This window comes from Gastrolobium bilobum, unplaced genomic scaffold, assembly GCF_033153095.1.
Source record: "Gastrolobium bilobum isolate Gb01-03AN ecotype WA unplaced genomic scaffold, APGP_CSIRO_Gbil_v1 utg12305, whole genome shotgun sequence".
Classification (NCBI taxonomy): Eukaryota; Viridiplantae; Streptophyta; class Magnoliopsida; order Fabales; family Fabaceae; genus Gastrolobium; species Gastrolobium bilobum.
In genome coordinates, this window is record NW_026897743.1 from 234,823 (window position 1) to 364,434 (window position 129,612).

At 33.8% G+C, this 129,612-nt stretch overlaps 9 protein-coding genes and 1 pseudogene across 18 annotated transcripts; 6 read left to right on the forward strand and 4 right to left on the reverse strand.

Moving 5' to 3' along the window:
* Window positions 1-3,035: 3,035 nt before the first annotated feature.
* On the forward strand, window positions 3,036-10,193 carry LOC133309700 (uncharacterized). Of its 3 annotated transcripts, XM_061510495.1 has the most exons (13): window positions 3,036-3,383; window positions 5,294-5,596; window positions 6,305-6,378; window positions 6,541-6,700; window positions 6,931-6,955; window positions 7,047-7,136; window positions 7,531-7,702; window positions 7,788-7,861; window positions 8,177-8,246; window positions 8,709-8,780; window positions 8,857-8,990; window positions 9,534-9,607; window positions 9,784-10,193. In XM_061510495.1, exons 2-13 carry the CDS (start codon window positions 5,395-5,397, stop codon window positions 9,837-9,839), a joined length of 1,203 nt encoding a protein of 400 aa, XP_061366479.1. In that variant the 5' UTR covers window positions 3,036-3,383; window positions 5,294-5,394; the 3' UTR covers window positions 9,840-10,193. The 3 variants fall into 3 exon arrangements, with proteins under 3 accessions (XP_061366479.1, XP_061366480.1, XP_061366478.1); XM_061510496.1 differs by lacking the exon at window positions 9,534-9,607; XM_061510494.1 differs by lacking the exons at window positions 9,534-9,607; window positions 9,784-10,193 and having other exon boundaries at window positions 8,857-9,522.
* An 857-nt stretch (window positions 10,194-11,050) lies between these two features.
* Window positions 11,051-18,480, reverse strand: LOC133309699 (probable ADP-ribosylation factor GTPase-activating protein AGD14). Of its 4 annotated transcripts, none has more exons than XM_061510490.1 (15): window positions 18,293-18,480; window positions 17,856-17,966; window positions 16,341-16,402; window positions 15,771-15,858; window positions 15,606-15,667; window positions 15,433-15,529; window positions 14,882-15,265; window positions 14,082-14,400; window positions 13,758-13,996; window positions 13,469-13,633; window positions 13,266-13,370; window positions 12,926-13,009; window positions 12,216-12,387; window positions 12,080-12,125; window positions 11,051-11,678 (listed from the first exon to the last, which is right to left on the reverse strand). In XM_061510490.1, the coding sequence occupies exons 2-15, from the start codon at window positions 17,952-17,954 to the stop codon at window positions 11,546-11,548; spliced, it is 2,055 nt and encodes a 684-aa protein (XP_061366474.1). In that variant the 5' UTR covers window positions 17,955-17,966; window positions 18,293-18,480; the 3' UTR covers window positions 11,051-11,545. The 4 variants fall into 4 exon arrangements, with proteins under 4 accessions (XP_061366474.1, XP_061366475.1, XP_061366476.1 ...); XM_061510491.1 differs by having other exon boundaries at window positions 17,856-17,964; window positions 18,289-18,480; XM_061510492.1 differs by lacking the exons at window positions 16,341-16,402; window positions 18,293-18,480 and having other exon boundaries at window positions 17,856-17,938.
* A 19,036-nt stretch (window positions 18,481-37,516) lies between these two features.
* LOC133309717 (protein SODIUM POTASSIUM ROOT DEFECTIVE 2) lies at window positions 37,517-38,559 on the forward strand. Its single transcript, XM_061510516.1, has 3 exons — window positions 37,517-37,711; window positions 37,886-37,961; window positions 38,351-38,559. Exons 1-3 carry the CDS (start codon window positions 37,517-37,519, stop codon window positions 38,485-38,487), a joined length of 408 nt encoding a protein of 135 aa, XP_061366500.1. The 3' UTR covers window positions 38,488-38,559.
* Window positions 38,560-39,761: 1,202 nt separating this feature from the next.
* LOC133309703 (uncharacterized) lies at window positions 39,762-42,149 on the forward strand. 2 transcript variants are annotated; one of them, XM_061510500.1, is made up of 2 exons: window positions 39,762-40,286; window positions 41,919-42,149. In XM_061510500.1, exon 1 carries the CDS (start codon window positions 39,794-39,796, stop codon window positions 40,280-40,282), a length of 489 nt encoding a protein of 162 aa, XP_061366484.1. In that variant the 5' UTR covers window positions 39,762-39,793; the 3' UTR covers window positions 40,283-40,286; window positions 41,919-42,149. The 2 variants fall into 2 exon arrangements, with proteins under 2 accessions (XP_061366484.1, XP_061366485.1); XM_061510501.1 differs by lacking the exon at window positions 41,919-42,149 and adding an exon at window positions 41,504-41,886.
* A 19,271-nt stretch (window positions 42,150-61,420) lies between these two features.
* Window positions 61,421-69,192, forward strand: LOC133309707 (VIN3-like protein 1). Its single transcript, XM_061510506.1, has 4 exons — window positions 61,421-61,451; window positions 66,137-66,764; window positions 67,234-67,544; window positions 67,646-69,192. The coding sequence occupies exons 1-4, from the start codon at window positions 61,421-61,423 to the stop codon at window positions 68,839-68,841; spliced, it is 2,166 nt and encodes a 721-aa protein (XP_061366490.1). The 3' UTR covers window positions 68,842-69,192.
* A 3,051-nt stretch (window positions 69,193-72,243) lies between these two features.
* On the forward strand, window positions 72,244-84,716 carry LOC133309704 (fe-S cluster assembly factor HCF101, chloroplastic). 2 transcript variants are annotated; one of them, XM_061510502.1, is made up of 15 exons: window positions 72,244-72,404; window positions 72,487-72,633; window positions 74,278-74,420; window positions 74,503-74,553; window positions 74,787-74,942; window positions 75,379-75,522; window positions 75,605-75,747; window positions 76,038-76,107; window positions 76,519-76,614; window positions 76,824-76,913; window positions 77,063-77,116; window positions 81,445-81,568; window positions 82,208-82,332; window positions 83,438-83,560; window positions 84,360-84,716. In XM_061510502.1, exons 1-15 carry the CDS (start codon window positions 72,332-72,334, stop codon window positions 84,429-84,431), a joined length of 1,611 nt encoding a protein of 536 aa, XP_061366486.1. In that variant the 5' UTR covers window positions 72,244-72,331; the 3' UTR covers window positions 84,432-84,716. The 2 variants fall into 2 exon arrangements, with proteins under 2 accessions (XP_061366486.1, XP_061366487.1); XM_061510503.1 differs by having other exon boundaries at window positions 72,274-72,393; window positions 72,506-72,633.
* Window positions 84,717-102,200: 17,484 nt separating this feature from the next.
* Window positions 102,201-105,090, forward strand: LOC133309714 (strigolactone esterase D14). Its single transcript, XM_061510512.1, has 2 exons — window positions 102,201-102,603; window positions 104,518-105,090. The coding sequence occupies exons 1-2, from the start codon at window positions 102,224-102,226 to the stop codon at window positions 104,960-104,962; spliced, it is 825 nt and encodes a 274-aa protein (XP_061366496.1). The 5' UTR covers window positions 102,201-102,223; the 3' UTR covers window positions 104,963-105,090.
* Window positions 105,091-105,428: 338 nt separating this feature from the next.
* On the reverse strand, window positions 105,429-109,482 carry LOC133309713 (nudix hydrolase 20, chloroplastic-like). The gene is made up of 9 exons (XM_061510511.1): window positions 109,131-109,482; window positions 108,724-108,788; window positions 108,326-108,512; window positions 108,140-108,220; window positions 107,477-107,602; window positions 106,958-107,037; window positions 106,458-106,573; window positions 106,252-106,372; window positions 105,429-105,934 (listed from the first exon to the last, which is right to left on the reverse strand). The coding sequence occupies exons 1-9, from the start codon at window positions 109,416-109,418 to the stop codon at window positions 105,865-105,867; spliced, it is 1,134 nt and encodes a 377-aa protein (XP_061366495.1). The 5' UTR covers window positions 109,419-109,482; the 3' UTR covers window positions 105,429-105,864.
* A 1,600-nt stretch (window positions 109,483-111,082) lies between these two features.
* Window positions 111,083-115,249, reverse strand: LOC133309696 (nudix hydrolase 24, chloroplastic-like; annotated as a pseudogene).
* On the reverse strand, window positions 114,455-116,318 carry LOC133309705 (uncharacterized). 3 transcript variants are annotated; one of them, XR_009751365.1, is made up of 6 exons: window positions 116,190-116,318; window positions 115,895-116,006; window positions 115,128-115,199; window positions 114,844-115,008; window positions 114,674-114,725; window positions 114,455-114,485 (listed from the first exon to the last, which is right to left on the reverse strand). XR_009751365.1 is itself a non-coding variant. In XM_061510504.1 (2 exons), exons 1-2 carry the CDS (start codon window positions 116,295-116,297, stop codon window positions 115,911-115,913), a joined length of 204 nt encoding a protein of 67 aa, XP_061366488.1. In that variant the 5' UTR covers window positions 116,298-116,318; the 3' UTR covers window positions 115,591-115,910. The 3 variants fall into 3 exon arrangements, 1 of the variants encoding a protein (XP_061366488.1); XR_009751366.1 differs by lacking the exons at window positions 114,455-114,485; window positions 114,674-114,725 and having other exon boundaries at window positions 114,898-114,921; XM_061510504.1 differs by lacking the exons at window positions 114,455-114,485; window positions 114,674-114,725; window positions 114,844-115,008; window positions 115,128-115,199 and having other exon boundaries at window positions 115,591-116,006.
* Window positions 116,319-129,612: the final 13,294 nt, after the last annotated feature.

The following is a 129,612-nucleotide window of genomic DNA, read 5'->3' on the forward strand; positions in this document are numbered from 1 at the left end:
CTTTAGCACTAAATGTTGATTCTGATGCTACTGTAGAGATTGATACAAATCTTATGTCACTCCCAAAGGTAATATTGGTGGGGATCAAACCTAGGTCCTTCAATCACTTACTCAGCTCATATCCACCAACTGAACTATCACTATTTGATACTACTGTGAATAATATTATATCATTTAATTTTAAATAAATAATATAATATAGGCTGACCTGTAAAAAAAGTCTAAGAATTGCTTTTTAAATAGGTTTTTTTTTAAAACCGGGCATGTTCTATTTAATTATATGTAATAGGTCGAGTTTGACCTAATATAAGCTAGACCGAATGTTCCTGTAAATTAGCCCGACTCACTTATACCCCTACTTTTACGTGGACTTAATATGTACACGTTATTCGTATCTGCTTCACCCCTTTTTATAATAAACTCCTTGGTTGCTTTATTATTTTTGGCAAATAAATCACGTTTACAAACCCAAGTGTGGTGGACCATGCATTAATCAAATTCAATTTTAATTATTCATTTGAAATTATAATTGACATGCTACGAGCATCGTGATTAGGTCCTTTTTAAGAAATGTCTTCCTTTTAGAATCCTTATCTCTAATTGCATTTTTCAGTTTTTCTATGGTCAGAATCCGAGCGTTGAGAAGAAGCATAAAACTCCTTTTTGCTATTCCTTTCGATGTTTATGTGTGCGTAAGAAACCAAAAGACTCTGTTCACTTGCAAATTGCACCAAATGGACCACCATTTATTTTCCTTTAAGAACATCAAACAATAATGGACGGACAATGTGTTTTCAGTGCAGAAACCCACTAGTTATAAGGAATCTTTTCTTCAGAACATTGGATCATGCCTAATTTACGTACAGCACTAAAACTATTAATGGACGAAACAAAATTGTATTTGATATTATCATGTGAAAGAAAAAAAAAATGAGTAGAAATGTATAAGAATTTATAAGTATATATAAAGCTTAAAATTAAAGGGACCACTTTCTTAAAATTATATTCGCTAAATATTATTTCCTGATCCCCTGTAATTAATAAAAAGGCCAAGATATTTAACATTATTCATTACAAAGAAAAGATTGACATTCATAAAATTGATAAGTCATAATGAAAAAAATAAAATAAAATCTGAACAACCTTATGCCAACGTCAATAGCCATATAGTATAATATGACAATGTAAAAAACCCATATTAATATTATTATTATTACTACTACAACCAACAATATAATCATATCAAGCATGAAACCAGTCATAAACTTAGTGGCGTGTTACACTCATTTAACGCCTGGATGGTGACATGATTATTATGATCATTATCATGAAAACCACCAACCACTCTTTGCTCTTGCAGCATGCGAACTAGCTGTTACTTCTAAATTTGTCTTCCTATAATAACAGGGATTCATTTCTTTACATTTAATCAAATGACTGCTTATCAAATCATTCAAAAAATATTGACAAAAAATTCTTGTCATGGTACTACGTACCATTGAATTAAAAATATAAAAAAGTAAAAAAAAAAAAGTTTATTTATAAGAGAAAAAGATGAGAATCAACCCTTAAAAATTATTTCACATTTGAGGTTATATAACATAATCAAAATATAAATATACAAAAAATAAAGTAATACTCGACTTGCTCTATAATCAGGGTTAGTTGAATAATCGGTTCAAAGAGTAAAAGTTTATGGGAATACTCGAGAAGTCTACTCGCCTCAAAGAAGTAATTAGCATTAGTATAAAAAAAATAAAGTAATATTTATTATAAATAAACAATAAAAACTATATATATATATATATATATATATATATATATATATGGGTCAGGATCATTTTACACCAGTGTAAGTTACACTCTTAATCTTGTCCGTTGATCCCACTTATATCTAAGGGCTCTAATTTTTATTAACGTAAGCCATTGAATACAAGTGGATCAATGATCAAGATTGAGTGTAAGACTTCTAACTCTTACATCGGTGTAAGAATATCCTGTCCTATATATATATATATATATATATATATATATATATATATATATATGAGCTTATCGTTTCTCAAGCTGCTTGGGATAATTTTATCTTCGGCTACTAAATCATAACCGTACAAATATGGATCAATGGTGATAAAGGAAGAGAGAGAAAAAGAGAATCATAACCATTCAAAGGTGAATCAATTAATATAAGGAAATAAATAAACAAAACGACGTAGTTTTGGGGTAGCCGGAGATAAACTTATCTCAAGCTGTTTGAGAAATATTTTTCCCTATCTATATATATATATATATATATATATATATATATATATATATATATATGTGTTATGATAATTTGACACCTCATCTGAGAGTCGTTAGATCAAAAAAGATCAACGACTCTGATTTGTAAACATGTGACACCATTGATCTTTTTTTATGTAACGGCTCTCAGATAAAGTGTCAAATTTCAAATTTGACATGTCAAAGAATCCTGCCTCGTATATATATATATATATATATATATATATATATATATATATATATATATATATATATATATATATATATATATAGGGGCAGGATATTCTTACACCAGTGTAAGAATTAGAAGTCTTACACTCAATCTTGACCATTGATTCACTTGTATCCAATGGCTTATATTACTAAGATTTTTGAGCCCTTAGATATAAGTGGGATCAGTGGACAAGATTAAGAGTGTAAACACTGGTGTAAAATGATCCTGACCCATATATATATATATATATATATATATATATATATATATGGTTTTATAAGAGTTATGTTGTAGGAAAAGTGATTGTCTAATGTTATAGAGATTCGTTTTGCGTGCCATAATTTCTTTTTTTCTCTCTCTTTTTTCAAAAAGTGTGGCCCCACAAAATGTTGTGTGTAGAAAAGTTTATTGTGTCATATTAAATGACGATAAATACAAATCCCATATATATATATATATATATATATATATATATATATATATATATTTGTGTAAATACCGTGTACTCAATGTAAGGGAGTTGTGTTGGGGAAAAACAGTTAGCTTAAAAGGTATAACAGCGTGGAAGGGAAAAAAAGTGCATGAAGCTTAAGCTGAGGGAGGGGAAAAAGAAGCAAAAAGCTAAGGAAAAAACACCGAAAAGCAACGTCTCTATATGTCTCTGTCTCTTAAGTGTTTCTGATCTCAATCATTTTTTAAACAGCTAAAAGCATATAAAAAAGCTACAAACATAGCAACAATTCTGTGTGTTTTTTTGTTGTTGTTGTTTATCTCAAATTTGGAGAGAGATCCAGAGAGAGAGAGAGAGAGAATGTTCTGATCTTACAGTTATTGATCTCCGTCTTCTTCTTCTCTTCTCCAATGCTTTGATCTTCGTCTCACACAGGTACTGCTTACATGTTACATTCGTTGATTTGTTTGATTCTTGGCGTTTCTATCAACTCATGATTCTCATGATTTGTCTATGAAATATGTATTGCTACTACTAGGTTTCATTCTTACCATTATGCTTTGTGAATGCTTTCTTATATAATTTTTATCTGTTTTTGTTTTGTCTTTCATTAATTTTTGGCATGTATTCTGCTGTTGTGTTCAATTGAATCATTTCATCATTCTCTGAATTATTAATTTATTTAAATTATAGTTTGTAACTTTTACACACACACCCATATATATATATATATATATATATATATATATATATATATCATATCACGTATGTTAGTAACAACTGAATCCTTGTATGCCGAGAAAATCAATTTGGACGCTTACTTCTCTATTTTTTTGAAACTAATTTGCACGCTTACTTTGGGGTAAAAGAAAACCAATCACTCTACTTTACACACAACCCAATTATTCTATTTAAAATAAAAAAGATGTTGGACTGATAACTTAATTCTGCTTTTTCCCTTCTTCTTTATTTTCATAGAAATCTTTCAATTTCTGCTTTTTTGGTACAAACAAATTTTAATTTCTTTATTCATCCTGCTTGTGCTATTTTTTATTTAAAAAATTGAAATGAGTATTAAGTAAGTTATTTTTAAATTAAGAGTGTTAAAATGTTGGCAAAATTAGTGAACTTATGAATTTAATTATTACTAAAATGGTTAACAGTTGTTAAGCTCAAAATATATTTTTTTATAAAAAAAAAGTGATTTTGTAATTTTCACTTTCTTCCTTTTTTTTCTTTTTTTGAAATTATATTACCACTGGGAAGGAAAATCACGGAACTACGAAAACAAACGACGTGATAAAGCTATTTCACTTTGGATACCAAAAAAAAAAGCTATTTCACTTTTTTCCAACAAATAGAAAAAAGGAGAAAAGGGGAAAATTTCATGAAAAACTTTAGCGAGTGCTTTTTGTTTGAAAAGCCTTCCTAATGTTCATCTTTTGGGTAATACAAAGTTGAAACCCACTAAAAGAAAGTTTTAATTTGATTGATTTTTGGGATAGTGTTTATCATGTTATACGAGATAATTTTATCTCATACGCACATAAAAAAGTTGATGTCCATGTTTTTTCTTTCTCTCTTATCTCTTCACATAACTCCATATGGGTGAAGACTCCATATTGGCTTTACATTTTTATGTAATTCGGAAATAAAATTATATCTTATAATATGATAAACATTAATCTCTTGATTTTTATAGAAAAAGTTTTATATCATTAACAATAAAAGTACACCATATTGTAATTAATTAAATTCTTTTACTTTTAATAATATCATTAAATATTTTTAAAACGTTACTCTGTAGAAATTTATTTTTTTGTTGATGAGCATTAAATCATATAATATAATGCAACAGACAAAATTCTGCGTTTATATTTTTAAATAATGCTTTCGGGAAACATACCATCCTCCACATGAAGAAGGTAAGACTTTGTCGAACCAAAGGAATGTTCTATTGAATATTTTTTTGGGGGGTATTAACTTATTTTCTTGCTAAGTGGTAATTTGTTCGCTGAGGATTGAAACCGAGACAAGTATCATGGTCACTTTACTACTAGTTGCCAAAGAAAAAGGAAATATTAACAATTTGTTAGGCATACCTATAAAGTTTGGGGTTTAGAATTTTAGTCTATGTTGGTATTTTAAGATAAAGCATGGCCAAAAAAAAATCTACGATGGGTAGGACCAATTGAAATAACTATTATTCTCTCTGTTACGTGAATATGAAGTCACCAAGAAAGCTAATTGTTGTTATTATAAATCTTGTTTCATTTGAGGCTTAGTTGAAGGTAATGAATTTCCCGTGACAATGGCTGAGTCTTTTAATGTGTTGCATAGTACAGGTTAAAAGAATAGAAGATCTTAGTGGCGTGAGGCCCATTTTCTTCTGTCTGTGATCCATTCATGCACTGTGCGTAGCATCATTGCTTTGTTGAAGAAAGAGATGGAGACAGGGGAAAGCAACAGTTGTAGTAACCAGAGTTGTGAACCATGCAAGGATACCTCATGGTACAGTCAATTCCGAAATGCATCCAATCCTTTGATGGCAAGATATGCCTATGGCTTGATATTCTTATTCTCCAATCTCTTGGCATGGGCTGCACGTGATGAACTTTCTAGCCTTGGTGCTTTAACAAAACGGAAGGGTAAGGTTGCTTGAATCCTTGAATTTTTTAACTTTCTTTCAGAAAAATATGATATATAATATAAAATTAGGGAAATTGTTTTATCCAACTGTAGGAGATAACCATCTCATGTCACAGAGACATAAAAAGATGTGCCTGTAATTTCTTTTCTTTTTTATTTTTCTTTTAACTTGTGGGCTCCACATTTCTTGTTAGTGTAGGAAAAAAAACTTCTTTTATGTTAAATGAGAGAAGTATTACCCATAAAATTACTAATTTCACTTTACCTAACTGCTTAAATTTTTGGGTTGAATTAATTTTTTTATATGATATAAGACTCTTTGTAATCAAGGTGTCACAAATTCTATTTTCGCTATCCATATTCTATTAATAAATAATTAAATATTGTGAGAGGTGAGCCTAAGGATTGTACCAATAGTGCCTCGTGTGAGGAAGTGTATATTATATAATATAAAACATTAATCAACTTAAGTTTTTGGGTTAAATTGATTGTTTAAACTTTCTAATCCCATCATTATAACATTTAGTATTTTTCTCCTTGTTTTAGACTTGTATTATAGAAATATTTTTCTTCCTAACACAGTAACACATATTTGACCATATGTATGTACCCTAAATTTTTTTCATCCAATCTAAAGATGTCTCCGTTTGAGCATAACACATTCTTATGATGGCAATAGATCAGAATCTAACATATTGAATCCACAGGGTTAAAAGGATTCAAGTTTGGAAAAGACTATTTGGGTGCAGATGGTGTTTTACGAGTGAGCTTGGGTTGCTTTGTATCCTTGTCAAATTTCAATTATAAGCATGAAATCTAGTTGGTAAAGGCTTTGTATAATAAGGTCTGTAGAAAAGAAAAGAAAGAAGAACAAAGCCTTAATGTTAATCATTAATCAGTATTTATATTCATTTGTGCCGGGTGAACCTTAATTCTTGATCAGATGTTTTATATGATAATGTTTTGGTCAACTGCTGGCACTTCTAAATTGAAACAAGCCAGAGATACATGGCACTCTGGATGGTGGTCAGTGAAGATTATTCTCTGGGTTGCTGTGACAATCTTCCCATTTTTACTTCCTTCTGAGTTGATTGAGCTCTACGGTTGGTAAATTGTGCCTATAAGCCTCCAAGTATTAATGCATTCTAGTGTAGCTTCAATCAACAATTTAAACTTTTGGGTTGAATTGATTCTTTAAATAGTATCAGAGCTCACATGATTAAGTGATCATGAATTTGGCACGAGACTATATTAATGATTTTATATTTCTTTAACAAAAGTTACTAATATTACCTTTGTCATGCCTCTGACAAATTTTGTTGTTTTGGGGCAGGGGAGATTGCACATTTTGGTGCCGGGTATAAATTTTACCTCTTCTAAATTATTTAACCATATCATTGCTTTAAACTAATCTGTGATTGTTTTAACTGTCTCTTTTATCCTTTTCAGGGTCTTCCTCCTAATTCAACTTATAAGCATAATCCGCTTCATTACATGGCTGAATGATTTTTTTGCCTCTGGAAAATATTCACAAAGATGGTATGATTTTTTCCGTTAACAAGCTAATAGAAACATAGGCTTTCCCTGAGCATGAACAATTTGTCTTGAGATAACTGTAGCTACATAAGTTTTAAGAATTGATTTTTATTTTTTTTTCATTTAATTTTCTAGCAAGGCATGTTCAGTAGTTCTTGGATATTGATTAATGTGTTGTTATATCAAAGTACATAATGTAGTTTGTAAGAATTTTAAAAAATTTGCAAATATAACCCTACTCCTATTTCTTTAATTTACTTTTTAGAGTTTACCTGAACTAATTACACACATTTTTCTATTAAATATTTTTCCTATTTTAATTAGTTTTTTAAGTTTTACTTCGAATTTAAAAATACCTATACAATCAACGTTACATCAATCTTCAATTTCTGTGCAGGCATATACATATTGTGTTATTTGCAAGTTCTTCACATCTTATCTGTTTGGTGGGGATCATTTTGATGTTCATTTGGTATGCGCCACAACCATCTTGCCTCCTGAACATTTTCTTCATTGCTTGGACCTTAGTACTTCTCCAACTCATGACAAGTGTATCTCTGCACCCAAAAGTAACTTCTATTTGCGGTTGTTTTGCTTGCTCAATTCACTTTATCTTCCATCATAACTTTATATGGAATTTCATTCTCTCAATAGGTGAATGCTGGCATTCTAAGTCCAGGCTTGATGGGGCTATATATTGTCTTCCTTTGCTGGAGTGCAATTAGAAGGTAGAGTTATCAATTTTATTTTTTATTTTTATTCTTGAGTAATTCGATTCAAGCCGGGTAGGACCACATGGGCTGCAAAACTCTTCCTACCAAGTTTTAACACAACTGCATTCTCAATAACTCGAACTCGAGACCTCTGATTAAGTTGGAACAATCCCTTTGCTTATTCCTTTGGACTTGTATTGATATAGCTGGCCAATGCATGTAGCTGCTAATGTTTTTTTTTTTTTTGTTCATTTATTGATTAATATTCCTCTTAACTTTTTATCTTTATTTCCATTGAATTTGAGATTTAGAACATGTCTGTGCTTGTAGTGAACCAGCAGGAGACAACTGCATCTTAAAGTCACACTCTGCAGGCAAAACAGACTGGCAAAACATCATTGTAATATTTATTATTTCATGTTCAACTGAAACTTGAACTTAGTGTTGTTAATTTCTCTTAAACATGATAGTTGTGAATCTTCGAAATATTTCTGTCTATAATGTTTTTTAGCCTCTTGTTTCTTGATAATATTTTTCCTAGCTGTTTTTGTATAATATGCAAAATCGTGAGTCCTAGTCCAGTTCTATGCTTATTACCATTTTCATGCGCATGTATCCATCCAAAAAGCTTAAGGACAAAATGATGCTGTTCCCAGAAAAATATAATTATTTCATGTCTATTATGAAAACCGCTAAGCACGCTTTAAGACATGATTTTATTTTTATTTTTAGTTTTTGGCTTTTGTGTCATTATACTTTCTTTTTGAAGGCTTGGTAATTTTATTTTCTTAAAACTTTTAAATACATGATCTCACATTATTTTCTTTATTGTTGGTTAACTTGTGATAATGACTGTTGGCAGAGCTTTGTTGTTGCAATACTAGCAATCGTTATTGCAACATTTTCCACGGGCATAGATTCCAAATGCTTTCAGGTAAGCTACAGGATCTAAGTTAAACTTGAAATTTTAATATATGGTTCTCTAATACATATCTGACTGATCCTTGCAGTTCAGGAAGGGTGATACGCCTGCAGAAGATGATGTTCCATATGGTTATGGCTTCTTCCATTTTGTTTTTGCAACAGGAGCAATGTACTTTGCAATGCTATTGATTGGATGGAATAGTCATCATTCTATGAGAAAGTATGGTCCCATCCTGAAATTGGCCCATAACATGTCATGCGCAATTTACTTGGATTTCTTGTTTTGCTTTGTCACCCAAAAAGATAAAGGAAGGGGTAAAGAAAAGAAACACATTGCATTTCTTATTGTTAATAGCCAAATCAACATACAAAAATATATATGCCACCAAACTCAATAAATGTGATTCCCTTGAAGTTTTAGAGAATTAGAAGATGAATTCTTTTTTGATAGATATCATCAGGTGTTCGAAATACTAACAGATCCGACTAATCCAATTTTAGGTTTGAGCCTCTCTCCCGGAAAAAGTTGCATTCTTTGTGTGACATAAAATATCATCATGGATCATAGTACTTTATTATGCTATTATATTTGTCAGCAATACCACTCCCAAAATGTTGTCACACTCATAGCATAACCCCTTTTTTCCCTAGTTTCTTTTTTATACGTGCTAGTAGCAAGTTTATTAGATGTTCACTCTGTCTTTCTTTAAGAGCAGTCATAAATTTTGTGAAAATTTTATGTAATACCTATATTCTTCTATAGATGGACAATTGATGTGGGCTGGACCAGCTCTTGGGTCAGAATAGTGAATGAATGGTTGGCAGTTTGTGTTTACTGTAAGTATTTATTTATTTAATTTTGTGAAATAACTTTTTTGGTAAAATTAGGCCTAGCGTGAAGATCTGAATTTTATCGAAGCATAATGAATCTCAGATAGAGACATTTAACATAACACTTTGTGTAATTTCTTGAGCAAAGATACAATTAAAGGAAGCTTTTTATCTTTTCACAGTATGGATGCTGGTAGCTCCAATCATATGGGAAAGTAAATATACTGATTCTACATGAAAACTTCCCTTTTATGCCTCTTCTGGTTTGATATTGTGAGGATTAAGATCTTCAAATTTCCCCATATATCTGCTGCATATGTAATAGACTCCTCCAGCTGCTGCTGTCTCCGATAGGAAAAAAAGAACTGCAACTGCAACACAGGAAATTCTCATTCAGAAGCAATGGTTCTGGCACAAATGCACACACACTGTTGGAATCATTACATGAAGCTATACAGTCCTCTCACTCCATTCAATGGATAGAACAAAGAAATATACACCTTTTACCTGTTCATGTATCACTGAGAGTATAACGTAACTTACAATCATTTAGTGGATGCTCATCAGAAATTTCATTCACAATTTGTCAATTTATCAGTTTCAATGATTATAGTTTTTTGCTGCTAGCTTCATTGCAATAATAGGGCAATGCATTGGGTTTCTTGCAAGAGGCATATAAAATCTAATTATATTCCATCATTTTATTCTATTTTTAATTTTTACTCGTATTACTAAATGCATATCTTGTTAATTCTCCTGTCATGAGTGAGTGAATCACCGTATGCTCAACATAAGGTAAGAAATGGATTACCAAGTTACAATTGATGAAACACCGAGTTAATGTTCCTTTTTTCATATATATTATTGTTAAAAGTTTAACAGATAATTTTTCTTAGTAGATGATAAATTATTTTCAAACAAACGAATTTAATGCTTATGCTGGTCAAGTTACAAACTTAATAAAAATAATAAACAAAATACCCACTATTAATTTTTGTAATAATGTAGGACCAAATATTTTGCCCGTGTCAAGAGTTTTTTCCATTTTATTTACCAACACAACTTTAAAATGCACAATATAATAGGGACTTTATTATTGTTATTATTATTATTACGTTTGACAAGACATTTTATGTCAACTATCAAGCATTACACATTTTCAAATTAAAAAAATATTTAAAATTGCAAAAATTATATATAGTTGATTCAAAACAAATCAAATTTAAAATTTTAAAAAATTAAGAACAATATGCGGAGACTTAGAAATTAAAACTCCGATACCAAAAATAAATAAATTAAAACCCCGTAAAGAGTAAAGAGAATGTACTTTAATGAGTAGAATTAACCCAGGAAAACCAATTCATTCGATGGATGCCCTTGACAGTGTTCCACACAAGAAAAATAAACAACTACCACACATCCTAATTTCAGTAAACAGGAAGTAACATGGAACTAAAATTTGGCCATAGTAGCAGTAAGATGATTTCATGTACTTTGCACAAAATATTGATCTTGCCAAAATTGTGAGATTACACAAAATCATACAATATAATAAAACCAAAAAAGAACACAGCTAGGGGGCAACAGATTAGCCCAATCTACACTACAAATGAACATATGGGTGGACCCAAAATTATACTAATAATAAAAAAAAGTCTCCTGGAAGCGTTCTCTGCAATCCCCTTCATTCATCCGTCCTCTAACGCCCCACTTACAAGAGGGCAAATTTTGTCTTCCCAATTCCTATAGCAATACATATTTTACACTGCCAATAGCAAATATTTGACTTCGACCCAGGGGTTAATACAAATATCTCACTATGCGTGAGTGTATCACTTCGACTGGCAAGCAATAGAAACCGAAACTTACACATATTTGTACAGGGAGCAACAAGTTGATGCTTGACTAGTACTCTTTTCAAGTACGGTGGAAAATTCATCAAAATTATCCAAATGGGTTGCCTCCTGCAGGGGAGGGGTTAGGGCTGGGAGCAGTTGACATCCTATTAGTCAGCTGCTGATCTGGATTTGACAAGCCGAAAATAGCTCCCCCAGTACCAAAATTCCCGACGTCTTGCCTACGCATTCAGTTAAAATATCTAAGTGGCAAGTTAAGTAATGCAGAATAACAACCAACGATCATAATCATCGAGTTTATCCATATAATATAACTGCAATAAATTGCCCCTGGCCCAATTACTTCAAAAACCAGGACAGATAGAACAGTTCTCAGTAATCGCACCTAATAGCTGCCCACACAAGGAATAACACCGGTGAAGCCTTGGAATGAGACACTAAAATGTGGGTTTTATAAGAATGAAGTGTTGACACTATATGATATAAGTTCATGCTATGCAGCATAACTAGGGAATGTCGACAAAGGATTAGACCCAAAATATGAGTTTCCAGGAGCAAGTAAACAACCTAATCTGAAACAACCTATCCAAGAAATAAATATTATGATTAAAGAGTACTCTACCTTGGCATTGGCATGTTAGTTGGCATTTGTTGCCCCACGTATGCCCCTGAGATTTTTACATGGTTCAGGATACAGCTAAAAAGCAAATGATCTTAGGCATACAACAAAGTTGAAAAAAGTAAAAGTAGAAAAATACTTGGTCCCAATGCTGATGCATGAGTTTGTGCTTGTGCAGGCAGGAATGATACATATGATGATGACGGGGGTGGAGTCCAGGCATGTGATGGATTACCCAGGCTTGAAGGGTGCATTGCCCCAGAAGGAGGTACACTAGGCAGGGCACCCTGCAAGGATGACATGGAAGGAAACTGCGTCCAAGGAAAAATACCAGAAAACAATCAACCAAGATTATCCTTTTTTAGTTCCCAACAGAAACAGGCAGGGTATATACTAAGTTTGAATCTAACATGTTAGAAAGTCAGCGTGTCATGCTTCAATAATGTTCTAGCCTTTCCAATATGAGGGGATCACAAAGAAAACAGATAGCAATTTCCCAGCATTTGCCAGATACATGTTTTTCTTATTAATGGATATGGTTCTGCTAAGTGCAAGATGCAAAATTCAGTATTTAATTTGCACAATATGTTGTTATTAAAATTTAATGTACACTTTAATAACTAATAATTAAAAAATAAAACATGATTTGATGACTCAATAGCAGACAAAATTTAAACAATCATTTATCTTGCACAAATCTGCACTTAAGAAGAGCAAAATCCTTAATCAGCAACATTAAATATTAATGGTTTAACATAATACTCTGCATTATCCACCAGACATTGACAAGAAATATGAACTACTATTGGCAATATTACACACTAACATTTTCAATCAAAAGTCACATACAGTTGGGGCTTGATCCCGGGTTGGTCCACCGCTGACATCAAATGGATTCATTGACTTTGATGGCTGTGAAAAACTTGGCACTGGCTGTAACAGTGGGCAGACATTTATATGAGAGAAATGCTCGCACTATTGTACTAGCCACAGATTTAGCATGTGTTTGGTTTTATTGTTTTTGGAGAAAAAGATAGTTTTCTTCCTTTTTCTTTTAAAAATAATAAATAAAGCTCTCTTGAGTAGTCAGTAAGCTTTTGATTATAAGTTGTTTTGAACACAAAATAAGCTAATCCAAACACATACTAAGACAATCTGGCAAGCTAATCATTCTGGATTGTAACAGTACCACCACATTATTATATTGCATTGAGATAGCCATGCCATGGGGAAGACCCATTTGCCAACCTCGAACTGGAGCAGGGAAGGATGAGTATTTTACAGTGAACAAATCCTGCATTAATCACAACTAACTGTAAGACCAACAATGTACACATGCAAGTGTGCACATTAAGTAGATGATTGTGAAGTATAATAAGGAGTACAGAATACCTCAGGAAGTTCTTTTCTTTCACTTGGTTTTACTTCTACAGTGTAAGGTTGTGAGACAACACCGGCAATAGTCTCATTGGCAGGCTTTGAGGCATGTGGATATGCATGTGGCATTGGTGTGTTTGGATGCCCATGTAACATGGGTACAGAGGGCATATTCCATGGCTGCAAGATATTTCCAGGAAAGGGTGAAAAAATTCTACATCAGAAACTGGCAGACAAACATTTGAGAATGAAATGACTATTTCAAATTACCAAAAAAAAAAAATGACTATTTCATTAGCCAAACCTGATTATTCACAGCTCCACCTACTGGTGCTGTAAATTGTTGAGCAGTAGACTGACTAACAGCAGCAGGGAACAACGGTTGCTGATGCTGTAGACTGAACCACTGTCCTGCATTATTAAGAGGCGATACTGTTGTCAATCCAGGAGATTGTACTGAAGTACCACTGGGTGGGAAAGCTGAGAAACCGCTAACCCTTGCAGCTCCAGAAGCAGAAGTAAGAGTTGATGCTGCAATAGGTCCTGCAGGTAAAACAGAAAAGCCATCAGTTCTTGGTAACGTTATCTTACTGCCCAAAAGGAATAGCTGTTGCAACACGCAGGTCACCTTGAACTCCAGAAACATGAGCAGGTAAAGATGATGGCACAGACAATTGGGACAGCACAGATTCAAGTGGATTTAAATTTGAGGGGCTAGGAGTTGTTTTTGCCTCAGAAGCAACATCAAAAGAGGCCCAATTGTCATCACTGGATTTCGTTGGCTGCACAACAGGTTGAGGCACAGTTGCATGTACGGCTTGAGGAATTGTTGGAGCAACAGGAAGTTCAGGATCAGCATCGAAATCAATAAGGCTCTTAGTAGTCTCAAGCTTAACATCTACAGGGTTCCCATTGCTGGATGCCAAGCTACTGGAAGATGCAGTTCTCTAAATTTTAAACAGTCAGTTATTGTTATATAATTTGTACTCAAAATCAAGTCAAGTTCGTCTACCTTACTAAACTAAAAGGGGTGAAGGGACTTCAAGGGAGAGGTCTGTCAAAACAATTCATGCTAAACAAAACTGTAAACACTGAGCTACATCTCAAAGAAAATTAATGAGGAACTCGGATGAACAGTTAGTGTTCATGCCAATTATAGATTGACTACATTCCCATTGTTCATCCGACGCTTACAGAAAAGCTTGAAACACAGATAAAAATAAATTCACCAGCAAACTAAAAACAGTTTGTTAAACCCAAAAAAAAAATCTTTGAAATAACAGTGAAAATATCAGCTTTGACTGACAAAACATAACGAATTTGTTATAGCTTAGCAACAAAAATAAACATAAAACAGATAAATATGTAGCATTAAGATTCAGGCCCAGATGGTTGAACCATATGGAACATCATTAATAATAATTTCACCTGTGTCAGTGCTGAGCCATCAGCAGCCCTTCCACTGTTCGGTTTGGGGGGTTCACTTATCCGAAGAGGTACTACATTTTCTCCCAAAATATCTCTAACAGGTCGAACCACAGGTGGGCTTGAAGAACCCAGATCTTTGGCTCGTTCAGGAGATTGGCTTTCCACTCTTCGGTCTTCACGACGCCAATCATTGATTATTGGAGGACGACCAGGACTTCTCTTATAATCACCATATTGCCTACTTTCTTGATCATATCCAGGACTTCTTCCACCTGGACTAGACCCACTATAACGGCGTTCATATGTGTCCTCATATGGAGGGCTTTTAGATCCTCCCTGATATGCCTCAGATTTCCTGTTTTCATAGAAATCATCTTTGTCACCCTGTATAACATGCAACATAAGAGAAGAGGCTGGAGAGTTAGATTTAGCTGATAGATTCAAGCAATTCTAAAGGAAAAATAATAGTGTACAAGTTGAAATTGAACTTGTAACAAACTGAAATATATATTTAAAACACTGAATCCGAAAAGAGATAATGGACATCTTACAGCCTTTGTTCTTGGTGGTTTGTCAGAGGTCCTCTCTCCAGTGAATCTTCTATCCACATAAACATGCTTAATAAAGTCTCGGAGCCTGTCAACATTACTGGTACCAAATATGCTAATCAGAATAAATCCATAATGCACCTTGCAATTATACATAAATATTTACAAGTAGTTACCTGCTATCAGGGAAAGACTGACGTTGTGCATCCCATTCTTTAAAATAAATTTCTTTTGCACGCTGCAAGTATTAGATAAAGCATAAATCAACTTAAGATATATACAACATCAGTCAGACTGAAGAGATATCAAGCACAAGTTTTAGCACAAACAGGCATCTATACCTGATTTCCTCCTTCTTGAAGTGCACTAACTTCTTGTGAAGTAAATTTAGACATTGAAACTGATTTTACTCGATGCGTAAATTCCCGGCTGTAAATTACCACAAAAGCAGTTGACTTTCAAAGAAAAGTGTGCAGTAGAAATGAAATGCTATTGTACTATTCCAGTACAGCACAATATATATTAAACAAAATACAGTTTCTACTTTCTACACACAAGGCCTATGAGAGCATGCACATTATTGGACTTATTTGAGATTTATTCTCTGCCAAAGGAAAATCAGATTTTGGTAGTTATATATTTTAGAAACTCCAATCCATTACAAACAACACTAAAACAATACACAGAAAGTACCCAATTTACAGTATAAAGACATTTCAAGCTTCATCTTTGAGTAGAAGTTCATAAGCAAAACATGTAAAAAAAAACAAACAAAATGGAAAATTCAGTCTACTAAAATCAGCAATACTGCTCAGTAAAGCAGGCCATGAACCATAAAAACATGTATTCAACTCGAATCACAGTTTGGATATGTAGATACTACGATAAGCAAAAATCTTGTAAGGACTTACTGTATTCCACTACAGTTAGTGCAAACAAACGTCCAGAAATTTGTGCACACATATTGTGGTCCCTTCCAAAAGAGAAAGAAAATAATCAATGAAACAGACCTTCCACAACTCACAATATCAAATGCAATAATTTCCATGCTAGGTTCAGAAGAACGCAATCAGAAAGCTCTAAAAGCTAGTAAAAATTAACACTTAAATCGAAGTCTACAGAATGATTATAAATATGCCTATGAAAAGAATTCAAGCAAAGATTCATATTTATCTCTTCAGTATGATCCAGTTTTTGCATGGTATTTAGAGAATGATCAATAGGTGATGGGCGATGTTATTGTCCTTGCGATTTTAGTAGTCTGTAGGCTACAGCCCTGACATTATATACAAATGGAAATATTGATATTCCTGACAAGGATGAAATAAGATCTATCTGCCGCAGCCCATGGGTGACACAGAATCTGTATAATTGACGAGGTTTACACCCTCAAACACCCCAATGGAATTAACTAAAAATCTATCAAACCCTTGCTATTTAATCATATCAGTCTTAAATCAAAGGACCGCACAACTTAAAAACATACTTAAATAACTTAATATTCAATTTTAAACTATATATACAGAAAGTGATAAAACTGTTTTGTGATTGAAAGGTCACGTGTTCGAATTCGGGAAACAATCACTTTGCAAATATGCAAGGGTAAGATCGTGTATAAAGATTGTCCGCACTCCTATCCTCGCCAGTCGGAGTTTAATGGGGAGGAGTGGTATACACATCTCCCAATGTGCTCTAGAGATTTTAAACCTTCCCCATAGGCCTTGTAAATTAGTGAAAAATGAAATACAAACCCTAGAAATTTAATGACTGCTCGTGTAAGAAATATTTCTATTCCTGTTCATTGGATGAAGAGATTTATTTAACTCATTTTGATTCTGAAATGCTCAGTCAACATAGTTAATATTAGTTTCAAATGACAGAACAGGAAAGCCCAAGTTGCCCAACACAGATACATGAATTTTGAAGGTGATATGTAACCTGTTGTTTTGCTAGCAGCTAGCCGTAAAGGGACGCATTCCCAAAATCTAATATAAATATCCTATGCGCGCAGAGATTATGTTTATAATCAAGTAAAAACTCACATTATAAAAAAAATACGTATCTAATCCCAAACTCCAATTTTCAACCATTTACTCGTAAATGAAAGACTATGTTAGTTCACATGCCATAAACAGGTCAAAGTCATATCATACTGTTTGTGCTCGCAACTGCCACGCACTCTATAATACATTCAATTCGAGCATAAACAAGGGGAAAAAAGATTGTATGTTATAATTTCAATGTTCTTCCTTCCAAGCTGCCATGAATTACTTGTGTGGCCCAACCATTATGTTTCTACTTTCTTTCTACTAAGTTAGTACGAGTCCTTCTAAAGTTACATTTAAATGCTCAAAGAAGCAAGGCCAATCTAACATGAATGAGCCTAGGGCATCAAATCTTACTCGCAGTAATTTGATCAATCTTACCAGACTGTTGCAGTTTATGCATCTGCGATTCGGTTCAAGCTTGAGAAGACCTCGAATCACGCGTTCGTTCTTCTCATCTTCCTTCAGCCGACTCGCCATCTACACTAGCCTCTGCACTTCAAACTAGAAACGTCAATCAGAATCATAACATAACAATTAACAAATTCGCAATTCGTTTGCGCCGAAAGCTAGAGAAGGAAACAAAAAATCGCATGCGAGCGAGTCAAGTTCAAGTCAAAAAAATCACGCATCTAAAAATATACATAGAAAGAGAAAGAAAAAGGATTAGATCATGGATTTCTTAGGCAACAAATTTGCGCGGTAAAGTGAACGGAAAACTGAAAACAGCAGATCTGAAGAAGAAGAAGAAGATGATGATGATGATGATGTTGTGAAGTGAACCCTAAGAAGTTGAAGAAATGCGATTGGGAACTGACCAGAAGAAACAGTTGGAGTCTTCAACTTCAATTCAAGAGAGAGAGAGAGATCATACACAACTGAAACTGAAACTGAAACTGAAACCACCAAAAAAAAAGCAGATTGAGAGAGAGAGAGAGAGAGAGTCAGAGAACTTTCTGAGTTTGGTAATGTTATGACGATTTGTACAGCTCAGACAGCGAAGAGAGGTTTTAGCTGCCAAACTCGTTGAAGGTAATAAAAAATAATGAGGACGAAATGAGTGTAAAATTTCAGGTTGATGAAGTGTAAATATACATTTTGATTTTCAAAAAAATGTTATATTTGTTATTTTGATTTTCAAAAAAAAAGTTGTTTATACAAATTGATTTTTAAAATTGTCAACTTGCTAATAAATTGAATAATATATATAATAATAGAAAATATATTTCTATTTTTATTTGCAATTTTTTTTTCTTTATCACATCAAGATAAAAGTTGAAAATTAATATTCTCATATGTTATTTAATATAACCATAGAAAGAATCTTAATCATTAATGAATAAATTAAAGGTAATAATTTTATAATTTTTATCATCATATTTTTTTTTCTCTTCTCTTATTAGAAAAAAAAAAAGAATTTATAACAAAAGTACAAATATTAAAATCTATAATAATTTATTTATTTATTTTTATTTGTTTATGATTTTAGTTTAGGGTGTTATGGAGGTGGAGGTGTGGTACGGAAGGTGAAAACGGCGTGACTTGGTATGGTTTGGGTTGTGAATGAAAGGGTCTATTCTATTCTATTGTGGAGAAATAAAAAGAAAGAAGGGTTTGTGTATGCCAAGTGTTTTGGTCATACATGGCGACTATGAGTCTATGACTATGTGTAGGCTTCTCCATCGTTCTCATACTTGACCTTTCCCTTCCATTTTCTACCTTCTAGATAGACACCAAACATCTGGAAATTTATGCATGACTTTTCTCCATTTATGTCTTCTCTCTTCAAATTTGTAAAATCCCAGACTGGTCTAATTATTTGGTTTGAAGAACAGGTGCTATGCATTTTATTCAGCTCATAAATTACTTTTCAATCAAATTATCCACAAGTAAACACATCAACATTGGCAATACTTTCATTCCAAAATAATTGGGGGTGGGAGAGTAATAAAAAAAAAAAAAAAAAAAAAAACTGATTTTAAAATTGGATAAAAAAAAAAAAAAAAAATTATCAATTTGAGGAATCAGCTAGTAATGAAATTACGAATTCTCTTAACATTGTTTTGTCTGAGTTTTTCTCTTTTAAAAAAAAATCTGGCAGTAATATCTTATCCAGTTGGTTCCGGTTCAAAGTTTACAATTTACTTTATTGTTTTTCCATACAATTTAAAATCATATATTTTATTCGTACATTTCATTATTTGTTTAAATTAAATATATATATATATATATATATATATATATATATATATATATATATAACTATGAACTTTTATCTAATAAAAAACATTTAGTGTATGTTTTAATCGGGATGTCATAATTACCACCATTTCTTTGACTTATCACTCTTACAATATGTTTGGTTGTCCTTGATTCAATTTGAAATTAATGATTTTTTTTTCAATTGTTAATTTTAAATTGATCCAATGATAATTAAACATGTTATAAATATAAGAGTGGTAAATATAAAATGGTAATAAGTATAATCTTGCTTGTTTTAATTACTTTGTTTTTTTGAAGAAATATTATATTCAGATTATTTCAAAAATAATGTATGATTCAAAATATTATACATATTTTTTTTTTTGGTAAACAAATATTATACATATTTGTCTTTAAGTATAATAAAGAAACTTATATTTAATATTAAATAATCATATGATTCCAATTTCCAAGTATATAATGATACTTTGATATAATTTTTAATTTGTATACATAATTTAAATTAAATATATCATTATATTTATTTTCACATATCAGTTGAATTCTTTGGAGATATAAAAACTATCTGTAATTGTTACTCTTTGTCTTTTTATTTTACAAAATAAATTACTAATTCTATCTTAATTACATTTTGATAATTTTTCTTAAAGATACTATATTTATACTAATGAAAATATTATTTATTATGTTATCTCATATTTATAAAAACTTGACATGTTTTATGTTAATATAATATCAAAGGATATATATATTAAATGAATTTATATTAGCACATAAACATATAAGATTTGTTTGTTTGTCTGCACCTGTATTAGTGCATCTATATTAGTATAGGACACACCTGAATATATCTCTATAATAATTTGTTAGAATTTGTTGTACGGTTAGTATTGGGCCTGACCCATGGTATGAGTCAACATCTATCTCTATATATAACTCTCTCTTTGTGTATCTTATAACAATAATAACAACATATAGATTCTTCAAAACACTTCAACGGACTCTCTCCTCTCTCCCTCTCCTCATACTCTCTTTCTTACACATTCTTTTCTCTTTCGATCTGAAGGCATGATCCATACTGAGCTAAACCATGACTTCCGCATCTCCAAAATCAAACTTGCATGCATCGGATTCACCTACAATAGATCAGGAATTGTCACAAGGAAATCGAAGAGCAATTATGGAGAATCACACATCAGAAAATCGCGCAATGGAAAGCAGAGCACCACAGTTGTTCAATCAGTAGATAACTATGATATTGACATAGAATAACTACTTGTTATTGAATCAGATCATAGATCCGATTATTACTTCGCACCAGATGCATCATTTTTTGGTAAATCCAAAAATACCACTTCAATTTCAGTCAGAGGAAGATCAAATTAATGGAATTCAAAATCCTGCATAAGTTAAATGGATTACACAGGATTCCATGCTTCTCTTATGGCTTCTCTCTACCATATCAGAATCTGTCGTGAATGAGATTCTAGGAGTAAAGTATTCTCATGAAGCCTGGGATAAAATACACAAATTATTTCAAGGAATGACGAAATCAAAGGCGAGACTACTGAGAACTGAGTTGCACTCAATCAAAAAAGGATCGAAGTCTGTGAAAGAATATCTCTCACGAATCAAAGCTATCTGTGATTCGTTGAAAGCAATATTAAGTCCTGTAAGTATTGAGGAGCGTACTGATATTGTTCTTAAAGGTTTACTAGCTGAATATCTTGCTTTTGTCACAACGGTGCATGGACGTGAGAATGCCTATTCTGTTGAGAATCTGAATATTCAACTGATTACGCATGAACAGATTCTGTCAAAACAAGCAGAATCATTGATCTGTGACTCAGCAATGGTAAATCTGACTCAACAAGGATCAAATACTCGAAAACAGAGCATTGTCAATAACAGTGGCAACAGTAACACTTTGTTTGCCTTGTTTTACACGATTTAGAACAGAACACTGGTTTCCATAATTCCAGTTGTTCTTTTCCATCCAATAGAGGACGAGGTCGTTATGGAGGACGTAATAATCGAGGCAGAGGACGTGGAGGAAGATCCAATGTTTGTTGCCAGCTTTGTTACAAGTTTGGACATGACATTCATACGTGTTGGCATAGATATGATGAAAATTTTGTTCCAACACTCCCTCCACCTAATAAAGCTACTACTACACATTTTCTGCCTCTGTTTTCCCTCAGGGTTCATAGCAACAAACCTGCTCCTTTTAGTATGTTCGACAAACTGGACAAGCTGCACCACAAGCTATAGTTGCTACACAATCGGGACTTCTGCCAACTCCCACTCCTGCCTTAGAGTGGTGTCCGGATTCTGGTGCAACACATCATGTGACTTCCAACCACGGAACCTAATTCAAAGTCAATAGCTTACTGGTGCAGATCAGATATTGATTGGAAATGGTCAAGGTTTGACAATCACAACTATTGGTTCTTCCAATTTCACTGCACCTCTTGATCCTCACACACCATTACACCTTAAAAATCTTCTTCTTGTTCCCTCAATTATGAAAAATCTTGTGAGTGTCAGTCAATTTGCAAAAGACAATTCAATATATTTTGAATTTCATCCCTCTGTTTGTCTTGTCAAATCACAGGGGTCACACAAAGTTTTACTTGAAGGGACTTTTGACTCCAGTGGTCTCTACAAATTTGATGGAATAAATCTTCATCAAGCTTCAACTCGTGCCCCACAAAATGTGTCATGTGTTCTTCTCAACTCCAGTGGTGTTCCTCCTATTTGTCAAGCTATATGTAGTGATAAAGATTCGGTAAATAGTGGTCAATCTTGTGATATAGGAAATTCTGTCTATTCAATGTGGCATTGTCATTTAGGACATCCACACAAAGGTGTTGTCAAGTCTGTTCTTCAAACTTGTAATATTCCCTTCAATAATAAATCAGTTGACATTTTATATTCAACTTGTTGTATTGGCAAAGCTCACCATTTACCTTCATAGCCTTCCACCACTGTTTACAGCAAACCATTTGAGTTGATATATAGTGATTTATGGGGACCTTCACCAATAAAATCCATTATGGGATACCTATACTACATTTCTTTTGTTGACGCCCATACTTGCTTTACATGGATATATCCACTGAAACAGAAATCTGATGCACTTCAAACATTTAAAAAATTTCACACCTTCATTACCACTCAATTTCAATTGCCAATTAAATCCATACAAACTGACAGGGGAGGGGAATCCAGATCTTTCACACAATACCTTCTTTCTCATGGGATTAACCATAGAGTAGCTTGCCCACACCCATCATCAAAATGGGGTTGTCGAACGTAAACATAGACATATTGTAGAGACTGGTCTAACCATGTTGTCTTCTGCCTATTTGCCAATGCAATATTGGGACTATGCTTTCCTCTCTGTTGTGCACCTTATTAATATGTTGCCAATAGCTTCTTTGGAGTTTCAAGTTCCTTACACCAAGCTATTCAACATAGTACCAGACTATAAGTTTCTTAAAAATTTTGGTTGTGCATGTTTTACTTTCCTTCGACCTTACAATAAACATAAGTTGGAATTTAGGTCCCAAAAAATGTCTATTCCTTGGCTATGCTACAAATCATAAGGGTTATGTATGTCAAAGTCTTGATGGCCGCATATACATCTCAAAGGATATTTTATTCAATGAAAACAGGTTCCCATATCCTTTGTGGAATACTTTGTCTACTTCATCAGCACCCTATTCATCTTCCCTCTCTCCACCCGTTGCTGTTTTGCCTAACTTTAACCATCATTCTTCTGCTCCTTTTGATCATGCCATTGCACCAAGCTCACACTTACATCAGAATTTACATGTTGGTCATCCTGTTACAACTCATTCTCCCATTACTCATAATGTTGATTCCCAACTTGTTCAATCTATGAGATCACCCCCTTTAAGTCCAGTCATGTTTGATCAGGTCCTCTCTCCTGCTCCAAGTTCCCACTCATCTTCTATGTTGTCTTGTCAGTCTTCTTTGTCCTCTTCTCCTTCTGAATATCAACTGTCTACTAGTCTTAGTCCTCCTTCACCTACTCATTCTATCACCACACGGTCTAAAACACTTGCCAGATCTCTTGCTCTTCTCACACACATGGAACAAACTTCTGTCAAACAAGCACTGGCTAGTCCTCAATGGCTGAATGCTATGAAAGCTGAGTTTACAGCCTTACAAGCTAATCATACATGGACTTTTGTTCCTCTTCCTTCTAATAGGAAGGCTATAGGATGTAAATGGGCGTTCAAAGTGAAGGAGAATCCAGATGGCACTATAAACAAGTATAAAGATAGACTTGTTGCTAAAGAATTTCATCAACAAGAGGGGTTTGATTATACTGAAACTTTTTCCCCTGTTGTGAGACCAGTGACTGTACGAATAATGCTTACACTTGCTCTTACCTTTGGTTGGTCTTTAAGACAATTAGATGTCAACAATGCTTTTCTAAATGGGGATTTGGTTGAGGATGTTTACATGCAACAACCTCCTGGATTTGAGGCAGAAAATAAAACTCTTGTTTGCAAACTGAACAAGGCAATATATGGTCTTAAACAAGCTCCTAGAGCTTGATTTGACAAGTTAAAACAAGCTTTATTTTTGGTTGGATTCAAGTCCAGCAGTTATAATCCATCCCTCTTCATTTTTCGTCAAGACAACAGATGCATATACATCCTAGTTTATGTTGATGATATTATTGTGACAGGTAATGATCTCTTGTTCATCAACAACCTGATTACAAATCTGAACTCAAAGTTTGCTCTCAAAAATCTTGGTCCTTTGGACTTCTTCTTGGTTATTGAGGTAAAGAAGCTCAACACTGGCTGCATTTTTCTATCTTAATCCAAATATATTCGTGATCTCTTGGCTAGAGCAAACATGTCTGATGCAAAGAGCATAGCCTCACCTATGACCACTGGTTGCAAGTTGACCAAGCATGGGTCCAATTACTTTGATAATCCTTTCCTCTACAGATCCATTGTAGGAGCTTTACAATATGCTATTATTACTCGTCTGAAAATTATCTTTGCTGTCAACAAGGTTTGTCAATTCATGTCTCAGCCCTTACTTGATCACTGGATTGTTGTTAAGTGAATTCTCAGGTATCTCCAAGGGACTGTCTCATATGGGCTTCTGCTGCAGCCTGCATCTGCTCACTGCTCTTTGTCTATCACAGCATTTTGTGATGCTGACTGGGCTAGTGACCTGATGGTTGCAGGTCCACTTCAGGTGCTTGTCTTTTTCTTGGTTCAAACTTAGTGTCTTGGTGGTCCAAAAAGAAAACTCTTGTGGCCAGATCTAGTACAGAGGCAGAGTATATGAGCTTAGCTATTACATGTGCAGAAATCTTGTGGATCCAGTCACTTCTTCGTGAACTTCATGTACCCTTAACCACTCCTCAGGTGTTTTGTGACAATTTAAGCACTGTTGCACTTGCTCACAATCCAATTTTACATTCCAGGACTAAACATATGGAATTGGACATATTCTTTGTCAGAGAACGAGTACTCTCCAAAGCTCTAATTGTATCTCATGTACCTGCATCAGTCCAACTTGCTGATACTCTAACCAAGCCATTGTCTGCTCCCAGATTTGCTGAACTGAGGACCAAACTCAGAGTTATGGATGCTCTTCAACTCCAAAACTGCTGAGTTTGAGGGGGCATATTAGCATATAAACATATAAGATTTGTTTGTTTGTCTGCACCTGTATTAGTACATCTATATTAGTATAGGACACACCTGAATATATCTCTATAATAATCTATTAGAATTTGTTGTACGATTAGTATTAGGCCCTATCCATTAGTATTGGGCCTGATCCATGGTATGAGTCAACATCTATTTCTATATATAACTCTCTCTTTGTATCTGATAACAATAATAACAACATATAGATTCTTCAAAACACTTAATTGGATTCTCTCCTCTCTCTCTCCTCGTACTCTCTTTCTTACACATTCTTCTTTGTTAAGTTATAATATTATTTAATTTTTATTTAAGAGAGCCATTAAAAATTCACGAGAACAGGGTAAAAGGAGAAAAGAAAAGCACAGAGTGTATTAGAGGGCACGCAAAAATTCATTTAAATATTCTAATAATCCGAATTAGCACTATTAAAATTAAAAGAACAAATTTAGGATACTTAATGAAGTATATTTTTACGATATGATTTTATTATTTATTAAAAATAAATATACTTTAATTGTTAATTTACAAAAATTGAAAGCTTAAAAAAGATAAAATAGTAAAAAAAAATAAAGATTGTAAATAATAAAAGCTAAGACTAAAACAACATAATTATATTCTGAAAAAGAAAATTTAAAAATTGAAAAAAAAAATATTATATATAATTTGCATGGCATTATTTAGTCTCGGAAATGGCATAGCTAGTCGCCTAGTCGGATTTGGAACCCGCAGGCAATATTTCCCCTGAAACTTGTATCTACGAGGCATTGCTGTGTAGTATGTACACTTTCTAAAAAGATCTTCATTTAAGAAGGTATTTTTCTTGGGACAAAGCTGTCAAGCTAGAAGCATTTTTTTTACAGTAACTAGCTTTATTACCGGAGAAAGGGGCTTTTGACCATTATAATTTAATTCTTTAAAAAAATATTAAAACAATGCAAAACTGAAAAGAATTACTAAATTAATGTAGTAAAATGTACACCCTTTTGGTGCGTGTTTAGTCATATTCTTTTTACCATGGTTTATCCGTGACTAATTTTATTCAAGGGAATAAATAGTTTGCTATTTGATAAGTTGCTTGTGAGGTGAGTGTGTATTGTTTTAGACACGCTTAAACTGTAATAAAATAATTGTAATTATTTAAAATTACGTCACTCGGCAATAAATGATTTGATCAATCCTAAATGCACACCAACCTCAATGCACAACTTAAATATGCATCATCTCAATGCATGTTTTACTGTATTATTTTGATAATTTTTGTCTATTTTGAATTGTTTAGGCATTTTTTTTGAAAAGTGACATTTAAATGGTTGAAAAACCGGAGAAAAAGTCTTTATTAAGTCCAACTCTTCTTGTTGTTTGTTTATATCCTTGGACCTTGGCCATCTAATGAGTTTTCTATCTCTCGTTAGGAGCGCATTTTTTATGCACAGCGACTTGAATTTATAATTACATATTAAATCGCAACAACCTCTTAATCGGTGATTCACGTGTTTAGGGTAATATTGACAATAAATAATCTAAATGAAGGAGACAATTTATCGTAAGATAGCACAAATGAAATGAGAAGGAAGATCGATTGAAGAGTGGTGTTGATGAGCCAGAAGTTTGCAATGATACTCTTTAATCTATGCAAATGCAAAAAAATTCTAGCAACATTTAAAATATGTATATTTCCTTTCAACAAATGAGTTATGTTGCGGTATCTCCATACAAGCAAGCTGATGCATGACACTTGTTATTAAAAAAATTATTGAATGTTAATTCCTTGACATTGTCTAACCGAGCAACTTTAATCCTATGAGAGAGAAAAGAAAAAGGAAAATGAAGATATATAAAAGGAAAAAGTGAGAAAAAAATACTTTAAAAATCATTTCTACCCAAATCATTTTCACTCAAAAGCTTAAACTTGTAAGTAAATGATCATCAATAATCTTATATTATATATCTCCAACATATTTCCTTTACCTTATGCTAACTTAAATTTCATTATAAAATGGGGTGGTGAGGATTAAACTCCTGATCCCATGATCATTTTGGTTCTTATACTATGATAAGCAACCAATTCAACTCAACAATTTAAGCTTAAAAGTAAAGACTCATTAATAATTTTATATTATATCTCTCTAACAATTATGGTATGTTATTGACTATGTCAAAGAAATTGGCAAAAAAATTTAAATGATACTTTTAAAAAAATACAAAAACATTGTATTTTGGAATCTATTTACAAATCTATAACAAACTGTTGTGCACAAAATGGGGCGACATTGATCGCGCCCAAAAATAGTCGTGTTAGAGGGTTGGGTTGACCCTATTTTGGGCGCGACTGACACGATGATGACACGTGACACAAGATTTTCAACAAGTTTACCCAAAGATTTTACCCAAAGTCTTGAAAAGTTACGTGGAATAAAAACAATCCTGATTCGAACATCCGAGTCAAAAGTTATGGTCTTCCAAAGTTTTATGCTAAACTGTTGAAAATTTTATGCCATGTGTTATCACCGTGTGGGTCGCGTCAAAAATGGGGCACGACTAGAGGTGTAAATAGGTTATGCTCGACTAGGCTTTGTCTTAAAGAAGTCAGACCTGTGTAAAATACCTTAGGTCTGGCTTGGTTTGTTAGCTTTGTAAAATACCTTAGGCCTGACCTGACCTATATTTAGAAAACAAAAATTTAGACGTAGGCCTGTTAGCGTGTTTAAACTTATTAGGCATTCAATAATTTAAAAAAATAACTAAAATAATACTACTTTATTATTCAAAATTATTAAAATAATAATTTATTTATTTTATTTAAAATAAATCCTATGATATAGGTCGGCTTGTAGCCTTATAGGCCCTATATGTAAAAGAAAGCCTATGACCTGCTTTTTAAATAATTTTTTTTTTTTAAGTTTGAGCCTATTCCATTTGAGTATATGTAATACGCTAAGCCGTAGGTCCCTGTTAGACCGGATGATCCTTTTACATCCCTAGGTATGACACAGCCTTCTAACGCACGTACTTTTGGATGCGATTGGTTGCTATATATTCGTACATATGTTCCAAATTGCTATAATTTTGTAATTATTCATTTAAATCATAATTTAATTATTTTTCCCGTTGAAAACTAATTAAATATAAAATAATAAATCATTCATAAAATATGCAAATTAAGATTTGATGTTTTAATTATTCTTCCTTATGAGATAAAAATTCTAATTCCATAGTGCACCTTTAATTCGTAGTTTTTAATCCTTTCAGCACATTTTTTGGTTGGCCAAATGATCAGTGATTGTTGAGGGAATGCTTGAATTCTCTCGTTAAGACATTTCTGTGTTATTTAATTAACGACGCAATGTTCGGAGAGAAATTATGGGCCTGTACAAGTGAACAAAAGGTAGGCACAAGTGTGAAGAGATAACGTTGCAGGAACCATTAACTCTTAACCACAGAACAATCTTCCCATTTCCCAATCCATTCTGCAAAGGAAAATTGGAGAACGTACGTATCCTCTTATATTATGACTTTGTCATATGAAAATTTTGTCTCAATTTCTCTCTTTACAAACATTAAATAGTGGGGTTTGTCAAAAAATTTGAACATCTATGCAAAGAGAAACAAAATTGTCACATAATAAAGTGATGTGAAATTGTAACATGAGTCATGCACTTGTCAGCACATGCTCTTTCTCATGTCTGCTGAATTTCTCCAGCTAACCTTTCAGCCTCATTCAATTCAAGCCAATTAGAAGCACAATTCAAACTAGTTCACCACTTTGCACTCAGTAGTTGTCTCTCCATTCTGGCAATGTATGTCAAACTTTAACATCTTTGCCAGCAAACTCAACCATTGAAAGTTGAAATACTGCCTCAAAATAGTAACTTCGGACGTGACTTGATTGGAAGGGGAAGTGGGGTCCTTCAAGGTGCCAGTAGTGTTTCATTTCAGCATGGTGGCAGTCCATCAGTTTTGTCTATTATTTTATTGTTGCATCTCAAATTGGGGTCAAAATCTTCGGGTAAAATCATGCACCCCCTTTTTTAATTCAATTAACATCTGAAAAATTGACAAGGTAACAATGAAGAAGAGCACTAGTAATATTGTCTTTGCATGTTCAAGCTCATAGGAGGGGATCATCATTAATAGATTAAGTTAGATCAGTCGTATTAAGCGGATCCGATATCATATCATAATTTAAAATCTTAAGGTATTAGGTTCATGAATCCTCATACTTATATGTATTTTACTTAATCTATTACCAACTAATGTGAAATTTATTATATTTGAAAATCTCAACAAACATCACAATAGAGATTTTCACATACTTGTAATTAAAGACATATCCTACAAAAAAATGTACCTAATTCTTCTCATATATAACAATGCATCAATCTTATAATACATGAAAATTTCTAGTGCATATGCTGTATCTGCACACTATAGAGGATTATCCTGATCATACAATTGAAATAGGTATGTTCAAAGATCAAAGCGGTGCATGATTAAAAAAAACTAAGAGTGGGACTAATTTCGGGTATCAACTTGGCCTGGTCACAACAATGATTGGTTTAACTAGTTAATGTATTCAATTAGATGATAGTTCACATGGGATTACACAACCAATTGGAATTAAGCTTCACGGAAAGACCTCATTTCGGGATGCGAGATTTTTCTACTAATCTTATCCTCTGCTCAACCGTAGGGTTATGTAGCTTTCAAGGCTTCCAATAGTAGAGGAGAATTTTTAATACTGAAATGGCAGAACACATTCTATTCTATAATCCTTGAGATTTTCATTTTTGATTCTACAAATTCTTGAGATTTGAGCTTGCACACTGTCGGTTTATGGTTCAGATGAGGTAAATTTTATAGAAACTATTTTATTTGGTCAGCAAAAAGAGGGGAGCGGAGGGGACCAACATCTAAACGAATTATGTTTAAAAGTTAACAAATAATGTTAAAGGTTTCAATTTTCTCACGTAATAAGAGCTAGATATCTTATATTATAGGTATATCTTGTATGAAATTTAATTTATTAAAAAAAAATATTGTAAAAAAATTAAAAGATTATTAGTAAGAGAAAATAATTCTCCATATGAGAGTTGTTTTCCCTAATATTAAAATGGAATAAGTAATAGGATGTTTGGTATAAGAAAAAAAAATTTACTAGAAAAATATAATTACTAGGAATATAGTGGGAAAATAATTTTTTTGAAAAAGTTTTAAATAAATTATTTGGCAGACTGAAATATTATCGAAAAAATTAGTTTAAAGGTAAGCTTCTTTTTACATTTTGATGGTAATCTCAAAATACCACCTTCTAGGTGATATTCCTAGATAGTGTTTTTGCTTCAATTTTACACATAAAATTAAATGCCTATGCAAATAAGAATGCTATGCAAATTATTTAAAAATTCCTACCAAATATGATCAATTAGGAAACCCATGTGAATTTTCCTAAGCAAAAATATAAAACTCCTCTATCAAACACCTCCTAAGTGTACGGATAGTATAACTTACAAAGTGTCATCCGGATATAATTTCATATAAAAACTGAATTTAGTCATATCATTAGCTGTATTAACTATTAAATGTTTCATCGCATATAATTTAATGGTTATACTTCTAATGGTAAAAAAAATTTAACCCAAAGCTTAAGATACTTTAATTAATTTATATTAGAGATTAATATCTCTCCTTTTATATGAGAGATCAAAACATATCTACACACATTTAGACGTAGGTCCCATTGTAAACTTTTTCTGGCACCTCATTCTTTTTTCTTTCTACTCAATTATTCTCTCTCTAGGAAGTAATCCTTATCTTATGTAAAATGAGAAAATTATTACGGTATTACCCTTTATTATTATATTATTGATTTCATATATTTTGCACACAAATGACAAAAAATGCATGTGTCTCTCAATAGAGGAGCTCTCTCATGTAAACTACTGCTTACCAAGTTTCGTCTATGTGACCGGACAAAACAAATTAACAACCACCACATCCTTTGCATCTTGAATTTGTATGATTTTTGCATTTAAAAATTACCCTTTAAATTAATTAATTAATAAACAAATCACCATAAAAACTCTTCCATTAGCAAGATTACTTACGAGACTCAATTAACTATTAACTATTAACTATTGCGACCTGCTACTCCTATTTATATTAGCTAAAGAGTGTTAGAAGAGTTAACTTTTGGCAACGAAGTGGGTAAGTTCAGATTGGGTCTGAAGAAAATTATGATCCAGACCAATTAAACAAGTTCGGGTCTCGGGGGAGATATTGCTCAATCAGGACCAAATTAACTTAATCAAATTCGGGTCGAGTCAACTTAGACAAGTTTTAAATTTATTTGATTTTATCTGATTTAATCCAAGTATCCAACCCAACCTAATTTGCAAGATTATACGGATAGGTTGGCGGTTTCACACTGCTCACCCCTATCAATGAAACCCTAACAAGGAAAATGAGTTATGACTCATTGGACCATTTTGCCACGCTTCCTCAAATTATGTACTAGATTGCTACGCTAACAGTAAAAATTTTCGGAATGCCACGCGGCATAATTCGTTACACTGTGCAGCGAATTATGCTTGCAAATAATTCGCTACACAGTGTAGCGAAATATGCCATGTCAGGCTGCACAGTCAGCAAAAATGACATGTGTCAAGCATGCAGTAATTCGCTATACCGTGTAGCGAATTATGCTCGATTATTGCCTGCTTGACATGTGTCATTTTTGCTGACTGTGCAGCCTGACATAACATATTTCGTTACACTGTGTAGCGAATTATTTGCAAGCATAATTCGCTGCACAGTGTAGCGAATTATACCGCGTGGCATTCCGAGAATTTTTACTGTTAGCGTGACAGTCTGGTAAATAATTTGAGGAAGCGTGGCAAAATGGTCACTATCCCTACAATAAGGGTCTTAAATATTTTTTACAAACTAATTACAAATCAATTCAAAATTCAAAATCTTAAAAATAAATATAACGACAACTACCTTCAATAAATAAATACAATAAAACTATTCAAAATACGTCCTAAATCTTAGATATCAAATCACACTAGATTTGTTATTTTTTTTGCCAAACAAATAACAATCATATCTACTGCTTTTTTTGGACTTGAGTTTAGGGGTGGCAATTTATGACACGACCCGCCAACCCAACCCGGACCCGACACGAAATTTCCGTGTTCGGGTTGGAAAAATATAACACGAAAAAATTCGTGTCGGATCACGGGTTAACCCATGAACCCACCAACCCGCAAACAATTTTTATTTATTTTTATAAAATTATTTTATTAAATTTATTAAATGGTGATAAAAGCAAAATGTTAGATTTAGGGTTCAATTACTCTCACTCTCCGCGGCGCCAGTTCATTCTCCTAACACTCTCGGCTACTCTGTCTCTGCTGCCCATCTCTGTCTGGCTCTGCAAACCTTCTTCCACGGTTTTATCGCGACAATAACTCCCCTACTGTTGCAGTTTCCGAAGATCCCGACCTTTGGATCCACCACAACTTTGGTTTGCTGTTGCAGTTTCCTATATTCACGTCACGATTTTTTTTTTTTTACTTGACCATGTTCTTCTTTTCAATCAGTTCAGTTCTTTAACTACTGTATGATTAAGAGGACCAATAAGCAAGAAGTATTACTACTTTTTATATGGTTGGCAAGGAGAGCTAGAAAATGGTTATTGATTGTTCTGTATACAAAAGCAAAATTGATCAATCTATTCCAGAAGACAAATTGCATAAATTTCTTTTTTTATCCAGTAGACACCGTGTAAAAACAGGTTGTGTTCAAAAACGGGTTGAATCGTGTCAACCCGTTTAACCAACAGGTCGTGTTCGGGTTGCGTTTTATAACACGAATTGTTAATTGCGTCGTGTTCAGGTTGAGTCTTTTCGTGTTCGTGTCAGACCCAGGTTGACCCGAACCCGACCCACTAACACGAATTGCCACCCCTACTTGAGTTTGATCACAATTTATTATATTTCAAATTGTTGCTTCTTTGAACATACAGGCCATACTTGTTGAGCCATAATTCTGGTTGACTCCAAACTTCTTGAATCAATGGTTGAGTCATATATAATGGGCCAACTGTACATGTATCATTCTCCCCTGGGAAAGAGAAACTCAAATCATAATTCTTCTGCATATTAGATCATTATCTGATTTTCCATCAGATTTATCATAAACTGAATAATCATCATAGATTGGATTACAATCGTAGATTAGATATTAATCATAAATTGGATAATCATCATAAGTTGGATTATCATTATAGATCAAATAATCAATATAAACTAGATTATGATTATATATTTCAAAGTCAGGAATGTTGACTTGCTTGAAAAGTTAACTGATTTTGAAGTCTTACTCCCCAATTCTGTCATTGGTTTAGAATCTCAAAAGGATTAACGTCCTCATTTTCGTTATCAGATGCGTTATATGTTTCCATTCCTTTTTTCAGATTGAATGTCCAATTTTGTCCACGCAAGCCGCCGCTTCAAATCTTGGGTTTTCATGTCTTGCTCCTTTTTACAAGTTGTTGTCCCATAACTTGGATTTTCTTACTATACGTCAGCACAAGATATCGCTCCAAATCTTATTTTTTTTGCTTTGTGCCTGCACAAGTCGTCGCTTTAAATCCTGGATCCGCCTTCAGGGATCTTCATTTTCTATGTCTCGCGGGTTTATCTGATATGGTTATTTGTCTTCTTTAGGAACAAATCTACGTCCCTTGCCTTTACGACTTCGCCATCCACAACCACCACGATTATGTTCAACCATTGGTTGAAGACAACATAGTGCTCTGATAACACATAGAAATTGGCTAAACAGAAAGTTAGGATTTAGTAAAAAAGTAACTCCTGGTTCTCAATTATAATTATCAAAATAACAAAATTCTACTACTACAATAAGGGTGTTAAATACCTTTTTATAGCCTAATTACAATTTAATTCAAAATTCAAAATCTTAAAGATAAATATAACAATAATTACCTTTTAAAAATAAATAAATAAATACAATAAACCATTCTAAACACGACCCGGATCTTAAATCTCAATTCACTACAACTTTGTTGCTTTCCTTTTTTCCCAAACAAATCACCATTATATCTGCTGCTTCTTTTGTATTTGAATTTAATCGTGATTTGTTATATTTCAAATTGCTGCTTCTTTAAACATGTGGACCATAGTTCTTGTTTACTCCAAATTTCTTGAATTAATAGTTGAACCATGTGCAATGGGCCAACTATAAGTTTATCACAAAGTTCTCTAAAATTAAAATTTAGACACTTATACAAATCTCAAGTAATGTATAAGATTAGCAAAATGACATTGTTTTAACTTAATTGATTGAATTGTATATGACATATATCTTCCTTTAATATTTCAAAAAAAATTAAAGTTAATAACATTGAGATAAACAGATAATTAAAGGACTAAAAAAATTGAGGATCTGGTAAAATTTAGATTTAGAGAAATAAATTGATAAATGATGTAATTTTTAAAATTAAACTATGGTTCTACTAGATATATTTAAGGGTTTTATAATTTTCATTTAACATGAGAATTATAATTTTCCTACACACCTTTCGATTTCTGTGCTGACATGGGTCCTACATATACTTTTTTCTAACACATGAGTCTCACATGCTTTTTATCTCTCCAACATGAGATTTCAATTCTCCTTCAACATGAGAATTATAAAACCCTATGGTGGTGTTTGGTTGGGAGCTTTTCAGCGGATATCTATCTTTCTCAAGTATGGCTTTTAGAAATACCATGTTTGTTTCAACGTTTTTCACCAAAAACTCATCTATCCAATTTGTCTGGATTAATGAGAAACATAGATATCCGCACTGTTTAGAAACTCAATTTGAAGGTGAGATTTTTCAGAAAACTGGTTATCTGGCTTTTAATGCACTGTTGATTTCATAAAGTTACTTAATTTTCTCAGTAAAGTTTTTTTCCACCAAACAACTTTTTTTTACATTTTTCTACCTATCTCAGTTTATCTATCTTTCCGATCATTTCTCTATCTATCTCATTTCCTTACTGTTCTAAAAAAATTTCGTGAACGAAACGCCCCTATATTTAATATATGCTTTCCGTCGTGACTTGTAGCAATGTAGTAAAGTGTGTATAGACTCTCACAGTGAATTCTTGTGTGAGCCACCAATAACAAGTACTGCATGTCACATCACGCACTATCATTCTGCTTTGGTGTCCATACTTATATTATAAATTCAACAATGGTGTGTTCCATGCGAAATGCTGTTTGAGCATTGCAATATGTTTGGTCTTAGTAAGAAAAAGCAGACACAACAAGTGCTCCTGCTCCTACTCCTTGTGAACTAACCGTGAAACCCTGCATTTTCTTCTCTGTTTGGTGTGTGTTCTGAACTTCATGTATCACCACAAGAAACTCACACTCTATTTTTATCCATGCAGAAGCAAAACTCATGTGACTGACATACAACACGACATGACGTTGCCCTTATCTTTTATTTTTCAAAATTCTCCTTCTGCTTCCATTGAAAAGGTTCCACTGTCACATGGACCAACCTTTAGATAAAATAGCTTTTATTTAACATAATATTTATTCAATGATTCAATAATTCAGAAATGCTTGTTATCTCATGGCGTCCAATAATGCATGGCCCCCCTGTCCCATTTTGCACTATCATATTTGAAGGTGAAGACAAAGATGTCAATAGCTTCCTTAAGGTCTTATTGGGTCTCAATTACTTATTCCATCAATTTGTCCCTTTGCCTTTGCACTATCATCAAATGACATGTTGATATAATATTAAAATATTTACTTTTTAATTAATGGTTGCAATTATTATTATTTTCATAATTTAGTAATATGATTAATTAATTTAGAATGCTAAACATGCAAAAGCCTCTCAATCTAAGTATATTTTCTAATGATTTATGTCTAAAGATAGAGAGTGGTTTGTCATATGTTGTTTGTAAGTTGCTTTTGAAAGTTTTTATAGATTATTCAGTTCATCTTGTGTTGTCAATTAAGCACTAACTTTACTATTATTATATTTGACCACTTTCCTATGCTTATAGTTCATTAATTTGGATGATATAGTTACCCATATGGATCTACATACATATTCCTTTCGTCCAACTTGGGCTAAGCCTCACCATATTTACAGTATAAAGTTTTGTCATTACTATTTTATGTCCTGTGATCCATGTTTCTTCCTTTACTTATCACAATGATCATGTGAGTCAAGTTTCTCCTCTTTTAATACGCATCTGTTTCTTCCATAGCCAAAATAGTCACTGAGAGACAAATCTCAAACTATGTTTCTCCTTTTATGACACTTGTGGATGTATCTGTTATTAGTGAGTTTGTTATAGAGAAATTTATGAGATGACATAAAATTCTTCAAACTTTAGTATGATGTATTTTGAGTCACAAAATCACATTTTCCAAATCAATTATACCCACCATCTGATTCAAAATAATTAAAATTTGTTCTGTAATTTATAGAGTGACAAATAATGTCATCTTGGCTGCATCCTTGTTTTAGTTTGGTCAAGTGTTTGATGGTTCATCACATGACATACTCTAACCACACTGAGCCTATTTTCTATTGTTATTAAATATTAATCCTCGTAAAATTCATTGGGTTCTGTGCTGCTTTTGGCTTCCCCAATAAAATTTGACCTTAAGCTTCTTTGTTTCTCCCACTCCCCTGACTTCTCTCTCTTTAATATAAGATATTCCTATTACCCTCCTTTGGTTAGACTTGTGTGGAAGGTTAAATACAAAATTATGAATATTATTCCTTAAATATTCATATACAGATTCTATAATATATACATTTAATTGTGAATAATTACTTTCCTAATAAAAAGTTGATTATAGGGAAACAAATAAAAACCAAATCAATTTACATTTAATGTGAATAATTTACTTTTCAAATAAAGATATGATTCTAGAGAAATAAATGCAAAATCTGTCTAATAAAGGAAAAGAATCACTAATAATCACAGAATCACAAGAGGTTATATATTTGTTAGAACAAAGCCCTTTTCAGCTCAGATTTTCCTGTGTGACTAAGAATAAGACATTGAAATGGGAAAACTAGGGAGGATGTTAGGCACGTTCTGTTTTTCTTCAGGTTCAAACGCATGCTTCTGCATAAACTCCATGGAATTTGAAGATGAGTTTGAGAAAAAGTCCTTGATTGCAAGTGGCAGTGATCATAAACTAAGATTGAAGGATGTAGTAGATGGAAAACAGACATTGGCTTTTCAGTTGAAACCCCAGGTAAGGCCTTTTTTTTTTTGTTTATAACATGCTCTTATTCTGCAGTGAAGTTTCTATGCAAACACTAGTCCCTCTTCTGTATTTCCAAAAAGAAAAAGGGAAATACATGTTTGGTATTACATTAGGCAGATTATATGGTTTGATCTGATATCTTCCTGTTGACCAAATATGCAGATAGTGATCTTGAGGGTGTCCATGCATTGCCAAGGCTGTGCAAGAAAAGTTGAGAAACATATCTCAAAGTTAGAAGGTGAAAATATTGCCATTTTATTTTTCATATTAAAAAACAGCTTTCTAGCCTAATTCAACTGTGTCAAAATGACAAGAAATTTAACTTTCTACTTTGTTTTTCTTTAACTTTCTTTGTGGTTGTGCCTGGTGTTTTTTTTTTTCTTTCTAGATTTCATCTGAAACTAAACTAAATTCTATTGGATATTGTTGAACAGTAAGATAAACCCAGTGGGGTTGCCCAAATGTTCAACAGAGGAGATGGATTATGTTAACCAATCCTTTTGAAAAATGGAGTGTCATTTGTGGAAAAGTCAACATTTTTATTATTTATTCACAGTTGCAGTATGGTTCTATTTGTTTGCTTTGTATCTATTTATAATAGTTGCATCTATCTACCTCTCTTAACAGGAGTGACCTCATACAAGGTGGATCTGGAAACCAAAATGGTAGTTGTTATGGGCGATATTCTTCCCTTTGAAGTGTTGGAAAGTGTATCTAAGGTGAAAAATGCAGAGTTTTGGAATTCTCATGCTAATAAGGAATAATTTTGGACACAACATAAATCTTCAGCAGGTTCAACAAAGACACAAGTTGAAGTAGAATGGAGGGAACTCTAATTTTCTATCTGTCATTTTTCCCTTTTATACAATGTATAATCTTAATAGTATTAATATTAATGTCTCTGTTAAAATGTAGCAATATCTTTTCTCTTTGGAGCCTTCTTTTTGTTTTTTTAACACAAACCTTCATTTTTGCTAATGCACTCTAACTAAATGAAGCTGATTAACTGAATGGAATGACAAGCAAATCTGCTTAATACAGATACAAGAATGGCTTTGATCACATGCCTAATATAGGCTTCACCATTAAAAAAAAAGTTCTACTTTATGCTTACCCTTTTGTCCTTTTGCCTTCTCTCTCACTTTATTGAGCTCCCATGTTACAAATAATCAAAGAGAAAAACGCACAAGTACAGCTTTACATCACAATTGTCTTTGCCATGAAATATGAAAAACCAAAAAAAAGTGCAAAAATAGGGTGCTAAATTTGTTTGTAGCATAATATTTTAGGACATATATAAGGCGAATGAGTTTCTCAAGTTGCAGGAGAAGTACTTGGATCAAAAATCCCGCCCCCCTTTCACATGTGACAGGAGACTTATATTCCTCATATATAGTACTAGATTAAGACCTCCAGCTTTCTTTGATCTTCTTGCATTTTAGCCTCATGAACAAAATTAGCTTAGGATAAAAGTTTCAATCCTCCTATAAACCAAATAAAAAGTTACTAATTTTACAAAGAGGGGTTATACTCACAACATTTTTCTCTTATAATTTCTTATAACTATTTTGTTATTGTCTGATCAAAATCAAACCAATGACTCTTAATTAATATCATTTTATAACGGTTGATTTGATTTTTATTCATTAATAATAAAATTTTTGTAAGATATTATAATTTTTTTTTTATAAATATAACCTAAATAACAACATGTCACATGGACAACAACTATCAGCTGCATTATGGAGTTTAAGAAATCTATTGATTTCTTATGGTTTCAAAACTTTTGGGCCGGGCTCATTTGACAAGATGGGCTTCAATTTCTGTATCTGAACACAGGCCCAATCTTGTGAACCAAAAGAGTCAAAAGAGAAAGTAGTTTTTACCGTTACGTGTTAAAAGATCCTTCCGTTGATTATCGTATTCCCCATCGTGAGTCACTCTCATGACAGATACACACAAATTGACAAATAAAGAATTAATTTAAAAAAAGAAAATAAAAATATCAGTTTCATTTTCATATATAATATCAAAAAGGAAATGAAAAAAAAAATGAAAAATTGAATTGAAATGAAAAACGCCATGAATCCCAAAATTCTCTTCGTGTTCGCTCTTCTTCTGAATCTCGTATCCAATTCGTTGCAAAACCCTAACCCTAACCCTAAAACCCCCAAATCAACGCCATCCCCGGCTCACGTGGAGCTCACCAACTATGGCTTCCCCGTCGGTCTTCTGCCAGCCACCACCGTCTTGGGCTACACCGTGAACCAGACCTCCGGCGATTTCACGGTCCGGCTCGGCGGCGCGTGCAAGATCACGCTCCCCCCTGACAACTACGTCGCCACGTACTCCAACACCATCACCGGGAAGATCGTGAAGGGTCGGATGGCGGAGCTCGACGGGATTAGGGTTCGCGCCTTATTCAAGTGGTGGTCGATCACCGGAATCCGCTCCACCGGCGACGACATCGTTTTCGAAGTCGGCATGGTCACGGCGAAGTACCCCTCGAAGAATTTCGATGACAGCCCCGCTTGCGAGGGTCAGCACGCTGCTTCGTGAAAAGGTTAGGGTTTTTGTTTTGGCATGCTCATGGCTTAATTGGGTTCACTTGTTAACTTTATCTATCGATGATTCATGTTTTTGAATTCCTTCATAAAAGTTTTTGGTAGGGAAATTAGCAAGCTTTGATTTTATTTTATTTTTTATTTTATTTTTGTAAATGAAAGCTTTTATTTTTAGTTGCAGAGGAATCTAATCTGAAAAGCTTTGATTTTTTTATTTTTTTTTGGGGTGATTTGGTTATTCCTTTTTATTTTGTGATTTTTGTGGTGTAAATGGGAATAAAGCTTTAGATAAGTGATAGAATGACAAAAGAGAGAGGTCTATAGTTGGGCAGTGCTTTCATCTTCATGACTTAAGCTATTCCATTATTACTTGTTTGTTACATTGCAAATTGATGACATGGGACCCTGAAGAATTAGAATTCTACTTTGTTGGTCACTATTATCTTGTTCACTTTGAGAGATTTTATATCATGGGTCAAATTTGGGGCTTTTAGACAATGTCTCATTCGAACTACCCTTTTAGTTTTTTTTGGACGTAGTATTATAAATATCATCATTAAGCTTTAGAGAACAATGGTTGCGCAATTAGATTTGTATCAATATGATTGTAGAGATATCAATCATTATTAATGATTTTACTTGTTATCTAAGCTTTGACTAATATTTGTGTATTAATGTTTCCTGCCAACAAGTTTTTGTTATTTCTTCAACATGAAGATCCTGGGTAGTCTTTTATTAACTCTTGCAAAAACTTTTGTGGTTTGTTAATTATGCTTTCTTTTCTCTTGTTAATTATGCAAAAACATGGATCCACTACCCTGTTTTGTTACCATTACCTGTCTGTCATGTCATCAATTCTCCTAATTACCTGCTCTCCTAGGTTTTAACATTTACAAACTGGTGGTTTGTTTCTATATCTGATTTTTATTGGGCAATAGATTATTTTGTTATTACTTCTTGTCTTTTTGAAAGTTGAGGTGCTTAGGCTTTAGATGCTGACTAGTTTAATTAGTTACGTTCACTTTGGTACTTGGTGTCTATTACTACGGACTGTGTTCCACCCTTCCTAGTTTCGGAGCTTTGTTTGTGAAGCTTTTAAATGTTCTGTTTATGCGCTTAATACATAGATTCATAGTTGTTTTTCGATGTCTTGCTTTTGGGTCTCTGTAGTTTTTGTTCCTTTGTTAACCATGCCTCAGTTCCATTTATATATCAGACAAGGGGAAATCAGCTGAACTTCGAAAAAATAGCTTTGCCGCAACTTTTATAACTCTTCTTTCAATCTAGGAACAGAGCTAATTCAGATGCCTGACATTGCCATATGCGCATTACAAGAAGACTTTATGCTGAAGTCATGCACGGTGGTTTGGTTTATATTTCTTTTTCCTTTTTCGTTTTGAGAATAGAAGACTCAGATGTCAAGCTTTCTTTTCTTATTGTAAAATATCTTTATTATATTTTATTTCTAGGTGCATGCATGAAACAGGTTGTTTTCAAGGCCCTAGAATCTGTGCTAGTTGACTTGACTCGTAATATTATATGCCAGACTAGTGGCGTTTTAACTACCTTTATCTTTGTGGAGTTAACGTAGATTTAATCTTATTCTTGACATTTTGTCCTTCTTTATGCAGGGTGTTAGGTACTTATTCGCAGCGTTCACGTGTTAAGTAATGCGATAGTGTCGAGTTTCCACTAAGTGCAGATAACTTAAAAGCCGTTCGTATTGTGTGTAATATTAGAAAGCTAGTGCTTTTATGTAATCGTATTTATGCTATGGTGAATCCGCTTTGATGTCACTTGATGGTCACGTTAATTACTCATTGGACTCGTTAATAAGGCCACTTTGAACGTTTTTTATTTGATATTCTCTGTTGCCATCTATGCACCACTATGGCTTTGCCTTTTCAGAGTCAGTGCCATGCAAGTATCTTCCACTTTTCCATGATCCAATGATAGCCTACAGATGTGCTTGGAGAAAATGAAAAATGAAAAAATAGAAATGAGGGGTGGATGTTCAATTGTACTACGTTCAAATGTTCATTTAAAAAAAAAAAAACTGTTGCCTTTTTATTTGCATTCTTATAAAACAGACCTTAAATCTTCTTTAGATTTTGGGCTGATAAATTTTTTATTATTTTCTTATTCATCAAAATACAATTAAATCTATGCTCATTTATCTAACTTAGCTTTAACAGCAAAATTATTTTTATTCCAAATTAATTGGGTCAATAGTTGATAAAATAAAATTTATTCAATAATAAAAAAATGAGATAGGATGTTATTACTACCAATTTTGCTACCAATGTCACTGTTAGTTTGTTCGCCGTTAATTCGATTATGTTGATCCAACGGTTCTTATTTAACTTTCTAAAATTTTTCTTTCTTCTCCCTATATTTAATATGTTATATTTATTTTTACCTTTGTATAGTTATGATTTTTCATATTTAATATTTTCACATAAAATATGAGGATTCATAACTATATAAAGGTGAAAATAAATATAACCGTTGGATTAACATAATCGATTTATCAGTGAAATAAACTGGTAATGACATTGGTAGCAATTGAGTCTGAATATTATTGTATATTCAAGTGTGTATAACTGTACAAGAAGGCTCTCTATTTATAGAGACTAAAAGACCTAATGAGCTAAGCCCACAATCTAGACTAATCTAATAATAATAGACTAATATTATTTCTAACACTCCCCCTCAAGCTGGTGCGTATATATCAAAAGCTCCCAGCTTGTTACAAATATGATCTATTCGGGGACTTCTAAGAGCTTTAGTGAATACATCCGCAAGTTGATCATTGGAATTGACAAATGTTGTCTCGATCTCCCTTGATAGGATCTTTTCTCTAACAAAATGACAGTCAATTTCTATATGCTTGGTCCTCTCATGAAAGACTGAGTTAGAGGATATATGCAAAGCGGCTTGATTGTCACAAATGAGCTTCATAGGTCGTTGTTCACAGAGATGGAGTTCCTTAAGCAATTGTCTCAGCCTGATGAGCTCACAGGTTGCATTTGCCATTGCCCGATATTCTGCCTCTGCACTGGATCTGGCGACCACAGTTTGCTTCTTACTCTTCCAAGAGATCAAATTTCCTCCGAAGAGAACACAATACCCTGAGGTGGATCGTCTATCTGAATGAGAACCTGCCCAGTCAGCATCTGAATAACTAGAGATCTCTGAACTCCCTTTATTTGTGTATAATAAACCTCTTCTTGGCGCCTTTTTAATATATCGGAGAATTCTAATAACTGCATCACAATGAGAGTCACAGGGAGAATCAAGAAATTGACTTGCAACACTCACTGCGAAGGAGATATCTGGCCTTGTCACAGTAAGATAATTCAATTTTCCAACTAGTCGGCGGTAGCGACTAGGATCTGGCAGTGGCTCCCCTTGTCCTGGTAATAGCTTAACATTGGGGTCCATAGGTGTATCAATGGGTTTACAGCCTAACATGCCAGTCTCATCTAGGATATCTAGTGCATACTTCCTCTGACAGATGGAAATGCCCCGCCTAGACTGTGCAACTTCGATCCCCAAGAAATATCGAAGTCTGCCAAGATCTTTGGTCTGAAATTGATTGAATAAATGCTCTTTCAACTGATCAATCCCGGTCTGATCGCTGCCTGTAATGATAATGTCATCAACATAGACCAGGAGATAAATGCACTGGCCAGAAGAGCTATGCCGGTAGAAGACAGAATGATCGGCTTTGCTTCTGATTAAGCCAAAGGATTCAACAACTGAACTAAAGCTGCTAAACCAGGCCGCTGTAGCGAAACTGATTGCAAAAGAGGGAAAATCGGCCACGTTAAAATTACCTTCTGGGGAGGTCCGTTTGATATCCAAAAAATGCTCAGCAACAGTCGGATAAGTGGATTCCAGAACTCTCCCCCTGAGCAACAAAACCCGGTGGTTGCTCCATATAAACTTCCTCCTGCAAGTCACCATGTAGAAAAGCATTCTTAATATCAAGTTGGAGAAGGGGCCAGTGATGAATGGCGGCAAGAGCAAGAAACAGGCGAACAGAAGCCATCTTAGCAACAGGAGAAAAGGTATCCCCATAATCAAGACCAAAGATCTGTGTGTATCCCTTGACCACTAAGCGAGCTTTAAGGCGATCAAAAGTGCCATCAGGACCAACTTTAACTGTGAACACCCATCGACAACCAACAACAGATTTCCCGGGAGGAGCACGAACAAGACCCCAAGTGCCATTGGAGTGAAGTGCCTGCATTTCATCAAGCATCGCCTGGCGCCACCCTGGATGAGATAGTGCTTCAGCTGTGGTTTTAGGGATGGAAACAGAAGAGAGACTAGAAACAAAAGTAAAATGTTGTGGAGAAAGTCTGTCATAACTCAAGAAAGAATAAAGGGGATGAGGATTTCGAGTGGATCGAATACCTTTCCGAAGGGCAATGGGAGGAGTCTCTGATGGAGGATCCGGAGGAGAAGAGCCGACGGGAAAGGGCGATGAGTCATCAAGAGGCAAAGTTGGAGGAGGTGCAGGCTGACGACGCTGGTATGTGAGGAGAGGACGATCTGCAGGTATGGATGTAATGGGTTGCTTCTCTGGAATAGGGTCACCTGCAGCTGGTAAAGACAAGTCAAGAAAAGGAACAGGAAGGACCTGATCAACCTGTGACACTGGAGACGGAGTAGAGTGAAAAGGCTGCTGATCAAGGAAAGTGACAACAGCATAAACGATATAACGCTTGAGATCAGGAGAATAGCAACGATACCCTTTTTGAAAACCTGTATACCCAAGGAAAATACATTTGAAGGCCTTGGATGTCAACTTGTCTTTACCTGGAGTAAGATCATGAACAAAACAAGTACAGCCAAAAATATGTAAAGGCAGAGGATAAGAAGGTGCTCCGGAAAACAAAATACTATGGGGAACATCATTATTTAGCACAGAAGAGGGCATGCGGTTGATAAAGAAACATGAGGTGATAATAGCATCTGCCCAAAAACGGAGTGGGACGTTCATATGAATGAGAAGGGTACACGCAGTTTCAACTAGATGTCTATTTTTACGTTCAGCGACTCCATTTTGTTGTGGAGTGTGGGGACAGGTAGTCTGGTGTATCGTCCCATGTGTATCCAGAAAATTCAAGAGACACATACTCTTTGGCATTATCACTGCGCAAGATTTGAATAGAAGCACCAAATTGAGTTTTTATTTCTACACAAAACTTTTGATAAATTGAAAATAACTCAGAATGATTTTTCATTAAATAAACCCAAGTGCAACATGAGAAATCATCAATAAAGGTTACAAAATACTGAAAACCCAAAACTGACATAGTCCGACTCGGACCCCAAATATCAGAATGAACAATAGAAAAGGGAGCAGCAGCTCTCTTATTGACTCTACTAGCAAAGGAAGAGCGAGTATGCTTTCCCTGCTGACAAGACTGCCAATTCAAAGACTTAAGACCTGACAAAAAAGGAATCATATGCTGAAGCTTCGAGAGACTTAGATGAACCAGACGGCTATGGAGAAGCTCAAGAGACTCTGTGAGACAGCATGCAACTGGAGCAGAGGGTGCATGCAGATAGTAGAGACCTCGTGACTTGTAAGAACCTGCACCGTTAATTAAGGTATTTAATTAATTAATTATGCAAAATTAGGAAATGATTCCATAATTGACCTTAATAATTATTTATGAGGCTTAATAATTGTAATAAGTGATTAAGAATGCTGAAAGTCGCTTTTCGGAAGAAAAATGCAGATACCGGTTCTGCTAGTCGGTATAAATGCGTGCCGAAAAAGTATCCCGGAAAATTAATGTAAGTGCATGATAATTACTAGAATAATATGTAGGACTTGTAAAACGAGTTTCAAGTCCAGATAATGAGAACTGGTGCTGGAAACCGGTACTGGCTTGGAAAAGCGCGTACCGAAAAAGTGCTCGGAAAATTATAAGAAAAATATGATAAATCTTAGAAAATTATGTAGTTTATTAATCCAAAGTTTGGGATTAAAATGCTAAGCGTAGCAACTAAAGTTAATACTGTGTGTTAATTGGGTAAGTGGCTATAAATACCCTTGTTAAGGGCACAAAGCCCTAGGTTTTTCTGTTGCTACGTGAATGCTGGAGTGGCTGGTCAGTTGCTACTGTTCCATTGAGCCTTCTTCACCGTTTTGGAGATCAAGTGTCAATTTTGCTTGGTTTCTTCACCTCCAAACACTTGAGCCTTGTGTGAGTGGTCATTGTGAGTGTGAAAGGAGCACCTTTTCTGAGTTGTGGTGGTTGTGGGAGCTGAGGTGTTTTCTAGTTTGGTGGCATTCTTGTTGAGGAGTGTTGTGCTTGGCTTGTGAGGCTTCAAGGAGCTTCATTTGTGAAGAAAGATCCTTGCTTGAGTGGTATTTTCGTACACCCTTGAAGCCAGCACCTTGGGAGCTGATTGTGAGCTCCAAGAGCACCTCCAACCTCTGTCTTGAGCTTTGGTAAGCCTTGTCACCTTTGGTCTTGAGTCTTTGAACTTAAAAATGAAAGCTTGATGCATGTTAAGGCTTAAAGATGATAACTTGTTGTGGGGTAATGTTGAACACACCTAGAAATGCATGTTTAGGTGTTTAAAATTGGTAAAAACCCAACCTTGGAAGGATATCTTCACGAAAATGCAGAAACTGCATTCTGTCGTGAAATATCCGGATATCGGCCCGTGGAATATCCGGATATGGGATATCCGGATATGTGTATTCGGATATGGGGTTTTGGGATATCTGGATACTAGATATCCGGATATGGGATTCTGGATATCCGGATATGTCCAGTGAGATATCCGGATATTGCATATCCGGATATGGTCCCGAGGAATATCCGGATATTCTGGGATTTCGCAGAACAGTAGCTGTGCTGTGCATACAGTAGGCTATTGGGGGTTTGTAGACCCTAGATTGATGAAGTTGAACTTCTGTATTTAATGGACTAAGCCAGAATCATGGGATTAAGGGCTTGTGGCTTTGTTAGAAGCTTTAAGACTTGAAAACGTAATGAAAAGGCGTTGTCTTAATATTGTATGCTTGTGGTGCATGTTGTTGATGTATTGTTGGTCCATAACAGATTGTGAATCTGCTGTGTTTGGACTTTGAGCTGTGGACTCTTGGCTTTTGGAGTTAGCTTGCAAGGTAAGCTTTCGTGTCCTCGGTTTAGCCATGTTGTGGTTCCACCATGTCCCATGGGGGTATGGTTTATGCATGCTGTGTACATGCTTTTGGATATTTGATATGTTGATTGAACTTTACATGTAATGGCTTTTAATATGCATGTGTTGTTTCATCTTGACGGGAAACCTGAGTATGTAGCGCCATACAAGACGGTGTACCGGGGTGAATGCAAGTGGTACTTGCACGGTGTGTAGGTGATAGACGTATATCTGCACTGTCTCTGGCCAGTAGATTAGTATTGACACACATGACATGATTATCTGCTGCATTGCATTGTTTTAGAAATGATAAATGATAAACTGCTTTTGAACTTATATTGCACATGTAAGTGAGCTTGGGGTGGAAGATCCTTGAGGACTCACTGACTTACTGAGATTTCTAGATTAGAGATCTTACCCCATGTTTGGGGAATGCTTATTTCAGGATCAGGTAGTATGGGTACTGATGCCTCAGGCGGCGGGAGGCCGGAGCTTAGCTGATTTTGTTGTTTCTGCTTATTTGTTAGCATGACTGGATTTGGATGCTGTTTATGTTTTCTGCTATTTATGATATGTTGTTGTTGAGACTGATGTTGGGCATTTTGCCTTATTTGAGTGAGCATGGGGATTGTCCATGACACTTTCTGTTGGTACTTTTAGATTGGAGTTGTATAAACTGTTAGATGGTCCGGTCTACGTTGTTGTAGTTTCGTGACTAGAGCTACACTTATATTATCTATGTTATGAGGTATTTCAGTTAGCTGTTTTATTGCAATTACATACATGCGATGTTTTATTAATTGATTATTAAGCAAATTGGTAATGTTAATGGCATCATAATTGAAAAGAAAAAGTAATTCCGAATTTTAATTAAGCGCAACTTAATACGATATTATGATAACATTACCGGATATATACAGGGTGTTACATTTATGGTATCAGAGCAATGGTTCGAGGGAAAAGCCTGTATGTATTGCAATTGCTAGGTTGTTTGGTTGTGTCTGTCTTTGTGTTTACTCCGTCGAATTTTATTATGATGATGTATATGTGATCACATTGCGTGGGCCTGATCAACTCATAATTTGTGTAACCTCTGCAGAGTCATGGTAAGGCCCGGGAGAACACGAGAGACTTCTGAGGATCAATCTGATCTTATCCTGACTGCATTGGCTGAGATGCAGGCGGCTAGGTTAGCCGATCAGGAGGCCGCTAGAGTGGCCAACGCGGCAATGATGGAAGCTGTTCGCGAGGCGAACCGGATAGCCGCATCTGAGGTTCGTGAAGATGACGAACATGACGATGATGAGAGTCATGTTGGAGGAGTTGGGGGCTGGTCCTGCTGTAGGCCAGGCTCCACCGCCACCACCGCCACCGCCTCCACCTAGTGTTCAGGAGGAGAGCCATAGTCACATCGGCAGTGCTACTCATGCCGCTGAGACGGGGGAGCCCCTTGTGGGGATTGTTGAGGATCGTGATGTGATCGATCGCCGGCTGAATGCTTTCAGGAAGCATAAGCCACCTGTGTTTGAGGGGTCTCTGGATCCTATTGCTGCTGCGAGATGGCTAGAGTCGCTGGACAAGATCTTTCGGGTTATGCAGTGTACAGACCCACAGAAGCTGATGTTCTCGACTTACATGCTGGAGGGCGATGCCCATGAGTGGTGGACGCACACCTCTCGTGCTTTTGAGAGGCAGGGCCGTGTCATGACGTGGCCATTCTTTGAGGAGTGCTTTCTGGGCCGATACTTTCCCTATGATGCGCAGGAGAGGAAGCAGGGAGAGTTTGATCGTTTGGTACAAGGCTCGATGTCTGTTGATGAGTACCTGGCTAAGTTTAATGAGCTAGTGAAGTTTGCACACTTTCGGATGGTTCCTCCTACTCCGTTGTTTCTGGCAGCTAAGTTCCGCAGGGGACTTAGTGAGGTGATTGCTGAGCATCTTGCTGGTGCTGCTTCGAGGGACTTTGGTACACTGGTTCAGCAGTGTAAGGACATCGAGGATGTTTGTGTGGCAGGCAAGGCCAAGAGGGCCAAGGTTGAGGAGAACAATGGAGCAGGTGGTTCCACTCCTGCTCCTACTTCTGGGAAGGATAGGAGGTTTGCTGATAAGGACAAAGGAAAGCAGTTAGCGACTAGGCAGGCGCCTGGTCAGTTCAAGAGAGCTGTTTCCCATCAGGGGAGTTCTGCTAGGCCTCCTACCACTCCGAGATGTTCGGGATGTGGGAAGGAGCATGTGGGACGCTGTGCTACGGGGCAGTTGTTGTGCTTCAAGTGTGGCAAGGAGAGCCACTTCTCTAGAGATTGTCCGTCGTCGACGGCGAGAGCTGCAGCTGTTCAGGCAGTTCCTTTGCAGATGGTTCCGATGGCATCTTCTTCGGCACCTGCAGTGCCACCTTCTGTTGGGAGAGTGTATACACTAGATAGGCAGCAGTCAGACCGCGCTCCGAACCTTGTCAGAGGTACTGTGTCTATTGGTGATTCTTTTGTGGATGCTATCTTTGATTCCGGGGCTACTCATTCGTTTGTTGCTACCCCGATTGCTTTGGGGCTTGATTTGCCGAGTGTTGTGCTTTCTCCACCGTTGCGGGTGACTACCGCCACCGGAGAGATTTGTGATTCTACCACTGTACATCGCGATGTAGCGTTTCAGTGGGATGGCCGTGAGTTCTCGGTAGATCTGATAGGATTGCCGATGGCCAACCTTGAGATTATTCTGGGTATGGATTGGTTGTCTAGAAACTGTGCTTTGATTGATTGTTGTGCAAAGCGAGTGGTGATGTTTCCGTGTCCTCGCCATACATTTCACTGCTGCAGGCCAGGAGAGCGTTGCGAGCAGGGGCATTGGGTTATGTCATGTTGGGTGGTTTGGTGAGTGGGACACAGGAGGATATCACTGGCATTCCTGTGGTGGGGGAATTCCTTGAGGTGTTTCCTGAGGAGATTCCTGAGTTTCCGCCACAGCGGGAGATAGAGTTCTCCATTGACTTGTTGCCCGGTGTGGGGCCGATTTCTTTAGCTCCTTATCGGATGTCGCCACCGGAGTTGGCTGAGCTGAAGAAGCATATTGAGGATCTTTCGGCGAAAGATTTCATTAGACCGAGTGTGTCTCCTTGGGGAGCACCGGTTATCTTTGTGAAGAAGAAGGACAGGACAATGCGATTGTGCACCGACTTCAGGCAGTTGAACAAGGTGACAATCAAGAACAAGTATCCTCTTCCTCAGATTGATGATCTGTTGGATCAGCTCAGGGGTGCTTGTGTGTATTCCAAGATTGATATCCGGTCCGGATACCATCAGATTCGGGTGAAGCCGGAGGATGTCCCGAAGACCGCATTTCGTTCGAGATACGGTCATTTTGAGTATTTGGTGATTCCGTTTCATGGATTCCAATTACCACGAGAGATTAAAGCAGCAGAATCAGACAAGAGGGCAGTAGAGTCAGTAGCTGGCATGTGTGCGGGGGCCACCTTATCTTGAAGATTCAGAAGGCGCTGAAAGGTCTGGGATATACTGAGAATCTCAGTACTGGTTAGAATGTTCTCACGAACACTTTCTAATCCGTCAGGGAGACCAGAGAGAGTCACAACCGTAAAGAAACGCTCCACTTGCGTCCTGTACACTGTAGCATCCGCAGCATGAGGTAACAGAGCCAAAAATTCCTGCATCAAAGAATGAATCTTACCAACATAAACTTCCATACGAGCTTCGGGTGATTTGCGCAAATCCATCATCTGGGAGACAATGGAATAAAGTTGCTGAATATCATTGGTGTAGAGGTTTTTGGCTTCCGTCCACACATCATAGCAGGTCTCAAACGGAATGAAAATATTGATAAAAGATGAATCAATTTGGTATCAGAGCTCTCGATCCGAGGGCTCTGCTTCCGCATATATATCTTTTCCTTTCTTATTTACTGCCGTGCATCATACCGACAAACCCTTTTACCGACGTGCATCATTCCGGCAACCTTTTTCAACCCTACGAACATTGTTAGACCCTTTTTCGATCTCAGATCGTCATCCTCCTTCATTATTTGACCGGAAAACACTGTTCACATCGCCAGAAACACTGTTCCGTCACTGTTCATCACTGTTCCGGCGAGAAACCACGCGATCAGGCTCCCCTCACGCCGGCGACCGTTTCTGTCCAAGACCCGTCCCGAACGGCCGCAGCACGCGCCCCCACGCGCCACCACAGCTGTCTGCGCGTGGGCCTCACGTGCCACCTCTCTCCGGCGCGTGTGCACTGTTCCAGCCACCTTTTCCTGCCAATCCAAGGCAGACAGGCTCGCCTCTGCCTCCTCCTTCCAGATCCGGTGTCCGTTCGTTGTGGGTCTCTTCCGTTCGGGGGTTTCCAGTGCAAAAGTTGCTACTTTGTTGCCTTTTTCGCGCGACTTTTACCGTTTTTTGGTCGTTAAGAACCTTGGGATACACCACCCCAAAAGTTGGCTCAAAGGGTGGGAGTGCCCAAGGCCTTATAAAGGCCACATTAGTTGCCCACACAATCAATGTGAGACTATATATCTCAACACACCCCCTCACACGAGAGCCCATTGGGCTTGAAGAGTGGACAATGCAACAGGCTCAGCCTACCTGTGCTAAGAAACGCCACAAGAGAAAGTGGGGGGCGGCGAGGCTCTGATACCAAATTGAGTCTGAATATTATTGTATATTCAAGTGTGTATAACTGTACAAGAAGGCTCTCTATTTATAGAGACTAAAAGACCTAATGGGCTAAGCCCATAATATAGACTAATCTAATAATAATAGACTAATATTATTTCTAACAGTAGCAACACTAATTGGTAGTAATAACATTCTATCTCATAAAAAATTGTCAAAAAAAGTTTTTTTTTTTTGGTTTTTCAAGGTATCCTCCGGCCGACCGTCAAAGATTAATCATTTCGAGGCGGAAGATCACATTAAGTGGGTAAACCTCTCCTAACAAAGCCCTTTCTATACGCACGGCCAGAGATAGAATCCCTGTCAGCATGCTTAAGGAATCCAGTTATCTACCAACTGTGCTGGGCTTTGTTGGTGTCAAAAAAAAAGTTTTAAATAATTGGTTTGATGTGTCATTTTAAATAACATAGGTTATGTCATTTTAGGAGAGAGATAGAGACAAAAAATAAAAATCATGGAGGAAAAAGTGAGTGAGTTTTTTTAATTTAAAATTTAAATAAAAAAAATTATTTTGTGTCTATCTTTATCTTAATATGACATAATTTTATGTCATTTAATATGACAAACACTTTTTCCTTAAATAATATATAAAATGTGTCAAATAATATGTTTCTAGCATTTGTACATCAAATATTTCAAAAAGATTATATATATATATATATATATATATATATATATATATATATATTTATTTATTTTTTTATTTTTTTTGGGTACAACAAAAAGATTATATTCAAAAAGGATAGACAGTATTTCGATGGAAAGCTACATTGCCAAAGAATAAAAAAAGTTTGTTACACTTTACTAGAGAAACTCTGAGAGATAAGAGCATTTGACTTAAACATGGTTGAAGTTCAGATTCAAAATTTGATGCAATTGGAGGAAGTTACTTATTTAGATAGTTATAATTTTACATGTGTATTATGTATTAAACAGATGTGATAATCTTAGAAAATAAGGATAAATGTCCGGTTTATAACTATAACGAAATTATCATTAGAAGTCTATGAACACGTTGAGAGAGGAAGACACGAAATGTTTGGAAAACACTTGTACATTTCTTACATGCTTTTGAGTCGTTCTGATGCCCATAGAGGAATAAGACTAGATAAACATGTCTTTCATCTCTTTATATTTGTATATTTCAAATTCAGTTTTAATGAAAGTTGTTTAATTGATCATTTGATTTTATTTTACTGCTTTATTTTATGCGCGTTCCTTTACATGTTTTCGCTGTTATTTTTTTTTTAATATTTGTTTTTAGGATAAAAGATTTCTCTAGTCAATGGAGATAAGTTATATCCGGTGAACTCAAAATGACGTTATTTTAGGCGAAAATCAAGATATTTTTGTAATTTTAATATATTGCAAGATTATATTAGTCTTTATCATTTTAATTTTTTAATCTTATACCCTAAAACGACGTCATTTTAAGCCTACTGAAGATAACTTTATATCCGGTGATTGGAGAAATACTTTTCCCTTATTTTATTGATTTTATGATCTCTTTATTTGTATTTTTAGGACATATTTGATGTGATGTATACAGCCTGATAGTATAAGCTTACACTATATATTATAACATTTTAAGTTATTTGGTATGAACATAATATAATATAAGCTTATACATCATAGCCCCTTATCAAAACGATGTATAACTTAATCAAGGCTAAGAGGGTAAAATTAGGAGTTGATGTATTAACATTGTTGATTAGTGCAATTCTCAATAATTAATATATTAATTCAATATTTATATATTAAAATAAAAATTAATTTTTTAATATAATAATTTTTAAAATATTGGATTTTTTCTTATTTTTAATCACATTAATATATTTTTTGGACACGGTCAATATATTTTTATAAAAATTAATATCATATGATATATTAGGAAGAATTATATAAATTCTTTATTGAAGGGTATTTTTGTTAAAACTATTTTTTTTATTCTATCTAGTATTATACATGCATTACCAAACACTGAATGATATTATCTTATACAATATCATGCCAAACGTTTGATAGTATTAAAATTTAATCAGATCTTATACAATCAAGTCTTATATTATCATATCTTATATTATCAGACATTATCCTATACAGTATACCAAACATCGCCCTTGTAAGTTGTCATTAAATTCATTTCTTTATTATTTCCGAGCATTCTTTATTTGTTTTCGTTATGATCAGTTGTCATTTAATTTCATTATATTTACTTACAATCGGTTTATCTTAGTTCAGTTTGTTAAATATTTTTGAATTCTTTCTACTTATCTTTAACTTCATGGTTGGATTTGATTCTGATCCAAACCAGGTCTTGTCAAGAATGGATGTTGGCCTCAGCAACAATATCTCCAATTTCTGCCTTATGCAAGGTGTCATTCTAAGAAATCAAACCCATAACCTCAACTCTAATATTAAGTTTTGAATTGAGCACTTACACTTAGATAAAAAAAGTTATAGCTATTAATTAGGGTGTTACGTTTTATATTTATAGACAGTGTTTTAAAACCTCGGCCCCGAAGTCGACCCCGTCGAGTCAGTGACCCCTTCTCTTTGAGGGTTGGCGTTAGTAGTTAGACCCTGCATGCACGTTGATTCCTCTGACCTCTGAAATTCTCCGATTGAACCCGTGACTCTCGGGTGAAAGGAGGGTTACTGTATTTTTTTTTAATTTACACATAAAAATGTGTCATTTAGTATGTAAAAAAAAAAAAACTCGTTTATGCCTAGATTTAGAACTAGATCTGAAATCTGAATCGTTCTTCTTCTTCTTTTTCAATCTCCTCCGCTATGGTTGTGGTTCCTCCTATCCTCTTCGGTCTTCTCTCTCCCTCTCCTTTGTCATGCTAGTTCTTCTCTCCCTACGGTTGATTCGTTGATCCCCACCTCTCCTCGGTCATTTTCTCTTGAGTAAGGGATTTCATTTCACATGATGTTGTAGTTGTAGGTACGTGAGAAGGACAAAGAAGGTCTGAGTTTGATGATATAACTTTACATTAACTCCATTATTGGAATATATATTTTATACTTTGATACTTTGATTAGCTTGTATAATATTGACTTGTTGATGTGATTGGTTGAATTATGTTAAATATATTTTAAATCTTTGATAATTGATTGTTTGTTTTTTTTGAATTTTTATATAAGATATATATTTTATATTTTTTTAATATATAAAACTAAATTTTTAAACACTGTTTATAGATCAGCCCAAACATCATCTTTTGATCGGACTTCGAGCCACACCAATACTTGCCAAGGCAGGATAATAATCTCACCAATATTATATTGTTATTCCACGTTCTGGTAATCGCAAACGACTAAATATTTGAGAATCTTAGAGAAAGATATTCCCCTTTCAAATTTCCAACTGAAATTTACATTTTGTGGAATTGCTCTGACAAAATTCTTAATAAACAATTATTCTTAATGAGCTTTTAAACATTTAATAAAAATCAACAGCTAACGAATAGTTAACAACTCAACTCAAATACCAATACCCTTATAATTACTATATAAGCTCCCATGCGATGTGGCTATGCCAATACTACGAGTGTCCACTCTTTTGCCATGCTATAGTGTAGTGACGCAACTGATAACTACCCATGTTCTCATTGCTCATTGCTCAATTCAATTCAATGTTGAGTGTCGTGGTGGGAACTACTCAATACTCATGTTCAATCAGTGGTGGATCCAAAAAAAAATTTATAATAAAAAGTGAAAATAAAATTTTAAAATTATAAGTATTATTAAGATTAATAAAAAATACTAACTATTATAAATATTTGAGGGAGAGACTAATTATTAATCCTAATAGTCTATTATTATTAAAAAAAATATTATTTTATATATAAAATAATAAAAAAAATTAAAATTAAAGGACCCCTCCCTAGTTCCACCGCTGTGTCCATGAATGGTTTCTCAAATCTAATCACTTTTGAAATAATTGCCCTTATCGAGAAGATGACAAACTTTTATGACTTTGGATTTTTTTTTTTATAAAGAGACGTTCATTCTGAAACATGTGATTATATTTATTCGAATGGCTTTTTTTAAAATTATTAGGACCAGGAAAGTAATTTTTGAGTGAATTTTAAGATATGATCTGATAGTATTTAAGATTTTTTAAAATTTATTTAGTTTACCAAAGAGTTAAATTAATGAGAAAATGAACATGATAAAAAGAAGTGTGAGTGAAAATTAATGATTAGATTATAAGATAATAGTCATTTTTATGTCATGAACTTATTGTGAAAAAAGAGAGTAAAATATAAGAATGTAATTTTTTTAAAATCAATAATTTTTTTCAAAATTGTTACAATCACTCTTATTTTTTATTATTCAATGCATGCTACCTCAGGTATAAAATAAAAATGTAGTTAAAGTAAAATATAGTAACAACTTACGCATGCAACTAAATTAACACATATTGAGTTCAGACATAGCAATAGAAAATCTAAAGTTTTCTCCACTTTTATTTTTATAATATTGTCTTCACTTTTCTTTTATACTATTTTCTCCACTTTTAATTGACTATTTCTTGTGTTTTGAAGATTCTTCCCTACTATTTAACTCATTTCCCCATCCATGATAGAAAACCATTACTTGTGCAAAACAAATAATAATTTAATTGACTCTCAACCCTACGCTAATCATTAATTAATTACGTTATTAATCCCTATCACTTTGGGTCAATGGTTGTCTGGATAAGTTACTGGGTATTCCCTAATCAAACCAGATTTATCTCTTCTCGGTTCCATGTAGCTTGTGGCATTTAAGTAGGATAATATCATGATTGATTAATTAAAATTATATTTTTAAAAGAAAAAACATTTATCTTTTAAAAGATATAATTTTGTATTATTTTAAATCTTAATCTTTGATTTTTCGTCAATCAACGATTAAAATTTATTGAATTTTATTGCGAATTAATACTTAATTAATAAGTTTGACCCAGTAAATCATAACCATTGATTGACGAAAAACAACAATTAGGATCTAAAATGATACACAATTATATCTTTTAAAATGACAAATATTTTTTTCCTTTTTAAAATATAAAATGTATGACACCGGATTTAAACAAATATTACACATAAATAGATCATTTTATGTGTCATTTAATATGATGAGATTATGTGAGACAATCATAGTATTTTGTAAATAAATCAAGGGTTATTATATCTTTATTCTTTATTTTTTTTATTTTTTTATAATATTCTTTATTTTATTTTTTTCCTCATCTTTCATAACTTATGTTGGGACTGTTTACAACGTTGGGACTATAATCACGGGACCAATTGAATGCATAACAAATTGTAACGTGCAAAAGATAACAGTGGTTTATTGTGATTAAATAGCTGCTACCTAGAATCACGAGATTTCAAGTAAATTTATTAATTCAATTTATAGCTAGTCATTGTCATTATATCATTTGCGAAATATAACAATAATATCCAGTAATTGCATAGCTGTTACCTTAACGTTCCTATTAAGGGGTGTTTGGTAGAGATTTTTTTTAGAGTAAATATTTTTTTTTGTGCTTGGTAAATTTTACGATATTTGTTTTAGTCCCTAGCAAATAAAAAGGTATTTGTGGTTCCTAAGAAATTTAAAATGAACTTATTTAATTGAAATTGTGGTCCCTCACAAATTCAAAAAAGACCCACATTAGTCCCTTAAAATGACTAAAATGAGTCCATTTTGAATTTCTTAAGGACCACGAACAACCTTTTTATTTGCTAGAAACAGATGGATATCGTACAATTTGTTGAGGACCGAAAGAAATATTTACTCTTTCTATTGGAAAAAAATATTTTTAAGAAATATGGTGAGAATTTTTTTTATTCTGAATAAGTTACTAAAAGGTTAAAAAGTGTTTGATAGGCCAAATCTTTTTCGGAAATATTAGATTAATTTTACTTATGCTATGTGATAATTTTTCCATCGCATAATTTTTTTTTTCACCCATCAATGGAAATCTTCCATGACAATTCTACTTGGAAAAGCAAACGATGGGTACTTATATTTGTGTTTTGAATGCTACCAAATAAGAGTGTAAGAAATTTGGAGAGGAAAATCCACAATTTCATGATATTGTGTTGTGTAGATGATCTGATTAGTTAGAAAAAATTATAATCACTGTAGAAAGAACGTTTGAATGAAGTTTATTAATAAAATATATAAAATAAGATTTCATTTTTTTCTGCCGTTATATATAAAATATATAAGTTATTTGTGGTAAGTTCGATACGACGTCGTTTTGGGATGAAAATTATGATATTTTTATAATTTTAATTTATTTCAAGTTATTATAGTCTTTATAATTATTTTTTAATTTTTTAATTTTAAAATAATATTATTTTAAAAGTAAATACAGATAATTTATCTGCGTTGCAAGAAATATTTTTTTGATAAAAATAAATGTGAACAAAATTGTGCAATTTTTTTTTAAGTTGCATCTGTCAACGCTTTTTTTCTCCAACTATATGTGCCCATATTAAATAAAAAATTAATAAGTAATTTTGCCTTATTGTTACTATCAGTCGCGATAGATAGAGCGTGGGTACACCTACCAATCACCCCAGGAAATTATCACTTTATCTTTATGCACTTTTTTTCCGCACAACCTATCCTAACTAAGACCCCACCCAAGACCTACATAGTTTCATTATTTATTTATTTGTTTATTTTTTTACTTTTTCCGTTCACAAAAATTTAATGGACATTTTTACCCTGTCAGTTTTTGTACCTTTTTTTGGCATTAATTATCATTTATAATTAGTTAGATTTCTAAAATAAGAAAATAAGTATAACTTTATTATGTTATTCTAATATTAAGCTAATATATCTAGTTACTTTAAAAAATATCATACGAATAGACTTGTTTTAATTGTAAATGTTTTTAAGATAATTTTATTTTGAGATTTGGAAAGAAACAGACATATTGAATTTTTTTTTCTACATTATAATATGAATATTTTCAAAACATTTTATATTTTTATCTTCAAATTCTAAAACCTGGAAACAACATCATATTATGTTGCAGCCCATAATTTTATGAAAAAAAATATTTTTATTTATAATGTAGATTTTTTTTTCTATTACATTCACCTGAATGTGAATAGGTTCCATTATGAATAAAAAAAGAAAAAAATTAATAAAATCCGCTCAGTTTATGTGAATGTGATTTATGCAGCTTTGACAGAAATGTTAAATCCTAATTCATTAATGACATTAATAATTAAATCAACGGTGATAATTGTATAACTTCCTATCTTTATATATTTTTTTTCTCTTCTCTTATCACCATTAATTCACCCATTTATGATTATGATTGCCCCACATGACATGGTCATATTAATTAACACATGAGAGGATTCACTCCCTATTATATTAGAAAATATTATCTCATGTAAAGAGACATAATCAGATGAGTCCCACAAATTAAAAAAAAATACTAGCTCAAATTTCGATGGGTGTGTAAGAGAAAAGTTTTCTCTTACACATATAAGAATTAGTGTTTATCATGGTCTAAAAAATAATTTTATTTCTTATATATATAAAAATATAAAAGTGTTTTTTTTAGTTCTTTTTTTACATGGGCCCCACATACTTTTATATTTATATAAAAGGAATTACCTAAAAATATTAATCTCATATATATATATATATATGAGTTCGTTTTTTCTACGGTCAATGTAGATCACTTATCTACATTGCATCCAAAATGATGTTGTTTTAAACAGGAAATCAAGATACTTTATAATTATAATTTATTTTAGGGTTATAATAATCTTTTTCATTGTAATTTTTCAACCCAAACCAACATCATTTTGTGAGTGAATGGATAATTTATCTAGATTTACTGTAAAAACATTAAAGCTCGTATATATATATATATTTATATATATATATATTTATTTATTTATTTATTTTGCATTGAAGTCCGTGAAAATTATTTTAATCGTGAAAAGAACGAGTAGGTATAGAGACGAGAGTGATGAAACAAAAGGGCGCGAGTAGCAGCTGACCTGACTACCCCATGCAGCAGCCACAATGAAAGAAACCGAACCCTGCTACCTTTCAAACTACCATCACCTCCCCACGCTCCACAACTGCGCGTGACTTCAACCTCTCCCTTCCTAAACGCAAGCAAATCGTACATAGTTGAACTTTCTCTCTCTATCAACACACAACTACACAAACTAGCAACAACAACAACAACAACTACAACTACAACCACCGAGTTTGTGTTGTCTTGTGTTCGTGTTCTGTTGTTGGGGATTCATGACCTAAAACCCTTGTTTTCCTTCCCCCATTCTCTTCAAGGTCCGTGATTCATTCTCTCTCTCTTTCTTCTTTTTTCTTCTTTTTTTAATTCAGCGTTCGTCGATTCCTTTTTTCTTTGCAGATTCGTTCTTGTTTTGCCCTTTCTCCTACCTTCACGTTCGTCTCATGATTTTTATTTTTTTTGTTGTAAAAATTCGTGCTTTTATTTGTTTATAAATTTCCCTTATTGGAATTGTTTCCATTTAAAAAAAAAATTGATTTTTTTTTAATATAGTATCTCTTTGATGCGCGCAATGCTAATAGGAAGAGCAGTTAAATCGTGATGTGTGAGCCTTTTATTATGCTTCTACTTTTCTGTTTATGTTCAGCTTCTTATTTATATCTATATTGCCTTACCATTATTTCATTTGTTTTGGAATGTATTTAACAAAATAATTATAATAAGCGTTTTTTTTTTTTGTTGATTGCAATTGGGTCTTTTGCATGAGGCATTGTGGGTTTAAATCAAATTGATATTATTTTATTTTACTATTTAATTTGAGATATAATTTTGATTTAATTTTACAGTTGGTGTCATGTGCTTTTAGTTTTCCTAGCCTGCATTATGATTCTGTATGTTGCTTGTTTATTGTGTTCAATTCATGAGCCACATTCTGACATTAATGTATTTGAACCATGGTTGCTCCAGTGTTAAGTCTTTACTTTCTTATTTGTTGAAGGGCAGACAGAAGTGAACAATCCAAAATAAATTTTTGAAGTGTTGATAGTAATTTTTTGTTTTTGATCTTTTGGAAATTGGAATTTGTACTTCAAGCAAGCTATTAGTTATATGTTAAAGTTCTGGGAATCGAGTGGAGTGATGAATGATGATTCATGCATGACACTCCTTTGCTCTTCCCAATATCTTAAACACCCTTGTAATGCTATTTATTTCTGCTTGTCAGACAAGGGACATTCAGTTATAGTGTTCAGCACTTGCAAATGGATTTAGACGAGAAGTTCCTTGCTAAAGGTATGTTTTACTTTTAGGCTTTATTCATGGTTACAAGTTGCAACTATTTGTTTTACTTTTCTGCTGTGTATGTAATGCTGACTTCTGAGTGTTAGCTAGAGTAGTTTTATCTTGTATGTTATGTTAATCTATTGGAGGTATGATTTAAAACGCCAGCTGAAATTGGACTTTGGGAAAGATGCATACTGTATGATTTGTCTAATGATTTTGTTTTTTTATTAGTGTTTTACTTCTGACAAACATACTGCTACTTCTTTCAAATTATGTCTAATCATGTAGTTTCTTTTGCTTTCAGTCCTGTGCATAGTATAAATATTGAAAGTGACTTCTTTTGGAAGGCCGTTTGTCCTTATATCATTAATTCACTTTATGGCCGCATGATTTGTTGCCATCTAAATTTTATGTGAGTGCTTGATCAAGATTTGTTTCCTTTCTGTTGGCCGGCCCAAACGTGAAATTTGTTTGGCCCATATGATGCAACATATTAAAATTATGAGCTAAAATGGAGTAATATGATGACATGATATACCTTGTGAGTATATATGCTTGAGTCAAATCTGCTGTATGGATATTTTCTTAAAGCCAAGGATCAGTTATATCAGAATAAGCTTGTGAGGTAATTAATGCTGAACACATATGGTTAATATCTAGTATTCTTCTATTTTTCCCTCAGTGTGATATAGCTTTGGAAAGTAATTGTGGCTATGGGCTGCATAAAAGTAATATCTAATTACCTTTATTGTTTTTGCATTACTTGGAATTATATTATATTATACTAAATAAAAAAATATCGTTTGTCTTTTGTTATATGGAAGTGTTTTACTTTGTGAAACTTATGTGGTACCTTATTATAGAAAACAATAAATGACGAATTATGTGGCTTAAGATTAATTCAAACTTTTAGTAATAATTTAGGAAAGCCTATGAAGATTGTCCACAAAACCAATCTGAATTTTTTTTTGATAGGATGTTTTTTGGTCTTTCCTGTTATGTTTATACACAATAGGAAAATCCATTTATTTTTTTCCCTTTAAAAACTCGGGGATATAAATTTTGACCTTCCAGTGATGTTTCGTTTTTATCATATGAAATATTGATGCATTATGTGTGTTGTTGTTATGGATAGATTATATTTATTTATAATTGAAGGACATGTAATACTCCCAATTTAAGTATGCATTGTAAGCTTTAATGGTGTTATAAATGCTAAGAGGTGTGTGTGATTATTGAATTTAGTCCTTGTTTTGATAGCTCCTTTAAAAGTGATTCTGTTGTCCAAGTTGTCATGTTGACTACCAAATACAATTTATTTTGAGTTAAAAGTTTGGCTGAAAGTAATTTTAGTATTTTCACACCAATTTCTCAAAAATGCTTTTGGGTGAACCTTCCCAAATATACAACTCATTCTACAGAAGATACTTCTTCTAAAATGCGTTCCACTTAAGTAATTCTTTACCAATTACCCAAACATGTGCTTAGTGCTGTCAAAAAATTAGGATATGGTTTTAACAGAACTGCCAATGTCTGTTGGTGATTTTATACTACAATATTATCTATTTCTACTGTGCAGTTTTATGTTAATCCCAACTATACTATTATGTGAATTGAAAGAGAGGTACATCATTCCACAAGCTGTCGATATGGTTGCTTTGATTGAGTAGGCATGTGATAAGAACCTTGAGGTGCACCACCCCAAAAGCTAGCTCAAAGGGTGGCCCCACATCAGTTGCCCATACAATAAATGTGGGACTCCAAATCCCATACCTTGCAAATGGGTCATAACATTTCACCACGCTCTGCAGTCCCGGCGCCTAAGCAGGCTGGCTTTGCGCTAGTCTTTTACTAGCCCCGGGCGAACATTGCAATGTTGGCGTCGCCACCCGCGCCGCTCGATTGCAACTGAGAGACATAGTGGAAGGCTCTATAAGAACCTTGAGGTGCACCATCCCAAAAGCTAGCTCAAAGGGTGGGAGTGCCCAAGGCCTTATATATCCCATTAGTTGCCCATACAATCAATGTGGGACTCCAAGTTCCATACCTTGCAAATGGGTCCTAACAGCATGCCAGCAGATCTTGGACTCATAGAATTATGCTATTCAATTCAAATTTGTCACATAAACTAGGTGTTTAGATGTAAATGGTATAGTTCAGCCTCATCTTCCACTAACATGCCCAGGCTGTGCCTGCAGATCTTGTACATTATGGAATTAGCTTTTGTTGCTATTTAATTCAAATTGTCTTATAAACTAGGTGTTTAGTTGTATTTGGGTATAGTTCACCTTGTCTTCCACTAGAATGCCCATGCGGTATCAATTGTTCATGTATTAACCACATTAAATAACTTCCACATTTAATAGCTTTTTATAACACAAATTTCACTGTAAATCTTCCTTTGGATAGTTAATTTTCAAAATTTATATCATGATCGTAATATTTCATTTCATATTAATCCGAAACTGATTTTGTACTTTTTAAGCATTAGAAAATATTAACTTTTAATTACGTACTTATTAAGTACAAATTTCTCAAATATTTGCATGAAAGATCAAGATTCTAAGTATAGTTCAATGGTTGGATTGATGACAAATAAATTCCATAATAATATTTTTTGAATGGTGTACGTGTATAAAGGTTTACACTAGTGTTTTGAGATGTGCATAATAAATTAAAAATTCAGGCTTTAGCATGTGCTCCTATGCCTATATAAAGGGTTGTTCCAAACTCTGTTGGCTGTCATTTTCTTTTCTTTTTCTTTTTTCACGGTAGGGAGGATCTGGTGCTTATAAGGTATCAACTTTTCCTTTCTCAACTTTTCCAGTAATATTTCCTCTATTTGGTCTTTTAGGTACTTGAATTATTTGAGAAAGCCTGATGTGCGCATATTTTTGCTGCTTCATGTGCTTGGTGTGAATAATCAAACTTTTGGTGAGAAGAGCTGATCTCTATTGTTTGGAATGTATTTTGGAGATATTTCTGTAATTTTAATTGATTCAGGGTAGCTTGATTTTTATTACTCTGACATGGTAACTTATAATCTGATTGTTTATTCAAGATCGGTCCTAATCATCTGGAGGAACATGGTTCCAGGTCTTCTCCTTGATAGATGTTCACCTTGAACTAACATAACTGAACACATTTGATGTATTTGTTGATGTTTCCCTTAAATGATTCTTTCATTTCTTGATTTAGTATGGTATCAGCATCTGCTCACAAATTCAACATTGATGTTTGAAAATTTGGAAAGCTTTTAAGGTTGAATGCTCATATGAACTTGACATTGTTTCCGTCAATGCAAAGAGGAATGCTTTTAAAGACAATGATTGTGTTCTAATTTGGAGTTAACATTAGGTTGCTACATATCGATCACGTTGTTTAGATTTACAATCTAGAATCAAAACAGCGTAATGCAAAATTATATGGGTGAATTGTGCAAATGTTTTTGTATTTTCTTGGATTTTGCATATGAATCATTGGTTAATGGTTGTCTTCTCCAGAATTAACTCTTTATAGATTTTTGTTTTTATCTTTGTCACACAATTTTTGTGCTTCAAATTATGTACATTTAGTTCATGCAGATTGCAATCAATTTGTTCATTCTGTTAAATCTTTTCTCTTGTTATCAGTTTCCATCTGTGATACACTATTTTGAGTAATTTTTTTCCATTCTTCTGTTACACGGATTAGGAAGGGTTCTGGGATACTCTTGCTGTATTGGATAGCATTAGAGGGGAATGTCATTGTATTTTATGTGATGATAAACTTGTTCCATTTCCCCCTTCCTGGTCCTTCAGTCGATAACAAGCCAAGGTGCTAAAGATGTGCTTACAAATTCATTCGCCAGCTTCCTGCTTCTCTCCCATGTATTCACATGCTCACTCAGCATATCCATTGTTGATTATATGTTGTTCCTTGCCTAAATGAGGCTTTATGATGAAATTGTTTTGGGTGTACTAAACTCATGTAGACTCTTATCAAATCTATTCATTCATTACCTGTTTTTTATTGCTAGATGTCCCTAATGGGGTAGTGTGTCTATATTTCATCATTAGATGCATAGATCTAGTGCAGATGCTGTAGCAATTGCTGCTTGATGCATACATGATGTCTAGGTAGAAACAAACATAACCCGGTGTGCTAGGCTCCAGCTGTTGGATTTCCTTGCCCTAATCTTAGGTCTATGTTCGATGTTGTAATATGAGGCTTACAAATGTCCAGGAAAAGCGGGTATTGGTCTCCAAATATCGAACATTTAGCACAGGAGTTAGAGAGTAAGAATGAGACTATATGTGCCATGAGTACCTACATAAGTTCAGCTATGGTGTTAAATATAGACAATGGGGGTCATGAATTTATTTATGAAAGGAAATCAAATAGGCCTGATGGAGCTGGTCTATAGGGTTACCTTGGTCTGAATGAAGGGGTCAAATCTAGAAGGCTGAAGTTATGTCAAAGGTTGAACTATGCTGTGATTCATGTTTTATTCATATTTCATTGGTGGAACCTGAATTTAATTTATTATTTATTGCACTTATTTTTATTACTCCGGATTAGTTTGCTAGCTTTACTATTTCTCCTTCAGTTGATCGACATCTATCTGTGAGTTTAGATTTCATTGTTTACTCTAGTTAAATTTTCCTTCTGTTTCCACCAGACTTATTTTGGAGTTGGTTGTTATTTCTGTCCAGTTTCTGGGGTTCAAAGCCTTTCATCTAGTGTGCAAAGTACTCCAGAAAAAAATGGCCATTCAGATGATGCTTCAAGAAGTTCAGAACTCCTTCAGGAGTTCCTGAAATCTGGTCCAAAGAAGGAACTTCTACGAACATGCTTTGATAAGGACAAAAAGAACGTTTCTTCAAAAAGCAGGATGACGGAAATTAAGTCAGCTAGTAAGATAATCAAGAAACAGGACTCAAAAAAAGTTTCTGGTCTCAGCAATCAGCCTTCTAGGAAGCAACATCGTAAGGGCGAAAACCCTATACGATTCATACCAGCTGCTGAGCCTCCTTCTGATTTTGGACATTCAAACTCCTGGATCTGTAAAAATTCAGCTTGTAGAGCGGTTCTATCAAAAGATGACACATTTTGTAGAAGGTGCTCTTGCTGTATTTGCCACCTTTTTGATGATAACAAGGATCCTAGTCTTTGGTTGGTATGCACATCTGAATCTGCTGAAGGGGACTCCTGTGGATTGTCTTGCCACATCGAGTGTGCCCTTCAACATGAAAAAGTAGGAGTTGTTGATCATGGGCAACTGATGCAACTAGATGGTGGTTATTGTTGTGCATCCTGCGGTAAAGTTACTGGGATACTTGGGTGAGTAATTTTCTTCACCTGCTGCGTTATGGAAGTTGTATGTCCTCTCTTCTACCATTATTGCTATTATTTGTTGTTGATATACTGATAGTGAAGCTTTTGGTGAATCATTCCGATTTCTGTGTTTCAGCAGCAAAATATGTATCCACATGCATTATGTATATACTATTTAATAAAAGAATTAAAAAAAAATTTGCCCATGTTTCCTGCCTCTCTGTTCATCATTCACTGATTGAACATGCATTCAGCAATAGAGCATGCCTTAAACTACTACAGTTTTTGCTATCCTTGATGTGCCTTTTCCAAGAGAAATGAATTCCATTATGACCTTTTCCAGCTCCTTTGATTTGATTGTGAAACAGAAGATTGGGGTGTATAATGTATTTAAATCACTTGCAACTTGTATGTTGGTGACTAAATATTAAGCCTGATTTTGCTGATATGGATGGTTCATGTTTAATAATGGTAGATGTTGGAAGAAGCAGCTAAATATAGCAAAAGATGCTCGGCGTGTAGATGTACTATGTTACAGGATATATTTGAGCTTCAGGCTTCTGGATGGGACTTCGAGATTCAAAGAATTGCATCAAATGGTGCAAGAGGCAAAAGCTAAACTGGAAACGGAAGTTGGTCCAGTTAATGGGGTTTCTTCCAAGATGGCGCGTGGCATTGTTAGCAGACTCCCTATTGCTAGTGATGTACAGAAACTCTGCTCTCTTGCTGTTGAGAAAGCTGATGAGTGGTTGGCCACTGTTCCCAATGCGAATCCAGAATCTAGAGGTTTGAATTATTGCTTTTTTGATTTTTAATATAGAATTTCTTCTTGCTTACCAAGCAATTTCATTTATATGGTATATGATGAGCTGCTTTATCCCACACAGAGGGTTCACTTCCCGCTGCCTGCAAGTTTGTTTTTGAAGAGGTAACAGCTTCCTCAGTCAAAATCGTTTTAATTGAAATGTCAAATATATCTTCTGATGACATTAAGGGGTACAAGCTCTGGTATTACAAGAGTAGGGAGGAGTCACACACAAAAGATCCCGTTTGTGTGTTTCCCAAATCTCAGAGGAGGATTTTGATATCTGACCTACAGCCTTGCACAGAATATACTTTTCGGATTATATCTTTTACAGATAAGGGTGATTTGGGTCATTCTGAGTCCAAGTGTTTCACCAAGAGCATCGAGATATTGGAAAAAAATCCATCTTCGTCAGTTGACGGGTATAATAAAAAGGAGAACCTTCAAACTGGAGGTAATTCTTCTGGCTCCAAAATGGAGCCCAATCCCACAATGGCAGATGCTGGATTTAAGGTTCGAGACCTTGGAAAAATTTTGCATCTTGCTTGGGCTCAAGAACAAGGTTGCTTTGAGGGGTTTTGCTGTGCTGATATGAGAAACTGCTGTGGTCAAAGTGAAATGATCAAGCCTAGCAATCCAAAAGAGAAGTTGCCTTCAGTTTCACGAGGCCTTGATCTAAATGTTGTTTCAGTGCCTGATTTGAATGAAGAACTTACACCTCCTTTCGAGTCTTCCAGGGATGAAGATAATGGTTGCACTGTGCAGCAGGCTATTGAGGCAGATGATGATGCTGCTTCTCATGGTCTAGAGAAAAATTGTTTTGCAAGATCACATGGTAGTGGTGGTTCCCAAACCTGGAATCATGGACCAGCTGGAGAAGTGCCAGCCGTTGACTCTCGTGTCGATGCATGTAGGAAAAGGATGAGAGCAAGCACTAATGAAGAGACACATGATTGTGACAGCACCTTGATAAATGGATCTCCTTTGCATGTATCTGATGGTTTATTCTCCTTAGACGAGAACTTTGAGTATTGTGTGAAAGTAATTCGTTGGCTAGAATGTCAGGGTCATATCAAACAAGAGTTTAGGTTGAAATTGTTGACATGGTTTAGTTTGAGGTCCACAGAGCAAGAACGTCGGGTGGTTAATACATTCATTCAAACTCTGATTGATGATCCAAGTAGTTTGGCAGGGCAACTAGTTGACTCATTTTCTGATATTGTATCCAACAAGAGGCCAAGAAATGGGTTTTGTAATAAGGCTGTGGCATCAAATTAAGGGTCTTGAAATCCTATTATTCAAGATTGCTATTTGCTTCAAGACTATGATTTTAAAGTGACAAATCAACCCTGCTTGTTTCTGCCTTGTACAGGCATTTTTTATTACTCACCGTGATTCATTTTTATAGGACAAGTCTTGTCCTGCTAAAAGGATTTGCATTGATGATTGCTGAGACAGTAACACTCATTTTTCCTTCAATGGGGAGGGGAGGATCTTTGGACCTGAAGTTTCAGGATGTAGAAGGCATCTTGCTACTATTTTCTAAATTACTGCAATTATTTTTCTATTATTATGAATTTAATCACGGAAGATATTAGTGTTGAACTTTCTTCTCATTACTGTCATTTGACAAGCAACATGATATGATCGATGATTTTATTCATCCATTGTTATTCTTCTGTATCTTTGTTTTGTCACCCCACTTCACTGGTGAGCATGCAGATGATAAGGCTGCTTCTACTAAGGTTATCTTGATGTGGGGTTCATAATTTAACATGATCAAATTATGTAAGATGATTTATACCATTCATACACAAATCAATGGTGACAAAAAAAAATGTAGAAAAGAATAATCGTTGATTTGTCTATAGACTACTCATGCAAACGTGGGTAATCTTTAAGTTACCATGTATAGTAAACAAAAAGTTGGCCAAGCAAGTTAACTTGCTAGGACATTAGATAAACTCGGTAGAAGGAGTTGTATTGTGCTTGGTGGCTTTGTTAAGAGGGTGTTTGGTAGAGGAGATATTTTTTTAATCAGGTAAATGTAATAATGAGGAACAACCTGATAGGAAAGTGAGTTTGGTAAGAAAGTTATAAAAAAATTGTTTGATTGGGCAAAATTTTACCAAGGAAATTAGGTTAAATTTTGTGAGTTTTTGTTCGGTTAAAGGTAAAATAATGATGGAAAAATGGATAGAAATGAGGAAACTAACCCTTTTATACTTCAATTTTTGAATGTCAAGAACGTTTTTTAAAACATTTCCACTTGAGTGTGCGTCGACATTCAAACGTTGTTGAAGCTGTCCTTGAAGGCCACAGGTGCGTGTAACATCTGGTAAATCTAGATGATGGCCTTTTAAGGAAAAACCATAGAACCAAATGAATAAATCAATAGATGAAGAAGATAACTGCTAAACAGCAAAATAACAAATTGATTCTGCTAAGAGATGAAAAAGTTGTTGCTTCTTTGTCAAGTCTAATAGGGCATTCATTACGTGGCTTTTTCTAGCATTGAGTTGGAGAAGGAAACAAAGATTGTTGTAATAAACTTGTCGGTTAGATTGCATGGATGGTAAACTTCAAAAGTGTAACATCTCTCTTTTTACATGCAATTCAGAAAGGATGAGGAAAACATTTTGGTGGGTAAGTTTTTGTGTTTCTGCTACCAAATGTTGGCAACATGGAATGTCAATATCAGATGGATAAGGATCTAAAAATAAAACTTCAACCAAACACTACCTAAAGCAAATGAAATATACTACTGTATTAAGCACTACTTTTTGGTTGAGACTTGAGAACCGAAAAGGAAGATAAAAATAAAAAATGAAGAGAATAAAAATTATTAGTAATGTATGAGTGCATGTATAATAAGAGCCATTAAATGTTATGAAGTTATGCTATTACACGAGTACTAGTTTTATGCCATGCGTGAAATGAAGTTTATATAAAATTAAAATGAATTGATTTAACTTTTAGTTAGCAATCATAATTAGAAAAGTCAAACTGATAATAATATTGTATAGCCTTGCTAATTAAAAGCATTTAATACTTTTTATTAAATATTTCTAATTACGTAACAAATAAAGTATTAAATATCTTTTTAACTTTAAAGAAATTAAATACTCTTCTTTTTTATTTTCTTTTTATTTTTGGTAAACTTCTTTTTTATTTTAAATTCCTTATCTATTGCGATACTCTTTAACAAATAATAAATTTCATATTCTAAATGAGTTAAAATATGAAGTTTACTGAAAGGATTATAGTCTAAAATTAGAACTTGGGTTTTTTGTTTGGTTAAAAATAATCACAAATAATGAGAATAAATTGGCAAGGATTAATGGATGAACTTTTATGATAATTAACTACATGTAAGGTATTAAATTAATTTTAAAAAAGTCCTATAAATCAGAGTGCACATGGGGGATACATTTTTAATCCTCCTTAAATACATATTACACCTACTTAAATTATAACAGATGGATTCACATGACAATAAAAATAAAGAAGGTGTCTTCACCAAAAAAAATAAATAAAGAAGGTGCTAGAAAATTGGTGTGAATACAATTGGTGATTTAATGTGTAATTTAAGTGGATATAATATGTTCACCAAAAAAAAAAAGTATATATAATACGTATTATAAATGTACATGACTGTCCGCTATTTCGATTGAACTTGAAGTTAATTTAATTTTGTTTAAGTATTAAAAGTCATATTTACATTTTTTTAATTGAGTTTGGGTGATATTTTAAATTAATCTAACTTCACTTAATGTAATATAATATTTTAAAATCTATATTTTTTAAAAGCAAAGAATAATATATAAATTTACTGACATATCATATTTTTATAGGGGAGGATTATATTTAAAATTTTTTATTTACAAAATCTTACAAACTATATTATGTACTTTCGGAACTACACTAGGTTACACTATGTACTTTCGTGAGTACATAGTATAATTTGTAAAAATTTATAAAAAAAATTTGTAAACGAATTTTTCTCAATTTTTATAATTTTTAAATTTATATATTTTATTCAAAAGTTGGGTCAGCCTTATCTTGACTTAATAATTAGTTGGATTACGAGTGTATCCAAATTAAACAAAAAAAATTAATTTAATTAAAATATCAAATTGAGATTAGCTTGAGTTTCACCTCCTCAACCCAAATCATGAATACTCTTAAATTGAAATATACTGAAATTGAAGAGATTTTTTTATTCTAGTATAATTTTTTTTTTTTTCATTTCAGCAGTTGATTTTTGTCCATATAATAATAATAATTTATTAAATTATAATTAGTAGATGAAGAAAAATCAGATAAAATACAATTTTTTTTAATCTTACAACGGAATCAAATTAAAATATGGGTTATTTTTTCTGCAATTAACGCCGATAAGTTATCTGCAATAAGTCCAATATGACGTCGTTTTGGGACAGAAATCATAGTATTTTAGTAATTTTAATTTATTTCAGAATTATAATAGTCTTTATATTTATAATTTTTTAAGCTTTCAATACTAAAATAATATCATTTTAAAAATAAATGCAGATAACTTATACGCTGAAAAATATTCTTTCCTTATAATATATATAAAAAATTTATTTCATTGGATTGGCCGAGAAAACGGATTTTTTTAAAAAAGAAAAAGAAAATAGTACCAACTGAAACATGAGGCTCACAAACTGTCACTCACCTCACCCTTCTGCTTCTCTCTCTCTCTCTCTCTCTCTCTCTCACACACACACACACACACACACACACAATGCAAGTTCTTCATGCTCCATCTTCACCACACCTTTCTATCCAAAGCTCAAAAGCACCAAAGTTAAGATGGGGTATGCCACTGATTCTGTAAACCACCCTTTGATATGATATAATATGCTCATCACATATTTTTTTCTTTCTTTGTTGTTGCAGGTTTGCTTCCTTCTCTGAGTGTCAAGTCTTCACCTTTGTTTACCATTCATTTCTCTCTTCAGTCCCAAAGGGACCAAAGTTCATCATGGACCCCTCATAAAAGGACCATCTTGCCCTCTGGTCCTGCCAGAGCTGCTTCTGTTGAAGGTAATTTTATTCCTTTTCTGTGCATGGAAGATGCTTAATTCTATTCATGGACCTCAATTGTATGCAAAAGTTTTGGAATTTACTTGAAGTTTTGTAAACAAGGTTATGGGCATTATTAGTATCATCATTATATGGATGAACTGTTTTATAATGAAAATTTCAAGTTCCCTGTTTCTGGGTTTGTTGGTTATGTCTGTGTGAACTTAAATTCAGTGCTTGACCAACCTTAAGCTCACGCAAGCTTTGTTAACCTGTCATAAAATCTTAGCAGGATTGATAAATGAGCAGAACTTCATAATTCTATTTTGGGGTGAAATGAATATGTATTCACATGTTTGTTTGGCAATAAATTTTGGGTTCTTTCTGCCCATTTCTGTACAAATTAGGTGTTGTAAATAATTGTATTTATTTATTTATTTATTCATTCTAGAATCTTCTTTGGGCTTAGCCCATTAGCTCGTATAGTCTCTCTTTTTTTTTTTTTGATAACACGTATAGTCTCTTTAAATAGAGAGCTCTTATACAGTTGTAAAACACAATTCAATAATATATTTCACTACTTTTTCATGTTGATATCAGAGCCTCGGTGTAGAGGGTTCGATCCTCACCGCCCCCCACTTTCTTTCTAGTGGAATTTCTTTCTTCGCACAGGTAGGTGGGTCTGTGCATTGTCCACTCTTCAAGCCCAGTGGACTCTCGTGTGAGTGGGCGTGTTGAGATATATAAAATCATTAATGTAACCTCACCCAATAGCTTAAGCTTTTGTTGAATTGGTTCTTTACATTAGTTGTTGGAGAAAGCTAGCTATACGAGATCGAAGAATTAAAATAGGATGTTTGTCAGAGGATGAAGTTTGGGATTTAGGCCTACTTGAATAGGTGGAAACTATATAAATTATTCCTATTCTTTGATGCTAGACATAATTGTCCAATATATCAATGTGAATTTCTCCTATTGTGAATTATAATTTGTTTCCAAAATGGGTATTTACACTCAGCTAATCTTAAAAGTTGGGATCGGGTTGGAAGTTCAATGTATATGCCCCTTCCAGTGGCAGATTTGGCTGGTGAGGCAATTTATACATTCATAAAAGTTAATCAATAAATAAATAGAATTCAAATGTTTATGAAAAGCCAACCCAAATTGTCCTTTTAGGAATTCATGATATCTTGGTTGACACTTAACAAGAACTTTTCTTTTGTGTGTGTAAATAAGCTTTTCAATTTTCGTATCTATCATTTGGATAAATCTCAAAAACTTCTGGCTGTAATCCAGGATTCGCATCAAATGTTTTAGATTGAATTTCAAAAAATTTCTTTTTTGTGGATCACTCCATCGGTTTATATTCACATTCAGCAAGTGCATTAGAATTTTGAATGATATGAAGGTTGAGAAAAGTGAGATTGTATAACTAGTGAAGATTTATGATGTGTGTGTGGAAGTCATGTCTGTCAGATGATAGAATGGTAAGGAATATACAGGCAAGAAGTTGTCCACACCCTAATGACTCATGTATGAAGTAACATTCTTAAGTTGTTTAACCACCACACAACCAAGAAATGGTTTATTAAGGGAGCTCTAATTCAGTGGATTTTCATATTCAACGTTGTTTTAGTTTCATTTAGTCTTTTCTAATGTATGCAGTTGGCAATTCTTCACTATCCACTGGAACAGCTGAGGATGATGTGTTGAAAGCCTTGTCTCAGATTATTGATCCAGACTTTGGAACAGATATTGTTACATGTGGATTTGTGAAAGATCTGCAGATTGATAAAGCTCTAGGAGAGGTCTTAAAAGCACAGGCCTGAAACTTTCTGCAACACATGTAAATGATAATGTTCTTACCAAAAATTTTCCTTTGAATCTCAGGTATCGTTTCGGTTAGAGCTCACTACACCAGCATGTCCAATCAAGGACGTGGTAAATGACACAATTGCCGTTGTTTGAGCTATAGCTGATGTAGGTTAGAATGGAAGATATTTTGTTGTGTAAACTCATACATGACAGGGATAATAAATGAAATATTGCATCTATTTTCCATTATAAAGATAGGAAGGTTTCCTAATTGATTATGTTCCATTCTCCCATCCCTAAATGTGATGTTTGAGTCTGATGTGTTGTTGAGACTATAAATAAATGTGTATGCATGACAGTTTGAGCAGAAGGCAAACGAAGTGGTGGCAATGCTCCCCTGGGTCAAGAATGTAAAAGTCACAATGTCTGCACAGCCAGCAAGACCCATATTTGCAGAGCAACTTCCCGCAGGTCTACGGACAATTTCGAATATTGTGGCTGTGTCCAGTTGCAAGGTTGATCTTTTTGGGAGGTTTTTTCTTCATCATATGTTGGTCTTGTCTTATTAAGTTATTTACCATAACTTGGGGTGCTTTCTTGTCAATATTTTTTTCACAAATTCGTCCCTTACTCCTGTTGTTTAAAGACTTTGTGGTATCTATATGCGTTAAGTAGAACCTTTTTCTTATTATGTATGGTAGTCTGATATATAACACCTGAAAAATTTCCCTTGGGTTTTTAATGGAACACAAACTCCATGCTTAAAGAAAAAAATATCCATTTATTTTTTTGTTTTCTATTAAATGCATTTGAAGAATGCTTCTGAAAAAACAACTTACTGTTTCAACTATGGGTTGAAGTTTAAAAATTTTGCTGGTTGGAAGTATGAGCCAATCTATTTACCATGATTTGTATTTCATGTCGTGAATGCCTTTTATGTCAAAATTGCAGGGGGGCGTGGGGAAATCAACTGTAGCAGTAAACCTTGCTTACACTTTGGCCGATATGGGTGCTAGAGTTGGTATATTTGATGCAGATGTTTATGGTCCAAGCTTACCAACTATGGTCTCTCCTGAAAATCGACTGTTAGAAATGGTAATATATGATAACTCAAATGATTTTTAATATGTAGTTGAGTAAAGTGCTGCAAACTTAATTGTTTAGAGTCTTGCTGCAGAATGCAGAGAAGAGGACCATAATTCCCACTGAATACTTGGGAGTCAAGTTGGTCTCTTTTGGATTTGCTGGACAAGGACGTGCAATAATGCGTGGCCCCATGGTTTCTGGAGTCATTAACCAACTTCTGACTACTACTGAGTGGTATACATTTCTGAAAAGCATAAAAATTTACAAACCAGAAAATGGAGAAAAAAGTTATACGCTATATATGACATAACAAACCATGTCATTTTATAGGACTTTGTATTGTATTTATTGTGTTCTGCTGATATTTTTATATTATTCGAGTTATTGGTCCACCCCAGAGTATGCATTAAAGATTAAATAAACTATATTCATATAGTAATCCTTTTAGTCCTCTCCAGATATAAGATATAAGATCAAATACGTTCTGTTGGATTTGTGGTCTTAATTTGTTCTACACAATGTAGGGGTGAGCTGGATTACCTTGTCATTGACATGCCACCTGGAACTGGAGATATTCAACTCACTTTATGCCAGGTTCAGGACTGATGAACTGATACTGACACTAACTTGTTCTATTTCATACTTTCTTCTCACTCGTTATCCCTTTAGCTTGTTTCACATTGCATTTTGACTGCCACGATGGGGCTGGAATTAGGCCAGCTTTATCACCTTTGGGCTGAAATGATAACAGCCAATTTGGCCCAATCAACTTCAGGCCGAGAATCGGGTTAGCTTGATCACCTTGGAGCTGAAATCAGGGCTACCTGATTACTTTTGTACTGATATTCAGATGAAATCTGGTCCAACCCGAACACCTTTGGGTTGAAATCTGGCCAGCTCAATCACATTTGGCTTGTGAAGCTTGTATAGTGCATATACTTTAATTGTTTGCCAATGTTTTTTAGTCCCTGATTCTCATTCAATTTTGGTTGCATATTTCTTTAGATAGTCCCATTAACTGCTGCTGTAATTGTTACCACTCCTCAAAAGCTATCATTCATTGATGTTGCAAAAGGAGTTCGGATGTTTTCAAAACTTAAGGTGGCTCTTCTACACTTTGATGACATATTCCATTTTGTTATTTCTATGCCATGCTTGTAACTGTTTTGCATTATTTTTATCCTTCATCTGTTTGACATTTATAAAAAAACAAAAGTTTCCCAAGGTATTTGCTAGTCATAATATGAGTCATATATATTTGATAATATTCACATTTGATACTTATATTTTTTTGTCTGTTAACGCATAAGGTTCCTTGCGTTGCTGTTGTGGAGAACATGTGTCATTTTGATGCTGATGGAAAACGATATTACCCATTTGGCAGAGGTTCAGGTTCTCAGGCATGGATAGCATCTCTCATTGTTAACTTTTTATCTGCTTCATCATATTTAAGGAAAAACTATAGACATGTTCATGATACTTAATATAAAACAATTATGTATTGTCTGTGGCACATGTTTGATGGTTTGATGTTTGATCATATTTGCAGGTTGTTGAGCAGTTTGGAATACCTCATCTATTTGATCTGCCTATTAGACCAACTGTATGTCTCATGTTACTTTCATCCTTTATACTTCATATCTTTCTGCTCTGCTCTCGCATGTTAAATTGTGTTCTACATCTGTGGCTTGTATTTTCAGTTATTTCCTTGGATTGCATGGTAGTGTAACTTGAGTTAAAAAACCAAGAACAAAATATTTTTAGCCAGCTACTACCAGGGAAACATATCCTTATCCTTCACAGTTTATCCGATAAGACGAGTTGAAGACTAATACTCTACCATTTCCAACCCCCAATCATGCAAGGGTGATTAAAGGGGGATACAACACTTCACCTCAAGAATTGCTTTAAATTTGCCACGTGTTAGTATATAGGTGTCCTAGAGACAATCTGCTTTATCAGATGAACACCTTTTACTGTTTGGTATTTCATGATTAATTTATTTAAGCATACTTTATCTTTATCTTATTTATGTTCTCGCCTGTATTTTATGGTCAATATGCATTTAAAAATAAAGGCCCTAGGGATAGAACAGGTGTTCCCTCGAGGATCTATGATAGGGATCATGATTTTGAGGACTCGAGTGCACTACATGTCTATCGCTTGAAAGTAGTTCCTAGTATTGAATCACCAAGATAGGGCGTTAGTGATCTCGATAAAACTAGTACGACATCATCTACTACTTGTATGGATAAACAAGGTTGGGACCTCATGGAATGTAGGCATAGTGATGCCTTAGCTAATGTCGTAGCTGAATTTGTTAGAGAACAGATGACACTAAACTGATCCGCCAAGAAACTCCACAAGGATTCATTGTAGAAAGTATCATTGGATTTGTAATGTCTCTCATCATTTGGTAGTGCAGATCGTCCTAGACTTGAGGATGTCATCGAACACTCTGTCCTAAGGTTATACTTTGGCTGTACAATTCTATCCGCCTGAAAATGGGGAGAATAATGTACTCTTGGGTATAACTCGAATACATGGTATAGATGAACATGCCGATAAGAATCATAGTCCCCTACAAGGGATTAGTTGTTCACAAGACCGGTTGGACTTGGATAACTTCTATTAGACTCGGGAATCTATGCACAGTAAGGGATAATCATGAAGAGTCTTGGATCCGCCTTAGAGTTTATAAAAGAGGATTCCTAGTTTTTAGTCAACCAAGAGATATGTTACTCTATCCTTTCTCTCGACTAAATGTGAATGACGGTATGAGAAATGAGCTGGCATGGTATTCAAATTAGAAAGGTCAACTCAATTAGTTCTGGGGCCGCAGAGCATTGCTAGTGTCTTATGTGGTCATTAGATAAATTAGGTCCATTAAAGAAGTTTAATTGATCGAAGTTTATCTATGACAGTGACTAATTGGGCCTAATGGGTCACACACCAAGGTCGTTCTTGATTGCATGTTATAGCAAGTTTGGGCCAATAATTTGTTATTGGGCTTTGTCAAGCCTATAAGGAAATTGGGTTGGAGTGGGACTCCAAACCCGATTGCACCATGCGTCCCATTTGGGCTTTAGTGGTGAAATTAGTTTCTCTATTAATAGGCCCAAATGTGTTAGAAGGCCCGATAGGTTCTTGGGCTATAAGTCCTAGTGAGTCAAAGAGTTGATTGGATCAAAATGAGTTTTGGCACAAATCGTAATTTGAATTTGAAATTTTGAATTTTGAATTTGAATTCAAATTTAAATTACGAACTAGGAAAAGATTGGATTTGAGTTTGAAATTTAAATTCGAATTCGATTTCAAGAGGTTAAGTGGTTAGGGATAATTTTATCAAAGCTCTATACAATAGGGATTTGATAAGGCTTCTTGCAACAACACTATTTTTTGAATTACGAATTCAAATAAGGTTGTTGAAGCAACAACCACGAGGACAGGATGGTGCTATCGTCGAATTTAAAATGGAAGGTTCTAGATCCATTTTGAAATTCAAACAACATGGATAGGATCGATTAAACTTGAATTTCGAATTCAAGTTAATTTTTCATGATTGGAACACATATTCAAGATAGTTCAAGAAACCAATCTTGAATTTCGAATTTCATGAAGAGCCTGCATAGGCCATTTGAATTTTGAATTCAAATGAAGAGAATTGTTCTCCAATTTCATGATAAGATAAAATCCAAAGAGGAACAAATAATCCTCTTGGATTGGGCTGTTCAAGCATCATCCAAAATAGGATCATATCCTAATAAAGTGAGCTGAAAAGTGGCGCCCCTGCATGTTCCCTTCATGAAAATTGTGCCCCACATGATGAATCAAGAACCATAGTTTTGCTTAGGGGTGTTGACGGGCCGAGGCAAACCAAGCTTTGATCTTAAAAGGCTAAGCCTGTGTTTAAATGTGTCAACCTGACCAAGTCTATTATCTATTATGAATATAATTATCGGCATGTAGCCTGACTTATTTACAAAAAATAAAAGTCTGGTTTAGACTATTTCAAAAAAATAAGACAACAAAAATTTATCCAGACAGAATATACAATCAACAGAACTAGTAATTCCATAAATATTCATAAATTCAATGTATATCCAAACAATATAATATAGAACAAAATCATTCAAAAAGTCTGTTTAACCAATAAAATGGGGTGAAATGGATTGAGGAGAGAGAGAGGGCTATTACAAGTAGTATAAAAAATATATAATAAAAATAAAAATTAATATATTAGGCCAACCTGAGAGGCTCTAAGACCGAGCTTGTGAATTGGAGCCTGAGGCCTTTTTATTAAACGAGCTTTTATACAAGTCTAAGCCTGGTTCTAACAACAAATTTTAGAGAAGTAAGCTCAGGCCTTCACGAGCCGAGCCAAAGGCCCCTGATTCATTTACCACCTCTAGTTTTGCTTAATCTTCTTACACCTTTCATCTTCCTCCATTGTTGCGCCCCACCTAACCTCAAGACACCATTATAGTCTTGAGGAAATTAAACCCAAACACTTGATAGCCTCCAACTTGCCATCGCCTAGCAAGCTACCAAGGAGAAGGAGGGATCAAGGAGAAAGGTTCCGCTTGCAATCAAGAGACGATCGTGTGGATCAATGTTAGAGGATTCCATCCCCTTTGGCATCTTCAAGTGATCAAAGGTAATCCTAAAACCCCATGTGTGTTTTAACGGGTAGATGATCCAGTGGCGGAGCCACTTAAGGACAGGGTGGGGATTGACCCGGGCTAAAATTCGAAAATTATAACGTGGCTAAATAACCGTGGCTAAATTTCTGGATAAAATTTAGTGTCAAGCCCCACCTAAATTTTTGTTGGCCCTAGCTCAATGAATGGACTGGCTCCGCCACTGGGTAGATCCTAAGAGACTCATGAGGACGGTAAAGAGTTGTGGGTTCCGCATCGATTAACAATTTTTTTTTTGTTTTTCACCCTCATGAGCGAGTTGCTTGAATGTCAAGTAACTCAAATTTTAACTTTCAACCTGAACTAAGCATCATCGCTATTTGCCCACCTTAAAATGAAGGAAACTTGAAAGAGAATGCAGAACTTTTCACATGGTCTTTCCACATAAAGACCACATTTTGTCTCCACTTTCCTCCTTCATAAAAGTTCCTTTCTACTGAACTCCATATCTATTTTACATAAAGAGTAGTCTCAACTTCCCAAAAATTCCAAACTTTTGGCCCTTGTCTTTGCAATGTAACGGCACCTCTGTTCTGGTAATCTCATCATCTTTACCATGCCAAAGAAGCATTTTTATTTTATGCATCTTCCCAGAAATCAACACTGGAGTAGGAATAGGGGACACAAATATGTTAGCCAACTAAAGGGTAGTGTTAAATGAAGTATACCTTCAGTAGACAGATACAACAACTTGTGAGCCTTGTTTACAGAATTCTCAAAATTAAAATCACAATTTGATATAAACACTGGTGTCATACTTTCAAGTTAAAGCAACTTAAAAGTAAAAAAAGGACACATCTTGAGTTAAAAAGTACTCACCTTTCTCTCCTTTCTTTTTCCATTAACAAAATTGCAGTTTTATTTGAAGAAATTTTTTTATTTGGCATATCAAAACCATGATCCATCCTGATATAAGCTGTTTATAAATCATATAAAGAAGAGAGGAAATTTACAAAAATGGGAAATTCAAGTAGACTTGTTTGATACTCATCTGGCAGTTTTAATGTTTCAACTGTATTAAATAACCAAAAATAGGTGCGCCAGTGCTCGCTAACTTGTAAATTTTATAGGAGCTTGTTCTATGACACATTAAGTTTGCAGTACATGATGAGTTTGTTTAGTTATTTCATATTTTATGTTTACGCCAATCTCAAACTCTCAATGTGCTTGCTATGTTGTTAAATGCAAACTAGGATTTGAGAGGTCAAGTTTATTTGAATAATTGTCACAGCTATCTGCTTCTGGAGATAGTGGAATGCCTGAAGTGGTGACTGATCCTCAAGGTGAAGTTTCCAGGATATTCCAAAATCTAGGAGTATGTGTTGTGCAGCAGTGTGCCAAAATACGCCAACAAGGTATTCTATTGCTGCTTGAAGATAATTGAGAAGAAAATGCATCTTGTCTAATATATTAATAACAAGCTACTGAAGCTAGTTGCTCACTTGTATGTAACTGGTATTAAATTTTAATTTGTTGATCACTGATCAATCTCTGGTAGTTTAAATGCTTTTTCCCTTTTCTCTTGTTAATCAATGTTATCTTATGCATGACTCCCAATTTCGGTTAGTCCAACTCTCTTCTATTTGATCCTTTTTAGGGAAACAGTACCACTTTTCCTTTAAACATGCATTAATTTGAATACATTGAATTTTAGGCAACTTGACAAATACATAACATTATTGGCAATAATTTAAAAATATCATTGCAAAGTAAAAACCCAATAAACCAACCCTACCCAACCCTGTTCTATCTGGTTTGGGTTAATCAGTTTGTGAGTCTTAGTTTGGATGGGGTTGAGTTGGAGAATTTTAAAAATTGTTGGGTAAGTTTGGGTTGTGCTTCAACCCTAACCAACAAAGCCAATGTACAACCCTACTAGTATATCTAGGAAATTCCTGATATCTAATGCATAATGTATATGAATACAAAATTTCTGTTTCTCTTAAGCATTCATGCTTTTTCTTTGATTGAAATATATTTTACTTTCAATTCAGTTTCAACAGCTGTCACATATGATAAATCAATCAAGGCAATTAAAGTGAAGGTACCAGATTCAGATGAAGAAATTTTTCTGCATCCTGCAACAGTGAGAAGGAATGATCGCTCAGCTCAGAGTGTGGTATGTGGATATTTGAAAGATAAATTTTGCATTTTGCTTGTTAATAATTCAAAGTTGAATTTACAGTTTATTTAACATAGCATAACTTGTATTATGCTAACATCAATATACATGCGTATGATGGAATAACCCTATTTGTTTACTGCTGGAACTATTTATCATTTGTCACCAAAGCAAATATTGTGGCTGCAATAACTTGCAACTTTTCATGTATTGTTCAGTCAGAAAGTTAGAATAATGAAAACAAAATATGTCAAACAACTTGGCAGGAATAGGAAGTAAACTAGAGATTCCAGAAATGATTGGCCACAGCCAACGAGGGTGGACATAGTTGGTTAAGGATTAGGCTCATACCCCACAAGGGCATGAGTTTGAATTCTACTGGCTGATGTGAGGACCTCGTTGGTGGGAGATCTGTAATTTTTTCTAGAAATCCTCAAAGAGGTTGGGGGGTCTGTCCTGGCCCCGGTGGTATACTGGTGTCAAACCCCATCTAAACTTTTCAACTACCAAAAAAAATAAAAGAAAAGAAATGATGGGCCACAAGTTATGAAAAGTGGAGAAAGAAGTATAAAAATAAAATGAAAGGATAGATTTGAAGGTTATTGCATGACATAATAACAAACTCAGATGTTATAGATAAACTGTTCGTTGTCCATATTACAAAGCAAACTGTTGGGAGGAGTACATTGTTTTATGCTATTATATTATTTTGTCTCTTCAATGTGATGATGCTTTTGTCATTGGAATTCAGTAAGCTAAAGCCAAAAGTCTCTTTCGTGACAGAAAACTGCAATCTCTATACTCTAATTGAGTTCTGTTTTGAGTTGAAAAGTCAAGGGGAACTTTTTGGAAAATTATTTGGAATTCAAAGAGATTGGTTGATTAGACTGGATTGTTGTGACAGAAAGTCCATACCAGATACTTTGAATACCTGAGATATAAAAAATAAAATAAAAAATGTTGCTTTCTAAGAAGAAAAAAGTGCACCTTGACCAGTAATCTGTTTTTGATTTAATTTAATCCATGCATGCATGGGTCTTCTTCTGCATGTCATATTCAATTTAGGTATCCATTTCATCAGGAGTAATTTTATTTACAACAGGATGAATGGACCGGGGAGCAGAAATTGCAGTACACTGATGTTGCTGAAGATATTGAACCTGAAGATATTCAGCCAATGGGAAATTATGCAGTTTCAATAACATGGCCCGACGGGTTTAATCAGGTGATAACAAGTCAGATGTGATAATTCCCAAGAAAAAACAAAGCTTTAAATTGTAAATTTTTAACATATCAATTGTTCTTAGCTAGAACTAAAGTCTGGACTTGGCTTCATCTTAGGAGGGTAGCCTCTGTAAAGAACCAATTCAACTCAAAAGCTTAAGCTGTTGGCTGAGGCCACGTTAATGGTTTTATATATCTCAACACGCCTCCTCACACGAGAGCCCACTGGGCTACCTGTGCGAACAAAGAAATTCCACTTGAAATAAAGTGGGGGGCGGCGAAGATCGAACCCAGGACACGAGGCTCTGATACCATGTAAAGAACCAATTCAACTCAAAAGCTTAAGCTATTGGGTGAGGTCACATTAATGGTTTTATATATCTCAACAGCCTCAAACCAAACATTTGGTCAAAACTAAACTTTTGACTTGGCTTCATTTAAGGAGAGTAGCCTTCAAACCAAACATTTGTGTTTGACCAAACTATGCTCAAGCCCACCCATTTTTTTTTTTTGTTCTACCTTATGCTGACTTAATTCCACCAGAAAGTGGGATTCTACTAGAAAGTGAGGGGCTTGAAGGATGGACAGTATCCGTACAGAGGCTATAAAGCAACCAACTCAATCTAATAACTTGAGCTGTTAAGTAAAAGCTCATCAATAATTTTATATTATATCTCCTTAGCGTGCAATAGTCAAATTTAGACATTATTTTAATATAGGCCACCATTGTTAGTTGTATAGTGTTAAGTGTTAAGCTACCGTGTTCTATAGTTAATTTTGACTTCTTCCATATGATGCAGATTGCTCCTTATGATCAGCTGCAGACCATGGAACGGCTAGTTGATGTTCTTCAACCAACTGTGCAAGCTTGACGTATTGGCTGTTGAAAAAATCAGATGGGTTACATTGATGCACTTGTGGGAATGGCAAAGCCATGCATGTATGATAGCTTCATTAGTCCTTCAAATCTGCTTCAACCAATAGGCATATTGTTAGAGTTTGATACAGCATTCTGTAAGTAATAGGTTGATCTTGAGATTCACTGAACTCCTCAAGTTTTTTTTTTTTTTTTCCCTCTCTTTTGTTTCGTTGAGTATAGCATTTATTTTTCAACTTTGAATCTTCGTATAGTAATGTTAACAGAAAATCTGCATCATTTTCATCCTAAACTTTTTTACCAAAAATAAAAAATTGAATTAAACCTAAAAGTATTAACAGAATTTATACGAAAATATAAAAAAAGAAACTAATATTTTTCATGTTGTAGAAATAATTTAATTTATATAAAAGTGTATGAGGTCCATGTTTTTTTTTTTCTCTCTCTTCTTTTCATATGGTCTTATATAGATTCCACACACTCACATTTTTATGTATGTATAAGAGATTAAATTGTCTCTTACAACATAACAAACTTGTGAATTCTTTAACAGTAATTTTTAAGCGCTGTGTATTGACCAATGATGTACCATATAAATATCCTATATATACACTATGCATCAAACTTAAGATTGGTAGCGAGTCATAAACGTAAGTATTTGCTGAAGGAAGAAGTATATACCAAAATGTATCTTTTGTGATGATAAAAAGTTGTTACCATTTACCAAGAGAGTCTTATGACAGTAATTCAAATTATCGGAATAAGTTTAAGTCACTGTTGAATTATGATATTAACTTAAACCCCAATTAAAGAAGACATCTATTATAACAAAAAAACGTAATTAAATATGACAAAAGAATCATCACATAAATTACTTTTAGTAATTAATAATTTTTACCATTAAATAGTGAAAATCTCCTTAGTCGTCACTTTAAATTATTCTTAGTGATGTATTAAGTTTATGAGGAGGGATATTCTTACTACTAAAATCTTCTACTACCAACTCACTACCTATCTAATCACTGTTTGATCAACATTTTCTCTTTTTCAAAAACTTTTTAGCATTCTCTCTTTAATTAAATGGTGATTAGATAGGTAGGAAATTGGTAGTAGAAAATTTTGGTAGTAAGAATATCCTTCCTCTAAGTTTATAAGTTCATATTCGTAATTTTTTTTATAATGTAGTAACAATTGCATCTCGTTTTAAATAAAACTAAAATAAATACCAGTTGAAAATAAATAAACCTTCAAGAAATTCAAATATAACATTACACATTAATTAACTAAAATAAATAAAATAATCAACCATGTTCCAAATTCAAAATACCAATAAATCAATTCATTGCAATACTACAAACATTTCAGAATTCTTAATTCAAAAAGAACTATATCTATGTGCAAATAACAAATTTAACTTCTTGCTTATTCCTATTAGCTTTATTTTTCAAGTTCCTATCCTACCTAAATATAAATATTCAATATTTGAAGTATGAAAATATTAAAAAAATAAAATCAAATCTTAAGTCTCGTTAATGGATCCTCAACTTCTCCTTTTAAAGAAGAATTTTTCTTGACAGCAACTAAAAATAACTATGTCTTATTGATAAAACATAGTTGTAATATCAAAGTTATTTTTTCTCTTTCCGACACATCAGCAACATTTTGAGGAGAGAGAAAAAAAACTTTTAAAATTATAACTATACCTTATCGTAAGACATAATTATTTTTGGTTACTAAAAAAAATCTCTTTTCTAAACATATATATGAATATGACTCCCAATTCCCATTGATTGGTGCAAGTTGAAAGTGGTTGTTTTTCAGGAAAAGGATAAACGAAAACGTCATTTAAAGAGCATTAAAAATGCCTTGATGAGTCCCAATTGAAGTAGCGATATCAGGAACCGGCCAATTAATAAGAAGAGACCCAGTAGGAGATTTTTATGGGACAATGAAGGTTGGGTGTACTATTCAACTTTAGGGGCTACATTTACTCACGCAATTGCCCTCATACTTTTCCTCTTTATATATAGCTTTAAATTTCCTATCTAACTTTCTGCTCCTGCTGTCAATTCTCAACTTTTGTGATGACGAACTTTGTGACATTATATGGTTACTTTATTATGGCGTGATTACGACGTTCTTTCTTTATTGCATTCATTTGGCTCCATCTAATTATGCCTTTTCACTTTAATTTAGTATGATTTTTTTTTACAAATCTAGGTAATACATTTTCAGAATTTCGAAAAAAGCTATATGGAATTCTTGGCAAAAATGTATTTTAAATAAAAAATTATGAATTTATTAAAGTTTTACAAAAAAATTACGAATCTGCTGCACAATGTCAAGCACAAATTAGACATCACATATGACGTTCCATTTAAGCGTGACACCCACATGGGTGACGCCTAAATGGGGCATCACATGTGACGTCCAATTTGAGCATGACATATGCAGTCCTGATGCTCCCAGGGCGTGAATGGATCAAAAAACTCTATATAATCTCCTACCACTCTATGCACTCTTCACATGACGCTTAAATGGGGCGTCGCATGTGACGTCCAATTTGGGCGTGACACATGCAGTCCGTATGCTCCCTGGGCGTGAATGAATAAAAAAACTCTATATAATCTCCTACCACTATATGCACTCTTCACATCTTTTTTCTACCATCAATTCTTACATTTTACATAAACAATTGTTATCTTTAATTTAGTATTTTTATTTTATTTGTTATTCCATTTAAACATGAGTTCACATTCTGATTTTGTTCGTGTTGTGTTATATTACAATGGTAGGAAGGTAGAAGGTCGACGATGTGTCATATTTGAAGGTGAAAAAAGGCAGACACGTATCCAACGCAGCGCAACCATTAACGAACTGCATCAGAGAATTCGTCAGAAGTTAAGTCCTGAACAAGTGTGCTAGAACCGCAGATCCCCAGCTGAAACTGTCAATCTCATCAAATCCTCCCCCAAGCAACTAGACTAGCCGACAAACCTCCAGACCTGTCAGTAGGCAATCCCAGTATGCCGACCACATCCTGCAAGGTGATAGTCATCTCACTTGTGTCATGTGGAACGTATAGCACTAATCAATGGGGCATCAATCTGAAATAAAGTATACAATTATCACATGTTAAGTCAATATATTGAATAATCACATAAATTCTAACGTCAGAAATTGCATACCTGGATATGTCGCATGCGTGCAATATGTATAAATCCAGCATGTGTGAGGTAGTCGACGACAACCTCTGGAATAGTGCCGGCAGGTGGCCCCCCTATGGTTTGCCACACCTGGTCTTCAACTTACGCACATGTTCCGTATTTCACACTAGCTATGAAATATGGGAACTCTGCGTCCTCTTCCGAAGGACCTCCCATCTATACAGCCCAGGTATGATGTACATAGTAGGATCAGTAGGCTCTGGATCTTGATCGGATGCAGAACCTGCAGATGATGATGAATCACCCATGATAAAAAACTATATAATATAAAACAACATTGAAATTAATCACATGTAACAGCAAATTTTATGTACAAATTAATTAGGCAATGCCCTAATTTATTATCAAAATTATTAAGCATAAACCCTACGTATTTACTACAATCGTAATTAATGACATAATATTAATACGTAGTACACTAATTTATTTGTAATGAAATAATAATAAAACCTCGGACACTAATTAAATCGTAATGACATAATACTAAACCCTAAGTCACTAATAATTTCATAATTATATAATAATAATAACACCTAAGTCACTAAAAAGTTCTTAATACACTACAACATTCATAACATGGTACAAAAATTACGAAGTCACTATCACTATTTTCTAAATCACTAATATACGCTAAACCCCAATGCATAATTAAATAATAATAATAATAGCTACGTAACAAAAAAATTACTAACTCATTACAACGTTCATAGCATGGTACAAAATTTCTAAGTCACTATCATTATTGTCTAAGTCAATAATATATGATAAATCCTAACATATTTGTAACGTAGCACTGTAATTTAAACGTATGCATAGCAGGTATTAGGAACTTACCTAAGTTAGCAGAGCTTCGCTACAGAAAATTTCATGTACGGTTGAGAGCACAACTTGGTTAGAGAGAGGTTAGAGTGAGAGTGAAATTGCAAAAATGAGGATTTATATAGGGTCAGTGAGTGACGCCCCTTTTAGGCGTCACTTGTCACGCCTGGTTCAGGCGTGACCCACCAGGACGTGACGTCCTCATTGGACGTGATATGTGACACCCAAGAAGGACGTGACATTGTGTAAGAAATATGTAATTTTTTGCAAAACTGTAATAAATGCATAATTTTTTATTTAAAATATAATATATTAATTTTTTTTGCCTGGAATTCTTCTTGGGACCAAGAACTATTCATTCAAGTGATAAATAATTCGTTCACTTAATCAAAACTTTCCGGTTCGAATCAAGAAAATAATAACTATGACAATACTCCAATCGAATTGAATCGGAGTGAATAAGAATAATAATAATAAAAATCTTCCTCAACTATACTAATGATCAGTGAATTTGCATTTCTGTTATCCAAAAAAAAAAAAAAGTGAATTTGCATTTCTGTATACTCTCTTATACGTTGTTATGAGGTTAATAAGTTTAACTGTGATGTAACTTGCGCGCGTGTTTTGTGCATTTGTCTTTTTGCTTCTCTCTAATTTTTATATATATTTATCGGAAAACAACTTCTGCTATGGTAGAAGAAGTGTTTCCTCATATCGTGAGACATCAATTCTGTATCCTTGTTTTTTTTTATAGACATCAATTTTATGGGTCAATAGGAAAAAAAAAACACTTTTCTTGTAACGGAGAAGTTTAAACTCCAATATTTATTTGCAAGTTTCTACAATTTTGTCCCTTTTATTTATGAAAAAAGTATCTATCATTTTAAAAGATATAAAGTTATATTATTTTAAGAGAGAAAAAGATAGATAAAGAGAAGAAAAAAAATTGGTAAAAAAAAATGAATTCCACCTCTTTATAAAAATAAAATGACATAAATTATGTTATTTAAAAGGATAAATAATTTTTTCTTTATTTATTTTTGGTATCGCTTTCTGTTATTCCATTTCCTTTGGGTGATGGGATGTGCAACTAACCAAGATGTATCTAGATATTTTGAAACTACAATGATTTGACACAAGGAAAATGATTTTTTAGCGTTATTATTTTATAATACATTTGTCTTATTATATTATATAAAAAGAATTTATATTTTTCCATCAACATGCATGAACTACAAAAATTATGTTATTTTAGGATAAAAAAATTAAAAAATATTTTTAGTAAAATTCATATAACAAGAAATAAATGAAACTTTCTAAATATGTTTTACTAATTTTCCTAACTTTTAAAATGATGTAATTTTAAAATGGATGAAAATAATTTAATCTCGTATTAAATGAGAAAAATTAAACCCATAAAAATATAAAGAAAAGAAGATAATGTGAAAATATTCAACACCGTCTTTTATACAACGCCTATAAAGTAAGGGTAAATGGATTGTTATGTTACATGATGTAACATAACAATTCCTACTCTCATAATGAAGAGGAGAGAGGAGAGAGAAGAGTGGAGAGAGAAAAGTTAAGGGATGTGACCCACATTTCATTGTGAGAGTAGGAATATAGTGTTATATTATGTCACATACAATCCATTTACCCATAAAGTACACTACCAAACTTTTGTAATACCTTGAACACTATATTGTTTCATTCCTCGGAAATCCAATATTGTTTCACATCATAAAAAGTCAAAAAGTGGTATGAACAGTAACATGAACAATGATTGGTTCAATGCGTACAGTAGATTAAGACTAGGTTTAGTGAAAGAGAAGCAACTTTCCAAGCTCTCATCTCATGTGTAGAATACTATCCAGGAAATCCTATCAAACACATGCACTGGTGAACAAGACAAATAATATCTAAAAATAAAAAATAAAAAAATAAAAATCTAGTGTTAATATGGATTAAAATTTTCTTTAGTCAATATTATTGTTTTATATGTACTTAATGTGGTTTCTACTTGTTTTTTCAAGTTCAAGAAACAAATTAAGGTTTTCAATATTAGTATACTGACTACGTGATCTTTTCAATAGTATTTTCTGATTTTTTACATTATTTCGAATAATTTCTTTTTGTCCTGAAACTTTTTTATTTCATGCCAACATATAATAAGAATGAAATACGACCAGCCAACTGAAAATATAAGGTTATTTTTTTCAGTTTATATGTTACAAGGATTCAAAATTTACTATTTTATATGTTACTTATTTTCATTTTTATTTAGAATTTACTTGTTTTATTTTACAAAATTGTCCTCTCACGTGCAAGTGAAAATAGCAATATTTTTTTAAGCATATATACATTGCTTTAGCAATTTTGATCTGGATGTGATGAAAAGGGAAAGAAAATAACAATATTCTAGAATGTATTCATATTTTAAATCATGAATATTCCGTAATTAATAATAATAATAATAATAATAATAATAATAAAACTCGGTCATTTATGGCTTTGTCCACAGAATTGGTACTACATGGAGATAAAATGGACAAACGGGGCGGCAAATTCTTAATTACACAAAAACGTTGGACCTAACAGTTTTAGGTAAATCAGTGCCAAAAAAGGGACCTCAACCTCAGTTTCGAAGCTACTGGAAAACTTACTTGTTTTGGACAAAAGTCGTTCGTGGCCAGAATGAAACCGTACCCATACTTTGGTTAAAAAAAATAAGATTATTCAGTAGAACAAATGATGCAAATTAAAGCAAGCTAGAACATAACACACTCATCAATCATGCAATTTGAATTTTATTTTTTTTGGATAAACCACACATATTTTCTATGGGAGATAATTTTGTTCAGGATGGGTACAAGGATTAAGACTTTACACCCATTCTAAAGATGATCAAATACATACTTTCATCTTTACCTGCTTAGCTCTCATGCACCAACTGAATTATTATCATTTGATATAATTTGAACTTTTTTCTTAGACTGAACTAACTCGAAAATAGTTACCAGCTAATTACCATATAATTTTCTCGGTAAAATTCTTGAATATTTAGCGCTGAATGCTATAGCACGATTCAAAGCACACAATTGCTTGTAGTGTGTTATCATCTTTAATTTTGTTAGGGCAAGGGACCATCATTTTGGAAAACGTAAACATTCAGCATAGATTTGAAAGAGATGTTATTTGGTATATGGCAACGAAAATAAAAAAGAAATTTTAATGCTTGAATGTATGACCATCCCTTTTTATCCGAAAGATGCTTGAATAAATGCTGAATGCTAGGCTGCTTAGTGGATGATAGAGGTCATTTATGAAAAATCAACTATGACGAAAGATAATTGATCAGAACTATTTTTATCTGCACAAGTGATTTGACGTGGTTTTAGAGTATGTTTGGATGAGCTTTTATTCCTTCAAAAGCTATTTTTTTTCAAGAAAAAAACACGTTTTCGTTTTTAGTTCGTTTGGATATCTGCTTTTAAAAAAAAGTAGAAGTCACAAAAAAGTTAAAAATTTACTTTTTTCAGAAGCTAAAAATTTTAACTTCTAAGAAAAATATATAAATAGCTTTAACTTTTATAAAAAACACTTCTAAAATAAGAAATAGATAAAAATTATTTTTTTGAGAAGTCCAAACAAACAGGCTCTTAATCTATGGGTCTTTACTGGACTAAGATGAGAAGTGTGTTACAAGACATTCCAATGATAAAATCAGATTTTGTGTAAGTAAGTTTATTCATATAGAAGAAGATGTGTCCCTTTGATTAACATATTCATATTTATAGTAGAGAGATGACCAACTTTAAAAGATGTCCTTTCAAATTGCTTGCAAATGGTGAGGTGGCAAGCTGTCCACCAATTGGTTCTTGTATAGGTGGTTGAGATAAGTTTTTGCATAAATATTTTGGCAATGAAATTTGCATAAGCAATCATGGCTGAAGCAGCCTTTGTTAACTAAAGTCTTTTCTTCATGCTAAAGGCTTTCAATATGGGGACTTTGACCAAAGTAACACCTTTTGACTAATATTTTACTGGTATGCCACGCTACATTTGGAATTTTCCAAAATGCCACGTTTCAATCCCGCTACACCACCCAGCGATATTGTCAGATGACACGTGGCGTTCAGCCATAGTGATCCATTCCCGCTGGTATGACAAGTTAGAATGGCTTGTCAATCAGACACTGTAAACGTGGAGTGTGAATGATTTCGAAATGCATCTACCACTAAAGCATCATCTTCATCCTCAACGATCTCTACAGGAACCCAACTTTCAGGTCCCGAGGCACATCTAGCAGTCAATCGAGATAAAACTTGGACTCGCTGTAATCTCAGCTTCTGATATATTGTCTTCTTTAGCTCATTAAAACTACATCGCGGGCTCATACGAAATATTTTTGTTTCTCCTTCGAAAACTGGCCATTTGGACCCAAATATCTTCTCCCGTTGTAATATAACAGAGCAATAACTGAATCATTACTGTCACTCATTTTCTAACTAATAACATAAAATTACAAGAGAAAAATAAATGATTACAGAATCTAACCTTCGCAATTTTGGCTCACCCTTTTTTTGAATCTTCTGGTTGCTGGAATGTTCATGTTTTATTACTATTTATAGAAGAACCAAACTTGGTAGGCAGCCCAGCGTGAATAAGGGGGGTGCTGACACGTGTCGTGAAAGTACGCACCAAACCAGCTAGGCAGCCCAGCGCGATTAAGGGGGTGCTGACACGTGTCTGAAAGTACAACAAATCTAGCTGGGCTAACCAGCGCGAATAGTGGGAGGGTGACACGTGACCTGCTTTTCAGAAAGTACAGCGAATATAGTTGGGCTACCAGCGCGAATGGGGGGAAGGTGACACGTGTCTTGCTTTTCAAAGTGTGGAGACTGGTTGATTGACAAGCCATTCTAGCTTGTCATACCAGCGGGAATGGATTACCATGGCTGACCGCCACGTGTCATCTGACAATATCGCTGGGTGGTGTAGCGGGATTGAAACGTGGCATTTTGAAAAATTCGAAATGTAGGGTGGCATACCGGTAAAATATTAGTCAAAAGGTGTTACTTTGGTCAAATTCCCTTCAATATGAGCCTTATATTATTATTTCAGATCAATAATAGAAAAAAATATTAGGATAGGAATTGATAAAATTATCACAATTAATTTGTCCATAAATAATTATAATCTCCATATGATAGATATAATCATGCTAAATAATTCATAAAACGATCGATTCACATGATAAAAACGTACAACTGATATTATCTTACGAAAGGGAAAGCTGGGACCATCACTTTGGAGAACGTAAAAAAACCACATATATTTAAAAGATATTATTTATTATCTGGCAATGAAAAATAAAAGAAAATTATACGAAATCTACATTATTACGAAGTTTATATGAAATATATCATAATAAATAAAATATAATAAAAAATTATTTAAAATATTAAACTTAACCTTCAGGTATACAAAATTAAAGCTTGTTTTTTGGTTTTTTTGTGAACAAAAATTAAAGCTTGTTGATTTGTAATATAAACTCGTTTCCCTTTAGGTAGTGTTTGGTTGGAGGTATCTTAAGAGATAGATAGACATTTGAGATTGGGTATCCAGTTTTACCATGTTTGGTGGAAAAGATTGCAATACTTTCTCACCCAACGTACTTGCCCAGCAATCAATGTTCGTCTGTTAAATGGAACAAAATACACCGCCACACAATACCACTTGGCATGTGGTATTGTGTGTTGTCCGGCTAAGTGCAACAAAAAGCAACAAATATGTTGACAAAGATACCCTCCTTATAAACTCCTACCAAATCTACTTGTAGATTTATAGCTCATCTTCAATATCCCTGCCAAATAACACAATCTTCCTCTCTCTGGTTTGAAACCCAAACCAAATCATCACTGAGCATGAAGGTTGCGTACGTGGGAGGTGAGATAAAGGGAACACAGGATTTTGGTTGCAGAGAAGGGTACTGAAGAGAAGGAACAATTTTTGTTGCAAAGAACTGAAAAGAGAAGAGACAATTGGTAAAACTGGTTTTTTTTAGATTATTGGCTCTGCTCTGCTGATTATGGATGCCAATATTTTTTTGGGATTTTTTTTTGACAAACAGTATTAAGCATACTAGGGATTTTTATTTTTTTATGGGAAAAAGGTTTTTCATTTTGCTGCAGAAATTTTGTCACTGTGACATTCATATAAAAAGTGAGAGTGAAGTCGTTATGAAAATTCATGCTGTTGGGTACATTGTCCATATACTGTGATTGAGAACCGATTTGAAGCATTGAATCCATTTTAGTTGGTTTACTTTTTACTGTTTTGTCAAGGTTTACAATGATTTCAAGCTACAACTATTAAAAGGGATGTTTTGGTAATTACAATTTATTTTTCCATCAATATTTAACTTTCAACCAAACATAGACTTACAAAATTTTATCTAATTTTCTCAGTAAAATTTTGGCCAACGAAACAATATTTTTTCGATTTTCCTACCAAACTTACTTTCCTACCATATCTCTAGTAATTCTATTTCCCTAGTATTCAAAAATTTTCTCCTCGACTAAACGCCCCCTTAGTTGTTTTCGCAATTAGCATGTGGTGTTTGTTGCATACTTGCATCTGCAAACCAGTTGGAAGTTTTTTTTTTTGAAACGCCTTTTTTTTTTTAAACTGATCCTAATTACCTCTTTGAATGCGAATCAGAACCCCCGGTATCCCCACGGGTTCGACTCTTTGAGCCGCCTATGAAACTAATCCAGAGTTCGGGTGCGAGTCTAAGGATTACGATACTTATGCCCCTCCCCATATGGTGTTAGTGGGATTCGAACCGAGGTCCTCTCCCACCACTCAGTCCCGATGCTACCAACTGAGGCACCACACTTGGGTGAAATGCCTTTCTTTTGAAATGGAAAAGTAAAATTAAGGTAAAACAAGTGAAAATAATAGTGGCATATGATTATTTACTATATATTGTTCATGACGTGAAAGAACTAATTTGTATCTAAATTTCAATTGAAGTGAAAGAACTAATTTTTATCTAAATTTCAATTGACTATTTTTTTTAAAAAAAAATGATTATCGAATAAGATTCTGAATAAGGATTAAAAAAGTCATTATTTTAGTTTCAGTAAAACATAGTTATATTTAAAAAATTATTTTTCATTCTATTAATATTTCTCTCATTTTAATTAAATTCTATTAATATTTCTCTCATTATAATTAAATTCTATTGATATTTCTCTCATTGTAATTAAGAAAAACCTTAAAGAGGTGTATTGGATTGGGATTTCAAAGGATTTTAATGGATTATTTTTTGGTAAAAAAATTCATTGGTACTCGATTAGGATTTTAAAGGATTGAAAAAAAGTCATGTGATATTCAATTAGGATTTTAAAAGATTATTTTAGAGTCCGTCTAAATTCGTTGGTATTCAATCAGGATTTTAAACAAAGGAAAAACAATCTTATAGTATTCAAAAATCTTACGATTTTAATGAATTTTTTATTATTGTGGATTTCGTGAGACTTTTTAGTGAGAAATATAAATAGGATGTCTCTCTCACAATCTCACCCTAACCCCTAAGATTTCTTGAGATTTCTCCATTGCAGTGTCTTCTTCTTCCTTTCTTCTTTTGGTGGGTTAACCCGCTCGAAATCGAGTTTCGCCATGGGAGCTTCGTCAAAGCTCAAAAACAACAGATTCTTGAGCGATTTTCATCAAAACAACTCAGAAACAACAACCTAACAAGATTTTAATCTAATTCATCTCAAAAATAGCAGATTTTGAAGCAATTTTTGAGAATTTTTGAAATTTTAAAAATGATTTTTCAAGCTATTGGTCATGATTTTTCTTGGTAATAAAATGTGTGATTTTTGTATTAAAAATAACATAACATAGTGGGAAAACAACAAGGGAACAAAAACCCCACAACCAATATTCATTTTACATCAATGAAACAAGATCGATTTAAATAAAGATTGAAACTTTCATAATATGAACCCTATATTTCATAATAATACATTCATGAACGAAATTCCTTTTTGGAAATACAATGAAAACTAAAGCAACATAAAAAAAGCCCTATACTGGGCACAATCTTGGGAGACTAACTCCCCTCAAGTCATTACAAAGCAATTCCAAACAAGTCGTTGGAGGGACATCCAGCACAATCAACTGTCCATCCTGATGAGGTGCATGAGTAGCAAGCCAATCAACAACAAAATTGCCTTCTCTATAAGTATGACTAAGCTGAATAATCCAGTCTCTTTGAAGTATGCTACGAGCTCGGATGATTAAAGCAGAAAGAGGATGACTAACGTCACACCCTTTTCTTATAAATTCCAAAGCCACCTTGGAGTCACCCTCCACAAAGACTCTCCTAAATCCCTTATCCCAAGCCAGATCCATACCAGATCCATACCTATCAAGAACCCCCAAATTTCCGCTGAAGTAGAAGTACCACTCCCAAGGAATTTTGTAAAACCAGTTAACTCGTTCCCAGCAACATCCCTTATGACTCCACCACATGCAGTCCTTTGCCCACTGTCTATGCTGGAACCATCCACATTAAGTTTAACATAACCCTCAGAGGGAAAATTCCAGTGAATAAGACGTTCCTCTCTTCTAAGCTCCTGATGACCAATCTTAATAAGGGTTTCATTAGCCAATTGAATATTACCACAAGTGTAGATAATGCGCCTAATGAGACCATACTTCGAGGTGCTAGTTTGATCAAAGATCTCCTTATTTCTTTCGCCCCACAAACACCAAGCTATCACCCCAAAATACAAAGGCCAAGTTCGATCAGTTTGAAACGGACCTTTTAATCCTAGATTTGTCTGAATCCATAGGTGAAGATCCATGGAGAAAAAGTCACTACGGTTATCAGAAGGAACCCAATGCTCCCATAATTCCCTGGCACCAGAACAATCTCTAATGGCATGTAAACTATCCTCAAGATTATAATGACATCTCAGACACGCTGCATCTGTAGCCATGTGACGATGCACTCTACGAACATTAGTTAAAAGAGAACTTCTGTAGAGAAGCCATAAGAATTGTCTAATACGTTCAGGACCAGGCCAAGCCCAAATTACCTTCCAAATCCTATCTTGATGATAATGCAAGGTACCCATAAGATAGTTATAAGCTGATTTCACTGAAAAAAACCCCATCATGGCTACCTGCCCAAATAACACGGTCCGGAGAAGGATCCACTACATGAACGAAATTCCTTTGTTATATAGAAAACGATTTCAAACAATTTTTGTGTCAATAGATAACTAAAATTTTATTTTTCAAAACCTCCAAAACAATTTAAGATTTCAATGTATCGATTGAAAATAATTTGAGAAATTTTCTATTCTTTCATGTAATACAACCCATAAATTCAGATTCAAAATTTTCTTAGAATACTCAATGAAAACATACATATGACATATGGTTAGAAAACTCTCATCACGTAGAATAAAAACTCCAAGGTTTACAAGATTAATTGCAAAAAATTCCAAATGAAAATTTATCATAAATTTTACTAATTGAGAAAATTATATTACGTTTTACTTTTTTTATTGATATCACTGCATTTCTTTGTTAACTTTTTTTATTGACTTTTGTAATTTTGAATGTTCGTTAAAAATTCATATGGTTTTTAAAATCTTAAAAATCCATATTGTCATTTCAAATCTTCTGAATTCTATTAAAATTCTTTAAAATCCAATCTTACGAAATCTTGATTGTAAAAAAAGTCTTTAAAGTCTCTCAAATTTTGAGTAGTTTTTTAAAATCTATAAGATTTTTTATCTCAAAAAATTCTTTTAAAATCCTAATCCAATTTAGTTTTTGAGATTAATATTTATCATTTTAAATACATATAATTATATTATTTTAATCAAAGTTATTGTATTTTATGGTGAGGGAAATAGAAATTATGATGAGAAAATGAAATATCTTTTTAATTTAAATATCAAATAAAACACAAACATTTTTTCCTTAGCTTTTTATTGAATTTTATAAATAAGAAATAAATTAGAATTTTTAAAATAACAATTTTTTTTAAACTAAGAGACAGAGAAACTAGCAAGCAGTGCAATAATTAAGTTGTCTTAAGAATGTATTTACCAAAAAAAAAAAAAAGTTGTCTTAAAAATGTGTGAGAATATCGTTACCATAATGTGAAAATTGGAATAAACTATACAGTTATTTTTGGGTGCACGTACCAGCAGTTGCTTAATTGGAAAGGAATAAAAAAAAAAGTAAGGGGTCCCCACCAAAAATAATAATAATAACAATAGAGTAAGGCGTGAAGTTTAATGGCAAATATAAAAACTTTAATGGCAGAAAAAGGTTAGCATTGGACATATTCAACTTCCCACTAAGTGTCACGGCGCTATCAGCATAACACGACAAACGGTGCCTTTTCTGTCCTTTTTTTCTTTTAAAATTTTAATATGTGTCCCCACAAGGCAACAACCATTATGGTAAACGATGACCATTGGATTAGGTTATGATTTTCCGCACAACATAATTTATTTTACACATGGGTAGGGTTTATTTTAGTTTAAATCAAAGTTAATCAATCTTCTTGTAGATCTACCTTTTAATAAAAAAAAAAAAAAGCATGACATGGTCATATAAAAACTTATAATCATATAAAGATGGATGAATGGTATAAAAAAAGAGAGAAAAAAATATTAAAATATATAATTACAAAATTATAACTGTTGATTCACATTTGTATAATTATGATCTTTTCACACGATCATATCATTTTTTTTTCATATAAGAGAATTCAAATCCAGGATGTTGTTGATCGAATAATTTATACGAAGAGTTTTCTTAGAAGCTATCACGCTTTCATTATTTATTTTTCTTGGTTATTGGTTTTTTTTATTCAGAAATTGTTTAATGCAGTAGACAACGATTTAAATATAGGAAAACATATTTATCATGATGCACGTGATAATTTATCTCAAGTAACACATAAAAAAAGTAGATGAGACTCATTAAAATAAAGAGAAAGAAAGAAAAAATATGAGTTCTACACATTTTAGGTGTGTCTAGAAAATAAATTTATCTCCTATAACATAAAAAATATTAAACCCTTAAATATAAAATGAGATGTGTGGTTAACTATTTAAATATAATTTAAACCGTCTTTGCTGGTGACATTGATGTGTGATTTTCTTAATATTTTGTTATATCGTGCGACCTGATATTATCGGTTACTCTATTTTTTTAATATTGTTGAATTTATATAGGGAACAACTCTCTTAAGAAATAATTAATTATAATATTGGATACTATGTCACTTAAGAAATAAATATTCTTATGAGACTTAAAATCGATGTACGGGGAGAATCCGCTCTGCTATATATATATATATACTCTAGTAGAATAAAAGCTAAACTTTAAAAAACTTGTTATCAAAAAAAAAAAAACTTTAAAAAACAAGTTCACAACTAAAGATTGTTATTTAGTCTTTCTGCAAAAATTAATTTGCAAATATTAAAAAGTAAAAACATTCATATTCTATCCATATGAAAATTTTTTTTATAAATAATTATTTTGAATATTTTAAGTTAAAATAAAGCATGTCACACATGAGGAACAGGAAATCAAAAATATCTTTTTCTTTTTTAACAAACAAATATATATGGGTTCGCTCTTTCTGCTGTTATTGCAGATAAGTTATTTGCAGTAAGTCCAATACGACGTTATTTTGGAGCAGAAATCATGGTGTTTTTGTAGTTTTAATTTATTTCAGAATTATTATAGTCTTTATAATTAAATTATTTAATATTTCAATCCCAAAACGACATCGTTTTAGAAATAAAGGCAGATAACTTATATGCAGTAACTGTAGAAATATTTTTCAGTATATATATATATATATATATATATATATATATATATATATATATATATAAAGAATAAATAATTCAAGAAAAAATAAATTAGGAAAAAGTGTGTGTCATTTTAAATGATGTAAAATTATGTCACTCTAAGTGAGAGAAAGAGATAGATCATAAGAGTAAGGGAGTGGAAAAAAAAATAAAGATGTGGATCTCATTTATTTGTAAGAATGAAATGACATAACTCGTGACACAAGAATTGTGTCATTTAAAAAGATAAACGTTTTTCCAATAAATTAAATTTATAATTAAAAGTACGTATAGGTTAATGGATTGAACGGTTGTAGGCTAGTAGAAGAACTCTCTGGAGAACAAAAATTCAAAGTTCAAGATATTAAAATTAGAATTTTCTTTTAATTTTCTTTTGTTTTAGTGGGTAGCGGTAGCCTACTAAAATGTGGACCTCCGCAGTAATACCCAAGACTATCGGTAAAAAAAAGTCTAAGTCAATAAATGACTCCAACTAGTGCACATATTGATAATAAATTCTCTGTTTTTTTTTTTTGAAAATTATTTTGATAAAAATTATGTGCAAAAGGAAATTAAACAAAGAAACAACTTAATGCAATTATATAAATCTTTTGGCTAAAGCTTAATTTAATAAAGATAAACAGGAGGAGTCAAACAGATTTTTTTATTGCTATAACGGGTCGAAATTGCTCTTTTTAACTTTTTAAATATATATATAAACAAAAGGAAGTGAGATATTAACTTGGGGTGTAGATGATGATAAGCTAAAAGTTATAGGGCTGTTTTACTTAATTGAGTTACAACTTTCTTTCTCCCTCACGGGACAACTCAAAATCGGGTTTAGGTTGAAGTCAATTAGGTTAAATTTGGATTTTAAAAATTAAACCACAGATTATTTTCAGGTTTAGATGGAACGATACTTTGAGTCGGCTCTGGATGTGACATGATATTCTAAGATTTACAATCTTTTTAAAAATTAAATATTAATTATAAGGTTTTTTAAGTTAAATTAATATCTTACGTAAACATAACAATATTTTGATATTATATAATTTTTACAAGTATACATTATAAAATATCCCTCAATTTGTACCTTTTTACTTTATTGAAAAAAAGCCCAACCAATATATCACACTAAAATTAGGAGGAAATCTTCATAATTCCTATAATATGTATTATATATAGGGATTTATTACTTTTATGTTATATAAGATAGAATTTATCTCCTATACACAGAAATTTAAGATGAGTCTCACTTTTTTGTCTCTCCTCCTGAAAGTGGATCCCACTTGCATAGATAAGTCAGTAGGAGATAACTAAATATTTATCTCCTACTACATGAGAAAACTATTACTCTTATATATATATATATCACATTAACTATAAAAGAGTAGGTAAAATAAATATCACTTGAATCATTTTTTTTTTCTTATTTAACTTAGGTGATGCACTTAATAGCACACTATTACAAAACCTAACACTATTAATTGCATCCATACTAATTTCTTACATGTTTTTTTTTTTTTTTTTACCAAAAAAGCAAGTGGAATAAGTTATGAGAGCATGTACTCGATCTTTTCCAGTACTATTTTTGAGAGAGATTTAAAGTCTTAATCCTAGAATCCGTCCCGAATCGAACTAATCACGAAACTATGAACCGATTGGAATATCTCAACAAAATAAAAATAAAAATAAAAATAAAAGTTATTATCAGCTATAAATAGGAGCAAGACCAACTGGCAATAATAAAACCCAAACACACACTGTTCTAGTTAGCTCTCTCAACCTATAGTTTCTGCTTTATTTCTCATTCATATTAAACAAAAATTAACCCAAACATGTTAGGACAAAAGTGGCTTTCAACTGCTTTGAATGCCAGAACCCAAGGATCAGGCACTGAAGCAATAGTTTTTGCTCATGGTTATGGAACAGACCAGTCTATCTGGGACAAAATCACTCCCTTCTTTGCTGAAAATTACCATGTTGTTTTGTTTGATTGGCCTTTTTCTGGAGCTGTGAAAGATGAGAGCCTCTATGACCCAGTTAAGTACTCCTCCTATGAAGCTTTTGCAGATGACTTGATCACTCTCATGGATCAGATGGACCTCAAAGATGTCACCTTTCTTGGTCATTCTATGTCTGGTATCATTGGTTGCTTAGCCTCTATCAAAAGGCCTGAACTCTTTAAAAGGCTTATTCTTCTTGGTGCTTCCCCAAGGTACTCTTGTTTTTCTCTTCTTCTTTTTTCTTCATGGTTTTTCTTCTCCAAAAGTCTATATATATATAGCCTTTTACTTGTTATTGTTACTAAGATAGTTCTTTGAAAATTTCCAAAATAGATTTATGGTTTTTTCTTCTTCTTGTCGTTTGATTTGATTAAAATACTTCCTCTTCCTCTTATGAGTAAAGAAGTCTCAAGTTATTAATTTTTTACACTAATTTGAAATTCTTGAGTCAGTTGATGAAAAGAAGGAATTCTCTTTATGCATAACTCATTTTATTTTGATATATCAACTCTATTATCTCTTTGAGTCGAGTTAGCTTTCTAGATATATTCACAAATTTTAACTTTTTAAGTCAATATTGACACTTATTCGGAGCATGATATCCAACTCATTTGATCTTTCTTTCTCTTTTGGTACAATTCCTCTTCTCTCTTCCATATTATTTTTACAGTTTTACCATTTCCTTCTATTATTTCACTCTAATATCCATGTATTCCCCTTTCCTAACATTGTCATTTTTTTTATTGTTTGTCTTACTAATTCTATCATCCTGTTGGTTACTCTTGAGTGATATGCTATTTGTTTTTTTACTTTGTTTCTTTCTGTTGTAACTTTTCTCCAATAGTATAACTACATAATAGCGTATTTTAGGGGACTTGGAATAATTTATCTCCCCAAAAATTCTACTTATAGGACTCCATTGTATTCTTAAGGAATCTATAGTAGTAATGGAAAAGAGACAATAGCTAATAAACAAAATCCAACCGGCAACACACCTAAACTTTTTGATTGGGTAGAAGATCATTAGAATAGATCGTATCCCGAATACGTAATAGTTTTTCTCTGTTAAAATGAACCAATCAGTTACGAAATTGAAAAAAAAAAAAACATGAACCAACCAAAACATGTGGTCTCAAGAGGATTGGGTGAAGGAATCCAAGTTTTCTTGTACTCTTATGATTTATCTTTTTTCAGCATCGTGGTTTGATGCAACTCGTGCTAATGCGTAATAAAATAATCAAAGAAATGGGTCAGGTTTGAGTGGGGACACGTAAGAAAAACAAAACTTCACTTTGCTACCTACTTTTCCTGACTTGTGATTATTTCAGGCACGCATTTAGAAACCAATAAGCCGGCCAAGTCAGTTACATTTAGAAATCTAAAGATGTTCTGTCAAGCATATTTATGACTCTTATGTTCCTTGTAAAGTTTTGGTTGATTTAAAATTTAAGACATTTACCACGAGTACCTTAATCAACTAGTACAAGATTATTCCACCTTAATTAATAGTCTCGAGTTCAAATTTTGAGTACACAATTGTGTTAATAACTTAATAAGAAGAATTTTATTGTCATTGTGGTCTGACTCGACTCAATCAGATTAGTCGATGAATTGGTAGAATATATATATATATATGGGGCAGGATCCTTTGACACCGGTGTCAAACTTTGAAATTTGACACCAAATCCTAACCGTTGATTTTCACCAATCTAACGGTTATTATTTATTGAGAATTACACTTATTAATTAATCATTAATTCCCAATAAATGATAACCGTTGATTGACGGAAATCAACGGTTAGGATTTGGTGTCAAATTTCAATATTTGACACCGGTGTCAATGGATCCTATTCCTATATATATATATATATATATATATAAACATTTGATTAATTTTATTATTGGATTCTTGGTGACTAAAACAACAGTGAGTTTGCACCTAAACTAAGATCAGGCACATTAATTAGATCCTTCACCATTAACATTTCTTAAATTTTTATTTATTTATGTGATTCTACATGGTTTAATGATTAACTCAAACCTAAGACCTCTTCTTAATATCATTCTATATTTAATTCTCAAGAAAACCAAGATTAATCCTTCTAACTTGTTGGCATAACAAACAGGTATATAAATACAAATGACTACGAGGGGGGCTTTACAAGCTCAGATATTGAGCAGTTATTGGGGAACATGGAGTCCAACTATGAAAAATGGGCTTCTTCCTTCTCATTACTAGCAGCGGATCCAAATAATGAACCCTCAGTGAACAAAGTCCAAGAGTGCTTCAAAAGGATGAGAGCTGAAGTTGCAGTTTCCTTAGCAAAGACTGTGTTCTATAGTGACTACAGAGATATACTCGAGAAAGTTGAAATTCCATGCACTATCATTCAGACCTCTAGTGACATGGTCGTTCCACACAGTGCAGCACTTTACATGGAGAAGAAAATTAAAGGCAAAGTTACAATGGAAGTTATAGACACCATTGGCCATTTTCCTCAGCTAACTGCACACCTTCAGCTAGTTGATGTGCTTAAGGGGGTTCTGGGCTTTAGCCTCACTCAAATTTAGACATGCCTTAGTTTGTATGTTTTGTGTCCTTAGTTGTACCTCTTCTGATTTAATTTATAGGCTCATGTAGTTGTATGTGAATTATATGGTTTCTTGATGAATGATATGGAAAGAGTGTTGTATCTTTTCATTATTATTATTTGTACTTTTTAAGTTGGCCATGTTTATTAGCTTTGTGGAAGTGTACTTTTATTAATATCTCCTCTCTTTGGTAAAACTGGCAATTAAAGTGGGGACAGTGTATCCTGATTTGTTCAACTTTAGGCTGACATGAACCTTTTCATTGGTCCTCAAATTGATTTGTGAGTTGTGACACATTGATATGAACAATATCTTACTTTCTTTAGGTGGTAGTTGCAACTAGAAAAATTAAACCGCCGAAATTTTGACTTGATGATATCTAAATCTCAAAAGATTTTGCATGGAATAATTCTTTGAACATATGTTTGATGTTTCAATGAGACCCTTTCTCACCAATTCTTGAATAAAAGTTATTACAAAATAAGTATCCAAGTTTACGAAGACATTACTGGAAAAATACAATCCAAGAGTTTAACCTTTTTTATTTTATCTGTCACGGTGATGATGATGACCGTACCTTTGAACCTTGATTTATATATATGAAAAAAAAGTTTGTCATTTAAAAGAACACAAGGTTATGTCCTTTTAGTGATTAACACTATCTACTACGGGATTATAATACGAAAATTTACTTTTTTTTTTCTCTCTCTTCAGTCATTTCAGCTGTCGTAGAGAGAGAAAGAAAAGTAACTTTGTATATTATAGTTATGTACTACCCGTAATACATAGTGTTAAAAATTAAAAAGACACAACTTGTGTTCTTTAAAAGAACACACATTTAATCCATATATATATATATATATATATATGAAGGTTCTGTGTCAAGAGCAATCTCCTATTCTTAAGCTTCGTAGGAGATCCAAGTATCCATGACATTCAGGACTGATGTATCTACAATATCAGAACAGATAATTAATAAGTTTTCCCTGGAGCCACCCCAAGAATAATCTTGGGAACAAAGAGAACAAGTGCAAAAGAAATTTCATTTTTGTTACCTTATATAGAGTACTATTGCAATATATGTTTTCCTAAGATGCGTATCATATATCACATAATTCCCTTAATAGAACGATGACCACATTACCATTTTAAATGCATTTAAGGATTTCAAAGTACAATAGCGTGTTTAATCTTCCGTCCATTTAATTATTTACATTAATAAATAGAAAAAAAAAAGTATGGAAAGATGTAGATAAAGAAAGAAATACCCATGTCGAAACAGGAAGTCAATGATTACGAGAGAGCAATTCGGTTTGAAAAATTGTGTCTTGCGTATGACTTCTGCAACTTGCATAATAGGGATCAACTTGAAGCTATCAACTTCTCCATCTGATATTACTTAACCAGTCATTACAAAGGGTGAAAGAGCACCACTAGCACATAATAAATAAAATTGAAGAACATGACTAATTACCTTCATTTTTTGGTAAGAAACCTTTGGGAAGTTTCAAATCGTAACAGAATAGAACATCTCTCTTGTATCTATACCCATCAATGTCCGCATATGAAACAGCACTGACAGGTATGGCTCTGTGAGAACAACAATCTACTGACATCAGACACAGAGAAATACTGCTTGTTAAGAATTTTCATTTTGGCTTATGGTTGGAAAAGAATGGTCTAGTACACACCGCTCCCCTTTAAACCCTGACTTGTGAGGGTAGGGTAAGGGCAATTCTTGTACACAGCCTTATCCTTACATATTTGTAAAAAGACTATTTTCTATATTTGAACCCGTGACTTTTCGGTCACAAAGGAACACCTTCACACTGCCCACCCTCTTAATGGTCTAGTACACACTTAATAAATTTGTTGACTATAAAAGAAATTCAGTTAGCTCACCATCTCATAAGAAAAATCAAAATTCATGCACTAGAGGAGAGAAGGAGGAAAGTGTTGCAGTTGGGAACTTACTCAACAGAGATGGACCTTGGAATTCCTGCTTCCTCTTCACATTCCTTTACAACATTCTCCTGACAATCAATTCCGTGCGGCTGTGACAATAGCAATAATCTCAAACTCGATGAATACAATGAACTAAAGGAAACACATAATTAATAGTAAAATGATCTTATTAGCTGCTGATATTGATTCCTTCATTCAGTGGTTGAACACTGTTCAATTCCTAACCAAAGGCAAAAATGATTTCCATATATAGTAATAGTGGTCTTGAGAAGAAATGTTTAAATATTTTAAGGCTTGAGAAATGCTGGTAACACACTATTTTCAACACAAACTCTATTATTGGGTTGATTTCATGTGGGTTCCACTAAATAACTTGCGCCAATCTCTATTTAGTGGGACCGACATGAAATTTACCCAATAATAGAAAATATGTTGAAAAGAGTGTGTTACTACTTGCTAGCATTCATCTTCAAGGCTCAGATTTGATCTTCTAATTGGCCTAACAGACACATATATGAAACTACAAACCAGTCCTCCTGCAACTAGATGATCAAGCATTCCGGGATATGTGGGTTTCATGTGACTTCTCTTCCCTACCCATAGGTGCTTCTGCCCATCCAGCTCAACATAGCCATTCATATGGACTCCATAAGCCTAATCTTTGAAGAGAAAAAAACAGGTCAAAGATGAAAAGTTATAACCGACAAGGGCTTTAGGATATAAACTGGCCTATCAATTAGAAACCCTGTCATAAAACAAATATTGTGCAGTTATACTAAGCCTGTTTGAAGACAAATCATCAATTAATTTCAAAATGATGCCAACACTAAGATTGAAAATTGGCAACATTCAATTCCATAAAATTAATGCAAATTCAATTTTCCAATTTCAATTTGACAATGAATAATACTTGACTGGTTTATTTTCCAATTCAATTATGATGAAATCTATAAGGCTTGAAATTGTCTACGAGGACATAGTATGTGGGGGAAATTGGCTTTTGCCCAAAAAGATAAATTGTCGCTAAACATGCCTTTGAAGAGTAGAAATAACAGTTAAACTAATATCACAAGGCCTGGATACTGTTAACAGAGTAACAGCTGAATATATGACTTCAAACATTTGCAGTAACTATGATAAATTTGAAAAGCAAATTCGCTAATTATGTACCCAAAGCACTTTCCCACGCACCTTTATACCAAAATAAGGAGCTGCAGCACGTTCTAATGAAAAGAAAATGGGCGCGCCAAATGATGATGCCACAGGGTATAGCTGATAGAACATGAACAAGGAACATAGATTAGGTAGTTAGGTATTAGAAAAGCATATAAAAGTATGATGAAACCTGAAATATTCCATACTTATCATAACTAATACCTCATTCCGTATACCTGGAATCAACTCCTGCCCCAAACATTTTACTACATATCCAAGCGCACCGGTTCTTTCCTCGGCTGTCTTCAGCGTTGGATGCAATGAAACAGAGTAACCAAAGGGGCCTCCATTATATTTATCTTTAGGGAAAATGAACACATCATCAAAGCCCCTCAAGTGCTCAACAAACCTGAACAAATTTCAAGTTTAGCCAATAAACCTGCCACTTTCATTAGCTTAGGTGCAACTGCAGCAGTTCATTTCATAACAAATCACAACAAGGTAAGTAATTGATTCAGATAGAATCCAACAAGGTTGACCAATGGACATTCACGAATAACTAAGCAAGAGATGACACAAACATCTTACAAGAAGTAACATAGAATTAGAGTAAATTTTACCCATTGTGAATGAATCCAACAACGTGGCCCTCAATGACAAATGGAAGGAATTCAGATTGTTTCTCCTACAACCAATTTCAACGTAAGTAACACAGACTATGAATAAACTCAATACTTATGGTTGCACTGCATCAATACATTAGAATAAATATAAATTAAACAAGTGGATCCCACAATTTAAAATTAGCGAGACCCAAATTTAAAAAAATAAAATTTATTGAAAAAGAGGGGGAAAGGTGCACAAATGCACAATTTGGGTGTCTCAAGAACTTTAAATTGGAGAAAATTGAGAAGGATTCTCCATTTTCAGACCACAGAAAAGGGAAAAATAGTAAAGATATTAACTTTGCTTCATTCATTCATTGTCTTCTCAAAGGAAGCGAAATAAAACAGTGCTAAGAACTCACAGAACCACGATTGCATAGTTGAACTTTGTGGAAGTAGCCTTGGAGATAACAAGAGCGGTCTTCAGTGACAGCTTCAGATTCAGATACGCGAAAGACATCGTCCCATGTGAATGTTAATGTTGTACCAGAGGCTGACGCAGAAGAAGAAGAAGCCAAGTTGTGCTTAATGGGAATTGTTGGTGAAAATGTGGAGGGAAAAGTGTGAGAGAAGAGAGAAGAAAACGAAGAAAAGGGTCGTGAACTGATGCCACTGTACAAGGTAACAAATTTGCATAGGTAGCAAGACATTCCCGTTATTCTGGCTTTGTCTTTGTGATCACACGCAGTTGGTCTTTGTGTAGTTCAGCAACAAAACACAATACACAACAGGTATCTCGTCAGTTTCATGTTTCATGTTTACTATTCTGTAGTGCTGATTAATGATTATCATTATCACAAACCCACGAATTTCTGTCAGTTTAGGCCATTTGGCCCAATATTTTTTATGGGCCAAATCTCATTCTTTTGTCAGCTCGGTCAACAAAATAAGGTGAGTTTTATAGGTGTTTCATGTTTCACATGCCCTTAAAAGAGGCCCATTTAAATCTTAACTTTAATTGATCAAAAATCGACTTTATTAGAAGTTTAAGCCATCTCAAAATTCTTGACTATTTTGTTACATGACTCTAATGCCATATTAATGACCAACTATATCTTCTAAAAATTTAAGTTGTTAGGTGAAGATTAATTAATTATATATCTATAACATGTTTTGACTTGAAAATATTTTCTCAAAGATCAATGCTGTGGGAAACTCTAACTTTAAGATCTTTCATTATTTGGGAAGAATGTTCATTAAGACAATGTTTAATAAAGAAAATATGGTATTGACATGCACTATTCGCAACTAGTGAATTATTGGTGTTGAGATATATAGTCCCACATTGATTGTATATGCAACTAATTTGGAGTTTATAAGACCTTGAGTACTCCCACCCTTTGAGTTAGCTTTTGAGGTGGTGTATCTCAAAGTTCTTTACATGGTATCAGAGTTTGAGTGACTATAAGGTCACAAGTTCGATCCCCATCGCCCCCCACTTTAAAGTGGAATTAAAATTAAAGCACAAAAAGGTAAACCAAAATTTGGGCCTGTGCAATATCCACGCTTTTAGCCCAACGAGCTCTCGTGTAAGGGAGCGTGTTGAGATATATAGTGTCACATTGGTTGTATGTACAACGAATGTGGAGTTTATAAGACTTTCTTGAGCACTCCCACCTTTTGAAGTAGGTTTTGGAGTTGTGTATCTTTTTACAATTGGTTTGTTTTCATTATTTTTCTGTACGTCATGGCTGCAATGCTTATCCTCTACTAATTCATAGATTACACCATTGCTTCTTGACTATTGATATGATATCTGCGAAAAATTCTTATATGCTCCAGCATGAAGTGTCGTTTTTCTTCTTCTAGAAACATAATCACACTTGGGATGTCTGTATAAGAACCACATAAATAGTACAAATCTCGATATTGAAGTACTCGGGTTGGGTGCTTTTTGATCTCTTCTTTGATCAATTGGCTAGTGAGTGGGGATGGTAAAGCCTAGTTTGTCAATCTTAATCTTGGCCGTCGAATTCATTTCAGACACCTAATTTGGACGAAAATATCTTCTTGAATTTTTGAATGGGATGAAACAAGAAAAATCAAACAGCAACTTTTTGACGACAGAATCTAAGAAGGAAAAAGACAAATTATGTGAAGTACGCGTACAATATGGACCACTCCAAAAGAGTTACATAAAAACAAAGGGTTTATTCAATGGATTGCATGAGCATGTTGAGGGCGTGAGTGTAAGATTGTGCAAGGATTATCACTCGTAAAGAATGTCATATATTTTACATGTAATAGTTCTTTGAACATATTTAATGTCTCAACGAGACCCTTTTTCACCAATTATTCAATAAAAGTTGTCACAAAAAGTAAATATGCTAGTACAAGAAGACATTACTCAAAAAATGCAATGTAAGGGTCTAAGATAATATTGGATTAACCATTTTTTCAGTCGCTCATGATGTACTGAAAAATCTAAACACATAAATAGTCATGATGCTTTCTGTGTCAGGAGCAATCTCCCATTTTTAAGCTTCGTAGGAGATCAGATATCCAAAATATTCAGGATTGAAGTACCTGCAATAACAAACAGATAATCATCAAGTTCTAACTCGTGGCACCTAGAGAATAATCTTGGGAACTAAGAGAACCAGTGTAAAAGAAATTCATTTTTGTTACTTTGTATAACTATGAAGTACTTTACATGTTCCTCATGCATTCACAGCGAATGGAGATTCCAAGTCCACTGTGAACACTACGCCAAAGGCACATAAAATTTGGGAAAGATGGCAATACACCAAACTTGAATTTCTACCATATAAGCACAGTAGCTCACGATAAAAAACAACAGTTTCCAGAACAGAACTATGATTACATTGCCATCTATATGCATTTAAGGATTTTGATATACATATATCATATATGTTTAATCTTCTATCAACTTAATAGTTTATATTAAAATAGGGACAAAAAATAAAAATAAAAAAAGTAAGCAAATAGATAGGAATAAAAGAAAGAACTGCCCATGTCTAAACAGGAAATCAATGATTACAAGAGAGCAATTAGGCTTGAAAAACTGTGTCTTGCGTATGATTTCTGCAATTTGCATAATAGGGACCAACTTGAAGCTATCCACTTCTCCATCTGATATTTATTTAACCAGTTCGGGTGATTCTCTACAGGTGATCAGAGCACATAAAACAGTAAAACTGAAGAACTTGTTTAATGGGCTTACCTTCATTTTTTGGTATGAAACTTTCAGGAAGTTTTAAATCATAACAGAATAAAACTCCTCTCCTGTATCTATACACATCAATGTCCATATATGAAACAGCACTACCGGTATGGCTCTGTGAGAAAAGAAATCTAAAGAGATTAGACAGAGAAAAAGAGTACTACTTATTTGGATTTTCCATTTTGGTTTTATATTAGGAAAAAAAAGGCTTAGTACAGACACATGACAAACATGTTGAGCATAGGCACAAAAAGAAATATAGTTTGCTCACCATTCAAAAGAAAAATCAAGCTTCATGCACTAGAGGAGGAGGGTTGAAGGTAGGGAAGCAAGTGTGGACCTGGGTATTCCTGCTTCTTCTTTACATTCCTTCACAACATTCTCCTGACAATTATTTCCATGCGGCTGCAACGATAGAATTAACTCAAAAGCTTATAGATAATACATTGGGCTGAAGGGAACACTAACAGTATCAGGATCATATTAGCTGGTATTTTTTATCTTCATTCAATGTTGTACATTATTAACTATGTTCAGTTCCTAACTAAGTGTTTGTTTGGCAGGTTTTATTTTTAGTTTCTCTTCTCCTTAAAAGTAGAACTTCAGCCAAACATAATTTTACAAAAGCTCTTATCATAAAAAGAGCTTTTTTCATAATGAATAAAAAAGGGAAAAGCTAAAAGCTCCCAAGAGGAGCTTTTTTTTAAGATATATGCCAGCTTTTTGGAGTCCTCATTTTATTTTCTAGTTCTACCCTTATTCTTTTTATCCGTTACCCTAATGATGTACCCTAATGCAAATCATTCCATGTCCCCTCTTCAAAACCCCAAGAACATCATCAAAATTTTATATAATCACCAAACAATTTTTAGCTTTATTTTTTTAACTTTAGCTTAAAAGTAGGTTTTGGCTTAAAAAAAATGTGTCAAACAGGCCCTAAAGGCAAAATGATTTCCATATATGGTAATACAGTAATAGTAGTCTTGAGGAGAAATGTCTAAAACCTCCACAGGCTCAGGTTAATTGGCCAACTTTGCAAACAAATACAAATGAAACTACAAACCACTCCTCCTGCTACTAGATGATATAGCAGTCCGGGATATGTGGATTTCATGTGACTTCTCTTTCCTGTCCATAGGTGCTTCTGCCCATCGAGCTCAACATAGCCATTCAAATGGACTCCATAAGCCTTTTCTTTGAAAAGAATAAAACAAATTAAAAATGAAAAGTAATACAAACAAGAGCCCATAAGTATAAAAATGGTGCCCACATTAAGATTGAAAATTCACAGTATTCAGTGCAAGTTCAAGCTTCAATTTCAAGTTGACAATGAATATACTGCTACTGGTTTGCTTAAGGATTTTTATCATGAAACTTAATTGGCATGGAAGCCCGTTTGAATGGGCTTTTTTTTCTTCAAAAGTTGCTTTTTTTTCTTGAAAAAAAGCACTTCTCGTTTATAATTCATTTGGATGTCTACTTTTAAAAAAAACGGAAGTCACAAAAAAAGTCAAAAACCTATTTTTTTTCAGAAGCTAAAAATTTTAACTTCTACAAAAAGTATAAGTCAAAAGCCAAATATTTTTTTCAAAAACTAAATATTTTTATAAAAATATAAATAGCTTTAACTTTTGTATAAAGCACTTTTAAAATAAGGAAGAGATAAAAGTCACTTTTTTTAAAAGATGAAACAAACAGGCTCATAGTTGCTTCAATTTTATGTTAAGCCATAAGTATTATTGAATTATATACTTGAAAATGGAAAGCCATAAGTATTGTTTTATTTGTAATGGACACATAAGTGACTGTATTTACTTGATTTAGAAAACTACATAATCCTGTCTGCCAAGACCATCAAAAGACAACATCTATGAACTTCTATCATGTACATTTTACTGGTATATATATGATAGGTGGCTTAAGAGTGGTCAACTTGAGCATCTATCATGATGACATGGAATGAAGGGAAACTAGGTTTTTTCCCCAGAAAGATAAATATGTGTGCTAACATTCTTCCTTTGAATAGTAGCAATAACAGTCTAAACCTCATACAATTACAAGGCAGAACAGATTTAAGAATTAACAATGTAACAGCTGAACATATGACTTCAAACATTTGTGAATGTACCATTATGCCAAAATAAGGAGCTGCAGCACCTTCTAACGAAAAAAATATGGGTCCTCCAAATGATGATTTTACTGGGGTTAGCTAATAAAACAGGGTCAAGAAGCATAACTTAGGCATTAGAAATAGAAAAACATAAAAACAAAGAAGAAATTTGACATATTCTACACTTATCATAACTAATACAATACCTCATTCCGTATTCCTGGAATCAACTCCTTCCCCAAACACTTCACTACATATCCAACTGCACTGGTTCTTTCCCCTGCTGTCTTCAGCATTGGAGGTAATGAAACACAGTCACCAAAGGGGCCTCCATTATATTTGTCTTTGGGGAAAATAAGCACATCACTGAAGCCCCTCAAATACTCAACAAACCTGAACAACTTTGAAGTTTAGCCAATAAACCTGCCACAACTATTATTAGCCTAGGTGCAGGTGCAGCACTTCATTTCAGAAAAAATCAGAACAAGGTAAAAAAAGTGATTCAGCTAGAACCCAACAAGGTTAACCAATGGACATTCATGAATAAATAAGCATGAAATGACACAATCACCTTACAAGAAAAAAGAAGATAAAATTGAAGTAAATTTTACCCGTTGTGAATGAACCCAACCAGATGGCCCTCAATGACAAATGGAAGGAATTCTGATTGTTTTTCCTACAAGCAATCTCAATGTTAATAACATAAACTACGTGTAAACTCAATTCACATGGTTCTGGATTTTTCAAGCGCAAAAATGTTGACTTTGGTTCAAGAACTTACACAACCATGGTTGCATAGTTGGACTTTATGGAAGAAGTCTTGGAGATAACAAGAGTGGTCTTTTGTAGCAGGTCCAGACTGAGATATGCCAAAGACATCGTCCCGTGTGAATGTTTCAGTTGTACATGATGATGTGTCATGTGAAGAAGAAGAAACTATGTTGTACTTGATGGAAGTTTTTGATTATGGAAGTGAAGGTGACAACGTGGAGAAAAAAGGGTGAGAGGGTGTGCAGAAGAAAAATGAAGCTGTTGAGATATATAAAACCATTAATGTAGCCTCACCTAACAGCTTAAGCTTTTAGGTTGAATTCATTCTTTACAGAAGCAAAGGAAGACAAGGGTGGACACCAGATGCTGTAGGAAGACAAGGTAGCAACATTGCATAAGCAGCCACCAAATACCATCACTCTCTGGTATGTGCCTTTAACAAAGTTGCTTTTGTTTATAAATATTTTTGTTTGGAAATTTACATAAGAACTATCGATTTTATACAAAAAAAACTGTTTAAAGTTGATTATCTCTGATTGGATTTTAATTCTCTTCACTAGTTAAGTCGTTTAATTTCTTTCATGTAGAGTACTAAGTAGTATAAAGTAAATTATAAACATAAAATCAATTCATTCGCGTTTAAACATAAAATTTGATTTGTAAGTAGTTTCAAAACTTTTTTTTAATAACTCTCAAATATAAAAGTTGATTTATTAATCAAATTAAACCAATTAAATTCAATTTTAATTTTAACTGATATCTAACAATAGGTTAGTGTCACATGTATAAATACAATAGGTAATTATAACAACAAATTTCAACAAAATAAATTGATCAGAACCTACTTAATCACCATCACAGTCAAAAAACACATTTCATATGTTTTCATATTCCCATTCTATGCATCTCTTTTACTTGGGGCATCTTCAAGAAAAATTATTCTATTATATAACCATGTAGGAGCCACTGTGCTCCTTATGACATCAGAAACAATTTTCTCGATTTTTCTCAAAAATCAAACGCAGAAAGAATAAGAATACATCGAAAAAGAAAAATGTTACAATCTGGAAAGCAAGTTCAAAACTTGGAAGATTCCTCAAACTCATTCAATTTCTCCTGCTTCTTCCTCTTCAATTCAGCCTCATAGTTTCTTAGCCTTTCATTCATTTTCTCCTGTACTCAACACAAGTACACTCACATCAAACACCGAAAAAGCAACAATCTTTGAAGAGAAAAAGAAAAAGGGTTTCAAAAAATGCTACGGAACCTCCACTGGGTAGCTTCAGAAACCCATAAAATTTTCAAGAGGCAGAGTAACAAATTGAGAAGAGAGAAGAAAACAGTGATATGCCTAACCTTATAGTTAATTTCAGCACGGTGCATAACGTAGAATCCGAGGATGCCTCCGAGGATTGTACCACTGATGATCCGAATGTAGCCCCATTTCTGAGAAGCAGGCCTCATTGATTCTCCCCCCACTTTTTCTCTCGCTTTTCTCGGAAAATTGGTCTGCACTTGACTGGTTTCAGGAACTGGCTTGTGGAATGGGCTTGTTAATTTGGATAATTTCCAGTGGCCCAATAACAATACATGTGTGAGGCCCATTCACCCCATGTGGCTGAAGCCATTGGTGAGAGTTTTTTTTTATATAGATGTATTAATTGAGTTAAGATATTTGTGAGGTATTTGGACTCAATTCATTAACGGTAGTTTGGTACGTGATTTTTTTTAAGATTATCGAGAAACTGATTTTTTTTTTAATTTTAAATTTTTGAATATTATTGTAAACTGAATATAAAAATTATATTTTTGAAAATTAAGATTCCTGGACAAAAAAAAAAATTACTCTCTACCAAACGCTCCCTAAAGGGTTGTATTAGTCATGTTACATAACAAATCCCTTCATTTCCAAAAAAAAAAAAAAAAACAAATCCCTTCCATCCTACACACACAAAAACCATCGCTGTTAACTTTTTATTTTTTTATTGTTGTTTGAAACTCTCATGGGCCATGTTTTTTTGTTAGTGCAGGAAAAGCATTTCTATTTGCTGTAATATAACAAATCTATGCTTGATTGTTGGTTTGTTTTATAAACAAATAGAATTAGGCTTGATTTTAAACTCAATTATACAAATGAATCAAGTTCATACTTTATAAATTAGACATTAAAAGTTTAGAAAAACTCATGTGAACATATTATTTATATGTTAATAAACTTAATTGGTGTTAACAACTTTTAAATGACTAAAATAATGATATTCATTCTTTTATAAATAAAAAAGGATTTACTCTAAAACTAAAAGAAATAAAAAAATGTTCACAAAAAAAAAGAAATAAAAAAATTGAAAGTCTGCTTAAAAAAATTACAAAAAGATAAATTACTTAGAAATATCTAAAATAAAAAGATGTAAAGAAGTGAACTGACTTAATTGAAAGGGACTTTCGTATGAGGTGTTCTACGGTTAATCTAGTTAGTTTTATCACATTTGCTGTGTTTTTATTTTTTTTTCCTATTCTCAACTTTTATCTCCATATCACTAGTTTTTTTAAATAAAAATAGACTTTGCACTATTACATTACATATCATTGTTGACGTTAGACACTTTTTTCAAATGATATTAAACTCGAATCGGTCATCGATTCAGCCAGAGTATTTGGTCAAGGGTTATTGGTTGGGTTAGTTGTTTGAATTTATGAAAAGATATATAATAAACATATATATAGATATAATATAACAATTAAAGTAATTTGGTTTAGTGGTTAGCATGTTATTTTTCTTTTTTAGGTGCCAAGTTCCAATCCTAAGAGTACAATTATGCTGAAATATTTTGCTACAACTTTAAAAAATTGGTTCAATTGAAAAATAAATACAAGGTTATCACCGATTAAACCCGATTTTTGACCAGTTCATCGATTCTTAACCATGTTGCATGCATGGCCGGACTGGTTAGGAGTCCTAATTCGATCCACCGGATTGGACCGATCTTGTATATTTTACTATAATTTTTGTAGCATTATTATTAAATATTACCTTATTTAATAAATTTATTATATTTCTTATAAGCATAATTACATATTATTTAATCTTATAAAATTAATAAAGGTGGTATAACAAAGGTAGGAAAATCAAACCCTAAGGAATAAAACACCAACATTGTTATGATAATTATATGGGTCCTTTTTTTATGTTAATACAAATTTTTTTTACAGCAATCGATTATAAATATATATTTTCGGGAATATATAGTTATAATCTTAACGCTGTTATTTTTTTCATTCTATTAAGAAGTTATTTGTGAACGTAGAGAGAAAGAAAAAAATAATTTTTCGATTATAACTATTTATTCTAAAAAATGCATAGTTATAATCAGTTGTTACAAAAAAGTTAGTTTATATACATAGAAAATATTTATATCGTATAAATATTTGATTTTTTTTTTTGGTAAATATATTTGATTTTAATTGTTTATGTTTTTCATCAATATTATCTATGCTTTTAAATTTAACGTTAGTTTAGTGAGGAACAAATATATAATATGATAAGCACAAGTTGTTGTTATATTCAGGATTTTATTGTGTTCTGATATTTATTATGTATCATGGTTAAATATCTTATAATTGGTATGTAAAAAGAAATATATATTAATTTCATATTAATTTTTTTAATATCAATTTATAGAGATGGTTACAAATAATTAATTTATAATGAATATTTTCTGTACATCAAGGAAACTTCAGATGCAATATTAGTTGAGCCAAATCGCATGCTTGCTTCAACAAAATTCTAACAGCCCAAATATAACAACAAATGATCTCATTCAGGCCTAAAAAAAAGAATAGAAATATTCGAGAGAGACCATCATCAAACACGGTTTGGAACTTAGATGGAAAAAATGCAGGGACATGATGTGGACTTTATGGCTGATAAAGGTTACTCTTAATGGTAATAAAGGCTTCTAACATGCTTGAGTTACTGCAAAAAGTTCAATGCACACCGACCCAAAGGGAACATCAATGAAAAAGCTATGGCACAGTTGTGGCATGTTACTAAATATATCTTTATGCAGTGGCTTAATTCACGCCAGAAAACTAAGTTAGCGTGAGAGTATGTGTTTCATCCTTTTCAATATTATTTTTAAAAGCAGTTTAAAATATTAATCTCAAAATCCGTTCCGAATCAAACAGCCAAGCATTATGTTAATGAGATACTAGTTTATTTGGCTGAATTATTGCATTCTAAATCATTTCAGATTTGTGTAGTTTGTATCAAGTTCTATATTTAAATCTCAATTCTTATCATTGTATACAAAAAAATAAAATAAAAAAAATCAACCTTATATTTTACTTGCATATATTATTTCATTCAGTCTTAGTCATTTGGAATCCATCATTGAAGCAGCAAATAATGCTATATAAACTATCAAAGAAACGTTCTTAAATTCTCACTCTCTTACCCTTTTTCTACATTTTCAAGCAGCTTCATTTCAGGTCACAGATAAAGAGATAACGATGGGAAAATGGTTGAATATGGTGGTTGACGGAACTTCAGCCTTACAACCTTATTGGCAAAGGATTGTTTCAGAATATCTTGATAAGATTGTCAGGTTTGATAATTCTTGTTGCTCATGCACATAACATGCACCATAATTTGCTACACACATCTGATACTCAAATTCTTGAAACAAACATATGTTGATAATTAAACAAAGAAACACTGATTTTTTTTATGTTTGTAAAACCTACGTGAAGTCTGAGTTTTTATGTTTATTTGTATTTTTTGTTATAGCTCAGACAGAGACTGAGTTTTAATTGTTACACCATAATTTTCAACTGCAGTCGTTAAAATCTAAATCAAATTAATGCGAATCATTTTTTTTGTAACATAATCACTGCTGCAAAACTAGTTAGGGACACACCGTTGATTTTGAAGAAAATTTTAAGGTTACTTAAAATTGTAATAATCTTTGTAACTCAGCCACACCAAATACACAAAAAATTAGGAGCTCCAATTCACTGGTGGGACCCATGTGGATGGTTGAAAGGGAATGGACAAAAAAATATGTGTCAATGAGAGGATGATAATGGTCCTGAACCATATTAAAAAACTCCGTTGAAAGAAGATAACTTCCTAACTCAAATTTATAGTGTCAAGGTTTAATCTTTTTACCATACCATTTATTAATTTATTCTTTTCAAGTACTCGTGCCTCTCTCTCTGTCCCCGACCCCTTTTATTTTATTGTTTGTCTAATATTTCAAGTACTAGTGTTTTTCTCTCTATATAATAATTTGCATTTTTCCTATATTTGTTATGATAACCATAGCTTTAATTAAGCCAGATAACATGATCTTCTTGCTAGTGGAACGAGTTAAACTCGGTTACATTTTTAATAAATCCCAAAACAAAATTAAAATAATGCTTACAATTAAGTACTGATCTTTTCATGAAGAATAACTATAGACAATACTTCGACATATATGTCTCTTATTTCACAAGCTTTAACGAATGTTTAATGCAACACTTACATATTATCCATGAATAAAAAATAAAGGATTAATAACTAGAATTGAACCTAAAATCTACTAAAAGGATGTTCAAATAAGTTGCACGTTGACAAATTGCATTCAGATATTTGCTCAACCTAATATATAAATATGTAATGCCTAGTTTATGAATTGGTTTTGCTCTCTAAGTATTCTATCTTTCTTTTGTTGATTATGCAGGTGCTTCTGTCACAACACTCAAGAACAGGTAATTTTCTAACTAGAACCAAAAAGTTTTTTTTTATATGAATTTTCAATGCTATGATTTTTGTTAAGAGTAAACCTGCATGAGTTATCAAACACCACTTGTTGTCCATAGGGAGATAATCTTTCAACTTGTCAACTTGGATTAGTGATGTATAACGCCAATTCTGATTTGGGTATGTCTTTTATCATTGTTTCTTTTTGGTTTTATATATATATATATATATATATATATATATATATATATATATATATATAAGTATATATCAGTTGTGTACTCATTTTAATTTCATAATACATATAATGCCATTATTTGAACCATCAACATGTATATACTTTCGAAAAACCAAAAGTCATGTTACAGGAATTTGGTTTTCCTGCAGCTCTCAGATCATTTTCCGTGCAATACTTTTTTATTTAATTTTTTTCTATTATTTAGTGGGCCCCACAAAAACATGTCTCAGTGACATGATATGTCAATATTCTTGTTACAGGATATTTGCAAAACCCATATACTTTCGAGGGTACAAATCCTAAATCTGTTTCTTTTGTAATCCTTAATTTATTTAGGTTGCGAAGTCCAATATATCCAGTGGACAAGTGATGTGGATTATTTTATCCGCACCTTATCATGTTTAGCTTTCAATGGCGATGCTCAAAATCAATATGCAATGGCAGAAGGTCTAGCAGAGGCACTGGTGGTATATGAACACATATTCCTTATTCTTCTTATTTCTTTATTAAGATATGTATGAATAATGTAAACCAATAAAAAAGTTTTCACCCAACATCTTAAGATTTTGGGTTGAATTAATACTTTAATATGGTATCAAAGCTTCAGGGACCATAAAATCATGAGTTCGATCTTTACCACTCCCTACTTGTGGAATTAAATAAGCATAAGATAAAACTAAAAAAAATAAAATTGGGCTAGACAATATTTACGTTTCGAGCTCAAAAGGCTCTTACGTGAGGGGTGTATTAGAGAATAATATAAACTATTAAAAGATCCTCACCCAATACCTTAAAATTTTGCGTTGAATTAATTCTTTACACTAACCATAAAAAAAAGGAAATAGCAATCTGAACCCTAGCTCTAACCAGATGTATCCAAGGCCTTCAGAAGAAGAATATTATAATGGAGAAAGACACTGCATTCTCGTGGCAGCGGGTGAACCTATTCGTAAGAAAATGTCAGTATCTGTACCCAAGATTCGAGATGGCAAACTTTATGACAATGGATTAGATTCTTTACAGTATGATTTTTTTGATGTGGCACAAATGTTTACAAAGGTTATATCTTGGAACTCTGTTCATACATCTATTTGCCTAATTATATAACTTTTTGTTTATTCTGACTATGCTCTTATTATTACATGCAGCTTGCGGTATCACTTTCGGTGATAACTCCCAATCAAAATTTAACTTTTCGAGGCATATTCATTCTGGTAAAATTTATCTCTCATTTGTTGGCATACAACTTGGTTTGTCTGATGAATTTATTTGAAATGGGACGAAATCATATATATATATATATATATATATATATATATATATATATATATATATATATATATATATATATATATATTTAAATTATAACTATTTATGTGATAAAAAAAATCCTTACAATTAATGGCTTCTATAAATTTTGAAGGGGGACTAGTTTCAATTATATAGTTGAATCTGAATATTATTGTATATTCAAGTGTATATAACTGTACACGAAAGCTCTCTATTTATAGAGACTAAAAGACCTAATGGGCTAAGCCCACAATCTAGACTAATCTAATAATAATAGACTAATATTATTTCTAACACTCCCCCTCAAGCTGGTGCATATATATCAAAAGCTCCCAGCTTGTTACAAATATGATCTAGTCGGGGACCTCTAAGAGCTTTAGTGAATACATCCGCAAGTTGATCATTGGAATTGATAAATGCTGTCTCGATCTCCCCTGACTGGATCTTTTCTCTAACAAAATGACAGTCAATTTCTATATGCTTGGTCCTCTCATGAAACACTGGGTTAGAGGATATATGCAAAGCAGCTTGATTGTCACAAATGAGCTTCATAGGCCGTTGTTCACAGAGATGGAGTTCCTTAAGCAATTGTCTCAACCAGATGAGCTCACAGGTTGCATTTGCCATTGCCCGATATTCTGCCTCCGCACTGGATCTGGCGACCACAGTTTGCTTCTTACTCTTCCAAGAGATCAAATTTCCTCCGAAGAGAACACAATACCCTGAGGTGGATCGTCTATCTGAAGGAGAACCTGCCCAGTTAGCATCTGAATAACTAGAGATCTCTTAACTCCCTTTATTTGTGTATAATAAACCTCTTCCTGGCGCCTTTTTAATATATCGGGGAATTCTAATAACTGCATCCCAATGGGAGTCACAGGGAGAATCAAGAAATTGACTTGCAACACTCACTGCGAAGGAGATATCTGGCCTTGTCACAGTAAGATAATTCAATTTTCCAACTAGTCGGCGGTAGCGACTAGGATCTGGAAGTGGCTCCCCCTGTCCTGGTAATAGCTTAACATTGGGGTCCATAGGTGTATCAATGGGTTTACAGCCTAACATGCCAGTCTCATCTAGGATATCCAGTGCATACTTCCTCTGACAGATGGAAATGCCCCGCCTAGACTGTGCAACTTCGATCCCCAAGAAATATCGAAGTCTGCCAAGATCTTTGGCCTAAAATTGATTGAATAAATGCTCTTTCAACTGATCAATCCTGGTCTGACTGTTGCCTGTAATGATAATGTCATCAACATAGACCAGGAGATAAATGCACTGGCCAGAAGAGCTATGCCGGTAGAAGACAGAATGATCGGCTTTGCTTCTGATTAAGCCAAAGGATTCAACAACTGAACTAAAGCGGCTAAACCAGGCCCGAGGAGATTACTTCAGGCCATATAAAGATTTCTGAAGTTTACATACCATTCCAGAACTCTCCGCCTGAGCAACAAAACCTGGTGGTTGCTCCATATAAACTTCCTCCAGCAAGTCACCATGTAGAAAAGCATTCTTAATATCAAGTTGGAGAAGGGGCCAGTGATGAATGGCGGCAATGGCAAGAAACAGGCGAACAGAAGCCATCTTAGCAACAGGAGAAAAGGTATCCCCATAATCAAGACCAAAGATCTGTGTGTATCTCTTGGCCACTAAGCGAGCTTTAAGGCGATCAACAGTGCCATCAGGATCAACTTTAACTGTGAACACCCATCGACAACCAACAACAGATTTCCCAGGAGGAGCACGAACAAGACCCCAAGTGCCATTGGAGTGAAGTGCCTACATTTCATCAAGCATCGCCTGGCGCCACCCTGGATGAGATAGTACTTCACCTGTGGTTTTAGGGATGGAAACAGAAGAGAGACTAGAAATAAAAGTAAAATGTTGTGAAGAAAGTCTGTCATAACTCAAGAAAGAATAAAGGGGATGGGGATTTCGAGTGGATCGAATACCTTTTCGAAGGGCAATGGGAGGAGTCTCTGATGGAGGAACCGGAGGAGAAGAGCCGACGGGAAAGGGCGATGAGTCATCAAGAGGCAAAGTCAGAGGAGGTGCAGGCTGACGACGCTGGTATGTGAGGAGAGGATGATCTGCAGGTATGGAGGTAATGGGTCGCTCCTCTGGAATAGGGTCACCTGCAGCTGGTAAAGACAAGTCAAGAAAAGGAACAGGAAAGACCTGATCAACCTGTGACACTGGAGACGGAGTAGAGTGAAAAGGCTGCTGATCAAGGAAAGTGACATCAGCAGAAACGATATAACGCTTGAGATCAGGAGAATAGCAACGATACCCTCTTTGAAAACGTGTATACCCAAGGAAAATACATTTGAAGGCCTTGGATGTCAACTTGTCTTTACCTGGAGTAAGATCATGAACAAAACAAGTACAGCCAAAAATATGTAAAGGCAGAGGATAAGAAGGTACTCCGGAAACAAAATACTGAGGGAAACATCATTATTTAGCACAGAAGAGGGCATGCGGTTGATAAGGAAACATGAGGTGATAATAGCATCTGCCCAAAAATGGAGTGGGACGTTCATATGAATGAGAAGGGTACGTGCAGTTTCAACTAGATGTCTATTTTTACGTTCAGCGACTCCATTTTGTTGTGGAGTGTGGGGACAGGTAGTCTGGTGTATCGTCCCATGTGTATCCAAAAATTTAGAAAATTCAAGAGACACGTACTCTTTTGCATTATCACTGCGCAAGAGTTGAATAGAAGTGCCAAATTGAGTTTTTATTTCTGCACAAAACTTTTGATAAATTGAAAATAACTCAGAACGATTTTTTATTAAATAAACCCAAATGCAACAGGAGAAATCATCAATAAAGGTTACAAAATACTGAAAATCCAAAACTGACATAGTCCGACTCGGACCCCAAATATCAGAATGAACAATAGAAAAGGGAGCAGCAACTCTCTCATTGACTCTACTAGCAAAGGGAGAGCGAGTATGCTTTCCCTGCTGACAAGACTGACAATTCAAAGACTTAAGACCTGACAAAAAAGGAACCATATGCTGAAGCTTCGAGAGACTTGGATGATTCAGACGGCTATGGAGAAGCTCAGGAGACTCTGTGAGAGAGCATGCAACTGGAGCAGAGGGTGCATGTAGATAGTAGAGACCTCGTGACTCACTGCCCGCTCCAATCGTCTTCCCCGTACCCGGATCCTGCATAGAAAAAGACTGTTTAGAAAAGGTGATAGAGCATGAAAGAGAATGGGTCAATTGACTAACAGAAATTAAATTAAAAGGAATGCCAGGGATGTAATAAACTGAGGTTAAAGTCAAGAAGGGAGTTGGTTTGGCTTGCCCAATGCCACGAGCAGAAGCCTTGGTGCCATCAGCAAGAGTAACAGAGGGAAGATTATTAGAAAAGGTAAGAGAAGTAAAGAGATCCTTATTACCACAAAGATGATCAGTAGCACCTGAGTCTATTATCCAGGGTCCAAGAGACGATTGAGAAAAACAAGCAACATGATTACCAGTATCTGGAGCAGGTGGCTGAGAAGAACTCTTCTGGAGAAGGGCCTCATAGTCTGCAGTGGAAATAGTCACTGATCCGGTAGAGGGCGGCACAACATCTGTTTGAGCAAAGTTCATATGTGGTGGCTTCAAGTGAAGGTACTTTCTGTAGCAACGTTCTTCAATGTGGCCCAGATTTTGGCAATAATTACATCGAGGCCTTTGTCCTCGGCCACCCTGTCCATATGACGTCGTCTGTCCGTGCCTTCCTGGGCCATATGATGTCATGGGCCCGCGACCGCCTTGTCCGCGGCCACGACCACGACCGCGTCCACCATTGTTCCAATTACCACGAGAGATTAAAGCAGCAGAATCAGACAAGAGGGCAGTAGAATCAGTAGCTGGCACGTGTGCGAGGGCCACCTTATCTTGAAGATTCAGAAGGCGCTGAAAGGTCTGGGATATGCTGGGAATCTCAGTACTAGTTAGAATGTTCTCACGAACACTTTCTAATCCGTCAGGGGGACCAGAGAGAGTCACAACCGTAAAGAGACGCTCCACTTGCGTCCTGTACACTGTAGCATCCGCAGCATGAGGTAATATAGCCAAAAATTCCTGCATCAAAGAATAAATCTTACCAACATAAACTTCCATACGAGCTTTGGGTGATTTGCGCAAATCCATCATCTGGGAGACAATGGAATAAAGTTGCTGAATATCATTGGTGTAGAGGTTTTTGGCTTCCGTCCACACATCATAGCAGGTTTCAAAGGGAATGAAAATATTGATAAGAGATGAATCAATGGATTGCCAAAGAATACTGAGGAGCTGAGCATCAACTTTCTCCCATTCAGACGTCTGATCTTTGGAAATATCAGTCGTCTTAGTGGTGAGATATTTGTCATGGCCCTGACCGGTAAACCAGATCTTAACGGAGGTAGACCAGGTCTTGTAAGTGGCAGATCCGGTCAATTTCAGAGTTGTGATAGATGGAATAACACTTGAAATGATGCCGGAAGGATGTTTACTAGTTCCTTCCATCAGAAACAGCAATCAGACGACAAAAAAAAACGGTAAAAGTCACGCGAAAAAGGCAACAAAGTAGCAACTTTTGCACTGGAAACCCCCGAACGGAAGAGACCCGCAACGAACGGACACCGGATCTGGAAGGAGGAGGTAGAGGCGAGCCTATCTGCCTTTGTTCGGCCGGAAAAGGTGGCCGGAACAGTGCACACGCGCCGGAGAGAGGTGGCGCGTGAGGCCCACGCGCAGACGGCTGTGGTGGCGCGTGGGGGCGCGTGCTGCGGCCGTTTGGGACGGGTCTTGGACAGAAACGGTCACCGGCGTGAGGGGAGCCTGATCGCGTGGTTTCTCGCCGGAAAGGTGGCCGGAACAGTGATGAACAGTGACGGAACAGTGTTTCTGGTGATGTGAACAGTGTTTTCCGGTCAAATAATGAAGGAGGGTGATGATCTGAGATCGAAAAAGGGTCTAACAATGTTCAGAGGGTTGGAAAAGGTTGCCGGTATGATGCACGGCCGTAACAGGGTTTGCCGGTATGATGCACGGCGGTAAAAGGGTTTGCCGGTATGATACACGGCAGTAAATAAGAAAGGAAAAGATATATATGCGGAAAGCAGAGCCCTCGGATCGAGAGCTCTGATACCAAGTTGAATCTGAATATTATTGTATATTCAATATAACTGTACAAGAAGGCTCTCTATTTATAGAGACTAAAAGACCTAATGGGCTAAGCCCACAATCTAGACTAATCTAATAATAATAGACTAATATTATTTCTAACATATATGATAAAAAAATTTAAAATAAAACTCAATTTTAGAGGTTTGTATAAACTTAAGGGGGACAATCATCCCTCCTATAGTCCCTCTCGCTCCACCACCAGATGTTAGGAGCAGCAATGCAAGCATTTATATATCTTTTGAGAGAAATAGTAGTCTCATGTTGTAGGAGATTATTATCTTATGTCATAGACACTTTGATAACTATTCTGTCATTTTCTCTTTTTCTTTCTTTTTCTTTTTTTAGTGGTGGACCCACCATTTTGTATCTTAGTATAAGATATGATCTCTCCTACAATATGAGATCGAGTAGACAAACCCATCTATTGGTTAGCACATAACTTTATTTTCCTTCTTTTTGTAGGGGAATAATATTCCTGGAATGGAAATTACTCGCCTCCCCAATTACAAAGTTGGTAATTTTACTATTATGTTGTCGAGAAACTTTAAGGAGGCATGCAATGCTCTTATTGGGAAAAGAAGTGTAGAACCAACAAAGACAACAACTGATGATAATACGGTACATGTAATCACTTTTTTTTTTTTAATTTAAATTTTATTTGGTAGAATAATTCGAGTTTTTCTTCTCTTTTACCTTAAAGGAGTTAAATGTATTTTACACCTATTTTAAGTTTACAATAATTTATTTATTCAATTATTTTTCATTTGCTTTCTATTAAACACTATACATTATTGTTCAGGAATCTATAAGCTCCCAGTCTATGGAGTCACAACTAGTTATTCCAAACTCTCCACAAGTTTTTTCAACGAATGTGTATGATGATATGGTAGCTGAGCTCATGAGTGCTTGTGATGATATAGACCAAACAAGGATTTCAATGGCACAAATTAGAGCAGTTGAAGCTGAATTCGAACAAGCATTGCATGATACTGACTTGATAAGAAATCCATCAAAGACTACAGGATCACAAATAGGGTATGGAGGTGTGCATGATCATGGTATGATGAATACAACAGCTCAATCAGGGAATGTTAATCAATGGGAACCTCTAATAGCATATGGTGTTTTATTTGGAAATTCTATGTTTCCAAATGTGATGGGGTATTCACTCAATATTCAGTTTAAACCATACTCATCAACATGCCTCCCAATGTTACCTGATGCTAGTACTAGTAGTACTATTCAGCATGCTGGAGGACCAAGTGGAAGCTTTTCAGAGCAAACTATGGATTTAAAAAAATATGCGCTGACATGGGAGGTAAACTTGATTAGGATCAATATTTGATAAAACACCAACATAATGCTATAGCAAAGTAGCAAACATATGTTAATTTATTTGCTACACAATGACTTCCAAGTTCCAATATTTTTTTATTTTATTTTTAAAAAAAAAACTGTTTCGAATTGCTTATGAAAGAGAAAAATCATTTGCATCTTTACATGTGTCTGCATATACTTGTGGAGATTTTTCTTATTTTTTGACTTATATCTAATATAAAAATTTGTGCATATATATATATATATATATATATATATATATATATATATATAATATTATTTAGGATCACGAGATATCCCCATATCCTTTAAATATAAGATTAATTTTACTTCTTATGGCCGTAGTCCTAACCACAATATAATTCACAGAACATAAAAATTATCTATATTAATTAATTAAGTGAAAATATAAATATCTAAAAACAATTACACTGTGATTGTGATACATAAAAGTAAACAATACTTTCCAACACTATTAAGATAAATAAATACTTAGAAAACATATATATCTAATAAATTTTTTATTTGAATTGTTTATGTTTTCATACTTATTATTTCATCAATATTACCATTTAAGTTAAAGACCAAGTATGTATTCAGAAACATATATTAATTTCAATTTATAGAGATGCTTACAAATAATTAGTTTATAGTGGATATTTTCTATTGTCCACCCAGGGAACTTTAGCTGCAATTATTCAGCCAAATCGCATACACTTTTGCAGAGCAAAGGTATGATAGAATTATTGTGCACAAGGATTTTTCTTGACTTTGAACTCTAATTTGTCAGATAAGATCAAAAGTGGCTAATATTCCTATTTTTGAGAAACTTGTGATAAAAATTATGGGAAATCGCTGAACTGTTTTTTCTCTTTCTCCGCTAAAACAGGCCTATAGGAGATCAACATCACCCCACATGTAAGTAGATCCTCCAATACTAATTTTAAATTTTCTCATAAAGTCAATGTGACTTGGTGTTACATTTCTCAAACCAATATC

Coding starts and splice junctions, on each gene's coding strand:
- LOC133309705 (XM_061510504.1), bottom strand. CDS start 116,297: ATGAGGCCTGCTTCTCAGAAATGGGGCTACATTCGGATCATCAGTGGT. Junction 116,007..116,189: donor GTGCTGAAATTAACTATAAG/GTTAGGCATATC, acceptor TGTTGAGTACAG/GAGAAAATGAATGAAAGGCT.
- LOC133309707 (XM_061510506.1), top strand. CDS start 61,421: ATGGATTTAGACGAGAAGTTCCTTGCTAAAG. Junction 61,452..66,136: donor CGAGAAGTTCCTTGCTAAAG/GTATGTTTTACT, acceptor ATTTCTGTCCAG/TTTCTGGGGTTCAAAGCCTT. Junction 66,765..67,233: donor AAAGTTACTGGGATACTTGG/GTGAGTAATTTT, acceptor TAATAATGGTAG/ATGTTGGAAGAAGCAGCTAA.
- LOC133309714 (XM_061510512.1), top strand. CDS start 102,224: ATGTTAGGACAAAAGTGGCTTTCAACTGCTTTGAATGCCAGAACCCAA. Junction 102,604..104,517: donor CTTCTTGGTGCTTCCCCAAG/GTACTCTTGTTT, acceptor CATAACAAACAG/GTATATAAATACAAATGACT.
- LOC133309717 (XM_061510516.1), top strand. CDS start 37,517: ATGGGAAAACTAGGGAGGATGTTAGGCACGTTCTGTTTTTCTTCAGGT. Junction 37,712..37,885: donor CTTTTCAGTTGAAACCCCAG/GTAAGGCCTTTT, acceptor CCAAATATGCAG/ATAGTGATCTTGAGGGTGTC. Junction 37,962..38,350: donor ACATATCTCAAAGTTAGAAG/GTGAAAATATTG, acceptor CTCTCTTAACAG/GAGTGACCTCATACAAGGTG.
- LOC133309700 (XM_061510494.1), top strand. CDS start 5,395: ATGGAGACAGGGGAAAGCAACAGTTGTAGTAACCAGAGTTGTGAACCA. Junction 6,701..6,930: donor TGAGTTGATTGAGCTCTACG/GTTGGTAAATTG, acceptor GTTTTGGGGCAG/GGGAGATTGCACATTTTGGT. Junction 7,137..7,530: donor GGAAAATATTCACAAAGATG/GTATGATTTTTT, acceptor ATTTCTGTGCAG/GCATATACATATTGTGTTAT.
- LOC133309713 (XM_061510511.1), bottom strand. CDS start 109,418: ATGTCTTGCTACCTATGCAAATTTGTTACCTTGTACAGTGGCATCAGT. Junction 108,789..109,130: donor AACTATGCAATCGTGGTTCT/GTGAGTTCTTAG, acceptor AATTGGTTGTAG/GAGAAACAATCTGAATTCCT. Junction 105,935..106,251: donor GACTTCCTGTTTCGACATGG/GTATTTCTTTCT, acceptor CTGATATTGTAG/ATACATCAGTCCTGAATGTC.
- LOC133309704 (XM_061510502.1), top strand. CDS start 72,332: ATGCAAGTTCTTCATGCTCCATCTTCACCACACCTTTCTATCCAAAGC. Junction 75,523..75,604: donor AAAATCGACTGTTAGAAATG/GTAATATATGAT, acceptor GTCTTGCTGCAG/AATGCAGAGAAGAGGACCAT. Junction 82,333..83,437: donor ATCGCTCAGCTCAGAGTGTG/GTATGTGGATAT, acceptor TATTTACAACAG/GATGAATGGACCGGGGAGCA.
- LOC133309703 (XM_061510500.1), top strand. CDS start 39,794: ATGAAAAACGCCATGAATCCCAAAATTCTCTTCGTGTTCGCTCTTCTT.
- LOC133309699 (XM_061510490.1), bottom strand. CDS start 17,954: ATGGCGAGTCGGCTGAAGGAAGATGAGAAGAACGAACGCGTGATTCGA. Junction 15,668..15,770: donor TTCAAGAAGGAGGAAATCAG/GTATAGATGCCT, acceptor TAATACTTGCAG/CGTGCAAAAGAAATTTATTT. Junction 14,401..14,881: donor ATGGCTCAGCACTGACACAG/GTGAAATTATTA, acceptor TTTAAAATTTAG/AGAACTGCATCTTCCAGTAG.